This window comes from Mytilus californianus, unplaced genomic scaffold (genome assembly GCF_021869535.1).
Source record: "Mytilus californianus isolate M0D057914Y unplaced genomic scaffold, xbMytCali1.0.p SCAF_2, whole genome shotgun sequence".
Lineage (NCBI taxonomy): Eukaryota > Metazoa > Mollusca > Bivalvia > Mytilida > Mytilidae > Mytilus > Mytilus californianus.
In genome coordinates this window covers 27,841,545-27,963,440 of record NW_026262668.1, presented here as the reverse complement: position 1 = coordinate 27,963,440, position 121,896 = coordinate 27,841,545, and the positions used below count along the sequence as shown (strand labels likewise).

General features: G+C 32.5%; 5 protein-coding genes across 6 annotated transcripts; 4 read left to right on the top strand and 1 right to left on the bottom strand.

Moving 5' to 3' along the window:
* Positions 1–234: 234 nt before the first annotated feature.
* On the bottom strand, positions 235–40,296 carry LOC127729628 (phytanoyl-CoA dioxygenase domain-containing protein 1-like). 2 transcript variants are annotated; one of them, XM_052237483.1, is made up of 11 exons: positions 40,221–40,296; positions 36,770–36,913; positions 36,127–36,202; positions 35,901–35,948; positions 33,280–33,335; positions 19,351–19,413; positions 18,244–18,265; positions 13,156–13,281; positions 7,379–7,507; positions 1,385–1,511; positions 235–602 (listed from the first exon to the last, which is right to left on the bottom strand). In XM_052237483.1, the coding sequence occupies exons 1-11, from the start codon at positions 40,248–40,250 to the stop codon at positions 545–547; spliced, it is 879 nt and encodes a 292-aa protein (XP_052093443.1). In that variant the 5' UTR covers positions 40,251–40,296; the 3' UTR covers positions 235–544. The 2 variants fall into 2 exon arrangements, with proteins under 2 accessions (XP_052093443.1, XP_052093444.1); XM_052237484.1 differs by lacking the exon at positions 40,221–40,296 and adding an exon at positions 38,091–38,134.
* A 4,824-nt stretch (positions 40,297–45,120) lies between these two features.
* On the top strand, positions 45,121–53,461 carry LOC127729619 (cytochrome P450 2B4-like). Its single transcript, XM_052237468.1, has 4 exons — positions 45,121–45,566; positions 47,726–48,244; positions 49,420–49,860; positions 52,783–53,461. The coding sequence occupies exons 1-4, from the start codon at positions 45,215–45,217 to the stop codon at positions 52,962–52,964; spliced, it is 1,494 nt and encodes a 497-aa protein (XP_052093428.1). The 5' UTR covers positions 45,121–45,214; the 3' UTR covers positions 52,965–53,461.
* Positions 53,462–67,532: 14,071 nt separating this feature from the next.
* Positions 67,533–79,504, top strand: LOC127729631 (uncharacterized). Its single transcript, XM_052237486.1, has 6 exons — positions 67,533–67,627; positions 72,542–72,686; positions 76,571–76,746; positions 77,055–77,193; positions 77,924–78,150; positions 79,365–79,504. Exons 2-6 carry the CDS (start codon positions 72,598–72,600, stop codon positions 79,493–79,495), a joined length of 762 nt encoding a protein of 253 aa, XP_052093446.1. The 5' UTR covers positions 67,533–67,627; positions 72,542–72,597; the 3' UTR covers positions 79,496–79,504.
* A 14,037-nt stretch (positions 79,505–93,541) lies between these two features.
* On the top strand, positions 93,542–112,075 carry LOC127729617 (mucin-5AC-like). The gene is made up of 9 exons (XM_052237466.1): positions 93,542–93,575; positions 93,998–94,288; positions 95,788–96,132; positions 96,703–96,847; positions 101,004–101,179; positions 102,945–103,083; positions 104,435–104,730; positions 110,968–111,127; positions 111,563–112,075. The coding sequence occupies exons 2-9, from the start codon at positions 94,120–94,122 to the stop codon at positions 111,747–111,749; spliced, it is 1,617 nt and encodes a 538-aa protein (XP_052093426.1). The 5' UTR covers positions 93,542–93,575; positions 93,998–94,119; the 3' UTR covers positions 111,750–112,075.
* Positions 112,076–119,315: 7,240 nt separating this feature from the next.
* Positions 119,316–120,486, top strand: LOC127729626 (uncharacterized). Its single transcript, XM_052237481.1, has one exon. It carries the CDS (start codon positions 119,316–119,318, stop codon positions 120,321–120,323), a length of 1,008 nt encoding a protein of 335 aa, XP_052093441.1. The 3' UTR covers positions 120,324–120,486.
* Positions 120,487–121,896: the final 1,410 nt, after the last annotated feature.

Below are 121,896 nucleotides of genomic sequence, written 5' to 3'. Positions count from 1 at the left end.
AGAAGACTTGAAGAAGCCTGAAATACAGCTTGATATATTCAAGCAAGTGACAAACAGCCTTTATGAGTGCAACTTTACCCGCAATAATTAGATGTGAGTGCAATAGTTATTACATTTAGTAAAGATGATCTGAAGTTTTCAGAAAGTAAATATTTGTCCCTTGATAATATTACTAATTTATAATATCCATTCATACAGAATCAAATATACAACAAACAAAAAAACACATTTTTTTCACAAGCTTTTTGATGTGCATTTTATTCATATAAGAACATAAAAATATAATCCTTTTAATATAAAGTCAGTTTTCAGTTCTGTTTGCATGAAGATATAATGATATAGAATATTTGTCCATAATATATTTCATTATCTATTATTTATTATTATTACAAAATCATTTAAATCACATCTCAAAATTACAATAATCCATAATTATTATAAAATCAATTTGACTTGGTGTCAGGATGAAACAATCAAAGATATTCAGCGAAATATCTGTCTATATCATGACTCCATTTGAATCAGCTTTTGTAAGTAACAAATGTTATTCAGGAGAAGTTGCATACAGGGGTGTGAATGGCACTGCTTCTGTTGGTTGTAGCCTTAAAAAATAAAAATATGAACTATTAATGGTTGATTTAGTTTATATTTTGATATGTACAAATTTTGTATTTTGTAACTGCAGTCATTGTTTCATATTGTATTTCTTAATTTGTTTTTGTCATACTCTATATCAACAACAGTCAAAGAAAGTTTAAAAAGCCATTACATTTTTATTTGATGTTCCAATATTAATTATTCTTTTGTTTCATATTTTTTTAATTTTGTTTCATTGTTGTTTGTTCACATTTACAATAGACTATTTTCATATTACCGACTTTTGACTCTGGAGTATATAATTTGTTGACAGGTTACCTACTCTGTGGTAGGACATCCTGGTACTCAGTCAGAGCAACTGAAAGAAGTAAAATCAAGCGTACAATTGGTGCAATTTGGGGGAAAAATCAACTGTTTTCTTATGATTATGTGCATGTGTAGAAAACATAAGACAGTTATTTTTCCCCCCAAAATTGCACCGATTGTAAGCTTAATTTTATTTCTTTTAGTTGCTCTTAAATGATCGAGTACCAAGTCCGTAATATGGAAATAGTCTATTGTTGTCACTTTTTATAAATATAAACACCTCTTTACACCGCTGGAGTACTTGAAATCATCTCTGCTTTTTAGTTTGATGTGTTATTTGAACTTCAGTTTTCTGTGTAATGTTTTGCGAAAACTTTTTTTCTGGCCATGATGTTTCCTGTCCTTTCACTTCTAATACAATTTCTGCTTGCACCTTTGGTATCAACAAGCTTTTGGTATAAGTATATACTAGTATACTAACCAATTTTCCTCTGACCACTTAGTATTTTTTTGGTCATATACATGAAAGGTGTAGATATTGCGTGAACTATCAGATGTATTTCGCTCACTCTTATGAACCACCTCACCATGTATCAGAACAAGACCACCTGAAAAAACATAAAATCAACAAATCATCATTGTATTCAACCTATAACTACCACCTCACCATGTATCAGAACAAGGCCACCTTAAAAGACAGTGAATCAACAAAATATCATTGTGTTCAACCTATATCTTCCATCTACGTTCAAGTTCAATATTTTGTTTGTTTGGGAAAGTCTGTACATTTTATTAACACAATGTAAAAAGAGAAGACTTCTGGGATGAATGCCATTGTCCATTGCCCACCAGTTTAATATTTATTTAAAGATTATAAACACTCTAGGTGACTGTTTCATTGATTCTTTGCAATATGATTAGCGTAACTGTACTTTAAATTGTTAAAATATTCTAATACCGGTTGTAATGAAAATTATTTTCATTATCCTTTCTTATAATGAAACACTTCAACAACCTAATAATAATTCAGTTTTGAATACAACTACAGGTGTATGGTAACTTAGAGACTCATATGAGCTAGCTTGTGAATGTTTACCAAGCGTTTCACATTAATGGAAGATTTCCCTGAAACCTGATAGATTTAATTATTCAGAGCTTTTGTAAATTTTCTTAGCATCTTTTATAGCAGTCAATGTAACCTAACTGTACAATCTAATTGATAACTTAATAAAATGCTCCGCTGGGGCGCAGCTTGATACGACCACAGAGGTCGAACCCTGAACAGTTGGGGCAAGTATGGACACAACATTCAAGCTTGATACAGCACTGAATTTGGATTGTAATTAAATATTTGACACAGCATAGGTTTCTGACACAGAATGAAAGTGGTTTAAGAACTTAAATTTTTTTAATTTACCTATTCAAACCATATCATTTATTATTTGCTTTTATATATAAATCAGAAAAAAACAATTTAATATGGAAAATTTTAAAGAAAAAAAAGGAAAAAAAAATCCCCCCCCCCCCAAATTTTTTGAACCCCCTTAATAAGCATCACCCCCAAACTCAATCCCAGCCTTCCCTTTGTGGTATGGTACCTTGCAGTACAATTTCAGAGAGATCCATACACTTGAACACAAGTTTTTTTCTGGAAACTAGAAAAATGCTTGTTTTTTGGCCCCAAATTCCTAAACGTTTGGGGCAATTACCCCCAAACTCAAATCCAGCTTTCCCTTTGTGATATGGAACCTTGCAGTACAATTTCATAAAGATCCATACACTTACACACAAGTTATTGCCCTGAAACTAGAAAAATGCTTGTTTTTTTGCCCTTTTATGGCCCCTAATTCCTAAAATTTTGAGGGAATTACCCCCAAAATAAATCCCAGCCTTCCCTTTGTGGTATGGTACCTTGCAGTTTAATTTCAGAGAGATCCATACACTTGAACACAAGTTATTGTCTGGAAACTAGAAAAATGCTTATTTTTGGCCCCTTTTTGGCCCCTTCTTCCTAAGCTTTTTGGTCAATTACCCCCAAACTCAATTCCAGTTTTCCCTTTGTGATATGGAACCTTGTAGTACAATTTCAGAAAGATCCATACACTTACACACAAGTTATTGTCATGAAACTAGAATAAAATGCTTCGCAGGGCGCAGCTTGATACGACCGCAGAGGTCGAACCCTGAACAGTAGGGGCAAGTATGGACACAACATTCAAGCTTGATACAGCTCTGAATTTGGATAGTGATTAAATATTTGACACAGCATAGGTTTCTGACACAGAATGAATGTGGTCTAAGAACTAAAAAATTTTAAATTGGACGTTCACCTATTATGGTCCAATATCCAAAATCTAAATACATGGTTAGATTCAGCATATCAAAGAACCCTAAGAATTAAATTTTTGATGAAATCAAACAAAGTTTAATTTTGGACCCTTTTGACCTCAATGTGGACAAAGTTGATAATGAGGCCCAAAAATCAAAAATCTAAATACATGGTTAGATTCAGCATATCAAAGAACCCCATATATTCAATTTTTGTTGAAATCAAACAAAGTTTAATTTTGGACCCCGATTTGGACCAACTTGAAAACTGGGCCCATAATCAAAAATGTAAATACATGTTTAGATTCAGCATATCAAAGAACCCTAAGAATTCAATTTTTGTTAAAATCAAACTAAGTTTAATTTTGGACCCTTTGGACCTTAATGTAGACCAATTTGAAAACGGAACCAAAAATTAAGAATCTAAATACACGGTTAGATTCAGCATATCAAAGAACCCCAATAATTCAATTTTTGATGAAATCAAACAAAGTTTAATTTTGGACCCTTTGGACCTCAATGTGGACCAATTTAAAAACGGGGCCCAAAATCCAAAAACTTAATACACGGTTAGAATCAGCATATTAAAGAACCCCAAGAATTCAAGAATAAAACCCCATTGAAATTGGTCAAGAAATAAGCAATTTATATGAAGTATCTTCTTTTGCACAATACTGTGCAATTGAATATTTCTTGCTATTGCGCAATACTGTACAATTGACAATTTCTTGCTATTGCGCAATATTGTGCTATTGGATATTTCTTGCTATTGCACAATACTGTGCAATTGAAGATTTCTTGCTATTGCGCAATACTGTGCAATTGAAGATTTCTTGCTATTGTGCAATACTGTGCAATTGAAAATTTCTTGCTATTGCACAATACTTATTATATAATAATTTACACATCCTGTTTGGTGTGTATCTCCTACCATATCATTATTATTTGCTTTTAAATATAAAACAGAAATAACCAACTTAAAATGGAAATTTTTAAAAGAAAAAATCTAGAGGCTCTCAAGAGCCTGTGTCGCTCACCTGACTCTACTTTGGTTTTAGAAATCATGTAAAGATAGATAAAAATCATAACAGATACCCAAATAATGATTGAGGCCAAATTTTGATTAATATTGGTCCTGTTATTTAATAAAATATCCTGGTGGCCATCTTGAACAGTAAATCGGCAACAAAGTAGCAACACTTGGTCAGCACTTCATAAGGAACATTCATGCCATGTTTGGTTTCATTCCATTCAGTGGTACTCTAAAAGAAGACATTTGTATGTATTTCCCATAGGGTCCTATGTTAAACTAAGCCCCCCCCCCCCCCCCCCCCCCTAGCGGCCATCTTGGATGATGGATCGACTGCAAAGTAACAACACTTGGTCAGCAACTCATAAGGAACATTCATGCCATGTTTGGTTCAATTCCATTCAGTGGTTCTCTAAAAGAAGACAATTGTATGTATTTCCCATAGGGTCCTATGTTAAACTAAGTCCCCCGCTGTCGGCCATCTTGGATGATGGATCGGCTACAAAGTAACAACACTTGGTCAACATCTCATAAGGAAGATTCATGCCATGTTTGGTTTCATTCCATTCAGTGGTTCTCTAAAAGATGACATTTGTATGTATTTCCCATAGGTCCTTTGTTAAACTAAGTCCCCTGCTGTCGGCCATCTTGGATGATGGACCGACTGCAAAGTAACAACACTTGGTCAGTACCTCATAAGGAACATTCATGCCATGTTTGGTTTCATTCCATTCAGTGGTTCTCTAAAAGATGACATTTGTATGTATTTCCCATAGGGTCCTATGTTAAACTAAGTCCCCCGCTGGCGGCCATCTTGGATGATGGATCGGCTACAAAGTAACAACACTTGGTCAGAACCTCATAAGGGACATTCATGCCATGTTTGGTTTCATTCCATTCAGTGGTTCTCTAAAAGAAGACATTTGTATGTATTTCCCATAGGGTCCTATGTTAAACTAAGTCCCCCGCTGGCGGCCATCTTGGATGATGGACCGACTGCAAAGTAACAACACTTGGTCAGCATTTCATAAGGAACATTCATGCCATGTTTGGTTCCATTCCATTCAGTGGTTCTCTAAAAGAAGACATTTTTATGTATTTCCCATAGGGTCCTATGTTAAACTAAGTCCCCCGCTGGCGGCCATCTTGGATGATGGATCGGCCACAAAGTAGCAACACTTGGTCAGCACCTCATAAGGAACATTCATGCCATGTTTGGTTTCATTCCATTCAGTGGTTCTCTAAAAGAAGACATTTGTATGTATTTCCCATAGGGTCCTATGTTAAACTAAGTTCCCGGATCGCGGCCATCTTGGATGATGGATTGGCTACAAAGTAATAACACATGGTCAGCACCTCATAAGGAACATTCATGCCATGTTTGGTTTTATTCCATTCAGTGGTTCTCTAAAAGAAGTCATTTGTATGCATTTCCCATAGGGTCCTATGTTAAACTAAGTCCCCCGCTGGCAGCCATCTTGGATGATGGATCGGCTACAAAGTAACAACACTTGGTGAGCACCTCATAAGGAACATTCATGCCATGTTTGGTTTCATTCCATTCAGTGGTTCTCTAAAAGAAGTCATTTGTATGCATTTCCCGTAGGGTCCTATGTTAAACTAAGTCCCCTGCTGGCGGCCATCTTGGATGATGGATCGGCTACAAAGTAACAACACTTGGTCAGCACCTCATAAGGAACATTCATGCCATGTTTGGTTTCATTCCATTCAGTGGTTCTCTAGAAGAAGTTCAAAATGTAAAAAGTTAACGCCGACGACGGACGACGGACGACGGACGCCAAGTGATGAGAAAAGCTCACTTGGCCCTTCGGGCCAGGTGAGCTAAAAAGGAAAAAAGGAAAAAAAAAAAAATCCCCCCCCCAATTTTTTGAACCCCCTTATGATTCATCACCCCCAAACTCAATCCCAGCCTTCCCTTTGTGGTATGGTACCTTGCAGTACAATTTCAGAGAGATCCAATACACTTGAACACAAGTTATTGTCTGGAAACTAGAAAAATGCTTATTTTTGGCCCCTTTTTGGCCCCTTATTCCTAAACGTTTGGGGCAATTACCCCCAAACTCAAATCCAGCTTTCCCTTTGTGGTATGGTACCTTGCAGTACAATTTCAGAGAGATCCATACACTTACACACAAGTAATTGTCATGAAACTAGAAAAATGCTTGTTTTTTGCCCCTTTTTGGCCCCTAATTCCTAAAATTCTGAGGCAATTACCCCCAAAATCAATCCCAGCATTCCCTTTGTGATATGGAACCTTGTGGTAAAATGTCAGAGAGATCCATACTAATTCCTAATATTTTGAGGCAATTACCCCCAAAATCAATCCCAGCATTCCCTGTGTGATATGGAACCTTGTGGTACAATTTCAGAGACATCCATACACTTAAACACAAGTTATTGTCTGGAAACTAGAAAAATGCTTATTTTTGGCCCCTTTTTGGCCCCTTATTCCTTAACTGTTGATACCATAACCCCCAAAATCAATCCCCACCTTCCTTTTGTGGTATTGAACCTTATGGTAAAATTTCATTGAGATCCATTCACTTAAAGTAAAGTTAGAGTGCGAAAACTAATGTGTCTCCGGACGACGACGACGACGACAAGGACGCCAACGTCATACCAATATACGACCACAAAAAATTTTTTGCGGTCATATAAATACTTCATTTTATTCATATTGAATGTTTAAAAATTCTCTACAATACTTTGAAATTATTTTTTAGATTCTGGAGTTATCAAACACTACTGTCTCAGTTTAGGGTGAAGGTTGGCGCCTGTTAAAACGTTTAAACCCGCTGCATTTTTGTGCACCTGTCCTAAGTCAGGAGCCTGTTGTTCAGTGGTTGTCATTTGTTGGTGTGGTTTATAGGTGTTTCTCTTTTCTTGTCTTTTATATTGATTAGACTGTTGGTTTTCCTGTTTGAATTGTTTTACACTAGTCATTGTGGGGCCCTTTATAGCTTACTGTTCAGTGTGAGTCAAGGCTCCGTGTTGAAGGCCGTACTTTGACCTATAATTGTTAACTTTTTATACATAGTGACTTGGATGGAGAGTTGTCTTATTGGCTCTCATACCACATCTTCTTATTTATATTACCTTTCTTCACTGGTGCAGATACCCACTTGTTGTTATCAAACTTTTCTGTTTCACCTCTGAAAGTACATGTAGACTGTCCTTCACTCTTATCTGGGTTTCTGATCATTCTTCTGTTGCCATAGATACCACCTTAAATACATAATAATATTCAAATTCTGATAAAAAGCTTGTTATTTGATATCTCCCTACTATCTTCTAACTTAATTAGAAAAGGACCATAAATACTTTATAAATCTATCAATCAGCACAAAACTTTGAAAATTCACAACTATTCATCTTATGAAACAAACTGCAAGTTTCATTTTGTTAGATATATTTTGTGCGTATAAAATTTCAAATATTTCTCTTAGTCAAATCGAAAAAAGCCCTTCAGTAAATGTCAAGTACATGAGCTATTAAAAGCACTGTCACAACTGCTCTGATTTTCAGTCTTTCTTTGAAATTTGGTGTTGGAGGTATATAGAACTTACAATAATCAATATTTGAATTCTGTACAGTGATTTCTGCAGATATCTTGTTATTGATTTGTTAGATTGATATATAATTGATGATTACATAGTTTACCCTTTTGTTGAAATAAATTGCTGATCTTTTTTTAGTTTCAACTAAACAAGTTCTGTAGAATCCAGAAAAATAGGAAATAACACTTTATAAATTACATCAGTCTGAGGCGTTTTTCTGGATTTACCTTCATCAAAAATCCTAAAAGCCAAAAATTTGAAAGCAAGGGATGTATAAATATGTAGTAAAGTAAAGAGTTATATCAATAAAAGAGACCTAAGTGACATTTTAGAAATGTTTCATTTGATAAGATGAATTATTTAGAAATTTGTTGAAAAACATTTCAACCTGGCCATCTAAGTCTTTGACCCATATGCACAGGAAGCAGATCTGAGCGATGATTTTTAGAGTGGATTCATAGTTAAATAATCATATTGTTTTGATACTGGTAATTATCTTGTCAGCATACCTGCCAACTTTTCAAAATATCCATGGGGGATTTTAAGTGCAAGAGGACCTAATCTGCCTCTTATATTGTCATAAGTGTTTTTAATCTTCTACTCTATTGTTTGAAAGAGTATGTATGTGCTTAAATATCCACTAACTCATTTGAATACCTGTTTTGAGGTGTTCAGTTTATATAATAAAGTATTTCAAAATTCAGGTCAACACCTCACATGGGGGATATCCCCCATTAATTTGGATAGTTGTCAAGTCTGTGTCAGTTTTCTTTGAGATCCTGCACTGTTTTCTAAGTTATTATTTTTTGCAAATGAAACATGTCTTTATTGTCTACTATTAAAATCTTTACATCTCAGTCATCTGATTTAAGTTTTTACCTTCTGTGGATTCAATTATTTTCATAAGTACCAATTATTGTGGATTGAGGAAAAAATGTACATTCTAGGATATTGGATTTAGTGATTTTGCCGAAGTCTGCATACAAGCTTATAAAATAAATGTGGATAGTGTCCACATGTGGACACAGATGATGCCCCCGCTTGCATATAATATAGTTATAAAGGGACATAACTGAAGAACGGTAAAAGTGTCCCCAGATTGGATGTGAAATACCTGAACGTTTAAGATGTCTGCATGTTGATTTATATTTACGAATGATGTCCTTGTACTGATGATAAAATCTAGTCAATGTTTTGATTAGTTTGTGATATCGAAAACCCTGGTGCAATATTTTTTCAAAAATATAGAGGTTTCTTTCGTTAAAATCAAATACGTTGTTACATACACGAGTGAATCGAACAAACACCATAAGATGGTGGGAACGGCACCATCTAAAAGTGGATAATTAACAATAGGAAATGAAAAATCATCTCTTTTATCATAAATGTTGGTATTAAGCTTCCGTTAAAGATATAGATATCAAGATCCAGGAAAGGGCAGTGTTCATTGTTAGTTTTAGCTTTATTTAAAGTCAGTTCAGCAGTATAAATCTCTTTAGTGTTCATACTAAAGTCGTCGTTATTGAGAATGTACATTATGGAAAAAGATTTTTACAACAAAAAAAGCAAACAAAAAAAAAAATGTGGATAGTGTCCACATGTGGACACAGATGATGCCCCCGCTTCCATAGTATATGGTTATAAAGGGACATAACTGAAGAACGGTAAAAGTGACGCTACCCAACTTTGAACTTGATCTGAGTTTTGTGGTAATAAGCATTGTGTGTAAGTCTCATAACATTTGGTTGAGGCTAACTTAAGTAGAGAACAGAAACTAAAAATTCAGAATTTTTTCTATTTGTAAACACGCATAACTCTAGAACGGTTGTGTATAAGTTTTATAACATTTGGTTGAGACAAACTAAAGTTAGAGAACGGAAACGAAAAATTCAGCAATTTTTATGTTTATAAAGGCACATAACTCAAGAATGGTAAAAGTGTTCTCACCAAATTTCGTACTTAATCTGTATTATGTAGTAATAAGCATTGTGTATAAGTTTCATAACATTTGGTTGAGGCAAACTAAAGTTAGAAAACAGAAACAAAAAATTTGTACTTGATCTTAGTTTTGTGGTAATGAATATTGTGTATAGGTTTCATAATGTTTTTTTGGGGCAAACTTAAGTTACAGAATGGAAACTAAAAATTTTGCAATCTTTCGATACAAAAAGGGGCATACTGTGGATTCATTTATTTTTGTGGGAACCAATTTTCGTGGATTGAGGAAAACTTGCTTTTCAGTGCATATTTGATTTCGTGGTTTTGCCAAAGTCTGCATATAAGACTATAGGAAATTTGCTATTCGTTAAACATTTGATTTCGTGGTTCACCTTTAACCACGAAATCCACGAAAATTGGTATCCCACGAATAATAATGAATCCACAGTAACTCAATAATGGTTAAAGTGACACTACCCAAATTAAACTTGATCTGTGTTTTATCAGTGGAAGTCAAAATTAAACATTGCATTGTATAAATCATTGATTGTAGCTGATTCAACTATAATCATGGACAAAGGAAGATAACTCCAATTTTAAAAATTACTTGATATTTAGAAGAAAATAAAAATTTAGCAATTTTTCCATTTATAAAGGGGCATAACTCTAGAACGGTTAAAGTGACGCCATCAAAATTCAAACTTGATCTGTGTTTCGTGGTAAAAAGCATTGTGTATAAGTTTGATAACATTTGGTTGAGGCAAACTCAAGTTAGAGAACGGAAACCAATTTTGGGACGTACGGACGGAAGTACAGATGGGCAAGGGCAAAACTTAATGCCCCCACCGCTACGGCGGGGGCATAAAAATTGTTCATTGTTGAACATTTAAACCAGTATGTAGAAAGTCTCATAACAACAACACTTTAGGGACTGCTGCAGAAAGTTTATTAATCTACATGTTACAGTGCCTACGGCAACGTCTTCAGGATACAGATAATACATTGACATATGCTAAAAGTATAAAATCGGGTTGTCTAAAGACAGCGTGACGTCATAATATAGTAGTTGTTATGAAAGAGGAAGTGAAAATGAAAGTATAAATAGAAATAATATAAATAGATTGTCAACATGAAAATGAAAGTAAAATAAAATTGTTCTTTATTATTAATGCCTTTAATAGCTGAAAATGTTATAAATTGAATGTACAATAAAATGCTCCGCTGGGCGCAGCTTGATACGACGGCAGAGGTCGAACCCTGAACAGTTGGGGCAAGTATGGACACAACATTCAAGCTTGATACAGCTCTGAATTTGGATTGTGATTAAATATTTGACACAGCATAGGTTTCTGACACAGAATGAATGTGGTCTAAGAACTTAAATTTTTTAATTTACCTATTTTGGTCCAATATCCAAAATCTAAATACATGGTTAGATTTTGCATACCAAAGAATCCAAAGAATTCAATTTCTGATGAAATCAAACAAAGTGTAATTTTGGACCCTTTGGACCTTAATGTAGACCAATTTAAAAAACAGGACCCAAAATTAAAAATCTAAATACACGGTTAGATTTGGCATATCAAAGAACCCCAATAATTCAATTTTTGATGAAATAAAACAAAGTTTAATTTTGGACCCTTTTGACCTCAATATGAACCAATTTGATAGCGGAGCCCACAAATAAAAAATCTAAATACATGGTTAGATTCAGCATATCAAAGAACCCCTTATATTCAATTTTTGCTGAAATCAAAAACAAAGTTTAATTTTGGACCCCAATTTGGACCAACTTGAAAACTGGGCCCAAAATCAAAAATCGAAATACATGTTCAGATTCAGCATATCAAAGAACCCCATATATTCAATTTTTGTTAAAATCAAACTAAGTTTAATTTTGGACCCTTTGGACCTTAATGTAGACCAATTTGATAACTGGACCCAAAATTAAAAATCTAAATACATGGTTAGATTTGGCATATCAAAGAACCCCAATAATTCAATTTTTGATGAAATAAAACAAAAGTTTAATTTTGGACCCTTTTGACCTCAATATGAACCAATTTGATAGTGGGGCCCACAAATAAAAAATCTAAATACATGGTTAGATTCAGCATATCAAAGAACCCCATATATTCAATTTTTGTTGAAATCAAACAAAGTTTAATTTTGGACCCCAATTTGGACCAACTTGAAAACTGGGCCCAAAATCAAAAATCTAAATACATGTTTAGATTCAGCATATCAAAGAACCCCATATATTCAATTTTTGTTAAAATCAAACTAAGTTTAATTTTGGACCCTTTGGACCTTAATGTAGACCAATTTGAAAACTGGACCCAAAATTATAAATCTAAATACAAAGTCAGATTTGGCATAACAAATAAATAAATGTGGTCAAAGATTTTACAAATCTAATGCGCCATACTGTGCAATTAAAGATTACTTCTTGAAATTTGAAAAAAAAATAATATTTGAAGAATAATTCTTTTTAATTTCTGAAATCTGAAATGAGAAAAAATTGACCCCCCACAATTTCTTAAAATATGGTGTCAAATCTTTCATATGGATTTTTTTTGTAAAAAAAAAAGATGCAACATTTGCAGATATTTTTACTGGTCTTCCTTTATAAATATGCATTTCTTTAAACATATTTTAAAAGCAGTGTAAGGGAAGTAATCAAAATGTTGTATGTGGATTACCTCCCTTACACTGTTTTAAATTGTCTTAATTGTTCATTAACCATTACTTTATACATAATTTAAAAGCAGTGTAAGGGAGGTAATTCAAATGATGTATTTGATTTATCTCCCTCACACTGCTTTAAATTATGTTTTGTACCAAAGTATTTGTCCATATAAAAATGCTTGTTTTTTGCCCCTTTTTTGGCCCCTAATTCCAAAAATTTTGAGGCAATTACCCCCAAAATCAATCCCAGCATTCCCTTTGTGATATGGAACCTTGTGGTACAATGTCAGAGAGATCCATACATTAACACACAAGTTATGTCTGGAAGTTACAAAAATGCATATTTTTGGCCCCTTTTTGGCCCCTAATTCCTTAACTGTTGGTACCATAACCCCCAAAATCAATCCCAACCTTCCTTTTGTGGTATTGAACCTTATGGTAAAATTTCATAGAGATCCATTCACTTAAACTAAAGTTAGAGTGCGAAAACAAATGTGTCTTCGGACGACAACGACGACTACGCCAACGTCATACCAATATACGACCGCAAATTTTTTTTGCGGTCGTATAAAAATTGGTATCCCATAAATAATAATGATCACAAAGTATTAAGAAATATTCAGAATACAATGTACATGTATTATGAAGTGAAAGTATGAATTAAAGAGAATAGTGAATTATAGGACATACTTTTATGTGATCCTGGAATAAAATATAAACATCCATTTTCTACAGCTGCATCTTCCAATGCTATCCAGATTCCAAACAACTTCATAGGATCAGTGTAAAGAAATGTGGAATCTTGATGTGGAATAACTTAAAATATAAAATGGAAAATGATTTAGTTTAAAACTATATAAATCTGAAATCATCCTTTTGGGAGCATGCTAACTTCCATTGCCTAAAGGCAACTCTTTCTTAACAATAAAACAAATTGTGTATCAAAACATTTATAGAAAAATAATGCATTTACCTCATGGAAGTCCTCACTGGGCATGCATTGAAATAACCATGGAAAGGTCCTTATGCATATACCAAGGTAAAGGAGGTATTATATGACAATCAGCAAAAGTAATGACTAAAATTTACATCCTTTACTCCTCTTATTTTTTCTACTGGTTCCCTGATGCAAGTCTATAAGTTCAAAGATTTAATCAATTCTTAGTCTGGTGCTTCTCTAACAACCTTATTTACTTCTTTTGACTCTTACTGTATATCATCAAAAAATGTCAACCCATACTATCTGGGAAAAATAGATAATGCAACAAAAAGAAGCACCTAATCTATAGTAGTGTGATAAGTTATCTGAGATGTTTTTCATTTCTTGGCCAATGAGATCTCCAGCAGGTGAGGCTACTGGACCTAATGTAGGAACCTGATGTTCAGTGGTTGTCGTTTGTTGATGTGGGTCATAAATGTTTCTCGTTTCTCTTTTTTATATAGATTAGACCGTTGGTTTTCCTGTTTGAATGGTTTTACACTAGTCATTTTTGGAGCCCTTTATAGCTTGCTGTTTGGTGTGAGCCAAGGTTCCGTGTTGAAGGCCATACTTTGACCTATAATGGTTTACTTTTACAAATTGTGACTTGGATGGAGAGTTGTCTCATTGGCACTCATACCACATCTTCTTATATCTACTAACTTTGAAATGAGGAGCATTCAATTACGGTTTAAGTTTAAGTTGGCAGCTAGGTTAAGAACATCTCTGAGATGAAGTTCTGACAGCCATTTTTGATAAATGATGGTACTAATGCATAAAAGAGAAAGAACTGCCTTAAAACAATTTCTATTTCTTTTTGTTGTTTTTTTTTCGTTTTATGTCATGGCATTGTCAGTTTGTCTTCAACTTATGAGTTTTTAATATCTTCTGTCTATTTTTATTCACCAATCTAATTCCTTTTTATCAAGTGTTTCAGAACAAAGATTAAACAAGAAGCTCCCAAGAAACTAAATAGCTCAACTTGTGAAAAAATATGCCCTCTTGATATTACAGTATTTTTTTTTTACATTCAGTTATGTTTGCTTATTTATAGATCTTATTTTGTGGCATTTTTGTAAGTCTTGTACTGATGAGTTGACAATTCGGACAGATTGACTAATCTGTAGTTCCTATGGTGCTAAACACTTTTGCTATATACTGGTGGTCTCTATTTATCTTTGTTTGAGCAAACAATTTAATAAATTGGTAGAAATAGTTGAAAATTTGGGCCATGTTGACTTATTTGTAGATTTGATTGTGCTTAACATCTTTGCAACAATGTAATTACAATTTCTATCTATCTATAATAGTTTCTTCTAAAAAGGAAAAAAAATGATAAAAAAACATCTATCAAGGGCAATAACTCCTATAAGTGCTCAATTGAAAATTTCTGCCAATATGACTTATTTGTAGATATTATTTTGCTGAAAACTTTACTTTCTACAATTTCTCTATCTATTATGATTTCTGCAAAAAACACAAAAAATAAGTATAATAAGTCTTTCAAGGGTAATAACTAAGAGGTCAATTGACGATTCATCCATGTTGACTTATATTTAGGTCATATTTTGTTGAACATTTTTACTATCAAAAAGATTCTCTCTATCAATTTTAGTTTCCGAAAAAAAAAAAAGGCGAAAAGGGAAAAAAACATTTGGATGATTTCCACCCAGTTGACTTATTTGTAGATATTATTGTTCTGGTCATTTTCACTGTTCAAAATTTCTCACTTTCGGTTATATTTATCAAGATAATTACCAAAAACTGTGAAATTTCAAAAAATAAGTGTGGATAGTGTCCACATGTGGACACAGATGATGCCGCCGCTTGCATATCATATAGTTATAAAGGGACATAACTGAAGAACGGTAAAAGTGACGCTACCCAAATTTGAACTTGATCTGAGTTTTGTGGTAATAAGCATTGTGTGTAAGTCTCATAACATTTGGTTGAGGCTAACTAAAGAAGGGGAACAGAAACTAAAAATTCAGCAATTTTTCTATTTGTAAACACGCATAACTCTAGAACGGTTGTGTATAAGTTTTATAACATTTGGTTGAGACAAACTAAAGTTAGAGAATGGACCATAAAATTCAGCAATTTTTATGTTTATAAAGGGACATAACTCAAGAATGGTAAAAGTGTTGCCATCAAATTTTGTACTTAATCTGTATTATGTAGTAATAAGCATTGTGTATTTATAAGTTTAATAACATTTGGTTGAGGCAAACTAAAGTTAGAAAACGGAAACAAAAAATTTGTACTTGATCTTAGTTTTGTAGTAATGAATATTGTGTATAGGTTTCATAATGTTTGGTTGGGGCAAACTTAAGTTACAGAATGGAAACTAAAAATTTGCAATCTTTCGATTTATAAAGGGGCATAACTCAATAATGATTAAAGTGACACTACCCAAATTCAACTTGATCTGTGTTTTATCAGTGGAAGTCAAAATTAATCATTGCATTGTATAAAGCATTGATTGTAGTTGATTCAACTATAATCATGGACAAAGGAAGATAACTCCAATTTTAATAAAATTACTTGATATTAAGAAGAAAATAAAAATTTTGCAATTTTTCCATTTCTAAAGGGGCATAACTCTAGAATGGTTAAAGTGACGCCACCCAAATTCAAACTTGATCTGTGTTTTGTGGTAATTAGCATTGTGTATAAGTTTCATAACATTTGGTTGAGGCAAACTTAAGTTAGAGATTGGAAACAAAAAATTCAGCATTTTTTCAATTTGTAAAGGGGCATAACTCTAGAACGGTAAAAGTGACGCCACCAAAATTCAAACTTGATCTGTGTTTTGTGGTAGTAAGCATTGTGTATAAGTTTCATAACATTTGGTTGAGGCAAACTAAAGTTAGAGAACGGAAACAATAAATTCAGCAATTTTCCATTTGTAAAGGGGCATAACTCTACAACAGTAAAAGTGACGCCACCAAAATTCAAACTTGATCTGTGTTTTGTGGTAATAAGCATTGTGTATAAGTTTCATAACATGTGGTAGATGGCAAACTAAAGTTAGAGAACAGAAACTAATTTTGGGACGTACGTACATACGTACAGACGGACAAGGGTAAAACTTAATGCCCCCTCCGCTATAGCGGGGGCATAAAAAAGAAAGATATTTCAGGGGCAATAACTCCAAATTTGGTCATCTGATTTTTCTGAAAATTCCACAAGAGATAACCTTGACCTGCTGATCATTTTTATCCAAGTCCATATTTGCTCTTACTTAGTGTAATTATGAGATATAAGCCAAAAACTGCATTTTACCCCAATGTTCTATATTTAGCCATGGCGGTCATGTTACTTGATGAACAAGAATCGAAACACAAACTTTATACTAGATACCCTAAGGATCATGCAGTACAAGTTTGGTTGAAATTGGTCCAGTGGTTTCAGAGAAGATCTTTGAAAAAGTAAATTCCGAACAACAGACAGATGGAGGACAGAAGACATACGAGGGATGCAAGATGCAAAGGGATGGCAAAAGCTCACAAATGATAAATAAGTACAAAATGAGACACAGATAATGGATTCTGCAAGATGATTTTAAATTGACATTTGAGCAAGGTCAGCTAAAAATTAAATAGGAACATATATAAACATGATAAATATAGATTCTACCACTGCATCGAGTGTAATACGATATTTATCCACTCGAGACAGTTAAATTTTCAAATTTAAAACGCGAGGCTCACCGAGCATTATAAATATTTAAAATTTAACTGTCGAGAGTGGATAAATATCATATTACACGAGATTTGGTGGTGGAATCTGTTTCTCTAATGATTTTCAAACAATATGCAGGCAAACTTATTCCTTCTTTTTGAATGATCTGCAAAAAGATGTGTTCTTTCTATGTGACGTCATCAGGCATGGTCGCCTTTTTTCATGCCGTCACAATAGGAAATTCAGAGGAAAGCAAGAAAATTTGATGTCATAATCGGATTTTAACCAATGAAGAACTGAGATCAAACGAACCACACGTTGATTAAATTTTTTTTATACAATGGGTGCAGAAAGGGATAAATTGACGAAGAATTAGAGAAAAGGAGATATGTGTTATATTTCAATGAGACAGCAACCTGATGGCAACCAAAAACCAAAAGGAGTTCATTCAACACGGAAGTTTAATGGATGGTAAAAAGATGGATAGAGATAAAAATTATCTACTATGGGAGCTTTCATATGATACTAAGCAAGGTATTTAAAAACTCTCATTTAAATCAGATTTGAGTTGAAATGTCTCATGCAATTAACCAGTAAATCTAGGAGCTGTGATTGGTTATTGGTAGTTTCTTATGTGAAAGTTTTTGCATTGTACAATAGATTCATGTGGTTTCACATAAGATAGAAATATAGGAGAAAGAAATTTTCCCTCTGTTCATGGGTGACAATATTTCTCCATCCTCTATAGCTAAATTTTTTATTGCTTCAAACTCACCATACCTAGAATGTTCTAAAAAAATTGAAATTGAACTATCTAAAGAAAAGAAATATTGTAACCAACTCACACAGGAGAATCTACTGTTAACCACTTTGGCGAGAAGAAAATTAATTATAAATAATGTGAATATAAATTGTGGCAAAAATGTCAAACTTGGATATTTCTTCTACAAAAACACTAAAAATATTATGAAATTATGAAAAAAAAAATTGTAAAGTCAACTTCCAAAATGTAACTTGAATAATGTCAAAAAAATTTGGTTCACAGTAAATTGAACATGCAAAATAGCAGGTGAACTAACAGCCACTATTCTAGGATATATATTACCTCAACATACCTTCTCCTCCTATTCCTGGTTGCTAAAATATTTAGTACAAAATGTTTAATACAAACTAGAGAATAAATATGTTTTATATTTGTTCCTTTAAAAGGCTTTTAAGCCACCCTACAAATTAGAGCAATGTAAATTCAGAAATTATTGCGATTTTTCAAGAATGGACAAAAATGCGAGATTAATTATTGCGATATCATGAAAATCTGCATACAGATATATGTACTGTGGATTCATTTATTTTTCGTGGGTACCAATTTTCGTGGAATGAGAAAAACTTGCATTTTCGTGGATATTAAATTTCGTGGTTTTGGCAAAGTCTGCATACATTCCTTAAGTAAATTTGTAATTCGTTGAACATTTAAATTCGTGGTTCCCTTGTTCCCACGAAATCCACGAAAATTGGTATCCAACGAATATTAATTAATCCACAGTAACATACATCAGAATGAGAGTTCTTATTATTGCGATAGTCACCCAGTCGCATTGTTTGCATAAATAAAAACCTCGCAATAATTTCTGAATTTACAGTAATTTCATGACACTTTTGAATAAATGATAGATAATTTGTTATTTGCTTTGAAATGTCCTTCCTACAAGATTTAACAAAAAATGTTAGTTTTTCAGAGAAGCTATAATTAGCTGAGATATTTCCTGTGTATGCTGACCAATGCTGGGAACAAAAGCAATGATGAAGCTTTCACTTTTATGGTTAAATGTGTCTATATAATGTATAAAGGGAAATTTTCATGAGTGACTATTTTTTTGTTTTTAGCAAAGACGTTATGACCCGAAATTACCCTTCCTGATTTTAAATGCATTGTAAAAGGAAATGAAACTCAAACACATGTAATGAACTGTGAAGATTTAAATGCCTCATCGTATGATTCTGTAACTGATGCACATCTCTCACATCAATTCAAAAAGTTTATCTGCATATTTTCTTTTAATCTGACAAGTTTTGTGAATGAAGAAAATGTTACTTTATATAGGATTTTCATTTAGACATTTTTTTAACAGTGAATCATTGAAGCATATGTTTATTGTTTGTGGATAAGACATTTGATTAATGCTTTTTTTTCAAAAAGACTGCCCTAGTTTTGTAATTCTTACCTTGAAAATGTACATGCTCTGACAAACAACTGGATCAACAAGATTGATTGACTTAGCTATTGCCTGTAAATATAGACATGGATATATCAAATATTTCTTCTTATTACATAGTATAAAGTTTAACCATTCCATACCAAATTTGATTTCATGAAAAAAAACCAGTTGAACTTTGAGCTATTGGTCATATTGATATCCCCACTACAGGTATTCTGTAAACAGGTTGTTGAAAAGAGATGGATGTGAAAACGTATCTCACAATAAAGCACCCTCACATGAAGCTTGATACCACATTTTAGGAAGCTATGATTTGTAGTTAATGAGAAAAATGTGAAGAAAAATTTCAAACAGTGGAAAGGTGTGTGTGACTCCACTCTTGGCTAGGATTGCCAGTTTTCCTGCCAAAGGTTGTGGTTCCCTCTAAGTGCTCTCACTTCCTCAAACAATAATAAATTGCTTTGCGGAGCACAGCTGGATACGACCGCAGAGGTCCAACCCTGAACTGTTGGCGCAAAAATGGACGCAATATTCGCGCTTGATACAGGTCTGAATTTGGATTGTAATTAAATATTTGACACATAAAAGGTTTCTGACACAGAATAACTGTAGTCAAAGAACTTAGAATTGGTTATATGATTTGAATTTATATTCAATTTTTGCTTTTGTGCAATACACTTTGCTGTTGCGAATTGACCCCCACTCACCCACAAAAAAATTAAAAAATTTACCCTCCCTTTTTTTTTTCTCTTTTGTGCAATACACTTTGCTGTTGCGTATTATATGGATTTTTTTGTAAAAAAAAAATGCAACTTCTGCAGATATTTTTACTGGTCTTCCTTTATAAATATGCATTTCTTTAAACATAATTTAAAAGCAGTGTAAGGGAGGTAATCAAAACATTGTATTTGGATTACCTCCCTTACACTGCTTTTAAATTGTCTTAATTGTTCATTAACCAATTACTTTATACATAATTTAAAGGCAGTGTAAGGGAGGTATTTCAAATGATGTATTTGAATTACCTCCCTTACACTGCTTTTAATTATGTTTTGTACCAAAGTATTTGTCCATTAACCAGGACACCCTTGTTTTTCCCCTTTTTTTGCCCCTAATTCCTAAACAGTTTGAGCCATAACCCTCCAAAGCAAATCCTAGCCATCCCTTTGTGGAATGGAAACTTGTGGTATAATTTCAGAGAGATCCATACACCGTTCCACAAGTTATTGTCTGGAAACTAGAAAAATGCTTATTGTCGGCCCCTTTTTCCTTAACTGTTGGTACCATAACCCCCAAAATCAATCTCAACCTTCCTTTTGTGATATTGACCCTTATGCTAAAATTTCAAAGGGATCCATTTACTTAAACTAAAGTTATTGTGCGAAAACCAATGTGTCTTCGGATGATGACGACAACGCCAATGTCATACCAATATACGACCGCAAATGTTTTGGGGTCGAATAAAAATTACTTGATATTTAGAAGAAAATAAAAATTTTGCAATTTTTCCATTTATAAAGGTGCATAACTCTAGAACGGTTAAAGTGACGCCACCAAAATTCAAACTTGATCTGTGTTTTGTGGTAATAAGCATTTTGTATAAGTTTCATAACATTTGGTTGAGGCAAACCTAAGTTAGAGAACGGAAACTAAAAATTTTGCAATTTTTCCATTTATAAAGGGGCATAACTCTAGAACAGTTAAAGTGAAGCCACCAAAATTCAAACTTGATCTGTGTTTTGTGGTAATAAGCATTGTGTATAAGTTTCATAGCATTTGGTTGAGGCAAACTTAAGTTAGAGAACGGAAACTAAAAATTTTGCAATTTTTCCATTTATAAAGGGGCATAACTCTAGAATGGTTCAAGTGACGCCACCAAAATTCAAACTTGATCTATATTTTGTGGTAATAAGCATTGTGTATAAGTTTCATAACATCTGGTTGAGGCAAACTCAAGGTAGGGAACGGAAACCAATTTTGGGACGTACGTACGGACGGACGTACGTATGTAGGTACGTACGTACGTAGGTACAGATGGACAAGGGTAAAACACAAAGCTATAACCATAGTTTTACTGACTAAGAAAATGAATAATAATAATATATATAAACCCTCAACCTCATCTTAAGTAGATATATGTTCTATTTATATACACAAGTCATTAAAACTAAGGATACTCAAATATTAACATGACCTGTTGTAATATTAATTTTTCTGTATGCCTTTAAATGAATTTTTGGTGCTTTGATTTATGTGTAATTGTCACAGTTTGAATTTTAATATACATATGTATATTAATAAACATAAACAGACACACACAATAATTCTCTCAAATACTAAACCTAAAATTGTACAGTTTTTGTGTTTTGGTCTGTTTTTTCTTAAGTTATAAGCAATAGGTCAACTTTATTTGGTGTATGGAATGATTGCACTGATTTTGTTTATTGACAAAAACTCATCTCAACATATTATGACTGTGTACATTAAAAAGGGGGGTCTGTTTTAGTTTCTTTAAATTGTGGTTATTAATCAAGCCACACTAACATAATCAAGATAATTAGGATGCTATTATTCTCCCTGTAAATTTATAGAACATATCTACACACTTCTAGTTTATTTAATTAAACTGTCTGTTAAATAGAACAAATTTATCTGTTTAATTTTCTGAATAACCCTCCCCTTTCCAACTCTCTGAAGTCATTGGTCTGGTAATATTGCATCATTGCATCACTGAGTCATATTTTAAACTTGCTTTCCTTTTTTGATTAATTTTTAATCTTCTGATTTAAATAATGTGATAGCCAATACACTACATCAATAATATTAAGATGGAATAATCCACATCCTGTTATTTCAACGGTGATGGAATAATCCATGAACTATTTACAAGTTCACTAATACTCTAATACCGGTACCTATCATCCCCACCACAAATATTGGATGCTCCACTTTAACTTCCCTAATATACCAAATGGTACTGCCCCAAACCATACCACCCCTTGACACTGGTATGCTCCATATTAGAACTAAAGCACTAATTGAGTACATACAAACCTGGGCAGTACACATGTCCACACCAGATACCTTTGTACTACAACAGTTCACAGCTCCAGGTGAAAAGTGTTAATTAGCTCTCCACTATGTTACATTCAGACAGTACAAATAATTCTTTATTATAGTTTAAGTCTAGGTTAGTCTATGAAAAGGTATATACTATGAAATTTAGAGTGAGGGGCTTGCCCCCAGCTCTTAATTTCATAGTATGTACCTTTTCATAGACTATCCAATTTAGCACATATTTACAACTTGAGTAATCTTTTAATTGGTCTATGTATATGTAAGAGAATGATAATCCCTTTCTTCATGATTAAGTACGAGTGTTAGCGTTTGTGAGTGCAATGTTTATAATTGATGAATGACTTCCTTTTTCGGCATGTCATTTATGGATTAGTTTTAGTGATGTAAGGACTTTCTTATCATTTGGGAAATATTTTTAAAAAAAATGCGTAATAGATATCAGGTGACACAACAGTAGAAAGAAAAAGTAGGAATTGTATATGGTTCCTGATTGTGAGTATGAATGTAAATCATGTAATATTTTAGTGAGGAATTATCTTTTTTTTTATTTACAGTTTAAATCAATTAATGCATGTGCTTCAGGGCAGTTGTAACTCATAGAAACTCTTTGTTTTGAACTGTAAACTAAATTTTATTTCAAAGCCAATATTTTGGTTCAGCTTTTTACATCAAATATTATTTCATTATGTCAGGGTAGTGTTAAAAAATAATGCCTTTTAAAGTTTTTAATATGTTCAAAATTCAATTCCTGTTTTTTTTTTTTATCGGAATATTGGAAATAACTATTCTTCCCAACCGCTGATCCAGTAATCAAAGTTTGGAAAGCTAAAGATTTAGGTTATTTTTTATCTGAAAGATTTTTTTTCTTTTTTTGCATTATTGCTTTGGTATTGTTTAATTTTTTAGTAATTTGAAGTTATTAATATTTTCATAATAACATTCACGGTACAAATTTTACTGCACCAGTAAACTTCAAATTATTTTGAGATTTTTGTTTGTTTCACAATTCAACTTTTAGTCAGATTCAATCACTGTGTGATAAATCCTTTCAATCTAATAAATGTGCTTCGGGGCAGTTGTAACTCATAGAAACTCTTTGTTTTGAACTGTAAATAGACCCAAATAATAGGATAATCCTTTACTAAGAACATGATTTACATTTATTCTTCACAATTAAGAGGCATCCAATCCTACAATTTCTTTGGTCGAGAGCACTTTGCCATATTCTAATGATAATTTACTTTGGCTGACTTCTTGTATCGCAGGTGTTTTTAAATGGAGCTCATTAACTAAGTTTTTTAAATCTACTCACTAGTATCATTGCAAAATATGTGAATTTAAAAGGCTCTTGACTCAAGAATGAAAAGATGGTAGCTGTTGGTGTAAGTTTGTTTATTGATATAAAGCGGTGTTTTACCATCATGTACTTCTTTACATGAGAAGATGACAAAACAAATTGACCAAAATTAAATTGCAGTGGAAGCTTTACATGTCTTGAAAACATTTTTCAATTTCTCAATAAAACTAAAGCTATAATAAATTTGAAACATATAGATAGTATATGCAGTGGCGGATCCAGGGGTTGGGGGTGTGAAAACCCCTTTTTTGGAAGATAAATGCTTTTAAATGGGACATTTGGTTGGAACCCCCCCCCCCCTTTTATCCTGGGTTGGAACTTGGAAATCCTTTTAAAAATGGCTGGATCCGCCCCTGGTATGTCCCCATAGATAGTCTAGCGAATAGTCATTAAAAAGCAATTACCAATAGATCAAAGATACTAGGGTTTATGTTTTTTATTTCAAAGTAAAAACTATTTATCAGAACATGTATATATATATATATATATATATATATATATACAAGTCTAAATTGGAAACAACGTTCAAACCTATGATTGCGTATATATATATACAAGTCTAAATTGAAAACAACGTTCAAACCTATGGTTGCGTTGGATAAAAACCGCAATTTTTATATGTGTGCATGTAAAACAAATTTCTTGGTAGAGGGGTCTAAATACAGCACAAACAACATTTTCCAAAAGACCAAAAAAGTGAATAGTATATTTTAACAAATCGCATTTGACGAACAGGTCTAACAACTGATGTTCTTAAACCCTGATATATATAGGTGGCACATTCTCTTCATACATTATCACGTTTTTTCAATTCATGACATCGTCCTCAACATGCATGAAATATTTGCCATTGGACATTAAGTAACCATTCAATAATCAATCAATCAATCAATTCATGCAAAATATATCAAGTTGCCTTAATTTCCCTTCACAAGGTTTCATAGTATACACTTTTTTGTGTACAAAGTAATTGCATGGATGATAAATTATCACAATTTTAAGATGGCGTTGTACTCTAATCAAGGTATAAAGAACCATATTTGTTACTCTTTATTTAAATGAAAGAAACTTACAATCGTCAAAAACATTTTTTAGATCCAAAGATTTTAATAGCAGGATATTTAAAAATCAATGTGAAAACTTATTATAAACTATTTAATTTAATTTGGAACACAGCTTTTATTTCAAAATAGCCAGTGGCAGTTTTTGTTTTAATATCTTGATTACGATACAATGAAATCTTACCTTTGTGGTCATTCATGCGTAGTTACTTAGTTCACGGGAAAAGTATGTACTATGAAAATTAGAAGGCAAATTCAAGCAATTTAATTGGACGATAAGTTGTAAGTATGTGCTAATAAAAGGCAACTTATTCTGACTTCTAGAAAATATCAATTAAGACTCATTTCTATCAATCCTCAGGCCAAAGGTCAAATCTACTAACAAAGCAGAAAGATGTAATAACAAGCATTCTAAGAGTATTGCATGGCAATACATAGTCCCCTACAGGGTAAAAATTCATTATACTGGAACAAAAAGCTAACTTGTTCTATAATTTGTCATGGTGTAAACAAAAAGAAAATATTAAGTCAATATCTTCAATCATGACTAAAAACAGTGTGAAAAACTGATTAAATGAGTGAATTTTTCAAGTCCAAGGACCATAACTCTGCACAAAATTATTAGACCGAAACAAAATTTCAAACTTGATCTGTATAACTTGTCATGATAAAACTAGATACCAATTATCAATCAATATCTTCAAGCATGATGAAAAAAAGTGTGGAAAAGACTTTAACATTAGATATGATTAATAGTTCTCTAAAATTAGATATGATGTAATACAGTGTATATCTATTTTCAAATTATAATCAAATATAATTAATAGTTCCAAATATTTTTTCTTTTATTTGTCACAAACTAATATAGATTTGTAACTTATCTATAAAATGTCAATAATTTTTATCTACACAATGTAATGTAATATATACATTAATAAAAATAGATTATTATCTAATTAAAGGGTTTCACTTCATAATTTTTTTTATATATATATAGCATTCAGAAAATTAGTTTATACAAAATAACAAACAAACCTGCCAAAAAATTCTTCAAATAATTCACCAAAGAATGTCTTTTAAAAAATGAGTTATCTCCCTTTGTACAGAAATGTGGTTTAACATAGTACTTTAACATTAGATATGGTCCAGAGTTATGGTCCATCACTCTTGACTAAATCATCAGACCGGAACAAAATTCGAACTTGATCTATAACTTGTCATGGCAAAACTATATACCAAATATCAAATAAATATCTTCAAGAACGAAGAAAAAAAGTGTGGAAAGCTGATTTGCCGGACTGACGGTTGGACAGACAGACGGACAGAGTGCAAACCTAAAGTCCCCTTCGACTTTGTCGGTAGGGGACTAATAAATGGGGGATATCAAGTAGAATAGGGGAAATCTCAATAAATATATCAATTAGATCAGGGGGAAATCTCAATAAATGTATCAAATAGAAAAAGGGGGAAATCTCAATAAATATATAAAATAGAAATGGGGGAATCTCAATAAATATGTTACAAGATACAGTAATTAATTTATCAACTTTTTTTCTCCCTCATATTTTCAATCTGAAGAATAAAATCATGGGATCCATAACTTACATTATTTTTTTTTCTTCTTCAAATTGTCAAAAGAAACAAACTTTTTTGAACTACCCTTCTTAAACCGTTTTTATTTCTCTAGAAGTTTACAATCAATTTATTTTTAAAAAAAATCAACGCCCCTATCATACACACACACACACAAGCAGAATGGTCTGTGTTGAAGACAGCCAATACCTGCATGTAGTCCCTTAATTTAAAAGTAATTCCCAAATCCAACAAAATACACAAAGGAAAACTTTAAATGTTGGTTATAGAAGAAAAAAAAAAGTTTGCTTGTTTTCAGTTTTAAGTGTGATATCTGACAATATCTGTTCAGCACTAAGTTAATCCCTCTCTTATTGTGTCCATGTTATGGTTGACATTTGTATAAATTTCAAATCAGAATGCATTAACACAATGTATTACATAAGGAATATATTATTGAACATGATTAACATATTTATCCTTTTAAATATCTCAACTAGTTTAAGTGGGTCTCATTGGGGTCTAAGCATGATGCTGGATTGGCCGATTTTTTTGCAAGCGTGACATGTGAATGTCAAATTATTTTGTGTGAAAACAAGAAACGAAGTTGGGTGGGACACGTGAAATTACAAGCGCTTTTATTGCAATGATAAGCGGGATTCTGACAAAACAATAAGCGGGATCTGGGATCAGACCCCCCAATGAGACCCCTGTTTAATGATGTTAAAATGTTAATGCTCCTGGCTTCTATCTGATTGTGAAAAGACTGAGAAAATAGTAATTGAAGTCAAATTGAGATATGAAAAGTCACTTTCTTTACTGAGTATAGATTTTAAAAAGTTCTTTGTACAATGAAGTTTGTTTAAAAATTAAGAAGATGTGGTATGATTGCCAATGAGATGAATATCTACCAGAGACCAAATGATGACGTAGATGTGGTATGATTGCCAATGAGATGAATATCTACCAGAGACCAAATGATGACGTAGATGTGGTATGATTGCCAATGAGATGAATATCTACCAGAGACCAAATGATGACGTAGATGTGGTATGATTGCCAATGAGATGAATTTCCACCAGAGACCAAATGATGACGTAGATGTGGTATGATTGCCAATGAGATGAATATCTACCAGAGACCAAATGATGACGTAGATGTGGTATGATTGCCAATGAGATGAATATCTACCAGAGACCAAATGATGACGTAGATGTGGTATGATTGCCAATGAGATGAATATCTACCAGAGACCAAATGATGACATAGATGTGGTATGATTGCCAATGAGATGAATATCTACCAGAGACCAAATGATGACGTAGATGTGGTATGATTGCCAATGAGATGAATATCTACCAGATACCAAATGATGATGTAGATGTGGTATGATTGCCAATGAGATGAATATCTACCAGAGACCAAATGATGACGTAGATGTGGTATGATTGAAAATGAGATGAATATCTACCAGAGACCAAATGATGACGTAGATGTGGTATGATTGCCAATGAGATGAATATCTACCAGAGACCAAATGATGACGTAGATGTGGTATGATTGCCAATGAGATGAATATCTACCAGAGACCAAATGATGACATAGATGTGGTATGATTGCCAATGAGATGAATATCTACCAGAGACCAAATGATGACGTAGATGTGGTATGATTGCCAATGAGATGAATATCTACCAGATACCAAATGATGATGTAGATGTGGTATGATTGCCAATGAGATGAATATCTACCAGAGACCAAATGATGACGTAGATGTTGTATGATTGAAAATGAGATGGATATCAACCAGAGACCAAATGATGACGTGGATGTGGTATGATTGCCAATGAGATGAATATCTACCAGAGACCAAATGATGATGTAGATGTGGTATGATTGCCAATGAGATGAATATCTACCAGAGACCAAATGATGACGTAGATGTTGTATGATTGCCAATGAGATGAATATCTACCAGAGACCAAATGATGACGTAGATGTGGTATGAATGAAAATGAGATGAATATCTACCAGAGACCAAATGATGACATAGATGTGGTATGATTGCCAATGAGATGAATATCTACCAGAGACCAAATGATGACGTAGATGTTGTATGATTGCCAATGAGATGAATATCTACCAGAGACCAAATGATGACGTAGATGTGGTATGAATGAAAATGAGATGAATATCTACCAGAGACCAAATGATGACATAGATGTTGTATGATTGCCAATGAGATGAATATCTACCAGAGACCAAATGATGACGTAGATGTTGTATGATTGAAAATGAGATGAATATCTACCAGAGACCAAATGATGACGTAGATGTTGTATGAATGAAAATGAGATGAATATCTACCAGAGACCAAATGATGATGTAGATGTTGTATGATTGAAAATGAGATGAATATCTACCAGAGACCAAATGATGACGTAGATGTTGTATGATTGCCAATGAGATGAATGTCTACCAGAGACCAAATGATGACGTAGATGTGGTATGATTGAAAATGAGATGAATATCTACCAGAGACCAAATGATGACGTAGATGTGGTATGATTGCCAATGAGATGAATATCTACCAGAGACCAAATGATGACGTAGACGTAGTTGATACAGGTGTTGGACAAATTATTTAAGATGTTTTTCTCAAGTTATCTTAAGTTTTTTCTTAGGTCTATCACTAAATTATTAAGTAAATAATGTAACTAAGAACTGACCAGGGCAGCAACTGGTCAGGGGTGTTTTATAATTCTATACATATAATCATCTGGATAACAAAGGGTTTAAAGGTTATCTAGTGTTTATCATTTGCATTTTAAAATGGTTATTGACCTTTAAATATACCTCCCTCTGTTAAGGATGGAATGTGAAATATTTATATCAGAGAACTTATGGGCAAATTTTTTTAATAATTGTCAAAACTTTGTTACCACAGTAAGAAAGAGATGGCATATAAAAAACAAGCATTCTGAGAGTATTGAAATACATAGTCCCCTATATACCAAATATCAAATAAATATCTTCAAGTATGATGAAAAAAAATGTGGAAAACTGATTATTTTTTTTAAGTCCAAGGACCATAACTCTGCACAAAATCATCAGGCCGGAACAAAATTTGAAATCGATCTGTAACTAGTCATGAAAAAACTATGTACCACATATCAAATCAATATCTTTAAGCATGACACAAAAAAGTGTGGAAAACTGATTACTTTGTGAATTTTCTAAGTCCAAGGACCATAACTCTGCACAAAATCATCAGATCGGAACAAAATTCTAACTTGATCTGTAACTAGTCATGATTCAACTATATACCAAATATCAAATCAATATCTTCAAGCACGAAGAAAAAATCGTGGAAAACTGATTTGCCGGACTGACGGATGGACAGACAGACAGACGGACAGAGTGCAAACCTAAAGTCCCCTTCAACTTCGTCGGTAGGGGATTTATAATTTGCCACATACTGAGTTGAAGAAACATAGGTTTGAACAATGAGGCTCTCTATGAATAGAACTTACTTCTTGGAACGATGAAGCTCCAGGAGCAGATCCAAGAATTTTGAAAAAGGAAAAGGGGGGGGGGGGGGGGGGGGGGGGGGGTGTGTGTGTACATAATTCCTGAAAATGTGAGAGATACTTTTTTGGACTAATTTATGCTAAAATAAATGGGGAATGTGTCCATGGGACACAGATGTTGCCATTGCTTGCATATAACATTAAAAAAGGAACATAACTCAGAACTGTAAAAGTGACGCTACCCAAATTTGTACTTGATCTGAGTTTTGTGGTAATAAGCATTGTGTATATGTTTCATAACATTTGGTTGAGGCAAACTTAAGTTAGAGAACGGAACCAAAAAATTAGCAATTTTTCCATTTGTAAAGGGGCATAACTCTAGAACGGTAAAAGTGACACCACCAAAATTCGAACTTGATCTGTGTTTTGTGGTAATTAGCATTGTGCATAATTTTCATAACATTTGGTTGAGGCAAACTAAAGTTAGAGAAAAGAAACAAATATTTCAGCAATTTTTCCATTTGTAAAGGGGCATAACTCTAGAGCGGTAAAAGTGACGCCACCAAAATTCGAACTTGATCTGTGTTTTGTGGTAATAGGCATTGTGTGTAAGTTTCATAACATTTGGTTGAGGCAAACTAAAGTTAGAGAACGGAGCCAAAAAATTAGCAATTTTTCCATTTGTAAAGGGGAATAACTCTAGAACGGTAAAAGTGACGCCACCAAAATTCAAACTTGATCTGTGTTTTGTAGTAATAAGCATTGTGTATAAGTTTCATAACATTTGGTTGAGGCAAACTAAAGTTAGAGGAAGGAAACCAATTTTGAAACTTAATGCCCTCTCCACTATGGCGGGGACATAAAAAAGTCATAGAAATCATGAAAAACATGAGATTTTTAATTTTTATTAGCAATTGAAGAGATAAGCCCTCTAGGACCTATACTGGATCAACCACGTGGCTCTACACAAATAAAGCTTCTTTGGTATAAGGCTCTTTATGTGAATAGAACTTCCTTTGTTTGAATAAGAAAAAATCCTTTAGTAACTGCATAGCTTTTCTTTTCTAAGTTTTGTAATAACTTCTTGTTCTTTCAAAGATTTATTGGTATGCTTTAACATGCGATTTACTTCATTGATAATGTAAATTCATTGACAAATTTTATGTTTTTCTGAAGAATAGCAACTAACAGCTCAAAAGACAAAACTTTCAATTTAAAGAGACACCCAAGAGCCAGAACCGCTAACCTGGTAAAAAATATGCCATTTTGATATTTATTTCTTTTCCTTACTTGCAATTAGTTATGTTTGCTTATCTATTGATTTTATATATATTTTATATCATTTTTTTAGGTCAGTTTAGATTGAAAAAACTCATTTAATGGCAATAAATAGTGTGACAATTTGACCATATTGACTTATCTTATGTTACTGTGTTTTTATTTGGCTTTTTAAAGTTTTTCTCTAACTCCTCTAGTTTTTGACAAAAGTGCAAAAAATGGATAAAATCTTCATTCAGGAAAATAATTTCTATAAGGAGTATCAGAGTCTGTTGATAATTTTGGCAATTATAACTGATTAGTGGATCTTCTTGTGCTGAATGTTTTTGCTTGTTTATACAGTGTTTCTCGTTATTTATTATAGCTTGTGTGCAAAGCTGTAAAAAACCGCCTTTCAAGGGCAATAACTTCTATAAGGGGGTCAATCTACAATTTCAACCATTTGACTTATTTGTAGATCTTATTGTCTTAGTCATATTAACTGTTAAAAAAAATCTCTCTGTCTGTTTTAGTTTTCCAGATAATAACCAAAAACTGTGAAATTTGCACAAAATGACATTTCAGGGGCAATAACTCCAAAATGGATTGTCAAATTTTTCTTCAACTTCCTCAGGAGAAAGTCCTTAACCTTTTGATCAATTCTACTTGCTTAATATTACTCTAACTGCTTAAATTTTTGAGATATAATCCAATAAAATGCTTCGCTGAGCGCAGCCTGATACGACCGCAGTGGTCGAACCCTGAAGAGTTGGGGCAAATTTGGACACAATATTCAAGCTTGATACTATCTGAATTTGGATTGTGATCAAATTTTTGACATAATATAGGTTTCTGACACAAAATAAATGTAGTCAAAGATCTTACAAATCTAATGCGCAATACTATGCAATTGAAGATTTCTTCTTGAAACTTTTCAAAAATTTGTGTGAAATTTTGAAAATTTTGAAAAAAAAATATGAACCCTTTTAAAATAAATGTGGATAGTGTCCACATGTGGACACTAATGATGCCACCGCTTGCATAGCATTTAGTCATAAAGGGACATAACTGAAGAACGGTAAAAGTGACGCTACCCAAATTTGAAAAAATTGGAAACCCCCCTTCCCCCCAACTTTTTGAATCCCCCTTTTAGCATTAACCATCAAACTCAATTGCAGTCTTTCCTTTGTAGTATGGAACCTTGTAGTACAATTTCAGAAAGATCCATACACTTAATCACAAGTTACTGTCTGGAAACTAGAAAAATGCTTTTTTTAAATTAAAAAGCCTCCATCAGCAACATTAAATAGTAATACCTAAATATAAAATTCCTTCACATACATAATCATGGCTATAAATAAATTACCTTTATTAAACATTTTAAAAATAGTAACTTCTAAAAATAAATTGACAGCTAATCACCTAAAGACAATACATTTCTTTATAAATAATTTACAAGCAGTGTAAGGGATGTAATTTGACAATATGTGTTTGAATTACCTCCCTTACACTGCTTTAAAATTATGTTTTGTACTTTAGTAATTGTCAATTAACCTGGAAACCCTTGTTTTTCCCCCTTTTTTGCCCCTAATTCCTAAACAGTTTGAGCCATAACCCCCAAAGCAAATTCTTACCATCCCTTTGTGATATGGTAACTTGTGGTATAATTTCAGAGAGATCCATACACCATTTCACAAGTTATTATCTGGAAACTAGAAAAATGCTTATTTGGGCCCCATTTTTGGTCCCTAATTCCTGAACTGTTAAGACCATAACCCCCAAAATCAATCCCAACCTTCCTTTTGTAATCATAAACCTTATGGTAAAATTTCATAGTAATCCATACACTTAAACAAAAGTTATTGTCCGGAAAGCAATGTGTCTTCGGATGACAATGACGACGTGATACCAATATACGACCGAAAAATTTTTGCGGTCATATAAAAACTGGCTTGCATGAAATAGTCAAGAGAGCTGAAAGTGGCACCACACTAAACACCAAAAATCAATCTATCTTCATTATCATATCAAATTAAAATGAAGTAATACATTTTACTATTGTTTTTCTATATATAAATACCTTTATCCTTTCATCAAATGTCAGCTTCTTAAAAACTGGATTCAGTACATGTAATGCTGTAAAAAGGAGAAATCCTTAATTACCTCATTGGAATACATTGACAAGTAATATTATAATTTAAGGGCATTTATTATCTGAAATTAATTTTTACTCATCAATTCCTCTTTTTTTTTTGGCGAGACATACATTTGGAATTTTTAAAGGGGGTAAAATTTTATGAAGATCTGCCATTGAACCTTGATAAAATTTGTAATTCAAATCCTTTCTTTCTACCAAATTTATGAAAAGTTCATTGATTATGCTTTCTAATATAAGGTGTGAGCCAAGGCTCCGTGTTGAAGACCGAACTTTGACCTATAATGGTTTATTTTTATAAATTTTGACTTGAATGGAGAGTTGTCTCATTTGGCACTCATACCACATCTTCTTATATCTATTCAATATTTATGATGCCAATTAGAAAATAGCATTTTTGATAAATATAAATAATAAACAACATTTGGCTCATAATAGTATACACCTATTGACTGGTTATGAGGGTAATAGCAAGTTTGTTGTCCCTGAGATACCAACTATTGCTTGAGGCAAAGCCGAGGGCAATAGTTAGTATCAAAGGGACAACAAACTTGCTATTACCCTCATAACCAGTCAATAAGTGTTTTATTATACCGAACAAACCATCTTTCTAAAAATTCTACATACATCATCTGAAAGAAAAGAAAAATGTCACATAAACAAAATGAACTATAAGTTTTTTTATAGTCCGTGTTGTATTTGTAAATATTTCATTTACTGAAATCAAGACTAGGAATACTTGTGTATTAATTCCCGTGCATATGATAAATTCTACTAGACTAGCTAAAGTACTGTACACCAAAGCAATCACATTTTCTGAAGAGGACGACAGACCCGTATTATACATTTACTATATTTTAGATCTTTTAAAAATGCGTCGCGAAGATTTTCTTTTTCTTTTTCAATTGCTTCTGGTAAGTGATATATTAATTTGAAATTACGACAGACACAAACAGATTATACCGTTTACGATATCAGAGTTTGACGTTGCCAAGCACACAAATCCAAGCAGAATAGTTAATGACGTCATTGTTGTCCAATGAAAAATAAGTATGAAAAAGTACGGGAAATATGATTATTAAACTATTAACTGGGGTAATAGTCTTTGAAACTATTGACTGGCAAATAGTCTGTGGAATGAAATAGCACAACTATTTCAGTATTTTTTATATAGAAAAAACATACTGAGGTATAATAATGCCATGTTTTAATAAACATACTCTTTGATAGCACCATAAAGATGCTGCAAAAGAACCTTAATGATGAAGGCAAGTTTTCTCTTGCATACCAGATAGAAAATATATTCATTAAAGTTTTAGTACACATGATGTAGTATGGGTCAAATGTTTGTTTACTATAAACATGTGTTTATACTAAGCACATGTGTTTTGTTAATGTTAATTATGACTGGATGGCATATACCCACAATGTGGCTTATATGGGTATATGCAGTTGATGAAAATTGTGATACGCATGATTGAGTATTATTTATGGAGTTCGTTGAAGCATTTGAAGTTATTCAAATTTTGCCAATTAGTCTCTGTAGCAGCAGTTCTTAATTATGTTTACCCACCCACCTACCCAACATTTTTTAGTTGATTATTATTTATGTGGATATACAATTATATTATTAATTCGTATATTTTAACTAATTTGATTCCTTCAGGGATAGTCACATGTTAAACTATATTTTTGAAGGTAGAGAGAAAATGGCGGATAGCAAAAAGCATATTGCACGGTTATTTTTAGAATATCTAAAAACTGATATACTTTGTGACGTCATGTAATGAATTTCATGATATTGTTAAAAGTTTTATAAAAAAAATATCTATGATCGATTATTTGAAGAAAAAAAATCTTCAAATACATAACATGTGAAAAAAAACATCAAAAAAGTAAATGAAATAACAACTAATCTGTTGTTATTGTCTTGGAGACAATATGATATCTATAAAATAACAACAAAATTAAATGACGATTTTGATACAAATATGGTCGGAAATTAATAATATAACAATTATAGCCTATTTATGAGGTCAATACAGGATATATCGACCCAAAGAAGTATATCGACCTCGGACTTCGTCCTCAGTCAAAATACTTCTTTCAGGTCAATATATCCTTGTATCGACCTCCTACAAAGGCTATAATTGTAAAATATTAACTTATAGTAATATGTCATTTTCCCCTTTTGTAGATGGTTTTGATTGTGTATATACTTTATATGCCTTGATTGGTAGTGAATGTCTCTTTATAACTAATAGTGATTGACATGAGTTTGAAGAGTATAGACGGTTGTAATAAATATATTAAAGGCTGCTATACCTGTAGACACACTTATCATACATGTATTTATGTGTTGTTTTATTGATTAAATAATTCATATTTGTTTGAGGTTGGCGAATTAGAATATAAAAAGTAAAAGATACACACACTGTTCCTTTGATTTGGATATTTTCATGTAAATGTAGGGGTATTGATCCCATTGAAATTGTTTGCTCTATTCAAACAGTATTTTCAAACAATATAATTTGCAAAATACTTACCGTGACCAATTTTATTCAAAGAAAGATGTTTCTCTACTTTCAATTTTCCTGAAAAAAATCAACAAAAATTACTTCATAAGACAACTTGCATATTGTCTTATATATCTCTTTCACTCAGTTAAAATAACTCTTTAAAGTTAATATAGGGTTCTAATAGCATGTGGAGTTAGATCTAATCAACTGAGTCTTATATGGTACAATAGCCATTTTATGGTGAACATTTTACCTTGTTCATCTCTTGCTCCATCTTCAAAAAAGAATCTAATTTTGTCACCACTATTCAGGAAGTAATCGTCTGATGTCTGAAAGGATGAAATTTAAGTAAGACTTTGTTCAGAAACGTTGGTGCATCCTTCCCAGGCATTGGAAAGGATAGTTTTTTACAAATATCTTCCATATAAAAATCAGAATTTGGCTTTAAATACATGTTTAAGAAATTGATTACCTTTTTTTGTGTGCTTTGCATTTCTTTTGAATTTCCCCCTCTTTATTTTTGATGTCTTTCCTTATATATATGCAACTGGTTTTTCTGAGATATCTTTTCAGCAATATAATATTGATTCTCTTATACTATAAAGACATCAAGGATTCCATTCAGCTGGCTGATTATGTATCAACATTACTGCATATACAATGCCAATTAATGCCACCAAAACAGCAATTTTAAAATCATGCATGTATTGGAAGCCATCTTTAATTTCAGATCGTGATCTGTACCAAACTACCAGTACAGGTTATTTAGTGAATGTCTGTAACAATTACATATCATTGTTTTACAAATTATATTTTCATATTAAGCATATGTGTTTTAATTTCTTACAAGGTATCTAGTAGCATTTAAATGAGCGTAGACTATATTAAATTTTTACCCTTTTCATTTCAAGTGTTGTAAATACTGTGTTATGCTCGTCTGGATTCATGTCATCTACAACTTTATCACATTCTTTACGTATAATGTCTGCCTCTGCATCTGTGATGAAATTCTCAATAAGAAGGTATCCATCTTCCATAAACTGTAATGAAATAAATTCGCAAATACTAAACTAAAACTAATGGAGTTTTTGGAAAAGGTTACCAATTAGTTCAATGGGTAATAAAATTTTCACCAGCAAATTAAAATTTTTATCTTTGACTCCATTTTTTTAAAAGTTGAAAGGAGAACAGCATTATTTTTAATACAATTTTCTGTTAATATTGTAATTGTTCATTAAATTGTAAGAAAATAGCTACATTCGTAATTGATATTGCTAACTATTACTTTGGAAAGAATATATTTATATTAGATCTTAAAATCATAGCAAGCAAAAATTAACAGATAATAAAATATTGGTTTTAATAAAATAAGTGGTTAAAGTTTACTATCTTCACATGACTAAACATCATGATAACTCTTGAGACAGATATAACTTTAAACAGTTGAATGTCAAATAACTAACAGATAAAAAAAAACTAAAAACAAATACTTGCTGGTTTATCTGAAATTCACAAACTTTAAGATTAAATGGATACAAAAACTACAAGAATGTTTATCAACCTTAATCATGTTAATGGATTAAACTGGACTGAGGTACTTCCAAAAAACATATGATGAAAAGTTCACTGTGATTTCATTCAGTTTGAAATATATGGATCTGCTTTACAAATTCTGAAATTCACATGTACAGGGTGTATATATATAATATAATCAAGAAATGAACATAAAAATTTGAAAACCTTTAATAGTATATCTTGTAGCTCTAGTGTAGAACAGTGGTTCTACAAGTAGTTAATACTCAGATTGTTTTTTTCATGTAATAGCAAGGTGTTTCTTTGCAGCACAAAATAACATAACATTTATAAAATAAGTTTAAAGTAAGAATGTGCTATGCTACATATAAATAAGAAGATGTGGTATGAGTGCCAATGAAACAACTCTCCATCCAAGTCACAATGTATAAAAAGTTAACAGTTATAGGTCAAAAGTACGGCCTTCAACACAGAGCCTTGGCTCACACCTAACACAAGCTATAAAGGGCCCCAAAATGACCAGTGTAAAACAATTATAGCTTTGCTTTCACCCCATATAAAGTTTACTGACCCCGTATATATCATAGTACATCATGTACATATACATGTAGGTCACTAGCACACTGTGTAACTTAAATAATGTCAAAAATATATAGGTTTAACTATGTCAATCATTGTACATACATATGAACAGTAGTATACTACTTTGCGGTCCTTTTTAAATAAGAGTATCTTATCGTATCTGTCCAATAAATGTTCACATGCTTAAGCAAAAATCAATCAATCAATCAAATGAGACATACTAGTGTACAACACGTACATTCAGGAAATAGAGGCCTTTTTGGCAAGCACTTACTCTATTGTTAGATTTTAATAAGAATAAAGATTGGAATTTTTCATTACATGACAATACAGTAATATTCAATTGATTATTTATATATTTCTAATACAAATTTGTATACATATAGATTCTACCACTTTAACGAGTGTGATACAATATTTATCCACTCGAGACGGTTAAATTTTCAAATTTAAAATGCGAGGCTGGCCAAGCGTTTTAAATATTTAAAATTTAACTGTCGAGAGAGGATAACTAACGTATTGCACAAGATTTGGTGGTGGAATCTGTTTCTCTAATGATTTTTAAACAATATGCAGACAAACTCAATCCTTTTTTTCAAATGATCTGCAAAAAGATGTGTCCTTTTATAGCAACGTCATCAGGCATGGTCACCTTTTTTCATGACGTCACAATAAGAAATTCAGAGGAAAGCAAGAAAATTTGATGTCATAATGGAAATTTTGACCAATGAAGAACTGAGATCAAACGAACCACAAGTTGACTAAATAAAAAAAATCAACAGGTCAGGAAAAGGATAAATCGTATAAGAATTAGAGAAATATATTTACATAAGTTATGATGCAATTCATAATTGTGATTGTAATTGTGATAAATTGATTGGTGCTTGCTTAATGTCCAGTGGCAGATATTTCATGTGTACATGACTACATGTATTCAGGAACGGAACAAATATTTTTACAAAAAATAACTTTGGTGGTTTTATATTGAAAGTAACAAACATTTGTAAACTAAAAAATCTAAAACTAGTAAAATAGTTTCATATGACAGATGTGTTTTAAGGCGTGATTTGTGTGACAATTAATCATGTTCCAAAACATATTTATGTTTATAGAATGACCCTTTCCAATTTTTTTTAAATTTTAACATCTACAATGTATCATTTACCATGTTGGGGGGGGGGGGGGTAGGACCTTTATCGGGACTCCGGGATCGGGTGTGTTTAAGCTCGGGATTTTGGGATTGATCCTTTCGGGATCCGGGAATTCTTTTTTCGAATTTCGGTATGTCGGGATTTAAATTTTTTTAAATTCGGGACCTCGGGATTCCATGTTTTTAAGCCCTAGATTTCGGGATCAGGACCCCTCTACCCCACCTCATGTTTACACAATTTATATTATATTATCATGACACCATTGTACAATTAAAAAAAAAGAGAAAAAAAGAATAATGTGGCAAATGGACTTGGAGCTTATGGACCTGGGGCACACAGGTAAGTGGGCGAAAGAGATAATGAGGGAACAGACCCAGATTAAAAATTTTGATAGCCACTGGATCATTAGCCAATAGGGCATGTTGGATCATAAAGTATCACTTACTGAAAGATTTGGTGAAAGGGTACTTCAAATGAGCAGAGAATGGAGTACTTCCTTACACTAATCATCAATTAGAACACCTAAATGGCCAATTCCAACCTGATAATTTAGCTTCTTTAAAAAAGCATACTGCACAGTCAAACAGCCTTAGGCCATACTAAGAAAAGAAATTTATTCCAATTTCTGTAGTCCAGGTACCCTCGAGAAAATGTTTAAAGGTCCAACTGCTGGCTCTAGACATTCCTCTTGTAACCCTGTTTTGTGTTCTACCTTTAATTAAGCCTTCCCCAGCAAGAAGACATTTCTGGATCCGTCATAATTATTTGGACTACGCCCACTGATGCTTTTGACATTAACATTCTGTTTAACACATTTTAGCATTAATATTTTTAATTCGAAATGCTGTGCTTACTACTAGAATTTACTCACTAAAGTAGCAAAATACTTCTTATTTTCCACAGCTAAATCAACAGATCAAGAAGTTCATGAAGTTATATAATTGTAGTTGGGGAAAATGGGACGACATGAGACTGAATCAAGCTGTGTATAAGAAAACTATAGATACTGTAGGATGTTGTGATCCACATTTAATCAGAAGTTAAAAAAGATGTACAATGTATTACTCGTTTCTCAATTAACCTTTTGAACTTGTTTTTCTGAAAGTGCCATGGTTCTTTTTGGTACTAGTGGAACGAATCGAATGTTAACAGGTAAAATTTTATTACACTTGTGTGTAATCCTCCTTGCTTGGAGCACTTTAACTTAAGCCTATTTATTTAATGAGCCTGTCTATAAAAATGCTTGAATTTAGAAAGTTTATGTCACAGAGTTTTAGTAATTATTGTTGTGTTAAATTTGATAATAAAATAAATATTTCTGGCAGGAAGGTTTGTTAAAATATTTGGAATAAATGTTCAAAATTGAGCCATTTTCTCATGATGAATTTTTCTTCAAATTTCAGACAATATACATTTTTTGTAGTATCACCTTTTGACACCGTAATAACCATTTCTCCACATGTCTCACTTTATTCATTGACTTTGCGGTAGCTAAGCTAGGCTATATCAGAGACATACACCACAGGTATCCACACTCTTTCCAAAAATACAATTCAAAAAATGAAAAATTAATTAATGTGGAAAAAAACTTAATTTATTTGTTAATTAATTGTTAATCATGATAGGCTTTGTTTTTTATTCTTGATATTTATGAATTATTAAAATTCTATTTATTTTTATATTCATTATTTATTGGGCTTGTATTGAGTTTTTTCTGTAGGATTGTCGGTAAATGTTTGATTTCTAAGTGTTGTTTGACAGTTTCATCATAGGCTTGCATTGAGTTGTTTTTTAAATGATTGTCGGTAAATTTATGGTTTCTTCATGTTCGAAGTGTGTATTGAGAATTAATATTATTTAAGAAAATTACAATTAATTTCTCACATGAATAAAGCTTCATTCATGTGCACGCAATATGGAAAATTCCGATTTTATTTCGTGGGATGATAATCTTAATAGTTACGACTTTGATACACTCCAAGTTGAATAAACTGATAACGAACTCTTTGTTGATAGTGAAAAGGACGAAATCATAAGCGAGAGACCCACCAACAAAAACAATTGACAATACTGCATACATAGATGGATATGTGTGACCTCGAAGCAACAAAAAATCTATAAAAAAACACAACATTGAAGTGGAAGCCGAGGTCATACATCAAAGCAACATGGAAGACACTATTTAAAAAGTATTTTATAACCTTATTTCCACGAGACAATCATTTGTAGTGGTTTTTGTCTTTTAATCATTTGTAGTGGTTTTTGTCTTTTTATTCTGGGGTAAAGAGATGGCAGTTTAAAAGTAAGATTGTTTATGTGTATACATATACAAATCCTTGGTGTAAATAAAATCTTTTATTGTCAAATATATATATATATATCTTTTGCAGTCACCATTGAAATGTCCTCAATACGATTTTAATTTAGAAATGAATTAAGTTCATGTTTTAAATGAGAAGCGTAGTCTGAAACGACAACAGATGCATGAAGCTCATTCATAATATTACGACCAGCAGAAGGTTTCCTTTACTAGGAAAATTTTACTCATTTTGTAAATTTACTGCATTCGTTCATCTTTGGCACTCTAAAAAGAAGAAAAAAACAATGACTTCAGAATAGGAGAAAATAAACAACTTTGCCATAAACAGAATGAAAAATGAATAAATTGTCTAACAAAATGCAGGCTATAAATTTCATAGTGCATAAAAACGAAGGACTGATTTAAGGAAATTTGTCCATGAACAATTTCAATATTTAGCCATTTTAATAAAAAAAAGAAAAGAAAAGAAAAAAAATTGGGAGTAATATATATCCCCATAATATGACATATTTATTTGTAAATTTCTAGTTTTGACGAAACAGATTGATAAAATTAGCATAGCTGGCTTTGTGTATAAATAACAAAATAATAGTCACCTTTGTTGATATTTTTAGAAATAACTGTTGGATCAAATTTTACGAAACTGGTCTTATTTTCACGACATAACATCTGAGAGTTATATAGCCCCATACAATTGAATATTTATTCGCACATTTCCAAGTTTCACGAGATAAAATGATAGTACCAGCACAGCTGGCTTCGGTATCAATAAGAAAAAATCGCCACATTTGTTGATTAATCTCATCTCATCATTAGAACACATTTTATCAATAACAAATTATTAGAATTAGTTTTTTGTAACTTTTTAATATACTCGCATGCTTTAGCTGTGAAAGGTATCGGCATTATCCATTAAAAAAATCGTGAGGAGTACGGTAGAACCTTTTTCACTACAATAGCGGGTTTTTACCCATAAATCCATCGGATTAACCGACTTTCCGGTGGCCACGTCATTTCATTGGCTGTTATATAGACTCTACTAGAGTTGCGAATCTCTTGTATTATATGTCTCTGGCTATATGAATAACAATTAGTCCGAGATTGCTCTGACGTCCAACGGCTTCTCGGACTATATGAATATATCTGTTTAAATGATACATGTCCTTCAAAACTAAACATGCTCACACAGTGGTGCAAGCTGCGATTACCATTGCGATATACACAATGTACATCTATATATTTAGTATTCAAAGTAAAGTTCTAGTAGCAGTAAGATAGGTTACATTAGAAGCAGGTCAATCCAAAAATTAAAGATGCACTATCGATATCAAATATCTTTAGCTGGATTTTGGAAAGGCTTAGTTTGACTTTTTTGTTTGAAAAAAAAACACCTTTAAATACCGGTGCCCAGTTATAGTCAATTGACCTGGGACATATATATTGACAGTATACTATTCTCAGAGTCAAGGTAACATGTGCGTTCTGTCTACCATATATTTTTCGAAGTTGCATAAAATTATGTCTGACACTCTTCAAATTGTCTAAATAGCAACAGTGACTTAACCATGATAATTCTATTTCTCGCAAAGGGTCTCGGAAAGATGCAGGAAACACAAGGAAATGAGATTGTACACCATGAACTATTTTTGCCTATATTTTTTTTACATCCTCACCCTTAAGTCTTTATAGCCTGATTAGTTATCTCATTGGCAATCATACCACATTTCCTTATTATCATATTTTTTACGTTCAGATTCTAATGCCGGAGTTTTGCGTTTTCGTTGGCTATATATAGTTTTGTTTTGGTTTAAAACAGACTTTGATTTTAACATCATAAGGATAGTAAAAACTCATCTAAGATACAAGTCTTATAAATTGGTATGCCAGACGCGCGTTTCGCCTACATAAGACTCATCCGTTCGGTGAAGCTCAAATCAAAATAATTTGAAGGCCAAATCAAATCCGAAGCAGAAGAGCATTAAAAACCGAGAATTCAGAAAAATGTGTCAAATACGACTAAGATAGTCTACGCACCTCGGAAGACACGCCAAACTGTACTATTTCGAATAATTTTACACTTAATAAACTACAGTTAATCTACAAAAAAATGAACATGTCACTCCACTTGGCTGGTGATACCCTCGGGGACAGCGGTGTTATCGACCCAGTGGTTGTAAAAAACACATGACCAAAGATATCTTTGCTGATATGCATAAAACCATATTGTTTTTAAAAAGCAAGGTTCCTACAGTTGTTAGAAAGTAGATGTCTCTTTCTTAACTTGTCAAATACAAAATTTGATCATATGGAAAAAGAATTAAATGCAATGGAAGCTGTATCATTAATTTATCAGAAATATTTGTATATACATCCATCTTCAATATCAGTACAAAATATACAAACACAAGTCATTTAGCAGCGATGCACACTTATAACATTCAAAGTACATTACAATTATTCTCGTATTGATTAAAGGTAGCAAATAAACTCATCATAGATACCAGGATTCAACTTTTGTACGCCAGTCGCGGCGCTTTTCATCTACAAAAGACTCACCAGTGACGCTCGAATCAAAAAAGTTAAAAGGCCAAAAACAAGTACGAAGTTGAAGAGCGTTGAGAACCCAAAATGCCGAAAGGTAATGTAATCTATTCCAGGGGCAGAAAATCCTTAGTATTCGAAAAATTCAAAGTTTTGTAAACAGTTAGTTTATAATTATGACCATGTTTATGATCATTCATGTCAACAAAGAAGTGCTGACTAAATTAGAAAATATCATCTTAGGGAGTTACCATTTGATTTTTACGGGGGGGGGGGGGGGGGGGGGGGGTTGGGGGGTTGGGAGGGTAGAGGGTGTGTGTGTGTGTGGGGGGGGGGTCTAGGATGAAATTTGAAAAAGGCAGGAACGGAGTTTAGAGTAAAAAAAAGGCAGGATGAGCAACTTGGCAAAAAAAAAAAGGCAGGATGACAATTTATGTAAAAAAAGTCAGGATAAACTAATAAAAAAAAGGCAGGACCGAGTAGAGTGAAAAATAAAAAGGCAGGACAGAGATTACAACTAAAAAAAGTCAGGACAGAGATTACAACTAAAAAAAAAGGCAGGACAAAATTTTTCATCCTAGCCCCCATAAAAATCAAATGGTAGCTCCCTAATAAATTCGAACAAACCATGCCGACTACATAAAACACGAGCTCCTTAAACATCACAATAATTCTTTGTTACCACATAATTAAAGCGCAAAAATAATTTTCACAGATATATGAATCGAATTAATTATAAACCAATGTATTTCTATTCAGTTTTTTATAAGAATTTCCTGTTGACATTCCCCAATATCGATATTCTCAGTCAGTGAATGATGTATATAAGTGTCTTTGTTCTGTCGCCGTTATTTACTATATTGATTATAATTGTGGAATATGATAATTATTATTATTCAATATAAGTATTAGCAAATCAATTTTTTATTGTTGATTATAACATATGTAAATGCTGATTTTGTCAGAATAAGTATTTTAATATTCAATTATGAAATATGAGATGTTAAACCATCGTAATATATAATTCAAACGGTTATTTATAAAAATGTTAAAATACCTGTGTTCAGTATACATGGTATAATAGATCATTGTGCTATATATTGAACTTTACATCAATTTCCTTCATGATATAATTATACGCGTTTGCTAACTTGATGTGTTTTCATAGGATCAGAAATTTTATGTAACATAAAGATGTTTGATAATTGGAATTCATGACAATGCTTGTTTTCTGGATTGACATGACTTTGTTTGACTTATTATTATTTCTAATCTTCGTTTTGTTTTCTGTGCTATGGCTTAGATCAAGAAGACCACCAAGATACCCTCCAGGGCCGACACCATTACCTATCATTGGAAATCTGCATAATGTAGCCAAGAAGGACTTCATGCAAGCAATTAGGGATCTACGCGAAAAGTATGGTGATATAATAAGTCTATCGTTGGGATCATACTGGGTAGTTTTTGTGAATGGCAGTGAAAATTTGAGAGAGTTATTTGTAAAAAATGCGAACGAAACTTCAGACAGACCACCGTTATTTATTTTCAAACTTGTTAAAAATAAAGGTAAGTACTGCTAAAGAATATTGGCTATACAATTACATCTAATTAGTCATGTTCTGGTATGGAATTTTGTTAACCCTATACAAACTATTGTAACAGTTTCAAATCGTATATTATTTTACCTTCTATTCGACGTGTTTTTGTACTTTTATAAGAAGTACATGCTCATTAGTTTACATGTTGGGTTTGAAGAGCTGTCTGATTGACTAATGTCCTAAATCTCTTTTATTCATGGGGTAGACTAGTTAGTATGTATATCTGGTAACTTAAATTTGATGCGTTTATACTTATTAATCTTAAACGTAATATATTGTCTTATTGTAATTTTTTTCTCATTCTGAAGTTTTAATGAAAACTCGACGACTAATTCATCCTTTGCAATACAAAAAAGCACCGGCAGTTGTCTCTGAAAAAGAAATTACCTAGTATACACCTTAATCATATAATTGAAGGTATATAGGTAAAGTTATTTTTCAGATACAAGTGCCTGTGACAAACAGCTGAAAAGTTGAACCATTCTTCCCTTTCTAGGTACTAGACGTACCTGTCATATTCTAAAATTGTTTCAAATCATTAATTTGATTGATTATGACGTATATCGCAAGTTGTCCACCTGTTCAATATGTCCTTATTTCATCCCTCATTTTCTTAACTGCTTATCTATTTAATCTGTTATCTATTTGCCTTTTATTAGTCTGTTACTGTTAGTCTTTCTCACCTGTATTGTCCTTGAAATGTTTTATCTGTTAAGTGCTTTGTCGAAAATGTTTCTTATTACACATTTCATACTAATTTTATCGATAACTTCCTAACATGTCCGCCTGTTATGTCGATTTTGTCAGGACTCCTTGTTTTCTCCATGTATACCTTTTACAACTATTACCAAAATTTAATACGAAACGAATCATATTCATATTTCATATCTAAAACGTTCCAACATGCATATTTCATCCAAGGCATACTTTGAACTGCTATCATTTCAAATTGAATTTTTTACAGATTTTGTCTTTCAGATCCCCTAGCTGTTACATATTTTGGCAAACAAGTCTACCGCTGATCATCTGGTTTTTTGTCGGTTACTGATTTCATCATTCATATCATAAGCTTCACATTTGATTTTAAAACTCATTTGGTACCTCTTTGAATTCCTGTATCATCCAACAGAGTACCTGTTATCGATTTTCTCTCTACTTCAAACCACCCGTTTTATAAATTCACATGATCATCTATTATTCATTTTGTATGTCTTTTACAATATCTTTTATTCAATTTTGCCCACAAGTAATAAATTTTTCTTTCTTTTGTTAAATCTATTACATCGTTGCCTGATATGTCTTTATATCTCCAGTTTCCCCATCTTCACCAACCGCCTTTTGTCAAAACTTATATTACTGTCTATTTGATTTTAAATTCAGCACTTTTGACGTTCAGAGGCTTATTTCTCGTCTATTTCATCGTCTTTGAAATTCATGTTTCCAAATAATTGTTCAATAATGTAATAATATACATGGAACCCATTTATTCTTTCTCTTTTTTTTTTTGACTAGAGAACATTCTTTATTTCTAACTTATTTTCACTTAATTAATGTGCCTTTGGATTTATCCTTACGATATTTATACAGTAACAGTAGTTTATATACTGTAGATTCAGAAATTATATATAGCGTGCACATATATTGCGATTCGAGGACCTCCGGCAAAAATGCGATGTTTTATTTTTGCGATCCGCCGACCTGCCAAATTTATTTTTCAAATATTTTCATTTTGTATTCGCAAACTTCATGTGTTAATTCATTGATCAAATTACCTACAAATGTTGTACATTTTAAAAAGTAAAACAACAAAAATTTCGAACTCCAAGGAAAATTTAAAACGGAAAGTCTCTTATCAAATGGCAAAATCAAAAGCTCAAACACATCAAACGAATGGAAAACAACTGTCATGTTGCTGACTTGGTACAATCATTTCATTATGTAGAAAATGGTGGATTAAACCTTGACTTATGGCTGACTAGACCTCTCACTTGTATGACAGTCGCATATAACTCCATTATATTGACAACAATCATGTGTGAACAAAACAAACAGACATTCTAGGAAAAAATGTAAAAAATTGGGGTACAGCAGTCAACATTGTGTTATAATCTTCTTTATGTTTTTTAGGAGTAATAGCTAGTAGTGGTCCTAACTGGAAACATCAAAGAACTTTTGCACTTTCAAAGTTACGAGACTTTGGTTTTGGGAAGAGGAGTTTTGAATCTAGTATACTCGAAGAAATTGAAAACTTTCTTAATTTACTAGAATCTTTCAAAGGAAAGTCTTTTGATCTCTCGGGTATAATTCGTACCAGTTTGTCCAACAATGTCATGTCCATTACCGTTGGACGGCGGTTTGAATATGATGATCCTAAATTTAGATATTTTGTGAATCTTCTTGACGAGGTTAATAATACAGCAGCACTCTCTGGCGCACTTAATTTCATTCCCATTCTTGAAAAATTACCTGGAGATCCGTTTGGAGCCAAACGCATTTTAGAAGTTGCTAACGACTTTTTCGATAATTTTTTCGGCGAAGAACTAAAGGAGCACAGAGATACTCTGGACGAGAACAACATTCGAGACTTCATTGATGCTTACTTGGTTCAAATGAAGACAGTAGAGACAAGCAATGAATATTATACAGGTAAAAACCGAATCACCAAATGGCCGTAATAGCTAGTTGCTTCACACTCAATTCGGATAATACAATACTTATTGCTGGCTGGAGACTTGGAGACGTATTCTGATTAAGAATAGTAGGGTTTAGTTTGGAAAACGCAGTCTGGCACAAAATAATTGTTTATATCCTTGTTCGTTTTTTTTTGGAAAGTTGTCTCATTGGCAATCATAGCACATCTTATTTTCATATTTGGTATTTTTGTTTAGCAAAAGTGGTGTTTTTTCCGTAGTTAAATCTCAAAATCAAAATGTGTCAAAGAGACAACAACCCGACCAAAGAGCAGAAAACAGCCTAAGACCACCAATATGGGTCTTCAACACAGCGAGAAAATCTCACACCCGGAAGCGGGCTTCACCTGGCCCCTAAACAAAAATGTGTACTAGTTCAGTGAAAATGGACGTCACACTATAAACTCCGAAACATATAAATGAACTAAAATTAAAAAAAAAACATACAAGACTAAAAAAAGGCCAGAGGCTCCTGACTTGGGACAGGCGTAAAAATGTGGCGGGGTAAAACATGTTTTGTGAGATCTCAACCCTCCCCTGTACCTCTAGCCAATGTAGAATAAACAAACACACAGCAATACGCACAGTAAATCTCAGTTTAAAAGAAGTCCGAGTCCGATGTCAGAATAGGTAACAGAAGAAACTAAGCAAAATGACAAACATACATAAATTAACAAAGGACTACTAGCAGTTACTGACATGCAAGCTCCAGACCTCAATTAAACTGATTGATAGATTATGTCTTCATCATATGAAAATCAAGCACAATCCCTCCCGTTAGGGGTTTATTATCATACCATCATAAGATATATGAGAAGAACATAACCCATATCATGCCAACAAATGGTTTTAAGACATGGAAATCGGACTAAGAATTTTAGTGCACATGGAAATTAAAAAGGCGTCAGAAAATCAGAGTTGTTGCAAGATAAATATGGCATTTTCAAAGGATTGCTTTTTTACTTGACGTTTTTTTCTTTGAAAACGAAGGATATGAATTACATCAGTTTTAATTAAATATCTCACTAGTTATTTCTTTATTATGGATTAGCTCATTTAAAAAAATACCTCGGTACCACTGTACATTATACTAGTGTTCAAGGAATACTTAATTGTTTTAGTATTTTACAGATGAGCAGTTACTGTCTGTAATAGCTGATCTATTTGGTGCCGGCACAGAAACTTCGGCGACAACTATAGAATGGGCGTTTGTTTACCTGATGAATGATATGGACGTACAGAACAAAATGAGACAAGAAATCGACGACATAGTTGGCAATGGACGTCTCCCCATAATGTCGGACAAACATAATCTCCCTTACTGTGAAGCTGTCGTAATTGAGACTTTTAGACTAGGAAATGTAGTGCCTTTTTCTCTGCCCCATAATGTATCTGAAGATATATATTTTAAAGGATACATGATACCGAAAAACGCAGTTATTATGCCATGTCTTGATTCTGTTGCTCATGATGAAAACTTATTTCCAGACAGCCAGTCTTTTAAGCCTGATAGGTTTCTTGATGAAAATGGGAAGATATGTGGACAGGACAAGATATTATCGTTTTCCTTAGGTATGTTATTATTGGAAGTAAGATCAGAATTAAAACGATATTTATATTTTTAAGAAGCCCCATAAGGAAGATATCAGACCAAATTTTTTGAAGGTCGGAAATAACAGCACTTGGTAGCATTAACTGGAACATAAAAAAACTGAGCAATTTAAAAAATCAGTAGATCACGTATGCATGTGTAAGATAATTCTAAATGGATTTTGTTGAAACAATTGATGAATATTGTCTCTCTCCTCGTGATCTAGTATAAAAACAGTTTACTCTCTATTCCTCATAAGTATTCCTCGTTCTAAACTAAAAGACAGATCGAACGAATTAGTTGTTTCATAAACAGGAATGGCCAACGCTGATACAGAAGCCTAGTTTGAGGAAGGAAAGCATCATACTTTATATTTCAACAATCAATATAAAAATAAGAAGATGTGGTATGATTGCCAATGAGACAACTCTCCACTAGAGACCAAATAACATAAAAATTAACAACTATAGGTCACCGTACAGCCTTCAACAATGAGCAAAGCCCATAGCATAAGTCTGATTCTGACACTGACATTATCAAGATGATTGATTTATTTTATCAAAAATCACTGTTTTGCTTGGAAGACGCAATGTTTAACAAAAAAAATCGATATTTCTATGATATCAAACTGCCAACTTGCCATTTTATATTCTTATGTGGCAGAACTCTTGCAGGAGATTTTAAAAATATTAAAAGAATTAAGCAAGCATTATCCTTTAACTCCACGTTCCTCAATATAGATGATGTCCGTTCAAGTTAATTTGTGGACTATCATCATCATATTTCAATTGAACTTGAAATAAAGTATCATACCACATCTCCTTATTTCTATATATACATGTACCACAAGTACGGTTAAGACTGCATCATATCTTGTCGGGTTCGTGATGTTGATGAACCGTTTGTTTTTTATGTCTATTTTGGTCATGGTGTTGTTTTGGTTTTATTCGACTTCTTGTTTTTTATTGCCCCTAGGTATCTTCTTTCTCTTTGTATGACGGCTGCCAAAAAATATGCAGATAATTGCGTGTGGCAGACTCATTGACTAATATCCTTGTGAACTGATAGTGTTCACTCAGCAGTATTGCGGTGGTAGCAATAAACAATTAGGAGTTTCAGGTCGGTTCCGAAAAGATTAATTTCTTTCGGTGAACCTTTACAGCAATTAAAGGATTTCGTGCCTTATACGTGGATTCATTTATTTACAAAGAAACTTGTATTTGAATTTCCATACATCTTCGAAATCCACTTAAATTGTTATTACACTATTACACGAAGATTTACGAATCCACGGTATGTGAGAGGTTTAGCTAGCTATATAACCAGGTTTAATCCACCATTTTCTACATAAGGAAATGCCAAGTCAGGAATATTATATTGCCATTTGATAAAGGAATTTCCGTTTTGAACTTTCATTGGAGTTCGGTATTTTTGTTATTTTACTTTTTAAAAACAATTAAATGTCGATGATCTACCAGTTGTCATTCGAGCAATTTTGTAACCATTTTTTAAAGAAATAAAAAACAATTAAACGAAATGAAAAGGAAAGAAGTAATTAAATCCATATTTTCTGCTGGCAATATTGTGTTTTTTTTTATAGATACAGTTTATCGCCAAGTAATTGGTAAAAACCGTATTCTGATGGCGATAAACTGTATCACCTCTTGTACAGAGTTATTTTTTTTAACTAATTTCGAAAGTAAGTCGGTATCGCTCCTAGTTGACTATCATCCGCCTAGCAACACGTGCTTTGTGATTGGGATACCTTTTTATGTAAATATCCAGGTAATAGAATTACGTTAATACAACTCCTTCAAGCAATTGTACCTCAGACGGTGTTGGATGTTAATATTCATTTTTCAATGCTCCTAAAAGTTTTTTTTAGTTTTTGTTCTCCAGCATTCCTAATGAAGGTTATTTCAAAAACTGTCGTTGTGTCGTTAAATAATTAACAAATGGAAAATTTACAGACAAAACAATTACAAATAAATATCGAAGCAATGGCTACTGGGCTGATGGAATCTTTTGGGAATATCTACAGGGTTATCGACCAAGCAGAAGTAAAAACTATACTAATTTCCGTGCGCTCGCCATGTGTTTTTTTCTGAAAAACCAGTTGTTTTTATTTTTATGGCATTGATATCAGAAAAAAGTATTTACAAAATAAAGAACTCCAAGGTAAATTCAAAAAGGGGGAAGTCCATAAAATCTGACAAAATCAAATGTTAGACTATCTCAACCAACGGAACAAAGGGAAAACAATTGTCATATTCCTGACTTGGTACAGGATTTTTCCGAAGTAAAATGGTGGGTTAAATCTGGTTTTATATCTAGCTAAACCTCCCACTTGTCTGACAGTTTTTTTTTTATAGTTCCGTTATATTGACGATATTATTTCCTACGGAAATCTTCATACCATAATTTTTCCCTTCTTGATCCTTAAAGTTTATTTACATTTCTCAGTTTTTTTCAATAAGCACGTGTTTGAATGCGACTTCTCAATTTTAAGGGAAAATACTTTCATTGCTAGAAAGCTGTTAAACAAGTATATCGGTTCAATGAATTGATCAATACTTTTACGACATTTATGATAAGGAAAGGGACTTTTTCGCGGAAGGATGGGTTAATAACCGTTTGAAAAACCACCATTTTACACTCTTCTGAATTGTCCATGAAAGCTGTCCTTTTGGCTTAATAATTTTTTTAAATATTATTATGTAGTTACAGTTCTTGTAAAGAGTTGCCTAAACTTAACAGTAAACTGATGACAATAAAATATATTAAACAATTCCATATATGAACAGCCAAATTGGAAGCGATATATAAACTTCAAGAAAATTGACAATTTGACAAAATATTGTATAAAATATCTGTCACTTTACGAGATTTTATTTACATTTTAGGTAGAAGAGTCTGCTTAGGAGAATCCCTTGCCAGAATGGAAGTGTTTCTATACCTTACAGCTTTGGTTCAGAGGTTTGAAATTCTACCACCAGAAGGGGAAAGTCCACCACCAGTCAAAGGACAATTGGGTGTTACATATTCTCCTGGTAGTTTCAAATTAAGAGCAATTTCTCGGACATGAACTCCGATAACTATTATTGATGGAATTATGTATATCATTCACCATTGTAACGAAATACATAAAATAATGCATGATGGTCTTGAAGTATAGATTCACGGTACTGACATTGTTTAGCATCTTAATTACGTGTTATAGTCTATATGCTATTTTCTTTTTCTTTGTTGACATATTTGTTTGTTTTATACCCGGCATAGATTACCTTAGCCGTATTTGGCATAACTTTTTGGAAATTTTGGGTCCTCAATGCTCTTCAATTTTGTACTTCTTTTGCTTTATAACTATTTTGATCTGAGCGTCACTGATGAGTCTTATGTAGACGAAACGATCGTCTGGCGTATTAAATTATAAGCCTGGTACCTTTGATAACTATTTATAGTGATTAAGATTATAACACAATGTTTATTGCTTTACCCCTATTTTTGACATTTTTACCTATTATGTCTGTTTGTTTTGTTCACATATTGTTGTCAATATAATGGAATTTTATGCGACTTTCATTCAAGTGAGAGGTTTAGCTAGCTATAAAACAAGGTTTAATCAACCATTTTTTACATAAGGAAATGCCTGTACCAAGTCAGGAATATGACAACTGTTTTCCATTCGTTTGATGTGTTTGGGATTTTGATTTTGCCATTTGATAAGGGTCTTTCTGTTTTGAATTTTCCTTGGAGTTCGGTACGTTTGTTATTTTACTTTATACAAAATATTGCCTAGCACTTTAGTATATTGAAATATATATTCCATTATAAAAAATTATTAGAAATCGTCATTCACACAGTGAATTTATAGTGTTTTGTACTGTTTATTTTCGTCGTTTTCCGTTTAAGTTATTGTTTTGTCTGCCTCTCTTTTGATTTATGATTTAAATGAACGATATTCCCGGGCTTGTGTTTCCTATCTTGATTTCCTTGATAGAGGATTGCTGCTCGCAAGGAAGCTATTAAACCAAGAGTTCCAAATGGTGAAGTTGAAGTCATCCCTTCGTGAATTTTACGGACGCCATCACGAGTTGGTTGACTGTTGTGGAATAACCATTTCACAAATGATATCGGATATGTTCCTTATGTCGTAACTTCAATACCCTCCCTTTTCACGAATGTGACTTACCGAATTAGACTATTTACCGGATTTGTAATAACATAAGCAACACGACGGGTGCCACATGTGGAGCAGGATCTGCTTACCCTTTTGGAGCACCTGAGATTACCCCCAGTTTTTGGTGGGGTTCGTGTTGCTTAGTCTTTGGTTTTCTATGTTGTGTCATCTGTACTATTATCTGTCTGTTTGTCTTTTTATTTTTGGCCATAGCGTTGTCAGTTTGTTTTCGATCTATGGGTTTGACTGTCCCTCTAGTATCTTTCGTCCCTCTTTTCCTTGGTAAATTCTGTTTTTTTTTTAATCATATAGACTAAAGGAACGAACGGATATCCTTTCTGTTTAGAGACTTTAAAAGTTGCATATCACTTGCAAGACATTCACTTTTCTTGTAAGTTATTTAACGAATACTACAATAAGAAACCTTGTTGTAATATATGAGTATTTTTAGCAACGAGAATCGAGTTGAAAGTGTGGCGATTTTTGCCTGACTTATTACAGGTATGAGGACCAGTTACCGTTACTAATTAACCTAGCCACTGAATGCTAGAAAATCAATTTAATATCGACATGAATGTCATATTGTGCTTTTCTGTAGGAAGAAGAGAAGAAGGTATGTTAAATGAATCAAACACATCGTCATTCTGGTCTTTTATTCGGAAGCTCTTCTTTCTTCTCTAAGTCTGAACTTTGTACCACTTGAAGTTAACAAAATACAATGTATGGAGAATAGAGTTTAATTTTGAGATTTCAAGGTACGATAAGAGCCGTTATATGACCCCTGAAATTGTATTTGTATAGAAAAATGAATATGATGATATAACACGACATAAACGATAAACGAGTTGCCTTATCGTAGCTTCTCCTTAACCAAACTTCTAAATATTTTTAAAAGAATGTATTCCAAAGCAAGGTTAAATCCGGCTTTGTCTGAAAACGATAAGTTTTCTAACTTCAAAGACATCATAAAATGATGACGTCATGGTCCCTTACAAGTATCTTTCCACAACGCGTTTAAAGACAGAAACTGTATTTCACTATTTTGACGAACAAACCAGAGGTTTTGTAAATACAAAAATACTTGCTCGAAGATAACAATAATTTGTCATGTAAAAGCGTTATTGCATAATACCATTTGACGGTTATTGGACATAAAAAAAAACTGCAAGTTATGAAATCAAAGAAGCATCTCTTTGCATTTTAGAAAGTCAACGGATATTAATTTGTTTTAAAACTTAATCACAAGTCTTACTCTTTCCATCTTGATTATCCTGCGAAATTCTAAACAAAAATCCTACGACGAGAATCAAGTTTTTAGTTTGATTTTGGTTTGAAGTATACACAGTAATGCGTGACCGGAACAATTCTTTGACAATGATTAAACATAGACATTGTTGCGTTATAAAGATCTGCTTATCAAACTTACTTTATTATCAAGGTCTGATAAAAGAAATCCGAGATGAACTGGAATACTACGATCCTGTTGATTTCAGGTTTGTGTGTACTTTTTATTTGTTTTTTATCTTTCGGCTGAAACAAGATATTTTAAATTAAGTATAACAATTTTTCTTTCATCTATCAGACGAAGTCTAATTAATAACGAATATGGACGCAAAATTATAAATTACACGAACTCCAAGCCATGACATCAATTGCGTCGAAAAAGTAAGCATTACCTATAGTGTTCATGCAAGTTAAAATTTATGTCCAGAAGCAATGTGAAAACCATTTAACCGATGATAACAAAATCGGATGGATAAAAATAGTATATATACAGTGATGGATCTTTGACAAGAACATTTTGTCCATTGCGAGTAAAGAAACTGATATCGTAACGATTTGTCAGATCGTGATAACAATGTTGACTTGTAAAGCATTTGCTTTAGCCTTTCTTTAGACATAAAAGTAGAACAGTATTAAACCAAACATGGTACCGATCTCAAGATTCTTGAATAACCACTATCTGGTACGTTTGAGACTAACTTTAACAAATATATGAATTTTTGGAGCTTCAGACCACAAAAGGGCATAAACAGAAATCTATTAGCATATAAGGCCAACTCTTAAGAAAGATGCAATCTTAGTTTAAATACATTTATATGTTTTTCAGATAATAAGTTATCAAAACGCTGGACCTTTAAATCGATGATTTATTTGTTGAGTTGAAGAAAAACCATTTCAACTGACAGAAGTAGGGTGCAGGACTAGTACTAATTGCGCACCCTGATGGTCGATTTGTTTTTATACTCATATGAGGTAGAATTTATACAATTCCTACCTAAAAACAAGTAAAGAACATCTAGCTTGAACTTTGGAATTACTTTCAGTTGTATTGATAATCCTTTTTTTTCGTGAGAATATCATATATCCCCGTAAACCTTTTGTTACAGAAACAAGAAGGTCTGCTTCATATTTGTTTTAACAATGCTGATAGACAACTGATACGGGGATCTGTAATGATTCAATTAAACTCATCATAGATACCAGGATTGAAATTTGAATTTCCGCCTGACGCGCGTTTCGTCTACAAAAGACTCATCAGTGACGCTCGAATAAAAAAAAGTAAAAAAGGCCAAATAAAGTACGAAGTTGAAGAGCATTGAGGACCAAAAATTCCTAAAAGTTTTTCTAAATACAGCTAATGTAATCTATTTCTGAGGTAGAAAGCCTTAGTATTTCAAAAATGTAAAGTTTTGTAAACAGTTAATTTATAATTATGACCATATCAATGATAATTCATGTCAACACAGAAGTGCTGACTACTGGGCTGGTTATACCCTCGGGGAATAAAAACTCCACCAGCAGTGGCATCGACCCAGTAGTTGTGTATAAACTCATTATAGATACCAGGATTGAAATTTTGAATTTGCGCCAGACGCGCGTTTCATCAATTTTCACTTTTGTAAACTTCCCTTTCTTGACTAATAACATACCATCTGTCCATGCCTGTGATGGCAAATTAATTACAGATAAACTCATCATAGATACCAGACGCGCATACATTCTACAGACTCATACTGTGACTCTTGCTCATGAAATACTACAGCAACTCTATTAGTGCAATCGTTGGTCACAATTGTGAATAGCTTCATCATAAGTTTTTCTCTGTTTGTTTACTGACTAGTGACTTTGAAACTTTGTTATATATCTCGTATGACCACTTTACGTATAGAACTTAAAAGTTTGGTGTATGCTTAATTTTTACTAATTTGCGATCAGCTTTTCATTTAAAAATAAGCCTAAGTTATATTTTAAAATATATACTAAAAACGCATAAGACATAACTCTTATTCGTGAATTATAAAGTTAACTCAGTTAACAGTTCCCTGCCCGTTTTTATCATGTAATCGCGAATAAAATCCGACACCAACATAACAATTAACGTGCATATGCACAGGCTTGTTATCTCATGCACATCACTTTCATTCCCTTATTTTCTTAAAATAAAAGAATATTTAAGAGTTTTTTCATTTAAAAGAATATATATCCACTTGATCTTGAGCTTATTCTCATGCAAAAGTTGTCTGCTTATAACTTGAAATATAATTCCTTTTCCGTTCGAAACTTCGAATTCAGGTTCTTTAATAAATGTTATTTTCATGACGTTCATGGAGTGCTTCTTCAATTGCATTCTATGAGGATATCTAAATCTCTTAGAATGAAGATAAATAGGATATTCCTGTAGATATTGACAATGGTTTATAACAAATAAATTTGTATTACGAAATGTCATACTTTTTACATGTTGTATAAACATGTATCTGTTTATCAAACAGACATAAACTCATTTATATGTTCTCTTGTCATATTTTCTATAGTGATCACATCGATATTTTCTCTGTCTGACTTAGTGGAACCAGTATAGAAAAAGTCATTTCACTGTACGTATATTCTTGAATTGGAAATTTTGATTTGAAAGAAAATGTAGTCTGAAGTGACCTTTTTAATTTTTTCTAATTCTAGATATATTGATACAATTCTTCGGTGAGTATAAATAAGACAGATTGAAAAAGAATTGGTCCAAATTTGTTTCATTAATAAGAATCACCAACATAGATAGAAATATGAATCACCAAAATAGATAGAACTAATTTGTTTTAGGAATGGACAAATAATAACTCGTATAAATTCTTGATAAAACAAAAAGTACTGACTACGTGAAGATGCTTGATCTATTTATTGACAACCTTTTTGTTATGATTGTTGAGCATGTTTACACCAATTGATCAAACTGTGACCTCTTATCGTCGACCTGAATTTTTAAAGGATACAACAAATACAATTATGTCTGCTTCATATCTTGACTAACATATGGAAATTATCATAGCCACAAGCCCCTACTCTTTTCCATAACTGTGCATCACCAAATGTCCCGGACTACTCAAATTTTTACGAGTGCCATTATCCTGTGAAGCAGGATCTGCTAACCCTTCCGGAGCACACTAATTCACTCTCCGTTTTTGGTTGAGTTTAATTTTTATTTTTCATTGTATATTTTGATGGAATGTGGTCTTTTAGTCGCTTTTATTTTTGCTATGGTTTCTTCGACTTATAGATCTTTGAATGCCCACCTCGTATCATCAGCCACTTTGTGTCAGCTTTATCTGGACTATTAGTCGTTTGTCACCATTTTTACGTACAACTTCCCGTTTCTTTTAGCTGTTTCATTAGCTTTTCAGGTATATCTTTAATCTACACAGAAATGTAACGAGTAGCTAAGATGACAAGAGCCATAATTTAACCTCCGAAATAGCCAAAAATAGCATATGATGATAGTAAAATATCTTTCTTCAATAAATATATGGATTTTGTTTTATAGTTATGGTCTATTTACATCGATGTTAAAAATAACTTTGTAACTTTAACGTCATTAACATGTCCTGAATGATAATTTTGACCAAAATCGCAACTTTAAATGGTAATGTATATTCTGATATTTTTGGGATGTTTGTGTTTTATTTTCCCTCCACGTTGTACTGAAATCTCTAGTAGATATCGCAATTATGTCTTTTGTCTTCTGATCAACAATCGATCTAATAATTACACGGAATAATTTATGACTGAAAGATTTAACAAAGATGTTTTCGTAGAAAATGAGCGATAGTCTCACCCAAAAGATAATTCACTTACACCAATATATAGATAGAACATTTTTAAGAACATCTCTTTTATATGTAGTATATATGGGACGATATGAAAATGATTTAATTTTGATAAACTTGTCATTTGTTCTTTAAATGTAACAAAATTGCTGCTGCTGCTGCTGATGATGATGATGATTATGGCAGCATATTAAATGCATATTCAGGACGAAAACATATAAATGTAATATAAAAATTAACCCTGCTTAGTACAAGACTGACAAGTTGAGTCGGATTTTTAACGTGCTAGTTCACAAGAAAACATGTTACCCTACTCGGGCACATTATTATGACTCTGAGCCGTCCAGTCTTTGCACTTAATTACTCCTTAATGCCGCGTGCTTAGCAGAGAAGCATCAAATACCAATCTTACAGTCTTTGGATTGACCCGGCCGGGGCTCGAACCCACGAGAAAATGAGAAAAAAAAGGCCTCATGCAAATTTATAAGATTAAATGTTTCTATACTATCACTGACTCGGAAAGACAACTATTTTGTAAAGTTCTGAAGGAAATTAACTGGTATATAGTCATAAATGCTTTGTGGTTTTAAAAACAAATGGGCCAGAAGGGGGCATGATAGCAGAACTCCATTAATTTAAAACATTCAATGAAAAGCGCCGTTGTAGAGATTCATATTACTGACAAAAACATTCAAATGCCTAATATTGCGAAACTAATTATATATCAATCAACAAACTTCATTTGTACTTAATGTTTTTTTTTTTAATTTAAATCTTATCTGGTAAAAAGTAACCCAGGTAAGAATTAGAAGTGTGACAGTCTTTTTTTCTTATGCTTATTTAGATCTTTAATTTGATTATTTACTGTTCATTATTTGTATTTGGTATTTAAGGGGGAACAAGTGCATCTTGTAGCCATTCTTCAACCAGTAAGTACATATTTTACAGTCAAGCTTGTTTTAATTTCACCAATACCATACTAAGCGCAATTAGAAACTAAAATATCAGTTCTTTTGCTGTAACATTATGGAATTATTCTTTTTGCCAATGCTTAGTGCATTTGTTGTTGTTTTTTCATAACATGATATACCACTACTCAAAAATTCCAAAGATCTTTCAGAGTACTTACAATCTAAGACTCTTTCATCTTAAAATAGTATTCAAACATTTGACTTTTTTACAATTTACACAAGTATTTCCCATTCCAAACTAAAAGAAAAATTAAAAGAGTTCGTCCTTCTTTATTTCATAAAAAAAAAATGGCCAACGTAGATACAGGTATCTTGTCTTGGGGAGGGATTAATCGTACTTTGTAAAAAAATCACTCGGATTAAAAAAGAATTCTCTGAAACCGACATTATCAAGATGCTTGATTTCTTGATCGACAACATATTTGTTACGTTTGGAGGACGTAATTTTCAACAAACAATCGATATTCCGATGGGAACCAACTGTGCTCCTCTTCTTGCCGACTTGTTCCTTTATTCATATGAGGCTGACTTCATATATGAACTTCTTAGGAAAAAAGAGAAGAAGCAAGTATTATCCTTTAACTTCACTCTCCGCTATATAGATGATGTTCTGTCATTAAATAATTCAAAATTTGGTGACTATGTTGAACGCATTTATCCCATCGAACATTAGATAAAGGATACAACAGATTCAGTTAAGTCTGCCTCATATCTTGACTTACATCTCAAAATTGACAATGAGGGGCGTTTGAAAACATAAATTTACGACAAAAGAGATGATTTCAGCTTTCCAATTGTAAACTTTCCATTTTTATGTAGCAACATTCCAGCAGGCCTGCATACGGAGTATACATCTCATAGTTGATACGATATTCTAGGGCTTGTATTTCCTATCATGATTTCATTGCTAGAGGGTTGCTGCTGACAAGGAAGCTATTAAACCAAGACTTCAAAGTGGTGAAGTTGAAATCATCACTTCGTAAATTTTACGGACGCCGTCTCGAGTTGGTTGACCGTTATGGAATATCCGTTTCACAGATGATAGCGAATATGCTTCAATTGTCGTAACTACAATCCCGTCCCCTTTTCCCCGAATGTGACCTACCGAATTAGACTTTTTACCGGGTTTGTACTAGCATCAGCAACACGACGGATGCCACATGTAAAGCAGGATCTGCCTACCCTTCCGGAGCACCTGAGATCATTCTCAGATTTTGGTGGAGTTCTTGTTGTTCAGTCTTTAGTTTTCTATGTTGCGTTTTGTGTACTGTTGTTGTCTTTTTGTCTGCTTGTCTTTTTCTTTTTTTAGCCATGGCGTTGTCAGTTTATTTTCTACTTATGAGTTTGAGTGTCCCTTTGGTATCTTTTGCCTCTCTTTTACATGTGTTAATACGGAAGCCAATTAGACCTCCCAACAATATAATTCGAATTATAGATGAATAAAAAATTGTGATTCGTTCAATTAAAACAAATGCTTACCACGGATGAAATTCGTGAAAAAAAAACAAACCGCAGAATTAGTTATCATAGGTTTTTATAATAATTTATTAAAAAATTGAGAAATAGTGATCACAAATTTGAAAATTTGTTCCCACTTATTGAATCTGAAATCACGAATGAATTTAAAATACAATTGCGGTAGCCCATTTAGGACCTCTAAAAATATTATTCAAATCGAGATCACAAACTAGAAAACGTTGAAACGAATTCGTTATAACAAATCTGTAAAATTAGATTTTACAGATTGCTGCAATTCGTGATCACGGATTCATGTAGATCGGGTGTCTTGGAGTGTAAAAAAGAAGCAAACAATTGGTCTAGGTCTGTATTGTTTAATGAATAATATGTTTTATTTCAAACCACCAGGATTACATAAACCCCAAGCAGTCCAGTCAGATGCCAGAGTGGTCCCTGCTTTTATTTTACATATCCCATTTGCCAGGGAAAATACAAGTGGATGAAAAATACTCTCTATATAATATATTTGATATAAAAACCAGCATCCCTCTTCATTTAGTTACTGTATTCTACACACCCTAAAATTTTCATTTTCATAAGCCTTGAAAAAGCCCTGTGACCTATACTTTTCATTCTATTTCTGAAAAAAAAACATGATATAAACTACTTTTTGACAAATTATAAAAAAACAACTATACCCGAAATACGATTCTGTGGAATTCATTATCACAGATTTTTGTAAATCATGATTATGGATTTATAAAAATCGTTATCACGTATTTTTAGATCAAATCCTCTGGAACGAATTCAAAAATTTTTGAACACGTTTTCTGAATTAGTGATAACGAATATAATCCGTTATGATCACGAATATAATCCGTGATCACGCATTAAAAAACTCTTTAAAAACTTGTTCTGCAGATTCTTTGTTACGATTTAATCCTTGATAAAAATAATTATACTATTCATTATAACGATTTTAGTCCGTCAGTACGATTTTGTTATTCGCGATCTGGAATTCAAATTATATTTTTGAGAGATCCTAAATGGGAGTCCGTACATATGGGTATACCATAGACAACCGTACTCAGAAAACATGATATTCTACTATCAATAAACATAGAATACGTTTTGAGACGATTTAACACTTTCCAATAATTGTTGAAAATATGATTTGTCACTGACAGCTTATACATGTAAAGACAAAAATATATATTGAGGAAACGTGAGAATTAAGAATAACAGCATACAAAAGATACAGTCACTTTATTTGAAGAAGATAATATTATCAAAGTAAAATGACATTTATCATTATTTAATTCAGGATCAATTTGTAGAGATAATAATTTACATCTCGATGTTAGACATTACTTCTGCTTTCTAAAGAAAACATACACAAATGGTGGCATAACATATGAACGAGGAGGAACAAACGAACTTACGTGTATGAAAAATGCTGCTCTCAGCTCTTCGAGGAATCCGGACTGCAAATTACCATCCCCGCCGGTGAATACTGTGTGCTATGATTGTTGTAGAGAAAATTGCCCCGAAAGTCGGTTTTGCAACGAAAAGAATGTTATAAATTCTAACTACATGCCATCATACATGCAGACAGGTATTAATCATGTACTTATGTATTATTATCAAATTTTGGAAGTAAAGATTTTAACCGATTATTTTTGTAGTGCAATCAGTAGCCTTTGAAAAAGAAACCGAGGTGTAATATGTTGATAGTCTGCTCAGTAATAACATAATAAAATGATGTAGAAAATTCCGACAAAAGATATGTACTTTTGTTTTAACAACTGACTGAATTGCCCTATTTTAACAGTTGTGTTTTGGTCGAATAGCTCTTCAACTGTTTCGGTTCTTATACATCCTTGGCATTGAGCGTTCCTGGTGAAGGTAAATTAAGAAAAGTGCTTCGGACGCATGAATTTTATAACGTGTTGTTTTCATTTTTTACAGCACTAGGTCGATACTTCTCCTGGTGGACTATCAGTCCCCGAGGGTATCATCAGCTCAGCAGTCAGTACTTCGGTACTGACATGATTTAAAACAAACATTTTCTAAAATTGTCCGTTTATAAATTTTAAAATTATTTAGAAACTAAGGTTTCAACTCCCTCAGGCAAAGTTGACCTTGGATTGATTTGGCTATTTTTTAGCTCATTTTTGGTCGTATAGCTCTTCAACTGTTTCGGTTCTTATACATCCTTGGCTTTCAAATATTTGGCATTGAGCGTTTCTGATAAAGGTAAATTCGGAAAAGTGCTTCGGACGCATGAAATTTATAACGTGTTGTTTTCATTTTTTTTGTCTTTTCTATCAGGTAAAGTGAAACATTATTGTAATCGAAATTTCGTAAATATAAATGCGCCAGGAATGATGTAATCAACATTTATGTTCGATTAAGAAGACCCATAAAGAATACAAGAGACAAAGAAAAGGTAAAAGGGTATCCGTGAAATAGTCTAACTGAAGACACAACTTTTACAATTAAGAATAACAACTTAAATGAACAATGTTTGATCTTGTCCTATAAGAGTAGAACACATACAATGAAGAAATATTGTTTCACACTCGACATCACATTCTCATTTTTATGACCATGGTTTTTCAATCGATTTTTATAGTTTGTTCTTATGTTGTACTGTTACACCACTGTCCCAGGTTAGGGGAGGGTTGGGCGCCCACTAACATGTTTAACCCCGCCACATTCTATATGTGCCTGTCCCAAGTCAGGAGCCTGTAATTGAGTGGTTGTTTGTTGCTGTTTATCTTATTAGTTGTTTGTTTATTGTTTTCTACAGTTATTGTATTGTTCTGTTGCACCACTGTCCCAGGATTAGGGGGAGGGTTGGTCGCCCGCTAACATGTTTAACCCGCCAAATTCTGTATGTGCCTATCACAAGTCAGGAGCGTGCAATTCAGTGGTTTTCAGTTGTTTCATTGTATCATATTTGTTTTCGTTTATTATTTTGTACATACATTAAGCCGTTAGTTTTCTCGTTTGAACTGTTTTACATTTGTCATTTAGGGGCCTTTTATAGCTGACTATGCGGTATGGGTTTTGCTCGTTGTTGAAAGCCGTACGGTGACCTATAGTTGTTAGTTTCTGTGTCATTTGGTCTCTTGTGGAAAGTTGGTCTCGTTGGCAATTATACCACATCTTTTTATTTTTATATGATGTTTTTTTTATAGAGGTCGCAATATAAGATATGATCCATTCAAGTTTAATATTTCTTTAATTAATTAATATTTAAATGTTATCAATTTCATTATAGTTAGAATATGGACAAAATCGGCAATAACATTGATTTTATTTTTCAATATTTTAAAACATATCCAACACAGTTGGTAACCAGTTATCAGCAGGTTCTTAATTCTGTCAATATCCATATTTTGGCATTGCACTAGATCAGGTTTTTTCATACTGCGTATTATGTCTTAAAGCTTAATTCGTTTGAGGTGAACTGATTGGTATGGTGAAACATTATCTATTTGTTATTTGAATTGGACTTTTAACTAGCTTTCAGTAACTGCGAATACTCTTTGATCGGTAATTTGGGTCTACAGTCGTTTTGTTAGTGTGTGTTTGTGCTTATCATCTGATTATTACATGTTTGTTTAATGTTGTGTTGTTAAAAAGTAAAATCTAAAAAATATTGAACTCCGAGGAAAATTCAAAAAGGAAAGTCCCTAATCAAATGGCAAAATCAAAAGCTAAAACATATCAAACGAATGGATAACAACTGACATATTCCTGACTTGGTACAGGCATTTTCTTATGTAGAAAATGGTGCATTGAACCTGGTTTTATAGTTAAACCACTGCCAATATTTGGGAAGGATTAAATGCTAACAAACATACTTAATCTCGCTACGTTACATATGACTTTCGTTGTATGTCGATCGTTTATCGTAATTGGTTTGGTTTATTTCTATAGGCTTAAATCAGGCCGTTGGCTTTCCCTTTTGATGTCATTTGTACATTGCGCTACCCCGCGGGAGACTAATATAGTGTAAACGATACAGGAGTTTAATCATTTCCGTAAGGTGAGGTGCAGTTGTTGACATGTTCTCCTTTTGTCATCAGTGAATAGTTGTATCAAGAGCAATCATACTTCATTTCTTTATTTGTAAATGAATTCCGGAAATGAACCCTTATGTCGACATAAGTCTCAATGGAATAATTAAGTAGAGAATATGGTCATGTAATTGTATAGATACATAATTATATAAATACAGTATTCATTTGTGAAACATTTTTCTGATGTATATTACGATCACTTTTTATATTTAACTTTTGCCATCCTCTTTTTATAAATCGATTGAAAAGAACAAGGTCAAACTTTTCCTCATACATTCTTTATCACCTCCATGTATACAGAGCTTGTCAATTTATCCATTAGGAATTAGGATGACTTAACCATGTTAACGATTCCTTGTTGTAGACTTTCACCAACTAATTCATCCGTTTTCCTTCCACAATTTGAGAATAGAATAAATTGGACTTTTTTAATCGTTATATAGATTCACTACTTAAATTTATGAATTCTGTGCGTGCTAAATGTCATTCTGATTCAACATTATTTTAGCAAAACAAATGTTTGTATGTGCCTCAACAATTATATAACGTCACGATGCAATTAAGATGCGGCGTTTCCTTTATAAACCGCTATTTGTTAAAAGTAAATACTTTAGTATTTCCGCTCTGTGTTTGTGGAGCGCCTAGAGAAGATACTCACCATTTCAAGATACAACAACGTACGAACAGATTTGAAATGGTGAGTATCTTCTCTATGCGCTCCAAATATTCATTCGTCACCTCAAGATGCGATCACAAGAACTAAGAAGAAAAATTGTCTCATTTTACATTATTTTTCTTTAGATATCAAAAGGTATAAGCGATTTCTAATTTCTTGAATACTTAACTAAAATGGTTCCAGCATGCATCTTCACAAGTTTCACTATCCATTTGCCTTTACTTTTTCATCTCTTTCTCTTCCCATCACCGATAATATAGATTTTCTTACAATCAATCAACGGTTTACTTATACTCATGTTAGAACTTTTAATTTCTGTATTAGGTGCATGCTCAATTTATTGTAATTTTGTTGTCATATTTTATACAGGAGAAGACTGCATAATTTGGTAACACTTGTGTCTAATCCTGTTTGAATCATTGATTAAATATAAAAATTATAAACCTAAATCAGGCTTTTCAATATAAAATCATTTGTTCATACATTCGCTTATTTTTTGGAGTTAAAACTTTTATAAAAATGTACAGTTATCAAGTAATGATGCTCTGTGCAAAAATTCATAGGAAAGTCTTTTCTTAAATGAAGTATTTCTTAATTATATGCATTAAAAAAATATTGAAAGATAAAAGTACGTAAGTGTTTAATTTTTGAGATAAAAGTTTTTGAAAAAACTAAATTTTTAGCGGAAAAAATGTCTTTTGATTGTTTCATATGAAATATATAAAAAGACATTTATGTCAACATGTATGAAATAATAAGTGGCAACAATAAAAATCTGAAAACATTTCGTCAAAGGTGTATGTGAAAAGAACATTAAAAATATGTTGAATACTACAGGAGTAGCTATGCAAAAGTTCTTAATGCATTTTCTTAGAAAAACCAGAAGCGATAGAATATATATATATAAAAAAATTCGAAACAAGAGTTACAAGAGTTACACAAAACCAAAAATCGAATGAGAATTACTTATATAGATATATATTTTGCATTTGTTATATTAGCCAAGAAAAATGTGTAGTACGACTACGCTGGTCTTAGAGATTTGTAGATATTTTTTTTATGATAGATATTCGTCAGATAGACATATTTTAAGTGTTAAATGTCTTATTTTACTTAGCACTTAAGCCATGTATAAATTATATATAAATTTGAATATATTTGATAATAGGAACGGCACCAACAACTGAAACAACTTTACCATTTACCCTATCTACTTCAACTACAACAACTTTACCAATTACCTCATCTACTTCAACAACTACAGCAGCGGGTCAGCTATATTTATTTTATTTTATAATTTATTATTGATCAGTTTTCACTCCAACCAAAAATCATTCCTTTAAGTTAAAGAAATATGGCACATAATTCTAATTATAATAAATTAAAGATAACTACAAAGCGGTTGTGGTATTATAATGGGTAAATTATTTAATTAATTAATTGAAGTACACCGAGCGGCTGCTAACAGTTTTCATGCAACAACTTATGAAATGTTCAACCATATGAAATATACCTTTTTCATTGACCCGAGAATCCTTCATACCTTTAACTATACGACTGTGGAATAACCTTAATTCAAAAGCCCAAGTACCTAAACATTATGAATTTGGCAGTCGTACACTCAACATCATTTTGACCCAACTTAGATACTCAGCTTCTTTTTAAATTATGATCTTTACAGAGTCAATATAATTTCAGATCCGTCTTGTCGCTGTGGTGCTTAGCGTGAAGATTCATATCACTTCTTTTTTGAATGTCCTAATTATGCGAAATTAAGAATTAAACTATCTAATAAGCAGAACTGGTTACCAAAGAACTCCCCACTAAATTTGAACATCTTAACCTCCGGTGACTCGTCATTAACTAATGATGAAAATAAAAGAATTTTAAAGAATTCATATGAATTCATTTAAGAGTCAAAGAGTTTCTAATTGTATGAGATAGCACACTAAAGTGCATATACATGTATATTGTGTACAACCATTCACATCATCACACATTATCTTTTTACATATCGTTCAACCATTGCTTTTCAAATTTGAAATCTGTTATTACTTATGATAAAATTGAGGTGTAGTTCAATATTGACGATTTTTACTTCTACTGTTCAGGAGTTATTGTCCTTGATATATTGGAAAATGACACCACTTTATGTCGTTTCTGTGCAATTACTTATGAAGCGTTCCATCAATCCTTTTCAATTTTTAATATATAAAAGTGTTACTTTAATTTTAATTTTAATTTTAATTTTAAAATTATAAATTTCCCCCACCTTAGTAGCAATATACCAACTTCACCTGCATATGGGATATACATTTCCCAACTTATTCGATATTCAAGAGCTTGCAGCTCTTACTCAGACTTTGTAAAACGTCACCAGTGTCTGAGCAGAAAGTTGATGAACCAGGGGTATGTCAAAGAACGTCTCGTCCTTTTTCTAAAAAAGTTCATCGGAAGGTACCAAGACCTTGTTGATAAATATTCCGTATCAACTTCACAAACAATACATGATGGTCTTGAAGTATAGATTCTGCATACTGACGTTGTTTATCATCTTAACAACGTGTAATATTGTTCTTTCATTTGTCTTTGTTCTATTATTAATATTACTTTTACTGTTTGGTTTGTTTTCTGTGATATCCATTTGACGTGGCTAGGTACTTATACATCCCGTCAATGTGTTTGTATTATCTTTAATTTTTACTGGTGTGTTTTGTATATGCGACTTTTTGTGTTTCTGTGGTTCTTATAACGTGACTCTGTACTTTAAAAGATCCCGTCATTATGTTATTGTTCTATTATATGTCATTATGTTATTGTTCTATTATAAATTTGAAAATACTTTGAACGACAAACGACAAATTTATTTTACTCGCGTAGTGGTATTTACCATATGTGGATTCTTAAGGGTTCTGAAGAACTTCTGGACAATTATAAATCTCGGTCTATTTCTGAAATTAATTCTAACATAACTTTTGATTTTTTAACCCTGTATACCAACATTCCCCATGTGAAATTATAAAATTGTTTTGAATAGACATTGAATGACAAACTTTTTTCTTATGTGACGTTTACATTTTCTGACGTCAGACACGCGAAGCAATGAATGTGGGTCTTAATTTGATAGATGCTTTTGTGCTTTTTTTGTAAATAATTGTTTGTTTTGATATTGTAACACAGTGATGACTGCTGTACCCATATTTTGACTATTTTATTTATAATGTCTGTTTTGTTCACGCATCGTTGTAAATATAACGAAATTTGATAAGACTGTCGTACAAGTGAGAGGTTTAGCGCTATAAAACCAGGTTCAATCCACCATTTTCTACATTTGAAAATGCCTGTACCAAGTCAGGAATATGACAGTTGTTGTCCATTCGTTTGATGTGTTTTGTCATTTGATTTTGCCATGTGATTAGGGACTTTCCGATTGAATTTTCCTCGGAGTTCAGTATTTTTGTGATTTTACTTTTTACTAATGAAAAACTGGAGGACAAGTTTTATGTTGAAGATTTAAGCTTTTACGGTTCAGGAGTTATGGTCATTTTTAGATTGGAAAATGACACTGTACTTTGTTTCCGTGCAGGGGACACGGTAGTATTTCCTGGCCCATAAGGGATAATGATAGCCTTTTTAGAATTTTCACCACTTTCTAACACTGCCAAAAATTCTACATAAACAGTTAACTGAAGTACTTTCATTATATTATTCAGAAATGAATTTGAATATGTATCATGACCGTTTACTTTTTTTGATATCTTTAAAACCCAAAGGTCACTAGTGCTTTTAGGTCTTTTATCATGCAGTGAATACAAAATTAAAAAAAAATTCTCAAAAATTAATTTTCACCTGTATGTAAAATTATTTCAAATTTTTCTACACCTGATTCATCCCTCAGTTTGGGAAAGTATGTTCAGTTGATACTGTATTTTTTGTCCAATCACACTGTTCAGATACATTGATCTAAGTAGGGTACACAAAAGAGCAACATAAATTCTGGAATGCAAATACTACCGTGCTACCTTAACCAAGACATTACAAACTTGAAATCAGTCATGACACCTATGATGTATAGACTTCTTACTAGGAACCATATTACAATAAAGAATACTAGTCTTCACTTATTTCTTACCCAAAAAAAATTAAAAAGTATACCCCTACCCCAGCTGGCAGATTTTCACTATTTTTTCACCTGAAAATTTTTACTTAAGGAGTGATCAAAACCCAAATATATGTTGTTTCAAATCAACACAGAAGTAAACCATGGTGATTCAGGAGGAATTATTGGATTGCCAACTCTATTTATAGTTAATTTGACTGAAAGAAAGAGTTTAAGCACCAAATCATGAAAAATGATAGTAAAGTCCATTCCACATTTTACAGCATGCCTTACATTCCTTTAAGCATTTCAAGATTATGAAGGCAATATAACAAGACTCTTTAGATGGCAGATAACTATTATTCAAAGATCTTTTTGACAATACATGTACTAGAATATATCTCTAAGTTGACTGTTTGTCTATTTCTCATGTATGCATTAAGTTAAATTATGTCCCCTTTCATTATCAATTTAACTTTATTGTGCTTTTCAGGGTCAGAAAATCAAATAAATTAATGACATTTGCATGGAAAATGAATAAACTATTTAATCTTGCTGATATACAATCATAATCACATTCTTTGTCCAAATAAAATGTCTTGTCAATGTAAAGAAACCCCATTCGCTATCTTTATTTCAGCTAAATATGAGGGCTAAATGGATAAGTAAGGACCCTCTAACCACTTACAGGTTCCAGAAATGCTCATACTGGTGTCATGTTACCACAGAACTACAAATCAAACCTGAAGAAAACTAGTAAAGCTGTACTTGTGTGGAAAAAAATAAGAAATTATGCACTTTATTCATTTCGGTGAAAATAATAGGACGCACAGGCAACTAAAATATGTCGCGTCTCAAATTCCAGTTATTGCACATGTGTCAGACACTGCGAAAAGTTAAAGCGATTAAAAATGTATTGCAAGTTACATAAAAATAATGAAGTTCTACTTTTTAGATAAATTTTTACATTATTACCCACAGATCAGGCAAAATTTGCTGAATCAGCAATTTTCACTCCAAGGGGTGGGATTAAAGGTCTGTTTTTATTCTAGTTGCCCTTAATCAGCTTTTTATTGATAAACTTACAAATTGAATAGGTAAAAAAAAATACCTCCATTGATTTAGTGTAAACATATATATCCCAGTTGAGGGGGCACGGTAGTATTTCCTTGCCCATAAGGGATAATGATAGCCTTTTTAGAATTTTCACCACTTTCTAACACTGCCAAAAATTCTACATAAACAGTTAACTGAAGTACTTTCATTATATTATTCAGAAATGAATTTGAATATGTATCATGACCGTTTACTTTTTTTGATATTTTTAAAAACCTAAGGCCACTAGTGCTTTTAGGTCTTTTATCATGCAGTGAATACAAAATTAAAAAATATTCTCAAAAATTAATTTTCACCTGTATGTAAAATTATTTCATATTTTTCCCCACCTGATTCATCCCTCAGTTTGGGAAAGTATGTTCAGTTGATACTATATTTTTTGTCCAATCACACTGTTCAGATACATTGAGCTAAGTAGGGTACACAAAAGAGCAACCTAAATTCTGGAATGCAAATACTACCGTGCTACCTGCAATAACTTAGTATCCGTTCAACCAATCCTTTTCGAATTTTGATATATTATTAGTGTTTACAAATGAAGGTCAACTTTAATATTGGAGATTTTCACTTCTTCAGTTCAAGAGTTATGGTCCTTGACAGATTTTAAAATTTACTATATGTCGTTTCTGTGTAATAATCTATGAACCGTTCAATCAATCCTTTTCAAATTCTAATACGTTGCTTCTGATATCAAAATGAAGGTCAATTTCAAATTGATGATTTCCTTTTTGCCGCTCATGAATTATGGTCCTTGATAAATTAGGAAATAGGCACATAAGGTGACAGGTCAAACATGCATGAAAGCGCCCAGTTTGCTGTCAATTTGACAGCTAATTTCTTCATAAAATTTTCAGTTTTGATATTGGAATATAAAGTTATTATTTTATTATAACTTGCAACACTTTCTTTTATATTGTAAAATAACCCCTCCCGTTAAAATTATCTCACTGTCATTCTTTTATTTTATAGTAAATAGCACCACATGTTTAGTGTGTACAGAAGATCAAAGTAATTCTTGTTCCTCTATGGATTATTCTGTGTGCAGTGGTGAGAGACCTTATTGTCTCAATGAAATCATATATCGTAATGGTAAATGGACAAAAACTCTTCATAGGTAAATAATATAAAATTGAGAATGGAAATGGGGAATGTGTCAAAGAGACAATATTGAACAACCCGACCAAAGAGCAGAAAACAGCCGAAGGCCACCAATGGGTCTTCAACACAGCGAGAAAATCCCGCACCCGCACCGTAAAACTCATTTTAAAAGAAGTCCGAGTCCGATGTCAGAATAGGTAACAAAAGAAACTAAGCAAAATGACTATGATACATAAATTAACAAAGGACTACTAGCAGTTACTGACATGCCAGCTCCAGACCTCAATTAAACTGATTGAAAGAGTATGTCTTCATCATATGAAAATCAAGCACAATCCCTCCCATTAGGGGTTTAGTATCATACCATCATAAAATATATGATAAGAACATAACCCGTATTATGTCAACAACTGGTTTTAGAATAAATGTGTTTATTTCCGATGCAAAGACCCTATGAGTGAATCAATATTAATACCAAAATATGCCATCTTTAATGACCCGACAACAGTATCGTAACTATATCCCCTCTGAATAATTCTGTTTGAAGGTTTGGTTAGCTTTTGAGGTGAATGTCGACATTTTTGTGCTTGCTATAGAATATTACTATAAAAGATTGGATGTGATATATAGATATATATATATATATCATAAGAATTTTCTAGGTACATTTACAAGCATCGGACAAAGTTTCATCACGTATATTAATTAGGAATAAGTTAAAAGTCAATAATACCCCATAAAGAAAAAAAAATCGAACACCCCAAAAATACAAACAACTGAAATAAGCAATTTCAAAGTGAAAGTCTTTCAAATTACAATCTCAGAAATTATGTTTAACATGTTTAAGAGAGGGAAAGATATCAAAGGGATGATACCACAACCATAATTTGAAGAAAGACAGATACACTTTTCCCACAAAAAAAGGATGAACAGACAACAAAAACGTCCACAAATCACTACAAAAAAACTAATGGTTTTGCAACATGGACATCGATATTAAATCCCAAAAATAGTGAGGTGTTTCGAAAGGGTCAACATCTCCTGTTCAACTAACAATACCTGCCGTATTAATCCTGGTAAAAGGTCAGACCAATGCCTACTTTGCAATAACATGAATAAGGAGAAAGAACTTAGTTTTAGAATTTAATAAAATGACTGTTGATTGGTTATCGTAAAGTGGCTAAAATTGTATACATATTTGGAGCAACAAAACCTTTCCAATATATTAACAGGTAGGATATAAACACCCATAGAATTAGATCATGTTATTTATGATCCTGAAATCAATGTTACATTAGTTATGACAATTATGCATCAAATAAAAATTTGAAAATGGTCTTTCCATAAATCTTGGTTGGACTATAGCTGTTGCAGAAATTAAAAATTCAGCTATAATATGGAAATGTATTGTAAGAGTATGATTCTAACTACAAGGATATTATTGATTGATGATTGATTGATGGTTGCTTAACGTCTAATGGCAAATTATAGGCAAATTAAGAAAAAAGGGTTATTTTTCATCAGACTTTATGATACTATTAGAAAAAAAAACTAACAAGTTTAAGATATGACCATCAACTTATTTTTTCTGACTTTATCAAATTATCAATAAAGTTTATAACCATACTTTTGTAGTTCATTGGGTCTTGTGTTTTGGGATGAACATCAATTCGTTAATTTTAAAATTGAAGCCATACAAAACTGCTTCTTTTTTCATCATTGACATTCTGTACAGTTTATTCTGGGAATTGCTCATGATCGCATCTTTTTGTATAGTTTTGGCGTTGCTTTTGAGATGAAGCACGACCATCGTAAAACAAAGTAGAGCGCAATTATTTCACATGCATCAACATGTTCAGTTCCAAATACATGACTGTAGTAGATCACATCAAGTTAAAAAAAAAATAATAATGCTCACAGTTGATGAAAGAACATTTATACGTATGTTTTATAATAAATGTATACGGTAGGGATTTTGTTTTTTTTGTATATGTGATTTCTTATCACTAGTAAACTAATTATACCCCACGGAACAAAGTTCCGTCGGGTATAAAGTTTTTGACCCGTAAGTCCGTATGTCCGTCAGTCCGTCAGTCCTGTCCTTGTCATCGCAACTCCTCTGAAACCACACAACAAAATTTCATGAAACTTTATAGATAACAAGGACATACTATGTAGATGTGCATATCGACAGGAAATTATGATTCAAATTTTTTTCCAGGAGTTATGCCCTTTGAACTTAGAATTTTGGCCTTAATGTACTTCTGCAACAGTTTGTCATCTCAACTCCTCTGAATCCACACGACAGAATTGCTTGAAACGTTGAGGATAATTAGGACACCCTTTGTAATGTGCATATCGACAGGAAATTATGATTTAATTTTTTTTTCTAGAAGTTATGCCTATTTGAACATAGAATTTTGGCATAAATATTCTACTGCAACAAGGGGCCTCGGTGGCCGAGTGGTTTAAGTAGTTACTTCTGTAATCACTAGCCAGTCAACACTGAGGTTGTGAGTTCGAACCCCGCTCGTGCGGGTGCACTCGACTCCAATCTTATTTGGCTAGGATTGTCAGTTTTCCTATCGAAGGTCGGTGGTTTTCCCCGGGCACTCCGGCTTCCTCCACCAATAAAAACTGGCCGCCACGAAATAGCCCAAAAGCGGTGCTTAAAGGTGGCGTTAAACACCAAAAATCAAATCAAATCTACTGCAACAGTTTGTCATCGCAACTCCTCTGAATCTACACAACAGAATTTCATGAAACTTTGTAAATAATTAGGACATACTGTGTAGATGTGCATATCCACATGAATTTTTTATCATTCGACTTTTGTAGGAGTTATGAGTCTTTGAACGTAGGAATCTGGTGATATTTTGTTTGCCAAGTGACAATGTGGGGTCATGGGGTATGTGAGCGTGCTCTCAAAGGTTTATTAATTTTGAATTGAAACGGTCATTTTGATTTGAGCAGCTGTTAAAATGACTCAAGAAGAAATTATCAAGCAATGTTTAGTGTTTCAGTTAATTTTCAGACTTATGCCATGCTGTAAATTTAGTACTGTTCAGATAACTAGCTGGCAGTCAATTAAGATCAGTTCAGACTGTTTAGTAGTCATTATTTACCTGTATAAAACAATACCATACTGAATTGCCTTAAAAAAACCTACTGAACAGTACTTGGTTGACTGCAATCACTACTGAAAAAGAGAGGCGAATTAACAAAAAGAAAATATATTAAAAATAACTTAAAAGTCTTAACAAGACATAACATTTGTAGGTGAAGACTTTTTAGATGCTGCTAAAATCAAAATGAACAAAATTCCATTTACAAGTAATTTTGTTAACTCCACATCTTCTTTTATTAATATCTTTTTTCACTTATAACCTCGCTGAAATTTTATCGAAATTTCTTTCAAAAACGCGTATCGAATAATGACTGAATTTCGTATTCATTAGGTCGATTAATATTCCTAACCAGTTATAAAAGGCTGCAAATATGTAAATATAGGTTACAGTATATGATTAAAAAACGATCTAGGATATAATTTAATGAGAGCAATCGAAACTACAAAAATAATCGGAAGACACCGAGAGGACAACATACTGTCTTCAACAACAGGCAGGTGCCTAAAAATATGTCAGATTGTTAATCTTATTTATTAAAGTAGTGAATATATTTGATAGAAAGATATCAAAGATCTGCTATCAACACCGACACTGCTAATAACGTATAACATTAAGATATGACAAACCAATAATGACGAGATTCCATTCCTTGAACAGGCATATAAAATGGTGGGATTAAACTTGTTTTGTGAGATATCAATCCTCCCCTTAAACCCGATCAGTAAATTAACCTTTACGCAAAGTTTGTTAATACATATGTATATTTTATAAGGTGTGCAAGCAGGGTTGAGTGTTATTGGGACTACTGGGTTGGCACTGGTAACAGCACTGACTGTATTAAAAGTGGTGTGTGTACATACTGTTGTCAGGAATCACATGGCAAACCTTGCAATGCAGTGACTGAAAAACCAACAACCTTAATAAACTTAGGTCAAACTCAAAACAGAGGTATATGATATAATATGATATATTACAAAAGTTCACTTAAAAATACTTTAATAGATTTCTACTGAACACAATGTAGTTACGACAATTGGAACATATCTGTCGTCATCTGTGAACCAAATATTCCATAACGATGAACCAACAGGTGAATGCGTCCGTAGAATTTTTATTTGTTGTTTGCTATTCGATGATGGAAATTAACACGGTTTATTTAATTTATACGATTGAAAAAAATCATCGATTTCTATATTTTTATTTTTGCTCAGTTTACCGATTTATTCACCAAATGTTCAATTCTTCGATTTTTGCAGCCTACAAATGTGTTGTAACCGGTCCACAAAATGGGAATAAGGTACAAGATTGTCCTCCTTCAGAAAGATTCTGTCTCAATGATGTGGTTTATGACACAGATCCGACAACTCAGAACCTAATCACTAGGGATTTTAGAAGGTTCTGTATAAATTTTCGCTAATAAACGGTTATTTTTTCTGGAATTAAAAACAAAATCAAGCACCTTACGAAAGAAATAATGCATGCATTGTCAAAAACACCCTGTCATCAATACAAAATAATAAAACAACATCATTTTGGTAAAGGTCGAACTTCCTCTCAAACAAAGGAAACAGTATATGCGTTAAACGTGTCAGTAGAATGACTATAATTGTGCCCCCAAAATCTATAATCAGCTTTGAAGGAATGGGTTGGATCCTTACGTTTCTTTATAAATTCTCAACGGAACATTATAGAAATGTATGATACAAATCATGTGAATGTCGAATCACTGACCTAACGATTTGGTATATGGGTTTCTTAACTAGATATATAGGAAAGACAATGTCAAAAATATGTTAATAATTTAATTGTAAAATGAAAATAGATCAACGCCACAACAAAGTAAACCTATATTCAATACAGAAAGCACAAGATCCATCTGCAAAGCAAATGAAAAAAAAAAGATATTAAAATGTATGTGTATAGCAGAAATAGTGTACAAGCCAATGAGAAAGCAACCCACAGACACAAAAAAAAAAAACCCCGAAAAGATACATGTATCTGCTTGCTGCATTTGCTGGTTGAATATTTTCCGAGTAATTTAAATGTACAGGAGTCTACGAACTTAGATGTATCACGATAAACAATTATTTTATGGATAAGGCGAAGTAACAAACATTTTTTTCAGATGTGCATCAAAAGAGCAGTGTAAAGGAAAATGGTTACAGTCGAGAAGAACCAACGCCTGCTTGACGGGAAATATGACCGGTATTGAAGCTTCTAAGACGGGAAATAAGATTCTTTGTCATTATTGCTGTGAATCTAATACAATGACCCCATGTAATCTACATCCTAAACCTGACCAAATTAACTTATTCATACAGCCAACAACACTTCCTGTAGTTTCAAGTACAGGTACGTATACCCCGTTTTTTATATTGGATTCCATTAAAGGAAAAACAAAGGGTTTCTGCATTTTTTGTGTTAGAAAATCTCACATTAGTGACAAGAATGGATTGTTTTTCACTTAGAATTAGGTCAACCGGTGCAAAACTGAGGTTATTCGTATCAATTATTTATAAAATATGTGGTTTTTTCTAGCCTTAACATTTGAAATATGGTGTTTTCCCTAATTTTTATATCATATGAAAACCAATCATCCATTTTGAAGTTCTTCTCATCAACGACACATAGAAAACAATGGATTAATCTATTAAAATAAAGTCACTATTGATATGTTTTTATGATAATGCTACATATATGTTATATTAATTCAAATTTACTGTAAATGAAATTAAGATGAGTCTTTGTTAACAATTATTGAGAAAAAACACACATATGTTGCACCTTCGTAAGGAAAAACCATTATGTCGCACGATTTCCTTAACAAAGCATTATATTACGTGAAAATGTAATTTTCATTCCTATTGTCTTTAACTAACAAACACTGAATTTATTTGTACCAATGTACGTGATTTCCCATTCAATGCAGACCTTGTTACTTCGCTAAATCCTCTCTCATCGTTATTATAAAATATTAACCCCAACGTGTTAATCTTTTGGTGTTGTTTACAACTGTTCTTTCATGTTTATCCAAAATAACGAAACAACATGTAAGATACTAGTAACCAGAACACGTGCACCCGTTGCGCTGCACAACGTTCTTCTTTATTCTTAATCCAAACAATTTTCAATACGCGCCACATTAAATATTTTGGACAGAAAATACAAATCAATGGAAAAGTTAAGATTCATAATCTTTTATTTGAAAATAAATTAAAATAAATGTGGGAATATGTAATAATATAGCATTCTAAGAATAAAATAAGTAGAAACGCCATCTAGAGGTTAGCGTACGGTTTTCAACAGTAGGCAACGTCAGTATCATATGTAACAGAAGCCGGATAAGCATACACACAAACAAAAAATATTATGTTTAATTACTTAAAGGAAAAAGCATTCAAACTGAAAATCATTATCAAAGAATTCCTATATTATTCACGTCATTCCCTTCCTTATGTTAATTGTCCTAAATGGAGGCAATGCAAATTAAAATGCAGACGGTAAGATCAAATGATTATACACCAATCATTCAGTACAGTAATTGTATCCTTTTCTTTTTGTTTCAGTCGTTTGTCAAGATAAACCCAACGTAGATTGCTTAATACTTAATTCAACAAACATTTGTGCCAACCCTATTTCACATCAATATTGTGCTGCCTTTTGTGGACACTGTACAAATGTTATCCAGTCTGGATAGGGTCTGACATTTAGCTAATAAATAGGGTCAACTTGAATTTGTTTTATTTTATTAAGGATCTATATTGGAGTATAATATAGATAACACAAATGTTGATACTACATAGTATACATAGTATTATCTACAGTGCATTCATTTACAATAATAGTAGCACTATATTATTCAAATAAATGCAGGTCGTTGAAAATTGCTTCCTCCCGTTTATGATTTAATACGAAGTTTTTGATATTTATGTGAATAGCCAAACCAAGCTTAAATTATTTTTTTAATCTCTCGTTTTCTTTTGTTTTGTGCTATCGCTATCTCGGAATACTTTTGCGGACAAAAAATGCGTTTAAAGGGCAACATGTGTAACTTATTTCATTTGAGCATGTAAGAACGGATTTTACCTATTCTTTACTTGTCAAAAGATTATTAGCTGAGTTGTCAGTAATCTCTAAAAAACGGGTTTCTAGGAAACCTCTTGTCTGGTTAACAATTCATTTGTTTATCATTTAACACTTCTTTTTGAATACACGTTTATTATGAAAATGGTCTTTCTCAGATTGCAAAGTGAGCACACTGTAAGCATTGGCTGGGCCAGCGCTCAAGATGCCAATAAATAAAATTAAGGAGGAGGGATAGTTGAGTTACATTTGTTTGACATGGGATGGGCAAATGCACAACATGTCACGCATAGAGAGGCATTTCGAAGTTACACGTTGCTCTTTGAATTATGCTTCGAACTCTTGTCAATGATTTTTCAAGTCTCGCTTTGTCATTAAATGCACATTATGTGAGGTTTTTAATTTATACTTTATGTTTCTTATGATGCCGTCGTATACCCAAGTGGCTCGTAATTTTCCCCTGAACTATTATTCATAGAACTGGGTTAAAGTTATTTGAAGTCACAGTACTACATCTACACTCTGTCGTTTTATGCGTTTGTATTGTGTTGTATTTTGTTTTTGAGGATGTAACTCGTTACACTATGTACAGTACTGTTTGATATTTGAACGTAATGAATATTTTGTCATACTAGTACATATTAATTTGATTGCTTCTTATTGTGACATCAAACAGATTATCTTAATTAAAATAACTTCATCGGTTCATATACCCTATTAAATCCTCATGTGTCCGAATCAAATTGCTGGACCCACTAGTATTAGGAACGCACAAAGTCTGAAAGCTGGATGCACATGTACCGAGCCACGTGAAGAGTCATACAAACAAAAGGAATACAAAAGTACAAGTGTGACGTAATTATTAAAGCAACAACAATAGCGAAAATAAAATAATAATGCCAGAAATAAATATTAAATCTAAAAAAAAAAAAAAAATAATAATTGTTTGATTAATCTTAACTGTATTGTAATATTTTAATGTTTTGTAAATATTGACCCCTAGTTAGTTTGGCTTTATAACTGTTTATTTGTGTACAGAGAGAAAATTAATGATGCAAGGCTAATTTGACAAATGGCTAGTTTTATTATCTGCAGTTACAGTTGAACTGTCAGATGTAATTAAGACAAGTAACGATGTCTTGGGGTGTAGGGTAATAGAATTAGTTATGCCTATTTGTTTTGTCTAAGAGTGAAAGTAATTAAACTTTCTGATAAAGGTCAGTTGGTCAAGATACTGGCAGATTGTGTATCAGCTGTGATACTGAAAGGATGTATATTCCTTAAGTCTTGAATCAGTAAAGATTCTGGAGGACTTGTTTTTATACGACCGCAAAAATTTTGCAAAATTTTGCGGTCGTCGTCGTCGTTGTAGTCGTCGTCATCGTCGGCCGAAGACACATTGGTTTTCGCAATCTAACTTTAGTTTAAGTGAATGGATCTCTATGAAATTTTACCAAAAGGTTTAATACCACAAAAGGAAGGTTGGGATTGATTTTGGGGGTTATGGTACCAACAGTTATGGAATTAGGGGCCAAAAAGGGGCCAAAAATAAGCATTTTTGTAACTTCCAGACATAACTTGTGTGTTAGTGTATGGATCTCTCTGACATTGTACCAAAAGGTTCAATATCACACAGGGAATGCTGGGATTGATTTTGGGGGTAATTGCTTCAAACTATTAGGAATTAGGGGCCTAAAAAGGGGCAAAAAACAAGCATTTTTCTAGTTTCATGACAATAACTTGTGTGTAAGTGTATGGATCTTTCTGAAATTGTACTACAAGGTTCTATATCACAAAGGGAAAGCTGGAATTGAGTTTGGGGGTAAATGCTCAAAACGTTTAGGAATAAGGGGCCAAAAAGGGGCCAAAAATAAGCATTTTTCTAGTTTCATGACAATAACTTGTGTTCAAGTGTATGGATCTCTCTGAAATTGTACTGCAAGGTACCATACCACAAAGGGAAGGCGTGGATTGATTTTGGGGGTAATTGCTTGAAAATTTAAGGAATTAGGGGCAAAAAAAGGGGCAAAAAACAAATTTTTCTAGTTTCAGGACAATAACTTGTGTGTAAGTGTATGCATCTTTATGAAATTGTACTACAAGGTTCCATATCACAAAGGGAAAGCTGGGTTTGAGTTTGGGGGTAATTGCCCTAAACGTTTAGGAATTTGGGGCAAAAAAGGGGCAAAAAAACAAGCATTTTTCTAGTTTCCAGACAATAACTTGTGTTCAAGTGTATGGATCTCTCGGAAATTGTACTGCAAGTACCATACCACAAAGGGAATTGAGTTTGGGGGTGATGAATCATAAGGGGGATCAAAAAATTGGGGGGGGGATTTTTTTTTTTTTTAAATTTTCCATTTTAAATTGGTCATTTCTGATTTATATATAAAAGCAAAAAATAATGATAAGGTTTGAAAAGGTAAATTAAAAATTCTTAAGTTCTTAGACCACATTCATTCTGTGTCAGAAACCTGTGCTGTGTCAAATATTTAATCACAATCCAAATTCAGTGCTGTATCAAGCTTGAATGTTGTGTCCATACTTGCCCCAACTGTTCAGGGTTCGACCTCTGCGGTCGTATCAAGCTGCGCCCAGCGGAGCATTTTATTTAAGTTTATCATGTTTATATGTTTAAACTTTGTAGCTAACTTTGTCAATAAGTCGGAAGTAATGTACATTTGTTAATAAACTTATATATATAAACCGTATTATTTAGTTACTGGGAATTTACCACAGGATATATTGTCGTGACATAGATGGCTATGTCCGTCCGTCTTTTTCGTTGTCGTTCCTCCCCTCGGTCACGTTACAGTATTAAGGATGAATCAGGCGTTTTACAGATAACGTATCAAATCTTGAATATCATTTTGAAATGAGATTCTAAATTTCTTTTGATAACATTTGTTATTTTGTTTTAATGATGCAGTATCTTAAAGTATCGCAAAAAAAAAAACCCAGGTTGACAATTTTAAAAAAGGACATTATGTATGTAAAATATGAATGCAAGTTATTTCGGCGTCAATTTTAATGTTCTTTTCACGATAATTCATTTTACATCAAGAATTGATTTGTTTATCGGTTCGTCAGCAACACCTTTGAAAACCCGCCTAAATGTTTATAAACCTGAATAAATATAATATATGAACAGGCGTACACAGTTATATTGAGTAAGAAACATGTTAACCAAAACAATATCATCTTTGTTCCGTCTCGGATCCATGCCTGAGGCGTCCGTTTTCCATTCTTCACAAAAGGCCAACACTGTTTAGGGTTCTGCTTTGCTGCAGGATTGATGAATTTTGGATGTATTGCTGTAAGCACGTCTGATCTTACGATGACATATATACTGCTTTAAGTTGTTTACATCTCTGAGTTTCTCTCGCACTTTTTGTATAGTTTGCCTTTTTAAATGTGCGGTCTTTACGCCGTGCAAGTCTGCGTGTTTCATTTTTCATCCATGGATTGGTGTATCGCAATCGAGTATGTTTGTGTTGGATATGCGTGTCCGCAATGGTAAAAACTTTGTCTCGGAAAGTAGTCAAACATGATCAGTCTATAGTATGAAATGGTAGTGATACAAACTCAGATATTTGTGCCTTGACATTTTTTTTCAGAGTTGGAAGGAGATTGAAATCACCCACAATCCCAATTCACGCTAAATGTGATCTCATCTAATTTATCAATTATTAAAATTACCATAATCCCGTCTTTATTTCGTTGATTATAACATAATCATCGAATAAATAAACTCATAGATACCAGGATTCAAATTTTGTACGCCAGACGCGCGTTTCGTCTCCATAAGACTTATCAGTGACGCTCGAATAAAAAAAATGAAGAAGGCCAAATAAAGTACGAAGTTAAAGAGCATTGAGGATCCAAAATTCCGAAAGTTTTTTATTTTCAAATACAGCTAATGAAATCTATCCTTGGGGTAGAAGATCCTAAGTATTTCGAAAAATTCAAAGTTTTATAATAAGGACATAAAAGACATTAAGAACATAAAAGATGTAAAAAAGATAAAAAAACGATATAAAGTTAAAAATGAAAAATAGATATGAAGATTTAATTGAAACTAAATTTGAAAACATTGATATATAAAAAACTTAAAAAAGATTGCAAACTAGAATCTTATCTTAATATATCTAATTTTCAGATAAGGAGATTGATCACTAAATTTAGACTAAGTGATCACTCCCTCTTAATTGAAAAGGGAAGATATTTTAAAATCCCTAGAGAGGAACGACTTTGTCATAAACGTAAAATACTAGACGATGAGAAACATTTTTTACTCTATTGTGATTATAATAAAACACTAAGAAATGCCTTTTTTGAACACATATGTACTGAAAATAATAACTTTAACAATTTAAATAAAGAAGAAAAAAATCATTATTTACTAAATCCATCAACGCCTTTACAAACAAATAAGTTAGGATCCTTCTTGAAAAAGTCATTAGAACTGAGGGCAGGGGACTCTTAAAAGCTTGTTTGTTTTTATAAATTTTGATGCTGCTTTTTATTGTGTATGTTTGATATGTATGTATATATGTTTATTGTGTTAATACATGTTGGTCACAAACTGTAAAGTTTATACGACAATAAAAAAAAATTAATCAGTTGATTTATAATTGTGACCATATCAATGATAATTCATGTCAACACGGAAGTGCTGACTACTGGGCTTGTGATACCCTTGGATATAAACTTTCTCCAGCAGTGGCATCGACCCAGTGGTTGTAAATAAACTCATAGATACCAGGATTCAAATATTGTACGCGAGATGCTCGTTTCGTCTACAGAAGACTCATCAGTGACGCTCGAATCAAAAAATTTAAAAAGGCGAAATAAAGTACGAAGGTTTGGAGCATTGAGGAAGTCCAAGATAGGTTGACTTGCCCCATTATATTGTCATAAAGACCGAGGGGATATGCTGTCTTCAGTCGCTTAATCCAAGACAGTTCTCAAATTATAGCTGGAATCTTCAAATTGTTTATCATTGTCCTTGTTTATTTCTTGATCGTTTCGAGTTGTTGGAATTTTATCAATTAAATATTGTGATTGTGTTTTCAAACTTTTAGATTTTGTAGGTTTTCGGAAGCGGTTTTAATGTTCCTATGTTCTTCAAAAAAAAATCCCGTCATGCTTGTTCCACAGAAATATATTGTATACCAACTTTTGGCTAGGTTGAAATAACCCGATAAATAAATCTTTTGTTTTTCAAGTAATTTTAAAGGAAAAGGAGAGTGAAAAAGCTCTCCCGTTCACGGTTGATCAAACAGCATCGTGAGAAGATCATCTAGAGCAGGTTTGTCATTTTCTGGCATTGCACTGGAATGTTTGTGGATATTTTTGTTTGATAATCTGGCTGCAGGGGCATTGCCATCCTTGACACAATTGCGAAAAGTGCTGAATTAAGAAGAGGAATTTCGATTGACGGCGGTTGAATTTATATTAGGAATGCGTTTTTTTTTTATCACCCGGATATCCGTGAAACTGTGGTATATTTAGTTTCTTTCCATTTAGTAAAACGAAATTAAAGGGTGTCGTGACCACTAAATGAAGCCGAAAGTCAACATTGAATAAGGCTTATAATTATGGAATACTAGCAATAGATAGAGTAGTCAAAGAATTCTTCTAAAAACTATAATAAACAATACAACAGAAAGACTCAGTTGATGAGTATGAATTCTGATGTTGAATGAATTCCTGCCTACCCACGAGAGGGGAGACCTGGTGGAATCTCTCCTTTCTATTTCTTTCATAGTTTTTATATATTGTTCGATCTTCCTTGTCTGTACAAGGTTATTAATTTGATGCAATAGACCTGGTGGAATCTCTCCTTTCTATTTCTTTCATAGTTTTTATATATAATTGTTCGATCTTCCTTGTCTGTACAATGTTATTACTTTGATGCAATATACATGTATCAGCGTAATTGAAGTAGTACATGTACGAATGTCAAATATGATTGTATAACAAAATGTAAAGTCTATTAATGAAGTACACATTTGTCTGTATGTAATAATTAGAGTATTGTTCGAATCCAAATTGTGTTACAACAGGCCTTACACTGTTCTAATCTATAATTTAGTATTTTCAAAAACGGTTTTTATAAAAATAACGTTTATTTTTTCCGTTCTCATGTATGATTAAATGTCTATATTTCATATGCAAAATTTTTGAAAAACCTGGAATGATCATTTACAAAATCAAAAACTTTGAAGTATTAAAGCCGCATGGTATCCAGCTCCTATACTTACTTTTCACGGCAACTGATAACTATCTTGCAATAGTATTAAAACATTTGACTTTTCTACACTTTACACAAGTATTCCCCATTCCAAATCAAAAGAAAAATTGAAAGAGTTGGTCCTGATTTGTTTCATAAAAAAAGAATGGCCAACGTAGATACAAGTATCTTGTGTTAGGGAGGGATAATCCTACTTTGTAAAATACCACTCTGGTTCAAATAAAAAATTCTCTGAAACTGACATTATCAAGACGCTTGATTTCTTGATTGACAACATATTTGTTACATTTAGAGGACGTGTTTTTCAACAAACAATCGGCATTCCCATGGGAACAAACCGTGCCCCTCTTCTTGCCGACTTGTTCCTTTATTCATATGAGGCTGAATTCATACAGAAACTTCATAGGAAGAAAAAAAAAGAAGTTAGCAGTATCCTTTAACTTTACTCTCCGCTATATAGATCAGATGTTCTCTCACCAAAATATTTCAATACTTGGTGACTATGTTGAACGCATCTATTCCATTGAACTTGAGATAAAGGATACAATAGATACAGTTAAGACTGTCTCATATCTCGACTTACATCTAGAAATTGACAATAAGGGTCGGTTGAAAACAAAACTTTACGACAAAAGAGATGATTTCAGTCTTCATTTCACAAGTGGAGTAGAAAATAATCCTTTCCAGAACATTTGAGTTTTGCATTGTTTCCTTATTGTCTATTTCCTATATTCTGAATGTTCAATGAAACTCGACGACAAACATCTATTTTCCCAATAATAAAAAAATAACTAATTTGAACCAGTCTTGACTAATTCTAAGACTGCTATTTAAAAAGTTTTTAAATGTCCATCCATTCTGTATACGAAGTTACATTATCGTGTTTCAAACTGCTGATTCATTTGTTTAGAAATCGACTTTGTATTCCAAATTTACAACTGCCAGTGGTACTAATTGTACATTGTACCTGTCACCAAAATTCAAATCCGTTTTAAAAGTTTAGATAAATTAGATCGATTTTGTGCTACTAAATATATTGCAAGTTGTTCACCTGTTTCATATGTCTTTATTTTGTTTTTCGTTTTTATTTAACTTATAATTCTTATAAACCTATTTGCCTTTTATTTGTCTCTTACTGTCAGTCCTTCTCCATCTGATTTGTCCATCAATGTTGTATCTGTGGAGTGTTTGGAATCGCAAAAATGTTTCTTATTTTTCAACTCTAACCGATTTTTTCCATAACGTCATAAACTGCACGTTTGTTGTATCTATAACCGATTAATTCCTTAATTCTGTCTTCTCTGTGTATATATTGTACACTTTTCATCGATATTGTATGTACTCATTCGTGTTAATTTATTTCATATAGATCTCAAACTGTAACTTCATGTACACCATATTTCAAATTGCTAATGTTTACTGATTTTGTCTTTCATGTGTACGATACCCTTTTACGAATTTTTCCAAAAAAGTCTCCCACTACTTATCTCCGTTTTTTGTTAGTGATTTCATCATTCATTTCAAATGACACATATGTCTTTGTTTTGTACATTTTTGCCTGTTTGTCTTATACAACAGAGTATTTGTCACCAGTTATTCATTTTGTATGTCTTCAAACCAATTTTCGCCAACGTAATCTATTGTTTCGTTCTTTTCTCCATTATAATTCGTCGTTGCCTATTTCGTCTGCATGTCTCCGTTTTCTATCTGTATCCCCTGCTTTTTGTCATAACTAACTCCCTTTTACCTTATTTGGTTTATTTGTCGTCTATTTTATCGTCTTTTATGTTTCCAATTCAAGTGTGCCAAAATATATACAAGTATATCTATTTGATTTATAGTCTATTTTTGTTATATTTCAAATTCATAAATTAAAACCCATCAAGGGTGACTGGGAAATATGCTCACTACAGGTCTAATTCCGACTGGCAGTAAAACCTTTGCCAAAGAGGGGCGTCCGTGTGGCTGTGCGGGATGTACAAGTATGCAGCCACGTCCGAACAGAATGCGGACGTTAAATCCGATGCCTCTTGTAGACAGATTACCACGCTTTCTGCACGTTAAGAACCCTTGTAACAACTTTTTAGGGGTCCGTAGGTGGCCTGTTGCAAGGGAAAAATTTCAGTCCCTATCCGATATACCCTCATTTTCTAGTGGCAATCTACATTTCCCCGACCCTAATACCGGACAGCTTCTGTTACAGGACCTAATGTTAATTTGTTCTTGTCCTGAACATACATGAACTATTTTCCACTGGACGTTAAGCAACCAACAATCAATCAATCAATCAATCATAAATTAAAACAACAAAGTAAAGCTATATACATTCTATAGTATGATCAAATAGGTTCACTGGTATTTAAATGGAACCGATGACTGTGTGAAATGATGTACTAGTATAGTTTTTAAATTGGGCCGAAAATGAACTTATTATGAATTTTAGAATCACTTACTATCTTGGATTGCAGTCATTCAAAACTGTTCAAAAAAGAAAAGTTTTATTTTTCTTTTCTTCCAAACTTACAGTATCAAGTGTACCAGATCATGCATCTGAGGGTAATCCTGAAGAACGTGTCTGAAGAAAAGAATACTGTGTCATATTTCCAAAATTCCGTCATTTTTTTATATTGTGGTTGTTTGTATACAAAGTGAACCCACAGATTGGTTTGAATATAGAATTATGGTCATATGGACTTCTATCCGACAGTAAAGAGAAACGTCTGTTAGGAGCCGTGCGGGATATATAAATAAATATTCACGTTCGGTCGGAATGTAGACGGATAATCCAATACCGCGTGTAGTGGTTGTGCCACATTCCTCACACATGACATTAAAGAAATACAATCAATCATTCATACATTTAAAATAGATCTACATGTTTGAACATCAGTAGACTAAAAATGCCTATTACTTATGCAGATTTATATAACCGTTACCAGTAGACCAGTTTTGACGAAAGGGTACAAATACTATCCACCAAATAGCAGTTACTAGTTTGATTTGAATGGCATATCTTGTCTGTAAATTTTCAATTATATTATCGTATTGGACACAAACTAATGTTGCAAGCCAACTAACGACTTTATGTGACAAATTGATCTTAGATAGTCTAGACTGTGCTTGGTTTTATTGCTGTCACCTTTTTGGTAGTTTTAGTTTACCAATAAGACTCTATACAAGCATATTTATTATATATTTTGCGTTTTGTAGACGTTATAGCTAGTAGTGGTCCCAATAAGCAGCAGTTAGAACATTTGCACTCTCAAAGTTACGAGACTTTGCTTAGGGAAGAGGCGCCTTAAATCTTGTATACTCGGGAGAAATTGAAAAGTCAAAATTTACTAGAATTGTTCAAAGGAAAGTCATTCGAATTGTTAGATAGAATGCATACCAGTTTGTCCAAAAATGTCAATCAACATGGGACGGATGTTCCAGTACGATGATCCTTAATTCAAATAATTTGTGAATCTTCTTGACGAGGTTAATAGTGCAGCAGTCCTGCCTTGAGAAACTAACTGGAGATCCTGGAGAAAAAAGTCCATCTACTCTTTAGAGCGTACTGATCGACAATAAATTTGTTGGAAATATTGAATAAGGCGTAATATATCTGTAGTCATCAATTGACATACCGATTAAAAGGTCAAGCGATTTGGTATAACAAAGCTAGTGGGAAAACAATACGTGATTAAAATTTTAAGACGATTCTCAAGATGCTTATTTTGGTTTATAGCATACACAGTTAATCGTAGCCAGAACAATTCATTAGACAATGATTAAATATAGGCCTTGCTTACGTAATAAAGACATGCTTATCGAACTTTCTATATTATCAGGGAACAGATAAAAGAAAGTCCGAAATGAACTGGAATATTTCCTTCTTTTTGATTTCAGGTTTGTTTGTACTTGTTTTGTAAATATTTTAGCTTTGCGTTTATCATAAAGTATAATATCGAATTTACTTAAATGCCACTAGCAAAGTCTAGTTAAAAGGCAAATATGGAAACAGACTAATAGATGTGTATCGAAAGAGGAGGCATCGCCTGTTATAAAAGTATTATCTGTCATGTTATCCAAAATTCATGTCCTGTAACAGATGTATGAACCATTTAATCGGTAATACATTCGTATGGGTAAACATGGTACAAAGTGTAACCAGTAGGTTCTTCTGTTAAAAGATCAGAAATGAAACATCGTAACTATAAACGAGGTCATAATGACCATCCTTGAATTCTAAATTAAGACATTTAAAAAAGAATAATATAAATAACAAAAAAATATAAAAACAGTACATCAAAATATACATCAAAAGGACCAGATAAACTAAGTTGGTACAGGAAGGACATGTGATGGGGTTAAACTAGGTATGTATGCACCTAAACTATCCCCGTTTAGTTATCTACACATAAAACACCTGCACATTGAGGCTACCTACATCTTGAACTCGGAAATAAAAGAAGAGTGTCGTTGGATTTTAAAAAAATCACACATAGTAAAGCACAACAAAGAATTATATGAATGTCGCTGTGAAAATGTCTAAACCTAAACAGAAAATCCAAGACCATCTAAGAAAAATATAGGCAACCTTAGTTTTAATACATTCATATAGTTTTAAGAAATTATTTTTATCAAGATCCTGTCCCTTATATCGACAACATATTTGTTAAGTTTGGCAAATTGATATATCAAAATACAGAAAAGCGCTTCGGACGTTTAGGATTTATAACATACATTATGAATTTCCCATTGATGAATTTAGAAAATTTTAAGAATCTAAGGTTCTTACTTCTCCTTGCAGAGTTAAACCCAGATGGTTAAGGCAATTTGTAAGGTTCCTTTTGTCATATAGCTGTTAAATATTTATACATCTTTGGTTCTTTTGGCATTTTTTTTTAAATTTTAGCTATGTCAGCCATATTGGTTGGCAGGCGGTGTCATCAGTTGCATTTCCTACGCTAGATACCCAAACGACGATTGTGGCCAAGTTTAGTTAATTTGGCCAAATAGTTTCAGAGGAGAAGATTTTTGTAAAAATTTACGGACGACGACGACGACGGACGCCAAGTGATGAGAAAAGATCACCTGGCACTATGGGATCTATAGCTAATAAAGATTTTATTTTTCTACTGTCAGATCTTCATTTTTTAATTAAACACACCAATATTGCATTCATAGGTGTTTACGTATCTCGGTGATAAAAGATGTTAGCGCTTAATTATTCTCATTAGAACTTTTCAAAAACTTTCTACACCGACTAATGAAAAGGAGGGGTGGTTTCAAAGAAGAACATTATTCATGAATCATATTCTATCTAAGCGTATTAGACTATTCTGAAAAACGCATATAGCGTATTTTACTTGTTTCCCCCCTCTTGCTCGTATAATACTATATTTCATGTTGAATTGTATTAACCTTTAAGTAAAAAAAAGTACTGCAATCAATTCACATCCGCATATCCGTTTTTATATACAATTATATGGTTGTGAATATTTAGATAAGTGAAATAAAAATGCAATTTCATATGACATAACCTTATTTTTTTCTTATAATTGTAGGTGTATTGATACAACTCTTAGGTGAGTACAAATATATACATTTGTAAGATCCAAAACACACCGATTCAACCGGATCAATTGCAAGTTTTATTAAATTCGTTGTTGGTTATTGGCACATATTTCATGTACAACTAACAGTACTGGTAAATTGAAGTAACTTTTATCATGTTTATATAGATATTTCAAGTAAAATGTTTTCAGCACTTTAAGACATGATTATTTCCCTTAGGTATACAAAAATATTCTATAAACATTGTCTTATAAAGAGTTCTAATGTTGCTGCTGAAATTGCCGTAAAACATTTCTCCAACCTAAAGAATTATATTTTATGGATATTATGTAATACACCGTTGTTAAATTTGTATAGGATGTCATTACTGATATATTTTACGAAATGGCTACTGTAGATTTAGAAATTGTTATTTTTGTTTCGTTTCTTCTGAATAATGTAATTAACTATTGCATTTGTTTAAACTTTCATTTAAGTTCAGATCGCATTGTCTTGAAATCACATTAACAAATATTCCATTTTTGTTTTATGATGAACACTATTTATTATAAATGTACGCATTAATTTTTGAGTTACAATATTTGGCAAAGAATTTTTCGTAAAGTATGAGCGACAGCCAACTTCAAAAATGTATTTTCAACATGTCGATGTAAGTGACATTGTTGAATGTAAAATTGCAGTTTTTATGCCCCCGCCGCAAGGCGAAGGGGCCAGTTAGTGTTACCCTTGATTCTCCATCCTTCCGTCTTTTCGTCCGCCCGTCCCATTTTCTATTGAAAAGCAAGCTTGAGCGGGGGCATTCGTGTTCTCAGACACATTCACCTTTTAGTTTATCAATGTAAGGCAATAAATAAGAATACAAACAAAATATACGATGCATATACCAGCACAAGAAATTGGGGAGAGCATTCATTTAAAAGTGGAAGATGTTATTTTTTAATTTATTATTCGCAATTCTCGTTGGTTAAAAATATTCAACAATACTATGAAAATGTCTACAGATATTGAAAACCCATATATGTTATCCCAATTACTTTATATGAATTCACTTTTTACATGTAATATTAAATGATTACTCGAAATACAATTTTGTCATTTCTTTTATTCTGATGACAAAAACAAAATTATTTTCACAGTTTTGATTAAACAAAAAAAATCTTTGATAATGTGGGAGGGGTACGAGGACACATTTTTTTCGTTTTTTCGAAGTCCCTGAGACAATGCCCAAAAGGGCCATAACTAAATGCCAACACCATATGTTCAATATCAAAATAGAATTTAAGCTAATTATGATTTAGGTATCTAATCATATATCGATTTTCATGATTCTATTTCAAAAGTTCAAGAGAAGTTCAACAACAATATTACGCTTCATGAACCCCATTATCATACATGTGCCTCCCATGGGTCGCATGAAAGTTCAGACATAATTGGTCAAGTTTGCATTAAGCCAATATTATAATTCCGAACCCATCGGGTCAGACAACTCTAATGACGTTAATAACACCATCAAACTTCAGGATTCTATATAAAATTATTGATTTTTTTGATTTTTTTCAACAGGGGTCATATGAACAAAGCGATATCATTGGTACAGTAAAGTTTGCATATATATTGTAACTGGTGATTATAGTTTCAATTTTTATCCTTGGTACTTTAGAAGATTTTCTGAATCACTGGTAATCACGAAATTCGTTTTCACACATAATTCTGCATATAGGGCAAGTATTGAAGACATGAAACTTACCGCACGAACATTGTTTCTTTTAAACCTCCATAGCAGGTTGATAATTTTATTGATTTTTATTTTAAATGTTGTTAATTATATTTCATATTTTAGGAGAAACACACGCAGTTTGTAATCATCCATCAACTAGTAAGTACACATGTATCAGTATAACTCGTTTAAAAAATATAATTTAAGTCCTTTTTTGGTAAAATAATTAAAAGGTCAGTCCAAAAAGCCCGAAATGTGATTGTCAGTATACTTTCCCAAAATGTTAAGTGTAATGTTTGTTTTGTTTTGGACTTTCCATGTTCCAGACGACAATGAAACTGCGAAATGTAATGTCAGAAATTTCCTTAACTGGTCCATTGATAACTTTGTCTTCAGTATCACTGATAGCGTAAACAAGCAATAACTAAAAACAATAAATTGTTTTTTTGTACAAATCTGTGAACGTTAAATGGAATACAAGGTGGGAAAATTCAGGGAATTATTATTATACAAAATCACTGTACGGAAATAGAAAAAAGATAATATGATCGAAGTAAAATTTTTTAATTTTTTTAATACAGGATCAATTTGTAGAGATAATAATTTACAGCTCGATGTTAGACATGACATCTGCTTTCTAAAGAAAACATACACAAATGGTGGCGTAACGTATGAAAGAGGAGGAACAAATGAAACTGTGTGTATGAACAATGCTGCACTCAGCTCTTTGAGGAATCCGGACTGCAAATCTCCATCCCCGCCGGTAAATACTGTGTGCTATGATTGTTGCACTGCACATTGTCCCGAGGACAGGTTCTGCAACGAAAAGACTTACATAAACCCTAACTACATGCCATCATACATGCAGACAGGTAAAACTTATGTATTTGTTTATTTTTGGTATCAAATAAGATTGTAATATATGTTTTTTTTCTGTATTGAGATCGGTTGCCTTTGAAAAAAAATGCCATGTTTTCCAGTCTATTTAGTAATTGTCCATCAATCATAAAACTATCCAGAGCATTCCGACAAAATATATGTACTTTTGTTTTACAACTGATTGAACTTCTCTATTTTAACACTTGTCTGTTCTATAAGATTCAGTGAAAGGAGAAGATCCGCTAAGGGCTTATTTCGGCCTAAAATTTGAAGTACATCTGATGAAAGATTTTTTACATTTTTTAAACACTTAAGTGTCTTCTTCAGTCGATTCAATTAGTTTTTGTAAAAGACTTGAACTGATTTGGTCATTAGAGACGCCTAAATTCAAGCTTAAATATGAAAAATCTATCAACTATGCCACAAAACGTCACTTTCAGATGGTTTTTGTCTAAATTGGAAGTGGCCGCATTCGTGTTCAGTCTCAACCTTTATATAATATATGTATCATGATCAAATACAACATATATTTAAATATCAAGACTGAAAACAAGTGCGGCCACTTCCATTTTAGACAAAAACAGTCTAAAAATTAGCACAAATACTAAAATTGTGCAGATTTAAGTAATTTTGCATGAATTAATGATGCAAGTACCTGATGCATGTGCAGTGTAAGGTCAAAAACAGCCAATATTTATGTAACTCAAGTATTCTTCTTTCAAATTAATAGCTTAAAGTTTACATTTTTAACACATTTTTGAAATGCTATATTTTGGGGCCAAAAAGAGGTCCTATCGGGCCTACTCTTTTCAACTTATCCAAATATTATTTTAACCACAGTTTATAAATGCAACAGGAATGATGTAATGGAGGGTCAAACTTAATTGCTTGATTAGAAATATGCTTAAGAGACACAGAAAACATAAAAAAGGTATCGGTGCAAAACTTTTCCGAAAAGGGGGAACAAACCATAAAGATATATCATGTCAAATTGGACATCACATTCTTTACGATGATGTAGAGCTCTTACTATATGATACGATCTATTTAACTTTAATGTTCCTTTGAGTTAACTTTTTCTTTAAGATTATCAATTCAACATTGTATTAGGACATTTGAATATTGGCTTAATACTTACATCAATTTTATTTTCAATAATTTAAAATCTAAAAAATAACTTAAGATACAGTTGTTAATCTGTTTGGACTTTGACTTTTGTAACAACGAACAGTTATCAAGTAGCGATGCTCTGTGCTAAAATAGTTTAATGGAAATTATACGAGCTATGAATCAAAAAAAAAAAAAGGAAGAAGCAAAGATCGAGAAGTAGAATAATTCTGGGATGATGACTTAGCTGTTGATGATGATTGATTTTTAAAAGTACAGATAGTCGTCGATTAGACGGTATTCTAAATTATAAATATCTTGTTTTACATAAAACACGTGAAGCAATGCTTGAATTTTATATTCATTTGGGTCTACTTGACAATAGGAAGTTCAGGTTCCACTTCAGCACAGCACACAATAAAACATACAACTACAGCAACAACCACATCTAAGCCTACTCCGCCAACAACAACACCAACCACTACAACACCTGTGCCAACAACGACTCCAACAACAACGACACCAACTACAACAACAACTACACCAACTACAACACCAACAACGACACCAACAACAACACCAACAACGACACCAACAACGACACCAACAACGACCCATACAACGTTGGCAACAACTACGCCGATTCCTACCACTTTACCAACTATGCCAACTACAGTTACAACTATAACATCTACAACTCCAACTACAGTCATAACAACTTCAGCAGCGGGTCAGCTATATATTTTATTGTCTATTTATTATTGACCAACAGCATATTATTCCTTGTACTTGTGAAAAATATTGCACATAATTTTACAAAGGAGTCGCGACATTCTAAAGGGTAAAAAACTTGCAAGAACATATATACTTGAAGTTAAATGGAGTAATTGGTGGGAATATGATATGTTCCATCTTCCGGAAACATTTTCTAACAGAAAGCACTAAAGCTTGAATATATATAGTAAAAACATAAGGAGATGTGGTATGATTGCCATTTAGACAACTATCCACCAAAGTTCAAATGAAGTGGATGTAAGCAATTCTTAACTGAAACTCTTTATCATTACTTCAAAAAAATGAAAACAACACGTTATAAATTTCATACGTCCGAAGCGCTTTTCTGGATTAACCTTCATCAGGAACGCTCAAAGCCGAATATTTGAAAGCCAAGGATTCAAGTAATACTATTGGAATGTTAAGAATAATTTCATCATAACATATACTAACATTTCTTTCAGCTTGTGAAATAACTCCTACCGTTACAATTATCTCACTGTCTGTTTTATTTCTTATTTTACAGTAAATGGTACTAAATGTTTGGTGTGTACAGAAGATCAAAGTGCTTCTTGTTCTCCTATGGATTATACTGTGTGTAGTGGGGAGAGACCTTATTGTCTCAATGAAATCATATATCATAATGGTAATTGGACAAAAACTCTTCATAGGTAAATTATGTTTTATAGAAGAAAACAACTAAAAGCACAGCATTTCCCAAGTATAAGCAACCCATCGCATCGGAACAACCTTCATCTGGTATTTAAAGGCACGATATAGTTTTTATAAAAGAAATGGATTTTCCCAAACTGATATACAGAGGACATGTGTGTCAAATTCAACGATCTCTTTAAAAGAGACCTTTATTAAATTAGGAGATGTGGTATGAATGCCAATGGGAAAACTATCAACCAAAGTCCAAATGGTTAAATTATCATGCCAAACTTGTTTCAATTTCAAAATTTCACATTTGGTCAATTTTCAGGGTTAGAAAATGTACATGACCGATGTTTTTTTTTATATTTTTGATGAAGTTTTTGGGTTAGACAAGAGTCAATTAACAAAACACTAGTGCGTGATGCCTAATCAATCGATATAACTAGACTAACTAGTCAGCATATTTCATAGGGAAAACACGACGGATGTCACATGTGGAGCAGGATCTGCTTACCCTTTTGAAGTACCTGAGATCAACCTCTGTTTTTGTAGGGGTTCTTGTTGCTCAGTCCTTAGTCTTCTATGTTGTGTTTTGTATACTGTTATTTGTCTTTTGGTCTTTTGTTTTTTTTTCGTTTTTTGGCCATGACGATGTCAGTTTGTCATCGACTTATGAGTTTGAATATCCCTTTGATATCTGCCGCCTCTGATTGAAATTATACTGTTTTTATTCATTCGGTCGCTGGTTTTAGTATTTTGAATAAGCATATATTTGCTAGTTTATTGTTTGAAGCGAGACTACAATGATTCTCTTCACGGTTTTCTGCATTGAAATTTTATACAGTAAGTCTTGAGAATTTCACATAATCATGTCTTCGTATATTGTTAATGATGTTGCTGTTGAGATTATTTATAAAGTACAGCAATCCATACAAAAATGAAGGATAGTAGTATTTCATATTACCAGCTTTAGTCGTTTCAGCTTGCTTTCTGTAACTGCGATAATTTTTTATACGGTTTAATACAGTTTGCTATTATTTTGTTTGTACTTGTTTTTCGTTGCCTACTCTACTTTTGTTTTTCGTTAAATGCCTTTTCTTAAATGATTTTGTTGAAAGTTCTTTTATATATCTTTTTTTTGTGCACAATGATTGATCATGATTAAAAAAGGGAGAAAGGGAGAGTTGGGGTATAATAAAACTAGTTTTACCCCAACACATATGTGACCCGCCATGACATTTCAATGCTCATGGCGGTAAACGTTTTTTTTTTTGAAAATTTGAATTTTATATTAAGATATACAAAACAAGTAGATTTTTTACGTAAAACTAATAATTTAGGTTAAAATCCCGTTTAAAAACGCGTTCTAAATTCACACAATTTATCTTTTAGATTTCATTGCGTGAATCGCTTTCTCCTGAATTATTATTATGTTTTCGATTATACAAAATCGTTTAAATTATATCAACATTACGAGATATTAAATAGAAAAAATAAAGTACCGAAAAATTATAACTTTCCCGAATCACACCAAGTATTTGGAGTAAATCTCAATGTTTCACATTGTAAGGGAATTTATGATCATATGTATATACATGTATGTATATACAGGTACATGTAAATCAATAAAGACATACCTGCCCATTAGAATCCCAATACTGTTTCATCCAATGCTTATTCCTAGTTAACTTTGTTGTTTTTCTATGGCTGTCTTTAAAGAAATACATAAACAAGATGTATGTGTTGTAGACATCCCTTTCATCTTTTCACCTACATGTCCTAATATTATTGATCGTGCTGCTTGACTTTTCATCTTCTATTAGCAGATCTTTGATTTAATCAATTTATCAGGATACATGTAGAAAATGTATTCACAATAAGATAAATGATAGATAAACATTAGGAAGCATATTGAATAGCACACAGCTCCTTGATGGTTTATTATATATCTTGGTATTCACATCTTGCACTGATGTAGTTTTCCTGACGAAAGAAAGAAAATTGTTTTAAAAAAAATTAAGTGATTATTATTTTGAATGCAGATTCAAGTACATTGTTGCTAATAGTGTATACAGAATAATACATGGCAAAATCCGTATCACATGCCGTATCATCCCGAGATATCAATATCAGCCCGAGGGCCTTTAGGCCCTAGGGATGATATTGGCCGAGGGTGATACGGCATGTGATACGAATTTGCCATATTTTATACGCTTTATCATATATTTAAACAGGAGAGTATATACGAACTGTCCGAGAGACTCCGTATAGAACGAGAACGAGAAATCCGAGCAGGGGTGCGATAAAGGGGTGTGATAAAGGGTAGACATGCGATAAAAGGGTGTGATAAAGGGTGCGCATCAAAGTTGAGCGATACCGATTAAACAGCAGGCTATTTATCAAATATTCAAAACTACTGTATTTACTACTAAATATATGACAAATATTGATATTAGATCTTTAACATATAGCTTCTGTTTAATTCATTTATAACTGTTCATAGAATCGGGACTATCAAATTTAAGAGACACTTGTCTAACCTATAGATGTCTTTTATTTATTTGTGTCCTTGTTTTCAGTTGTCTGACATATGTAACGTCATGGTACCCAAATTGCACCGAGTACCCAAACTGCAAAGATAGCAACGGATATCTTACAAGTTTTCTTAGAGACTAAACAATCAGTATTTTTATAATTTGACATTATGCAGGTCTTTCGACATTGCTAAATATATTGAAACATACTCAAACGTTCATAGTATATATTAACAGATGAGGTATCAATGCCGTAGCGCATGTCCAAATCAACTGAGCCGAGCGAAGCGAAAATTTTTTTAGGGGGGTTCGGGTGCCTGAAACGGGAGAAGATTATTTCAGCATTACTATGGGAGAGGTCAATGTATTCATAATAAAAAACAAAAAAAAATATAACAGAAATGCGTTTTTTTGTTAATAGCTAGCCTAGTAAGTAACAAAACAAGTTTCAATATTAAAGTTAATCTGTGTGGTCAATCAAAACTTTCCGATTCTCCGATAAATAAAAATCATGAATTGCCTTATACATTAAAGACTTCCATAGAAAAGGTGCTTCATGATTTTGTTTAAATTAATTATAACTAATTATTATATTTTTGGTCAATGAATTATTTTATCGATTAGCATTTGTTGTTCAGTGAGTTGATCATAGTGTAAACATTGGTAACTATAGCGTTATCGATTCAAAAATAAACCAAGGAAAGGAATAAGCCAGCATACTTATAGGGAGTGTTTATACTCATGAGTTACCTTTTTCCTCTTTTTTTTCTCTTTAAAGAACCCGTCTTCAACCAGTTTTGTAACGACATTAAGATTTGTGTTTCAATTTTTTTATTTTGATTTGTATTCGGAACACTTATTTTTTTACCGTCACCGCTATGGTAAAAGCTACAATCGCTGCTGCAGATTGGACACACTGTATGTAGTGTGCCGGTAGATAATTTGAAACTCGAAACTCGCATATTGATAATGTAAAATACATAATTGAAAAAAAAAATGACACTTCAAAAGTGAGGCATTTGCCTCAGTTGCCTCCATTACGCTACGGCCCTGGGTATTCACTTCAAAGAGTAAAAATCTACGGAAATGTCGCCATGCGACGTCCACAAACATTCAACTTTTAAAAATGAGCAATTAAAATATGTTACGGGCATCCATTTCTTAAAAAATAAATGTACACGGTAAGACCTGCATACAGGTATTATATGTAAATAGAGGTAAAAAGTATAAGAATAAAAGGAGATGTGAGTTATACGTCAATGAGACAGCAACGAACCGATAAAATGCAAACAAAAGACATCAACAATCGACAGGTTTTTACATATATAGCAAGCTCTAATGCATCCCAAGTCTGTAAAAGTTGTGAATGAAATTCAAACAGCAACAATCAAAGACCTGCCATCAATACTCAATTCTTTTAATAACGAAAGACATAAAGATTAAATATACGACTATTTGCGAAGTGTTATACTTCGGTCAGGCACAAGGAAATGTGGCGGGTTTAAACTAGGTTTTGATATCTCAACCCTCCCCCTTTTATCATTTCATCATCCCGATCAGTAGACTAACAGAAGATATATAATTATGGTCTTTTCACTTAAAGTTTGTTAATATAATGCCCGTGCATATTTTCAAGATGTGCAAGTAGAGTAGAGTGCTATTGGGATTACTGGATTGGCACTGGTAACGGAACTGAATGTATTCAAAATGGCGTGTGTACATACTGTTGTCAGGGACCTAATGGTAAACCTTGCAATGCGATGACGGAAAAACCAACAAACTTAACAAACTTTGGTCAAACTCAAAACAGAGGTATATAGCAAGTTAATCAATAATACTGACAAATAAAGTTCTACCAAGAGGACGTGGGGTTTACGTCATTGAGACATCAAGCGAAAAACAAAACCCTCAAAAACATCTAGAGGTCAATATATGGACGTCAACACTAGAATAAGGTCTATACAATACGTTAATCTCTAAACAGCCGTGGTAAAAAAAGTTGTGGATTAACGTAGAGGCTATAAAAGACCAGCATTTAATAAAAAAATCCCCAAATGAAAAAAAATAAAGAAAATTTTTTTAATAAAGATAAGAAAAGACAACCGCTAACATGCCCTACTTAAGAAATGTCTATCAACATGTGTTTCTTAGGATCTCAAACGTCTCCCTTTTACTCTAAATCATCAAAAAGGGGGAAAGCACTTGACTAAAAAATCAACTGTTCAATTGATTAGAAAAATCACAAATACAAAAAAACAATATCTTACTGTATAAAAAATGTGTGCAGCTACTTTTAGCAAGCTCAAAGTTCTTAACTTATTTGGTACACACTAATACACACTAAGATCGATAGTTGTAAGTTGATATGTGATTAAATTTAGTTAGATGTTTTTGACCAATTTATGATCATCAATATCCCTGTTGTACATTTCTAGTAATGAAAGTAGTATGATCATAGAAATCTGAGACCTCCCTGCAAACATGTGCATATCGAACCAAATGAGAAAAGTTCGTTCCATTAGAGGGAACAAAAGGAACATCGTAACCAAGGAAACGACAATTAACAAAAGAAGAGGACACTTTGTTCCTTTATTACAAATTTTAGTACGACAATTGCCATGCAATATTTAAGTGCCAAGGTTGAAAAAATACCTTGTCGATTTAGTAAGAGTGAGTTGTTTTATATTACGAAAAATCTGGATTGTTTACAGAGAACACATCGTCTAAATATATGCAGAGATTGTTAAAATATCTAATTAAAGTTGTTTCATTAGATCTTTCTTAATCTTGCTGTAATCTTTGATTCGTAACAAAAAAAATTCAATCTGACAGTGTAATAAATGGGACACAGTTTGCTCCAGTTGGAATACCTATCCCTTGACTATATTTATTATCTCCATAACATAGATATTATTAAGCAAAAAACAAATGGCTTTTAATAAATAATTTTTGCACTGAAATTCGATTTGTGTATTTTTATATTTTTTATCATGTAAAAAGAAATTAAAACGACTACAAGTGGTGTAGTTTTATTCCGATTTATCGAAAGACCACTTCTCAAATAACAAAACTTCTGGATGATAAAATTTTACAAGATTGTGTGATTTTGTGTGATTTGTAGAAAAAAGAATCAATGGAGACATCACTGAACTAAAAGGGAGCATAAGTTATCTTAAGAATATTTGATACTACTGAAATAGTCAATATCGTTATCAACATACTGTTTTGTAACAATATTTACGTCGAGGTGCATGTTTGCAGTTGTAACAGCAAAAGTCAGAAGGACCACTACATGTGTAGTTGAGCATTTACTGACTATAAATATGAAAAAGGAAATTTTCAAAATTTCGTGTGTATTTTATAAGGTCTTTAAACAAATTTTATAATTGTTGTTTGGTATTCGATGTTGATGATATACACATGATTAATTTTGCCTAACAAGTTGAGAAAGTTGATAGAGTTCCAATTTTTAATGTTGTCCAAAACACGCGTCTTGAGTACAAAATTATAAGGCTGATATTTTTGATGTGTTCATTTACCGATTCTGTAACCAATCGTTTATTTTGTATTTTTGCAGCCTATAAATGTGTTGTAACCGGTCCACAAAATGGGAATAAGGTACAAGATTGTCCTCCTTCAGAAAGATTCTGTCTCAATGATGTGGTTTATGACACAGATCCGACGACTCAGAACCTTATAACTAGGGATTTTAGAAGGTTCAGTATAAATTTTTGGTACTTTACATATCTGATATATCATGACAAATATCAAGAACCTTGTGCAAAGTGAAAAATATTTTAAAAACACAACTTCGGTTAACTTCGGACTTCCCTTCAAACTTATGAAACAGCATATACGTGGTAAGACGAGATTCAATTGCCAATCGGCTTTTGCGTGATACATGATCACTTGATATAACTTGCCAACGTGTTTTATAGGAGTGACACGATGGGTTTCACATGTAAATCTTCTAATCCTTCCGGAGCACCTTAGGTAGCAATACACAGTTAGGAAAAAACCTTAAAATTGACACTCATAATTTTTAACCACCCTCTTTTCCTTCCTATCTAATAAATAAGGCTTTCTATTTGTGTTATGCATGTGTATATTTCTGGAAAGAGCATCTTCCATAGATTTCATTTTTAATAGTTAAAAAGGTGAAATATAATCTCTTTTGGTGTAACCATGGCAACAATCTGCATTTATTTGATACAAAATATTGCAAAAAAGGGGAGTGAACATGCCACAAAAGTCTCAAAAATTTGGTCAAAAGGAAAATTTCAATCAATTAGAGTGATACCTTTCCTGAAACCATAGACCTATATCTATCAAGAGGTAAACAAAAAATCTTATGCATTTCTGCTTGTTTTTCCATAAAATTGAATTGAAAAGATCGAGCAACAAATCTTTGTTGAAAAACAGTACAATAATTTCTAGATCAAGGGCAGTGCGGATAGGAAAATACGGACTGTCAAACAGAAAAATGGCCTATAAAACATGCTAAAACAATCTAAATGATCATATAAACCCACTTGGAAGGCTATATTATTCTTCAACTATCTAAAAATCAATTTTATTGTACAAAAACTTTCATATTTAAAAAATTCACATGGCCATAATGCGAAACTAAACTTCTAACTGTGTATTGCTACCTTAGATTACCACTTCAGCGTCCAACTATCGTGATGGGGGCTCGTGTTAAAAAGCGAAACACTGGGCTTATCGATGAAATAAATAAGATAAAATATCAATTTTCATTAGTATTTGAAAAACCATCGAAAGTATACATTCAGAATTGAAATGCATTCATTTATTTATTAGAAAATAGCGTCACCAGATAAAAAAGTACATCGAAAAATCAACAACCACTACAGAAAACATATGAACCATCCGCATACCAATTTTGAAAGATAATGAATTTAGACAATTTATGTATATAGGAAGAAGTGGGGTCTAAGTCAACGAGACAGAAACCAATAGACACAAAACACTTGATATATAACGATTATTTCCCTTAAAATAATGAAAGCTTTATACAAGTGGAGGTAACACACATGGTATTTTTAGATGTGCATCCCAAGAACAGTGTAAAGGAAAATGGTTACAGTCGAGAAAAACCGACGCCTGTTTGACAGGGAATATGACCGGTGTTGATGCTTCCAAAACAGGAAATAAGCTTCTTTGTCATTATTGTTGTGAATCCAATGCAACCACCCCATGTAATCTTCATCCTAAACCAGACCAAATTAAACTATTCATACAACCAACAACACTCCCTGTAGTTCCAAGTACTGCAACACTTCCGGTAGTATCAAGTTCACTTCCTGTTGCTTCAAGTACACTTCCTTCAGTTTCAAATACATGTAAGTATACGTCATGTTTCGATTTTGTCAGTCATTGAATGTAAAACAAATGTTTTCCCGTATGTTTTTGTGATAGAAAACTTCACGGCAGTCAGTAACAACATATGATTGTTTTTCAACTTTAATTATGTCAATCAGCACAATAATTTTGAGGTCATACGTATTAAATATTTATAGGCTATATGTGTTTAATCGGCTAAATATATATATATATTTTACAATATTTGTTGTCCTATGAAACCACGTGCACCTTTATAAACAACCGTGACCTCACACAAATGCTTTATCAAAGCTTTTCTTTAAAATGTCATTTGCGTTCCAAGCTTGACTTTAAGATGTTATTAGCGTTCTTATTGCCTTAAAACTAACTAACAAATATTGCAATTCTTTCTAAAAATGTACGTGTGCACATATAACGTCGCTTCGTGTGCGATTTAAGTGCTTGGGTTGTCTTTTTTGTTGATATGCTAGGGGTAATTTAGAGCTGGACGTATTATCTGAGTCCCTGCTCATCATAATTACCAAATGATAGCCACTAGATATTATATTTTGTTGTGTTGTTAAACTACTGTATCGTTGTTGGTTATCCATACTACAGAAACAACATGTATTGTCTGAGTCCCTGCTGTTGTTGATTAATGATATAAATATTGTAGCCGTAGCCTTTGATTGAGGTCAATATGGTGTTATATCGACCAAGAGAAGCATATCGACCTCGGACTTCGTCCTCAGTCAATATGCTTCTCTTAGGTCGATATAACCTCGTATCGACCTCATTCAAAGGCAATAATTGTATAATATCTCTTTCAGTTCCTACAACTCCTACTACGGTTTTAACTACGAATTCCACAACACTTTCTACTACAGGTAACAAGTTTTCGAAAATAGACACTTAATTATCGCCATCGGGCCACAGACCACAATTAATTCCTCTACTAGTTCTTTATAACGTTTTGTCTAATTAAAAAAAAATTACCTGCTTTTTTGTCAAATCTTTTGTGTGTGTAATGTACAGTACAAGACCTAAAATATATCAAAGTTTCAGAAAAATTGAACGTTTACATCTTACAAATTTAGCCAATACACATCCATACCCCTATGGACAAGTCAAGAGATGTTCCGAAAACTGTAAATATTACCTTTTTGCACCTGGCCTAATCACTCTTTTCATATCAAAATCAGTTAAAATAAAACATCCAAAAAATTATTTCAGCTCTCTTCTTTCATTTCCACCTTATAAAAACTAAGAAATGTATGAGAAAAGGAAAGAAAAAAATAAAGAAAAAATACACTTTAATTAAAGGGAACTTTATTCGTGAACAACGTAAAGTGGGGTCATTAATTGTAGTCTTGGGCCATCGGTCCTCTCGGAACTTTTATCAACATTCGTTATGAATACATCGTAAATTATTCTCAATTAAAACATAAAATAATTGTTAGACTGTTTTTTTTTTAAAATTGCACGAATAAAGCCAATATATTGTTTAAAACATGTGCTAGTAGACTGATCTAACCTTAAATTAAGTGAAGCATGGAATGTAGTTCACGGTAACTGATTTTCATTGTTCATCTGATGAACTTTAAAATACTACGTAAGTTGTAAGTCACTTAGTTTTCTTCAATATCAAATCTATCACGTTTAATGTTGGATAAGTAATTACAAGTGTTACTTAATTTTATCAGAAAAGAGGGAAAATGTAAGACTTGCCTTGGATAACTTTTGATAGACTTAATACTTCCTCATATGAAAGGGGCATTAGCTACGAAATATAAAAAAAATAAAATAAAATATGATTTTTTCCGTATGTTTTTGAGTTAGAAAACCTCACGCCAGTCAGTAACAACATAATAAATTATGATTGTTTTTCAACTTTTATTATGTCAATCGGCGCAATTTTGAGGTCATTCGTATTAGATATTTATAGACTTTATGTGTTTAATCGGCTAAACATTTGATATGTATATTTTTTACAATATTTTTTGTCCTATGAAACCACTTTCCCATTTTGAAGTTCTTGTCTTCAACGAAGCCTAGTAAACAAACGGGTTAATAATTAATATAAAACCACGTTAACATTAATTTATTATAATTAATCAATTTGATACATATGTTTTATTTATTTAAGTAATGTGAAAATGAAATAAATATGAGTCATTTTGACAAATTATTGAGGAAACACACATGATGTTGCACCTTTATAAAGAACCGTGACCTCACACAAATGCTTTATCAAAGCTTTGCTTTAAAATGTCATTTGCGTTCCAAGCTTGACTTTAAGATGTAATTAGCGTTCCTATTGCCTTAAACTAACTAACAAATATTGCAATTTTTTCTAAAAATGTACGTGTGCACATATAACGTCGCTTCATGTGCGATTTAAGTGCTTGGGTTCTCTTGTTTATATGCTAGGGGTAATTTAGAGCTGGACGTATTATCTGAGTCCCTGCTCATCGTAATTACCAAATGATAGCCACTAGATGTTATATTTTGTTATGTTGTTAAACTACTGTATCGTTGTTGGTTATCCATACTACTGAAACAACATGTAAAATAACAACAACAAAAAAAGCATGCGTTAATTACAAGGCAAATATTTGGGACGCACAATACTCAATAAAGTCCGAGCATTAACAAAGTCGACATTCATTGAATAAAAGTAAATAGGAACACGCCAATACTGCATCAATCTTATAATAAAAATAAAGCCGAAGATCATTAAGAGGTAAAAATACGGTTCTCAACAGTAGGTAAGCGTCAATGTTAAATGTCAAGCTCTAATTCAGTACTAGTCTAGATAATTGAGTAAATTAAAAATTCATAACATTACCCAGATCGGCCATTACCACAACAAATTATGGACTAAACGATACAAAGATATACACAAAGTCAACTATCGGCAAAGTGTCTCGTCATTGGAATAACTAAAGGTAGAAGAAGAAAGTATAACAAAAAAATAAATCATGTGAAGCACCTAACCCTACAATATCGTTACTAAACAAAGTTTTGAATAATAGCCTTTTTTAAACATCTTTCAAATATACAAAATCATGCTGTCGTGGAAACTGAAATATTCAATAACATTATCACTGAATTACATTTTTACATCTTTGGAACCGTTTTTGGAAAGTGCATATAATTCAATTCTATCAAGGGAAGTGTATTTGTAAATTTTTATTGTTTATTGCATGGTTATGAGCTGAATGTAACTTAAGTTTGAATATTTGATTTTAATTTACGAACTGATGCTTACCATATTTTGGTTTCAATATTGTTTATAATTGTAAAAAAATATTCAATTAAATTTTTGAATCATATGTTTTAAAAGATGTAAACACGTAGAAGACCAAAGATACTATCTTAAAAGTAACACTAAAAATAAGGGGAACCCGTAAATGATAGAAAAAATCCTAAGACAGGAGGTAAATAAAACATAAGAATGAAGGGATTCAAATATAGCGAACGGGATAGGTCGGAAATAGTTTGATTCTGTATAAGTCCCTGTTTTACTGTCCTCTTGATATCGTTGGCCTCTTTTCCCTATTGAAATACTCGTTTTGCTCTTCTCTTAAATGCACTGTTTCGAAATCTAAAGCAATATATGAAATGAAAATCTGTGTACATTAAAATAAAAATAAACTTCTTTCATTGGTTGAATTTCTAGTGTACGCTTTTGAAAATATCAATATCCTCCAGTTAATGATATACTTAGGTCAGGTTTAGGAATTTTTGTCAGATGTTCGGACTCCTTGTTTTTTTCCTACGATACAGGGTAAAATATTTTGCCCCATAATACCCATTTGTCTTTTTATTTTAGACTTCAATCGCTCATAAAAGGTCATTTACCAAAATTTAAGCAGATTCTAGATTTCTTTTCTTTCGATTAGAGACTCCAATAATACCAATGCAAATATAAGGTAAAAGTCCGATTTAAAAAAAAATAAATATCTCGAAAAAGAGCTCCATAACCTATCAATATTTTTAGCTATTGTTGTTCCTTAACTAATGCTCTTCTGGCTTATAGTGTCAATTTTAAATTCTAGATTTTATTAATTTCGTCTAAGTACATCTTTTAGGACATTGAAATCTATCAAGGAGCAATACACGTATACATGTACATGTATAAGACTTTGATATATTTCGGATCATTCAAATACGAAATAAAAGATAGATCTTGGTCTGTGTTGTTGATTTACTTATAACAGCTCAATTTTCAAACATATAGGGACTTCCCATAAAGATTTTTTCAACCCGAAATAGGTTAACATATGTATTGATAGTCATTTGCATAAGGTCGATTTCTATTCGACGCAGCTCATATAATCACGAGTTTTAGACGGACTGGCATTACCATAACCAAAATATGAAAAAAAAAGACATAAACAAACAATAATCTATCAACAAAACACTTCACAGACATACAGATTGAGTAACTTTTATAAATGTATAACCACTAATATCTCTTTCAGTTCCTACAACTCCTACTACGGTTTCAACTACGAATTCCACAACACTTTCATTTCCTACAACTCCTACTACGGTTTCAACTACGAATTCCACAACACTTTCAGTTCCTACAACTCCTACTACGGTTTCAACTACGAATTCCACAACACTTTCCACTACAGGTAACAAGTTTTCGAAAATAGACACTTAATTATCGCCATCGGTCCTCTCGGAACTTTTATCAACATTCGTTATGAATACATCTTAAATTATTCTCAATTACAACATAGAATAATTGTTAAACAGTTCTTTTAAATTGCACGTATAAAGCCAATATATTGTTTAAAACATGTGCTAGTAGCTGATCTAACCTTATTAATAAATTAAGTGAAGCATGGAATGTAGTTCACGGTAACTGATTTTCATTGTTCACCTGATGAACTTTAAAATACTATACGTAAGTTGTAAAACAGTTGTAAGTTACTTAGTTTTCTCCAATATCAAATCAATCACGTGTAATGTTGGATAAGTAATTACAAGTGTTACTTAATTTTACCAGAAAAAAAGGAAAATGTAAGACTTGCCTTGAATTACTTTTGATAGACTTTATACTTCTCCATACTAAGATGCACGAGTGTCGGTCAGTTGATATCTGACAACTGGACTCAGGTGTTATTTAATTCAAATTTAATTAAACATGCATGAAAGGAAATATGGAATGTCTACCTTGTACAATTTCGTGGATTGATTGTTGGTTGCTTAACGTCCAGTGGCATATATTTCATGCATGTTCAGGACGAGAACAAAATAACAATACATACAATAGGTAGGTCCCGTAATAGAGGCCGTCCTGGATGAAGGTCGGTGAAATTTTTACTGAAAATGGAAAATAAGGGTATATTAGACAGGGACAGAATATTTGTCTTGCAACAGGCCACCTACGGACCCCTCAAAGAGTTGTTGACATGGTTCTTAACGTACAGAGAACATGGCATTCTCTTTACACAAGGCATCGGATTTAACGTCCCCATTCTGACCGGACGTGGCTGCGTATTTGTACATCCTGCACAGCCAAACGATCGCCCCATTTTGGCAAGAGTGTTAATGCCGTTCGGAAGAAGAATTAAATGACCATATTTCTATCCCCCAGTAACCTTTTGTGTGAGATAGAACACATTTCATGAAAAAAATAAGTCTCAATATTTATTGTTTTACCACTTTACATGACTGCCATTTTCTTTATCTTCAAGATCTAAACTGTGACCAAAGTAAATGTTGATGTAACTTTTTTTGGATCATTACGGACGCATGAAATTTATAAAGTGTTATTTTCATGAAATGGCACATTGTATATTATAAAGATTAGAAAAAAATGCATTACATAAACCGGTTTATACATCTATGCATAAACACAAGAAAAATATGTGCTTTTGTTAGATAATGTTGTATTTAAAATTGTTGCATAATATATTACAGCAGTTCCCACAACATCGACAACTCCTAAAGGTGAGCATTTCTCGTTAATGTACACAGAAAACTAAATTTTACAACAAACATCAAAATCACTTTGCATTGCTGATAAATCAAAAAATGGTTTCAATCTAAATCATCTCCTTTTAAAATATTCAAAAGAATTGTTATTTTTAAAACTATATATAATTATTGTATGCGAATTATTAAAGGTAAAAATCACGAGTTGTATAGTTATACGTTGTCTATTTATCTATAGATATGAAAATAGTAGATATTTCATGACTTTAATGCCATGCTTGAAGTTTTGTTATCGTTTACAGCTAAGATTTCTTGCCACCAATGTGGCGATACGTCAAATGGCATACCCTGCAGCAGCCGACAGGTTTCTACGTCACAGCTAAAAGAATGTAATGGAGCGTATCCGTATTGTATGACAGATATCATTCAGGATTCAAATGGAAATGCAGACGTTTACAAAAGGTTCGTATTCAAATACAAATTGTTGACCTGACAGAGAATAAACAACCACAAATACACATCGTTTGTACTGTAAAACATTAAGTCAGACGCCACTACATTGCGTTCAACGACCAGCAAGGGAAATCAAATAATCAAAAAAAAAAAAAAAAAAAAAAAAACTCGACATCATAAAAAAAGGTGCAGCAGTTATATTTTAATCCTTGCATTTTCAGATTTTTCTATTTTGTAACAAATCTGGTCTTTTCTAGGCAAATCATTCAAATATATTCCTCAGAAGTTCCAAAAATAGAGAAAAAACAAAAAATAAACATTCACCTCCATTACACTTCTGACAACATTTTTTTTTATCATTTTTTTGTTATTTCTGCTACAAAAGAACTTTGACGGAAAATTTGACCAGCAAACATTTCATGCAATTCAATTGTTTTATCATAGGTGTGTCACAGACCGTATATGTAGAAAAGAATGGATAGTAGAAACCGCAGATGAGGACTATTGTAAAAGATATGGAGTTGTCAAAAATCCATCCGCTTTCAATTGCCATTTTTGTTGCACGAGTGATGGTTGCAACTCTGGTCTAGTTCCTAATGCAACGACGTGGTATAGACTGCATAACGGATAAAAAATAAAAAAATAAAATGTACTTTAAGCATAAAATTTATTTAAAAAACTTTAAAGTAAAAAGTCGCTATAGATTTCTTCATTCCTCTAGCAAGGTTCTTACTTGAATCATATTGGTGTTAACAAGTTCGCAAAGATAAGCAAAATGTTAAATTCATCGAAATCATCTCACTACTAATGAAATTTCATTATCGACAAACTGTCCCCATTTGTAGATCTATTGGCACACATTAAAATTCTCGATAACTTTTCTCTTTGCTCAGCAAATCGTTAAGAAAATAACCATGTTTATTGTTAACCTTATTTCATTTCAAATATAAAAACCAAGAATGAGTCACTTAACGTTTTATGATTTGCAATTACCTCACAGCTTGAGAAAATCAAAAGAAACTTGAAGTTTGTTTTTATGTTGTGTTGTTACACCAATGTCGTAGGTTACATGGAAGGTTGGGCGCTTAAAACATCTTTATCTAAGCCCGTTCGTTATGTGCCTGCTCTAAATCAGGAGCCTGTAATTCAGTGGTTGTCGTTTGTTGCTGTCTGCCAAATTTGCTTTTCATGTATTGTTCCTAGTATAAATTAGGCAGATTTTAAATTGTTTCATATATTATTTCACCAGGGGTCTTTTATAGTTTCCTATACGATTTTGCTCATTGTTGAAGGCCGTACAGCGCCCTATAGTTGTTTATATCCTTGTCCTTTAGAAATGATCTCCAGTGAATAGTTATCTTATCGGCAATTATACCTCATATCTTTATTTTAAACTTCAAACAAAGAATACAAAAGGCGCTGCTTCTAACCTAGATATATTATTGTGTTGAAGTTGAAGGCCGATGGCGGTCTAATGTTTGTGTTCAGATACAGCAATTTGATTTGGCTATTATTTTTAGGTCCTTTTTCGTCACATATAGTTCTTCAACACTTTCAGTTTTTATGTTGGCTTTCAAATATTCGGCTTTGAGCGTTCCTGATAAATGTAAATCCAGAAAAAAGTAAAATAACAAAAATACCGAACTCAAGGAAATTTCCAAACGGAAAGTCCTTTATCAAATGACAAAACCAAAAGCTCAAACACATCAAACGAATGGAAAACAACTGTCATATTCCTTACTTGGTACAGACATTTCCTTATGTAGAAAATGGTGGTTTTATAGCTAACTAAACCTCTCACAGTATGACAGCCGCATAGAAAAGCGCGTCGGACGCATGGAATTTATATAGTGTTTTTTTCATTGATAGTTCCCAAAAGTATCATCAGTCTATAATTCGGCATTAACCATTATCTATTACGGATAATTTTATAAAACAAAAACTGAGGTGACTTCATTCTCAGATTGGTTGCGCTTATATCGGATCGTTTTTTTCACGGTCCATTTTATTATTCAACTTCGTGTGTAACTTTCGATCTTTGTCATTATGAAATTTTGGTTTTGAACATATCCTGCGCAGAAATGTTAATCGAACGTCAATACGTTCATTGACTTGCATAGATTTTAACCTCTGAAAGAGATTCGAATTGTCTATCGTAAAATTAAAAAAAAACCTGGTTGGTAAATTTTAATTTTGACTATGATATTGTGAATATTAAAGGAGATGTGGCTCATACATCAATGAGGCAGCAAAGCCAAACTACGAAAAACCCAAATGACAACTAGAGGGCAACAAAGAGTCTTCAACAAGAGAGAAATGGCTCCGACATCTCAAGCTCTAAATTGTCCCGAGTCTATAAAATTTGTGAATAAATTTTACAGAAACAATCGAAGATGTGCCATTAATTCTGAGCTCTCCAAATGATAGAAAAACATTAAGAAATGACATAGATAAATATTGACGAGGTTTATGATGCTTGCTGCTCTTTGACTTTTTGTTTGTGATTGTCTCCAGGTTTTGTCTGCCACTGCAAAAAAAAAAAAAACACCAAAAAAAAAATCAATAACATAAATTAGTAAAAGACTTGGTTGATATTTTCGACTTTGTATAATATCTGTTTAAAAAAATCTTAATTCGTGTAGCTGCCTTAATAATAATATCTGACCTGGGCTACCAGGCCCAGAGGTAAGCGACCATGGAAAAAATGGCAATTAAAATTGAATGAATACAATATTATTGTCAACCGACACACAGTTTGCAACGCGAAAAACACTTTGCTGTTAAGTGGTTTATATTCAGGAGTTTTAATTTCGCGAATTCTACGATAAAATCTGTGTGCAAGATTAAATCATTGTGTATATTCTATGAATCGTATCATCCAAGGTGATATTTGCGGGCTTTTAGTTTTTTTGTGTAGCGTTTTGTATAAGAGAGGCGAAAGATACCGAACTGACAACGCCATTACTAAAAAAGACAAAGACAAACAGAAAAACAACAGTACACAAAACACAACAGAGAAGACTAAAGACTGAGCAACACGAACCCCACCAAAAACTGGTGGTGAACTCAGGTACTCCGGAAGGGTAAGCAGATCCTGCTCCACATGTTGCACCCGTTGTGTTGCTCATGTTAGTACAAACCAGGTGATAATCTAATTCGGTAGGTCACATTCGGGGGAAAGGGGACGGGATTGTAGTTACGACAATTGGAACATATCAGTTGTCATCTGTCATTTGTATGCTGTTTTTTGTCTTTTCGCTGTTTTGTATTTTGTCATGGTATTTTCCGTTTTTCTGCGACTTATGATTTTTAATTGCCACCTTGGTTTCTTTTTTTAACACTACGCAAACTTTCCCCCTGCACAGCAATAACAATATAACTTATATGATCTATAATATAGCTGCTTATGTATTTCGAAACATAACATTTTTTGTTTTCCATTGTATATTCAGCATCCCTTTACAGCATTAACAACATCATTTATATGATCTATTATATACCTTTTTATTAACTTCTAAACAAAATAATCTTTGTTTTTTTTTATTTAAGACTTGTGGTAAACAAGATCCCATAAAGTTAGATTAACTGTATACCGCTATCTTGGATTGTAAAATAGCAGTACACAATCGGTCTTGTTCTTTGCTTGAATCTGCAAATTTTGAGACAGATTGGCAATTAATGTGTAAGACAGTTTATTTGAATAAAGAAAAATAAGTAATTCATTGCATTATTTAGACTGTTTTTACAAATACCAAATATTTGTTTTTGTTTGAATCAATTTTTCAACTTATCCATTTAAGGGGAGATAACACTTATAGTAAAAAATATATAAAGGAATTTTGATGATATTTCATTTTTTGCTTGTAGCAAGAAAACAAATTCGGTGACACCATTTTTATTTTTATTTTCTTAAAGCATATTATAATACCGACCTTCTATGTAATAGATTTCTTTTTATTCACAAAAAGTGTTTTTTTCATGAATAATGTATGCACGACTTATAGCTTGAAAAAATAGCACGGTGGCACATACTTTTTATCGTATATTTAAAAAAGCATGGAAAAATCTACATTATTGCAAAGTATAAGAAAATTCTATCTGAAGAAATATATATCAACGATCCACATAAAAAGGTAAATATAAAAAGCGGGTAACGCAAATAAATCCAGCAGACTTGTTGTTAATTAAAATTAATGTATCAAAAGCACACGTCAGACGTTTTATCAGTATACATATTCTACATGGTAACCCATGAACGATGTCGAGTACTTAATATTGGATGAAACAACTTTTTTTCTTTCTTGATTTATGGATATATCAATATGAAAACTGAGCTGGAAGCTCACAAACAGAACACAAATATACCTCAATTAGAATTATATTCAGTTTTGTAGCCTGATATATATTCTTTTAAGTCTTCGAACGAATGGCCTAGTTAACACATTCATGAATTCAGAAGCAAATGTTGGGAAATCAGTTTGGTCCGTTATTCTTCCAGTGATAGATAAATTATAAATTTAGTCCCCCATGTAGTAATAAAACTGTTGCATAATAAGTATAAAATCATTATTTCAAGAACGAGGCGCATTTTCATGTCTCCCGCTACCCAGCATGAAGGATAAATGGCGATATAAAAGAGCAACCTAGTCTTTATCTTCTCCAGATATATCTCCAGTCTTTTTTGTTTGCCTGTTTTGTTTGTTATGTCAAGAAAAAAAGGGGGGGTAAATTTTGCCCTACTTTTACTAAGGGGGATTTTCAGTTTTATTGTTATTTTCAATGTCTGTATCGTTAATTTTCTTCTGATTATTATTAGATTAAGTCTGCGAAAAATTTGTGATGTCAGGTTTTAGATTTTGAAGTTTCCTCTTAATTTACAGTTTATAGTAAAGCCATGCCTTTCAGATTGAGACCCATGCACACGGCAATTTTCTAAATTGTATGTTACCTAAACATCAGTTCCAAAGAACATTGACAATTATGGTACTACAGAAGATGACAACTAAATAAATAAGTTGATAGAAAGCAATGGTAATACTGTATTTTTCATTGACAAAACGAATTTATAAATGGTCAAAAGAAAGTGCAAAAATATCAAATCTTAAGTAGACCATGGGGTCATCCATGGGGTGACGTAACCTTCGAAGCTTCCAAGTGTACGTATATTAGTTCTTGTCTCAACTGTTTCTACTTTACTAGTCCCCAAAAGGTGCAGATTTTTGAAAGAAGATTATTACTTTCTAAAATTTAATCACATTCACACCTACTTTTGTTCTGAGCTTAGATTTTTAAACAAATAATTGTATGATAATCTTTTCTTATTATTTAATCTTTTCTTATGATTCAATTTAATTAGTATTTAATATCGATAGATATGTGTCAAGTAGGATTATAATGTATACTGGAGAGGCATAGCGATTAAAAGTTAAAATAAGAGGAAAGTTAAGAATGGACAACGTTTGATTCGTATATGCTAAGGTAAATGTTAATATTTTGTTAATGTGTCTAAATATTTCCTTAACGAATTAGAAAGCAATTAAAACAATTAAAAATTATAGTCTGATAGGGTAATATTTGTATAATTCATTAGATCCATACTCAATATCTAGTTTGGTATGCACGTTATGTATTTAAACCTTATTAGGTTAGAAGTTTGAAAATATTTTGATGGAAGCTTTTTTATGTGCAGAAAGTCTGAAAACCAAATTAGATAAAATTGAGAATGGAAATGGGGAATGTGTCAAAGAGACAACAACCCGACCATAGAGCAGACAACAGCCGAAGGCCACCAATGGGTCTTGCCTTGTGGGTATTTTTTTTTGTGTGTCGTTTTGTTTTATCTAATTTACGTTCACTCCACAACAGTGAAAAAAAAACAAGTAGGAATTTGAGAACTATCTTGCTTCGATGGAAAGGGACTTTACAGGTACATTTTACACTTACGTTTTCCTTTTAACTGTATCGTTCATTCATTTGCACCCCAGCGGTTCTGACAAATCGAGGTATTTACAAGACCTCTTCAGAAAAGTTTCGTCCTGACTTAATGGAAATATATGTTTTTCGTCTAATGTTTTGTCATAAATCAAGTTGTTGGTTTTCTCGTTTGAATTGTTTTGCAGAGTCGGGGCCTCTTATAGCTGACTATACGGTACGGGTTGTGTTCATTGTTGAAGGTCGTACGGTAACCTGTAGTTGCATACAAGCATATAGCTTAGATTGTCTCATTGGCAAATATCCCTTTTTTCAGTTTCATTGATCAGAATCTGAAGGGAGAGGTTTGACAATGGTTAAAAACAGTTTACCCAGTCGCGTGTGTCTGACCCGGGTAGTGAATATCGTCAATGGTTTTCTTCAGTAATACATGTATCTTTATATTCTTGTATTTTAAGGAATACATGTATGAATATATTTTTGGCATATCATTGAATGTTTCTGTTAACCCAATTTTCAACTTTTGATGACTCGTGACGTACAAAGTAAATCGATTTACATCTTTCTATTCCTATTAAATATACTTTTTAATTTCTTAACTTTTTGTATTACAGCGTTTTGTTTCTATTAATATGTCAAGTTCATTTTTGTGTAAAATTGTTTTATGGGAGAAGTGCTATATTTCTATGTTACAAGATATAGGAAGATGTGGTATGAGTGCCAATGAGACAACTCTCCATCCAAGTTACAATTTATAAAAGTAAACCATTATAGGTCAAGGTACGTTACAAATCTACTTAATATGTATAGGCTCTTGTGAGAAGACAAATAAAGTACCGAATAGACTGTTTAACTTAAAAAAAATTAAAAAATCGAAAATCTATAGGAAAATAAAAATTGAGGAAATCATAAGACAAAGATCTATAAACAATAAACCATAACGACATCATGTAACTCGCATTCAAACAGCGCCCAACACTAAACGCGTACTCGATTCATACTCCCATAAATTCGGGTTGCTTCAGAAAGTTTAATAATATCCCATTCCGTATATTAACTGCTTATAATGATTTCCCAGTATATCTATATATGGATATGGATACATAGACATTACAGACAATTCTACTTAAAATGAGATTTCTGCTTTTTTTTAAAACATTTTTACACTTATGCAATGATATAATAGAACAATGCCAAAAAAAAAACAAAAAAAAACAAAAAAACAACCCAGAAACATAAGCTGTTTTAACCAATTATAATAACCTCAGATTTCAAAAAGATTAATTTATAGTTTTTATTTTTTCTTTGAATGTTTATATGCTTGTATGAATATTGTTAGTGTTTCATAAGCCTCTAAAGGCTGTCTGCTATATTATACTACTACTGATGTATTGAAATGTAATTGTGATGTTATATTATGTATGTTTTATCAGAATGCATTTAAAATTAAATAAATCCCGTCGATTTAGGATATCACGGTAAATTAGCCATGTTTTGTAATTTGCTAGCTATTACATGTATGTCGTTGGATTAACGTCTTATTATTTTCATACATATACGTATTCCCAGTACTAATTGTTTGTATCATTGCGGGTACTAGTTCATTGAATAATGATCAGCAATTCTAATCTGACTTAATATAACCGAATATTACACATTTCAAATAAAGATTCGTAACACTGACACGGACAAGTCAAGGTAAGTTGATAATCTCCAAACCAAAGACTGTTTAAGTTCGTTTGTAATACAAGTGCTATCTGTAAAAAAATTTGAGAGAGAAAAAAAGTACTTCTATTTCAACGCCGCTTGAAATGCACACTAATAAAGTTTGTATATCTAATCTATAAATTCAACGAAATTCAAATTAATTTTAAGGATGTTGTCACTTTGGTGACAATCCCTGTCAATAAACGTGAGATCGTAGGTTTCATTAACCGTTACGAAAAATGTCCGTATTACATATAAACAGGCCCATATATTCTGATGCAAAAGATATCATTGGTTTCCTAACCTTCTGAAGAACCCGAGTTCATGATTGTTTTTTTGTGATGTACGTGTTGCTCAATATTTTGTTTTCTGTGTAGTTTTTGTGTAGATCGTTTGTTTGTCCTTCCTCATTTGGAATGATTCTATCTGTCTTTCTTGAATTATGTGTTTTGATTGCACCTAGATTTTTTTCTTCCTTTACTTTTCTTCGTTCGTTTCAGGCAGACAAGGACTTTTAAATTCTCATCAATGTTTTTTTTTTATCTTTTTAGATCTGATCATGTCGTTATGTTGTCTGAAAACACGAGACCTTTCATGGCAAGACCATAGCATCAATATTGAATTAATATTGGCACCAAGAAAAACCAATTTACTATCGAAACAACACATATCACTTGGTTCCAAGTGTGAAGACGAGGTTACCAGATACGAATTAAAACAAAATTCATTCCTGAAACACTTACAACTGGAAAAGCATCATCTTGGTCAAAAAGCTACCGACTACTATATATTGAAAGCTAAACGTTTTCTGGATAATTTTCCTGTCGACCTGCGGAAAGAAATCCTAAATCGTCGATCATTTTCAGATGCACTGAATAAAATAAGGGATGAAGTATTAGAAAACCAAAAGAGGGCACAATCCGAACCTTTACCAAATAGTTTAGGGTCATACAGAAGAAAATCAGATACAAATGATACTAAGTTCCCACAGTTGAGTAGTCAGGTCAAAAAGAAAACCTCAGGCACCAAAAGAAGTGATTTTACTTATATTACAGAATTCCCTGAAAGAAATGACGAATTACCACCAGTTATAATAGAAGTAGACAAAACACGTCCTGAAAAACCATCTTTGCGAAGATCTAATACAGAATATATATCTATGAGAAGAACAGAGTCTGGCAAATCTAACTCACATTCTGCAAGTTCTGACTCACGTCGTCCAAAGTTGGCAAGACAAAAATCTGTAAGGTTTGAAAACGATAGCGAACCATCAGAGAAAAAAGCTACTCTACAAGAAAAGGTTAAAGAATTCATCAAAGAGCAAGAATACTTCAACTCACAAGTTCAACACAATCACCGAGTAAACAAGACAGGAGACGAAAATGAAAATGACAAAGAGAAATTAGTCAGTGCCTTTGACAATTTCTGTAAAATGCAGAACAACAAATCTCAGCTACATAAGCTTGTTAAATTAGCATCAAAATTCAAAGTTAGCAATTCTATGACAAATTCAGCTAGGCATTTTAAATCATCCCGTTCATACCAGACAATCCATAACGTCTCGTGAATAGAGAAATTTGACATGTTACATAGCTTTGTGGTTTTTAAATATCTAATTTTGAGATTTCTGCTTATATTCATATAATATTTATATATAGAATATTTATTTTGATAGTCGTTTTGTGACTGCTGTACCGAAGTTTGTATGATTAAAATATTTATCATTCTCATCTCTCTATTTTTTTGTGCATTTGAATCGGTTCTGGATATTTTGATAAACTTTTTATTTCAACCGCACTTATCCATTTATTTGATAATATTTACATGAAACGCTCCCAAGATTTACCAGCCAAATTTAAAGATAGCCAACAATAGGGTAAATCAAGCTGTTTGCTTGCTGTGATGTAAAATGGGTCAACCGGATGGATGGTGAGAATCTTGGACTGACATAGCTTAAAAGAGCAAATGTTTGGTAGGGACAACAAAAATTGCTTTGCAAAATGTCACCGATGAACCACATACATTTCTTGTGAGGAGATTTAGTATGTAAATAGCGTAACACTCTTCCAACATTAACACCGCAGTGAAAGTAACCATTGCGATCGGACTTGTGTGCCTTATACATCCTGCACATCCAAATGAACACCATAGTCTGGGTCTTGCTGTCGCATATTTAGGAATATGGTTTCAAACATATATTTTTTATAAGCTTATATCGTTTTGCACAAACTTTCGAGTGCAATACATTATACTGCAAAGGATCATATTCCTCAGTATCAGTATCAATATATTAGTAATTGCCAATGAGACAACACTCCACCAGAGACCAAATGACATAGAAGTTAACACATATAGGTCTAAACTTCGCTTTGACCTAAATGTGATTTTTTTTAATTAATTTCCTAGTCAGTTTGTTTAAGGATTTGAGGTTAATCAAGGATGAGAGCGCGACCCTTATAGTTATTTTTACGGTTTCTATGCCCAAAAAGGATATTTTTACCCTATTGAATTCACCTCTTTATAACCTGTTAGCCAAATCACCATATTTTTTTTAAAGAATACTTGAAAGAAAACCTGCTTGTAAAATTTCGAATGTAAAGTTACAACATTTGAATGTTTAGTTCATCAAGGTAAATTGTACTTCGTAACTGTACTTCGGACCAGAAAAAAAAAAAAAAAAATCCCACCACCAGAAAAAAAAAAAAAATACCTTGACGGGCATAAACCGACGCATCATGGATCGTATAAAATACATATGCATGCTTTTACAATGGTTACAATTTAATGTTTGTATTTTATATTATTACATGTGTGTATCCTATACGAAAAAAGAAAAAAAATCTTAAAATAGGAAGGCGGGAAGAATATGCGTTCAGTTTTAAGTGCATTATGATAAAGGTAAACAGATTAAACGGGTTACGCACTGTAAGCTACAGGAAGAAGAGTACGTCGTCTTTATAAGTATCCGAAATGATGTTTATCTCATGTAAGAGTACTAGTAAACAAATATGACTTAAGACTGCACTTGATCATTGAGTGGCAAATGGATTTCAAGATCGGTTTCGATATGATTTAAATTGATTTTGTGTTACGTCCCTTGGCCGTCATTTCCGAGGTGTAAATGGTTGATTTTTTTATTT

What these genes read in the sequence shown, in the direction of transcription:
- LOC127729628 (XM_052237483.1), bottom strand. Translation starts at nt 40,250, where the DNA reads ATGGCACTTTCAGAAAAACAAGTTCAAAAG. An exon ending in CAACACTTGAAATGAAAAGG is followed by an intron (nt 36,203 to 36,769) that starts GTAAAAATTTAA and finishes TCATCCTTTCAG; the next exon opens with ACATCAGACGATTACTTCCT. An exon ending in TATTCCAGGATCACATAAAA is followed by an intron (nt 7,508 to 13,155) that starts GTATGTCCTATA and finishes TATGTATTTAAG; the next exon opens with GTGGTATCTATGGCAACAGA.
- LOC127729619 (XM_052237468.1), top strand. Translation starts at nt 45,215, where the DNA reads ATGACAATGCTTGTTTTCTGGATTGACATGACTTTGTTTGACTTATTA. An exon ending in AAGCAATGAATATTATACAG is followed by an intron (nt 48,245 to 49,419) that starts GTAAAAACCGAA and finishes AGTATTTTACAG; the next exon opens with ATGAGCAGTTACTGTCTGTA. An exon ending in GATATTATCGTTTTCCTTAG is followed by an intron (nt 49,861 to 52,782) that starts GTATGTTATTAT and finishes TTTACATTTTAG; the next exon opens with GTAGAAGAGTCTGCTTAGGA.
- LOC127729631 (XM_052237486.1), top strand. Translation starts at nt 72,598, where the DNA reads ATGGATTATTCTGTGTGCAGTGGTGAGAGACCTTATTGTCTCAATGAA. An exon ending in TGGACAAAAACTCTTCATAG is followed by an intron (nt 72,687 to 76,570) that starts GTAAATAATATA and finishes ATATTTTATAAG; the next exon opens with GTGTGCAAGCAGGGTTGAGT. An exon ending in TCCTGTAGTTTCAAGTACAG is followed by an intron (nt 78,151 to 79,364) that starts GTACGTATACCC and finishes TTTTTGTTTCAG; the next exon opens with TCGTTTGTCAAGATAAACCC.
- LOC127729617 (XM_052237466.1), top strand. Translation starts at nt 94,120, where the DNA reads ATGAACAATGCTGCACTCAGCTCTTTGAGGAATCCGGACTGCAAATCT. An exon ending in CATAACAACTTCAGCAGCGG is followed by an intron (nt 96,133 to 96,702) that starts GTCAGCTATATA and finishes CTTATTTTACAG; the next exon opens with TAAATGGTACTAAATGTTTG. An exon ending in ATAACTAGGGATTTTAGAAG is followed by an intron (nt 103,084 to 104,434) that starts GTTCAGTATAAA and finishes TGGTATTTTTAG; the next exon opens with ATGTGCATCCCAAGAACAGT.
- LOC127729626 (XM_052237481.1), top strand. Translation starts at nt 119,316, where the DNA reads ATGTCGTTATGTTGTCTGAAAACACGAGACCTTTCATGGCAAGACCAT.